This window comes from Emys orbicularis, chromosome 5 (genome assembly GCF_028017835.1).
Source record: "Emys orbicularis isolate rEmyOrb1 chromosome 5, rEmyOrb1.hap1, whole genome shotgun sequence".
In the NCBI taxonomy this organism is placed as follows: Eukaryota; Metazoa; Chordata; order Testudines; family Emydidae; genus Emys; species Emys orbicularis.
The window spans coordinates 88281781-88425959 of record NC_088687.1 but is presented as its reverse complement, the minus strand read 5'-3'; the positions used below and the strand labels follow the sequence as shown (position 1 = coordinate 88425959).

General features: G+C 42.5%; 3 protein-coding genes across 4 annotated transcripts in view; 1 reads left to right on the top strand and 2 right to left on the bottom strand.

Moving 5' to 3' along the window:
* The window catches only part of CNOT7 (CCR4-NOT transcription complex subunit 7), a 33564-nt gene extending 2420 nt beyond the window's left edge, over positions 1–31144 (bottom strand). The window contains exons 1-6 of the mRNA XM_065404649.1: positions 31076–31144; positions 29124–29325; positions 28429–28622; positions 25225–25386; positions 10984–11128; positions 4847–4957 (exon numbers count right to left, since the gene is read on the bottom strand). Coding sequence (XP_065260721.1) covers positions 4847–4957; positions 10984–11128; positions 25225–25386; positions 28429–28622; positions 29124–29240 — 729 coding nt within the window. The 5' untranslated portion in view covers positions 29241–29325; positions 31076–31144. The remainder of the gene's footprint in view (positions 1–4846; positions 4958–10983; positions 11129–25224; positions 25387–28428; positions 28623–29123; positions 29326–31075) is intronic.
* Positions 31145–31380: 236 nt separating this feature from the next.
* Positions 31381–46075, top strand: VPS37A (VPS37A subunit of ESCRT-I). 2 transcript variants are annotated; one of them, XM_065404794.1, is made up of 13 exons: positions 31473–31677; positions 34068–34117; positions 35221–35295; positions 36505–36619; positions 38664–38764; positions 39858–40065; positions 40275–40345; positions 41684–41811; positions 41895–41953; positions 42035–42103; positions 43529–43672; positions 44871–44951; positions 45277–46075. In XM_065404794.1, the coding sequence occupies exons 4-12, from the start codon at positions 36575–36577 to the stop codon at positions 44949–44951; spliced, it is 906 nt and encodes a 301-aa protein (XP_065260866.1). In that variant the 5' UTR covers positions 31473–31677; positions 34068–34117; positions 35221–35295; positions 36505–36574; the 3' UTR covers positions 45277–46075. The 2 variants fall into 2 exon arrangements, with proteins under 2 accessions (XP_065260865.1, XP_065260866.1); XM_065404793.1 differs by lacking the exon at positions 34068–34117 and having other exon boundaries at positions 31381–31677; positions 45277–46073.
* A 10100-nt stretch (positions 46076–56175) lies between these two features.
* MTMR7 (myotubularin related protein 7) lies at positions 56176–116158 on the bottom strand. The gene is made up of 13 exons (XM_065404955.1): positions 116042–116158; positions 113818–113980; positions 104456–104613; positions 100080–100208; positions 99263–99397; positions 89237–89369; positions 75171–75280; positions 70245–70370; positions 69552–69601; positions 63213–63413; positions 60892–61032; positions 57138–57264; positions 56176–56535 (listed from the first exon to the last, which is right to left on the bottom strand). The coding sequence occupies exons 3-13, from the start codon at positions 104507–104509 to the stop codon at positions 56176–56178; spliced, it is 1566 nt and encodes a 521-aa protein (XP_065261027.1). The 5' UTR covers positions 104510–104613; positions 113818–113980; positions 116042–116158.
* Between the last annotated feature and the right edge of the window lie 28021 nt (positions 116159–144179).

Below are 144179 nucleotides of genomic sequence, written 5' to 3'. Positions count from 1 at the left end.
TTATCCACCATTATCTAGTTTAAATCCCGGTCTACATTCAAGGCCATTAATTTGCTATTGCTTGAACTAGAGTTTGGCTGCAGAATCCATGAAGTTTTGGGAATGCGGGAAGATGCAAATACATGTATACATTTAAACAAATCCTCTCCCTGTAGTGAGAAACTGGCCAAGCTAAAATGAAAACTGAATAAATAATGCATGGATGCAGCACTTTACAAAATTACAGGAGAGCCAAAAGATGAAGCAGTAGAGAAAGGGCATAGAGTAAATATGAAGAGAAGAGAGCACACACAACAATTTAAGGGAGACAGGATGAGTGCAGGCAGGAGAGTCAAGACGTTTATTTAAAGTCATCCATCCTCTCTTTCCCCAAAAACTTGGATTTGCCTAGAGCAGCATTTCCTGCATGCAGGATAGTGAATTCCAGGAATTGCCTACGGGCACTTTTACTTTTTGGGGTTTGTTTTTTTATTTAAAGTCTTTAAAAAGCCCACCACTAGCTTTTCTAAAAAAAGCTTCTTGATGCTACAGCACTGGGGAGTTAAGTATCTTTTAGACTGGGGGAGAAAGGAGAGAGATCAATGACCTCTTTTGTGGTACTTAAAAGACAGACCAGAAAGTTGTGCTCCCCCTGCTGGTTCTACATCAACAATCAATATACAACCTTTTCCAGAGCTAAAATAATACTGGTGAAAGATTACATGTGTTTTAGGACAAAAACATAAGTTAGTAAAGAAAAAAGTCTTCTTGATAGGATTCATTCAAAATACAAACATAAAACTCACCATTTCCCAAATAAAATAGTGCAAGAGTTAATAGAGGAGAAAAATTTTCAAAGCTTCTATGAAGATCTGAACAAAATAATTAAAAATCTTTGCTTGTTTTATAAAAACAGTGAGATCACGCCTCATTTTAATTAGAAAACTAAGTTTCTTATTTCTCCTAGCTAAGCTCTAGTAGTTAGTGAAAATGTAACAAGTTACAATGGTAGTAACTGAAGAATGCATTTTATTATTAGGGGAGTTTTCATGGGTTTGGACCTTTTCTCTCTTAAGTCACATTTAAATACAGTATCACACCCTGTGAACTGAGCAAGATATGGATGTTATTCACTTTTCCCCTCCTTCCCTCTTTGTTATTTTAGATCCCATGTAAAGCTTGAGCTCAAAGGAATAGGAGTATTGTGGGGAAACTTGCACAGCACCAGTGTGCCTTATACTTGGATCTTACCAGAAAAAGATCAGTCCAGCCCTGCAGCTCTAGCCTGTGCCCTGCCAATCGCACTAATCTGAGCCTAACCACATGGAGACTGTGTGATGTGCAGTAAGGATTAGAATGAAACTGTTGCATTCATTTCCCACTTGCTACCTCGGCAATATTTGCCAGAGGCATGCAGCTGCCTCCTCCTTCATATGGCAGCGTGGACTGCAGAAGCTACACATCCCAGCATGCAACGCTCCAACTTAATCCAAGTGAAGGTCACTTGGATTAAAATGTAAAAGATGAGGGTTGCCACTGTCTGAACACTTTTTGCATATTAAAGGAGAACCACAAGTTCGTAGCATGAGGCCAGAATACAGATACACTGGTAAAAGAGAAGTTTCTTGTGCCAATGTTTTAACACATGCCCTTGTGTGAAAAATCAATGCATTATATTAGCAGCAACCAATTTCTCCCCCGCCCCCAGCCACAGAGCAGTCCTAGAGATGTGCAAGAGACTTACAGGGTTCATCTTCAGTAAACTGGTACACTGAGTTAATGGATTGCCAGTAACTCGAGGTATGTCACACATTAGTAAAAAGCTAATGTGGACACTCCTCACATCTTAACAAGACTAGAAATATTTGTGCCTTTACCCTAAGTTGATGACTAGCTGCCATTTGAAGGAGCGCAGCCAAGAAGCTTAGCACATGACTACTGCTGTAGCCATCAAACATGCAGCTGTATTGGTGACATCGAGAGGGGCCTGGAGAGACAGCTTGGCAATTGTCTGGCCTTCTCTTATGAGGACTTGAAGTTGTTCCCTCTGATCCTATGGCAGGTGTTCAATAAAAGATAAAACTTTGAATAGTTTGTAATCATATTTTGTCATCACGGCTTGGTAATTGGCTACTCTGAACTGCAAAGAGGCCAAGGAGTAGCTCTTGCAGCCCAGAAGGTCCAATCAGTTCAGCTCATTGTCAGACGGCATTAAGAGGGACTTATGTTGCCTGTGTCATTCATTAACGACCTTGACAATCAGACAGTCAGGTGTAGGGTGGGAGAAAAAAATATATACTTCAAGCCTGTGGGTGGGATATAGTATTTTTTTGTCAGCCAGTTTACACGCAGGCAGTGTAGTAGCTGGAGTTTGCTGCAACCATACGGGCTGGGCCAGCAGAGCATCACTGAAGGGCAAGGCAATTTTTCCCTGAGGAGATGTATGAAGGATGTCCAACAGAGAGCATTAGGGTTCCTGTATCTTCTCCAATTTATAAGGTCTCTGCTATTTGTTTCCCAAGGTCTTGAAAGCCCTTGAATTCATCAGCGTGGGAGGTATGACCACCCCATTTAGTGAGGAGGAGGATTTGTGGGAAGGTGGTGTTTCTTCTTCCTCAGCTGGCTCTTGCTCCTTTGTAACATCCTCCTGTGGAGCAGGAGCCAAGGGAGGAGGCTGTTGTTCCTGGTATACCCTTTTACAAGATGGGACCCTGAAGAACTGTTCACCATAAGGGGCCAATAGGTTCCAGTAAGCCCACTGTGGTGGGGCATAAAGGAAGGGGGCAGAGCCCCAAGGTTAGCCTTGCCAGATGCATCGACTGCTAGGAGTTTCCTCCTCAGGGTGTACCTCAAAGGACGAAGCTGGAATGGGAAGGCAGAGGAAAACTGTATAGGCACCTCAGAATCCAATAAGGTGTCATCCCTCAGAGAAGCAAGTGGTGCCGATACCGGTGGTTGAGTCAGTACAGTGGCCAGATAGGGTCCTGTAACCACATTGGTACCAGAGGTTGATACTTGCTTAGCTGTTGAGATGCTACTGAAGGATGTGTCAGTATTGGCTTGGTATCCTCAATGAGTTTTTGTGGGGCTGGTGATCATGTCAGTACTGAAGAATGAGTCACTGTTGAAGATGGTAGGATCAGAGGGTAAGTAGGCTCCGGAGGTGAGTTGGTACTAGACGAGAGCGTGTCTTTGTATCTCACAGCAATGGTGGTTCAGGCTCTTCCAGGAGCTGAAGCTCCTCATGGAACAGGAGCCTGGATAGTACCAAGGGCTCTGGATAGGAGTCAGTATGTCTGGAAGTACTGGAGACATTACGGAAGTGTGATAAGTGAACCCTTATCTACTGGCTACAGAAGATGACACCAATGACAATTTCAGTTTGGCTCTGGAGTCCTTGTGTTTCAAAGACACTGAGCCCAGTGCCCAAGCCAGTGTTGCTCTAGGTTGTTTACCTGACAGCTTCTCAGTATGTGGCATGGTCTTCTTAATCAGATCTGAGGTCTCAGTACCGGAGAGGATGAGCGCCTCAGCAGTACCCATACCACAAGGTCTCCTAAGACTGAGGGGGTGACTCTCCGCTTATCTTATCCCATTCTGGAAAATGGGATCTTTTCTTTTTTGAGTGTCTACATAGTTCTCTAAGGGCCCCCAGGATTTTTGCTTATTACTGCAGCACAGATGGTCCCTTGGGCTCTCTGAGCAACCAGATCCAAGGAGAATGGTGCGACTTGGATCCTGTGGGTCTCAGTGAGCTCTCCATCAACAGGAGTTTTAGTCTGTACTCCCTCAATTTCTTAGATCTGATTTTAAATCCAGAGCAGCCCTTTCATTTGGCAGGGACATAAATCTCTCCCAGGCAGTGGAGGCAGCCTGAATGTCTGTCACTGAGGGGGAAAATATCTACGCCAAGTCTGGCAGGGTTTGAAGCCCAGGGTCTCGGGCATAACCCATACTTGAGACTATGGGTCAAGCCCATGGAAAAACAAGGCCCAGATTGGGCAAACAAAGAAGGGGGGGGGGGGGAGGGGAGAGGAAGAGCACAAACTTCTAAATGAAAGACAATACCAGAAAGAAGAGAGAAAGATTAAGTGAGAGAGTTAGTAAGCTGTGTCGCTAGCTAACAGACACGACGCTCTGTCTCAAGGCACAGGCAGTTGAGAAGGACCTGGAGGGTGACAGGTCTGGTCCTCCCATATACCCTCATACCAGACACAAGGATATCTCACGTGCAGGCATGGATGTGCAAAAAATGCTGATGAAAATCTCTGATCAGGAGTGCACAGGTGACTGCACATCCTGATGTGAAGCACCCATAGGGACACTATGCAAAGAAGAATGTATGACGTTGTGTCAGCTGTAGGAGGTAGTGGTGAACAGAAGTGCCGGCAGAGTGGCCTGAGCCATCTGCTTCAATCACTCAGAAGACCCAGGCAGTGGACGATAGGGTCAGGTAGCTGGGGCTCCCTGCCATGGAAGATGAAGGCCCACAGACCACAGGAAGGAACAGCACCAGCAAGGAGAGGAAAGCAGAGAGAGAACACACCGTGTAGAGACATCCCCTCACTAAGCGTGCACACAAAGCAAAACAAGGAAAGGAAAGGATTTGGTTTGTAGATTGTACTTTGCGTGGGAATGCCTGTCTTAGACTCTGCCCTTTGTCACAGAAGTGATACCCTCTCATGCATTTCTCTTACTTCTTCTGAAAAATTGTTGTACTGCCACTGGTTTTGGTGGGTCAATGGGTCAATTTTGGTGGGTCAATGGTTCTAGCACATCTCATAAGTGGGAATAGCACAATATTGACTACTAAGGCAGATTACTTTCATCCAAATAAACTACAACAGAAAGCAATATGGACACCTACTTCTCTCATTTTGAAAAAGGCCATTCCCGTGAGTAAAGAATCAGATCCTGCCTGATGCTGTGGTCCTATCCTTTCCAGCTCCAACTGCTCTGCGACTTCTTGCAATCCACCCTGAAAAAGGAAGGAGCATTACACAGTCAAAGCGGGGATAATAATTACAAAGTCAGATCATTCAACAGTAGCACTAGAATTCTGCATAACAAAGTCTATTCAACCACCATTTGTATATATTTAGTTTAGCACTATAGCAGTCACAATAGAAATACGCAACCAGCACACACTTGGAAAAGCCAAGCTTTTCATTCAGGCTTTAAGTATTATTTAAGCAATCAAGCACTTTCAATGACTGTCTTAGACCTAATAGGCCTAGGCACACCAGCCAATTAAAGTTGAAGGAATTACTACTGAACAAGGCAATTCCTTCAAGTATTACATTGATCAAGCTGAAAGGATTGATGCTGCTGCTGAATGACAGTTTCAGAAATCAAGACGTTTCTTTAACTCCCTACTTTTCTATTAGGGTTAGAATTTAAACGCGAAGAATGGTACTTCAAACATAAAGCAATTTAAGATCCAAATCACTACAAACATGTGCACTCCAACTTCTCTTGAAAGTAATTAGCTTTCATTTAAAAACACAGTTTTTTCTTTCATTTACCTGCCAACACCTAAGCTCAGGGTTCTGCGCTTCCCCCACAAAACTTCAAAGCATCTAAAGTAGTAGAGGGAATCCAGGATAATGCTCTACCTTAGGAATTAGTGGAGAACCCTGAACCCAGGTGAAGTTGTAAAATTCAAGAGGGGAAAAAAGAACAAAGTGAAAAAGCTAACATTCAACCCATCATTAGCAACGTTTTAATTGGTTTTATTAACTGCCATAAAAGAGTAAATGAAACATCTGTGTTAAAAGTAATGTAAACTGCAGTGTGACCACATTCAAGAAGCTATTAGCTACCATAAGCACACAATTAGCTTTCTTTTAACAGGCACTGTGCTAACTGACAGTGTATTTTTTTAAAGAAAACATTTTAAGCCACATCTGTGCTTAAAGCTCCTTGAGAGAGAGGTAGGGGTGAGGGGGTGTGAGTGTGTGGGTGTGTGCAAAAAACAGCCCAGGTACAAAAAGGACAGCTTTTGAACACTGAGTGTAGCAAATAAACACAGGGCTCAAAATTGGGAACTGCTCTACAGAGAAAGTCTAATTGTAGGGCATGGATCATTGGTGGTCTACTCTACACAGCTTATATTACAACGGTAAAGTATCCTTCAGTCTTCAAGAAATTTTTCTTCCTGTTAATTGCAGCCCAGTGGGGAACTTGTGAATTCCAGAAGCTTTTTGACCAACTAAGCACACCCCTCACCTCCCTCACAGCGCCTTCATGTCCTTTTATTGGGTGTATTTTTGGTGTAAATTCAACTGATTCAAATTTGCAGATCTCAAAATAGACAAGGTAGTGCATACACACAGAACCAAAGTAAAGCACTAGGAGAAATCAGAGTCTTTAGGGGTTGCGGGTAATGGTGGAATGTTTGGAACTAATAAATGTAAGTCCTACATCCAGGGAGAGGAAACAAATATCACAAATTTACAATAGGGGAGGGGAACTAACCAAGCAGCTGTATCCATTTAATCCAAGCAAGTTTATTTTCATCTTCACTCCTTTACCCTGCCCTAGCACTACTTTTTCATATAACTTCATAACACTACAGTTGCGCAGCAGGTGAGAGATTGGGAGGAGAGCTGCCAATGACATGAGTCCTATCTTGAGAAATGGTGCACAGAATGAAAATGCCTGAAAGACTTTTTCATGGACAAATTTAAAAAACAAAAACAAAAAAACACACAACTGAACAAATCAGACTATCCCTACTCCAATTTGTCCATAGGATAAGCAGGATCTCCTACAACTATCCCCAAAACAGGTATTGATGAATTCAGATCATTTTAGTGTCAAGAAAGCGATAATGGTGCTACAAGCAGAAGCAGCCTCTCTGTAGATCAATTCAGCTTTAGACAGGTTAGTCTAAACTTCGCTAAACTGATCCCCGTGGGACAATATAGTTACGGTACATGCAAAATTATGTTGTGGATGTACCAGTCCGTAAAGGGTTGTACAACTGGGAGAAAATCAGTTACCTTACAATAATTTTTGAAACACTACACTGCATAGCGAAACTGTGTGCCAGGCAGACTGCTTTGGATCACTACTCTGCCAGCAATAGGTTGAAACTAGGTAGAGCATCAAAATGCTTTTAGCCTGCACTACATTTTTTACATCTGAAAAAAGGGAAACCAAAACACAGAAGTAGTCAATGACAGGAATGAAGCTAGCACAAAGCAAGTTCTTTTTAATATTAAAAAGGGAACCTACAGTATTTGAATTCCATTGACCACGTACCATTTTGGGAGATGGAGGTGGAGAAGAGAGGGAGAAGAGGCTGAGGTGAAATATTGCAAGTTAAAGATTAAACTTTAACCAAGTCAAATTTGGCCCAAAATGCAGATTGTTCAAAAGAGCTATGAATCTTACGGCCAACCAGGATGTTTCCATGAGTGGGTTGTTTTTTTGTTGTTGTTTTTTTTAATTCAAATGGAAACTTTATTAATAAAGCCATTCCCAAGTGGCATCTGCAAGCCAAACACTACAGAATTGTGCTAGGGCACAAGAACCTGACATTGAAACTAACTAGTTTATTTCAAATCATCCAACATGTGAAAAATGAGCAGACAGTGTAAGGTAATGAAAACTACATTTTAAAAATTATTTCCATTTTAATTATACAAGGAGTTAATGTGACAGATAAGAAAATGTGTGGGGTAATTTAAATATTTTATAGTGTGACAATGTCAGTTTGACTTTTGCCATTTTTGTTGGTTTGTGCTACAATCTGAATTTTGCATACATTTCAACTCACACTATGACCTAACTTCCCCTTTTAAATAAGCACCACGGGGACAAGGGTAGGAAGGAAGAAGGGGCACACCTGAACTGCTGAATAGACATTTGCAGCATTCCCCATAGCATTAATGTGGATTGCTATTAGAAACATGCCTAATTAAAAACTGGGCCCTCTTAAAACCCACTCATCCCTTTTAAGCCACATGCCCTCCTGACTAGACAGTAGCTGAAGATCACTTCTCTCATCACTGGGTACTGCTAGGTGTGAGACAGCATACCTATCAATTCTAACTTAGCTTGGATGTCCTGTGTCTTAAATCTACCACTTGCAAAGAAAAAGGAAAAATGTGGAAATATTACATTCCAGCCCCCGCAGTCTGTGTAACACTGATCTAGAAAAAAATTCAGGACAGGGTGAAAGCATCCCCTTCAGTGTGGATATTGGCCAAAATTTTCCAAAAAGGGTGCCTAAAAGTTTGTCACACAAAATAGTTTACAACTGTTGGAAATACAAGGGAAACACTGGATCTCTCTGGAGACTAATTATGGGATACAGAGCCTCTCTTCTCTAAGTCACTTTAAAAAAAAACAAAAAACACCTCCAGATTAAGGCAGTGCTGATCAAAAGGTTTTTAATATAACCTTGAGAACCAAAAATGCTTTATAAACTATAGGTCAAATCATGCCCTCCCTCCCCTTAGCTATAAATAGCCACAAGAAGGAAAAGAAAAAATATTTCTAAATATTTCAGATGCATCATTCCTTTGAGACAGACAGGTTAGCAGGTTGGTTCTGTAACCACATCACCAGGGATGATGGCCCAAGATCAATGGGGAACCCAAGCCCAACTCCACACATCTCAGGATATTGGTATAGAGTGTTAACTACTCTGTGCAGCTTCCCAAGCCCCACCCCACCACTAAATTCAGTCAGGATCTACCTATCTAGCTAAGGAAATTTATTGGTCCTCCATTACTGCAGAATCTGAACCTCTCACAATCACTAATGTATTTATCCTCAACATCTCATTAGGCAGGGAGGTAATACTATTCCCAGATGGAAAATTTCACAGATGGGAAACTGCAGCTCAGAGGGACTAAGTATCTTGCCTCTGGTCACACAGGCAGTTTATGGAAGAGTAGAGAACTGAATTTGGGTCTCTCAAGTCCCCAGCTATTGTTCCACCACTGGACCATTCTTCCTCTTTGGGAAGAAACTGTATTGCTATTGGTCACCAGGCTACAGCTGCACCATGGTCCCCACCAAACAGACGATGGAGAGGAGTAGTGCTGTATATGAGCAACAGCAACTAATTACACTCTTTCTATAGTATTTCTGCTGGAGTCAGGAGGTAATTCTACAATATTCTGCAACCACCACCCACACAATTCTATAGAGAGGGTTTCAGTCCCCAGGGCTGACCATCAGCACCAAAATGTGTCTAAGGAAAATCAAGTGTCTCTAATAAAATGAAGTGACCAACAAGAGTAGTTTGCACCAATCAATAAAGGACATCAGTACAGCAATTCAATTCACTGCAATTTATTAGAGATTTAAACAAAAAAAGCAAAGAAATTCATTTAGGCAACAGTGCATGCAAGTAATTAATGATTTGACTTCCGAAGACACACCAGCTGTTCTCAGTTTGGGACAGGTCTACACAATTGGCAGCATTTCACTGCTGTGGATAGCAATGGGACTGTTTCAGCAATGGTGTTTGGAGGAACAGGGTAGTTCCCATCTCTCCCCTTCCTTTCATAATTGGTCTGCAGTTTAGTTGCCATTACCACAAAGCTCTAATGACAGAAGCTGTTAAATTTGTTAATTCCCCCGACAAGTCTGTAAGAGTGGATTACACATTTAGTACTTGGGGCAAAACAACTGCATATAAGCAGCAAAGGTTTTGTTTCAGTCCATGAGGGTGCACAATTTTGTTGACTTCTGCAGTTTTTCCAACTACTTAATTACTTATCTTGGTCCCAATGGAAACCCAGTGTCAATTAGATGTTCCCCAATATACATTCTTTACTCAGTTGGTGAGGGTTGCTGCTGGGATGCAAAACTCCTGACCAGATACTGGGCTAGTATGCTTTTCCTGATAGTCGGAAAAGACCATTCCACCCACTTCTCACCACTTCCAGTGCAGACTGATTAGCATAGGAGATGGTGGAAATTATGTTCTTTACTTCATAGTCAGCAGTAAGATCCTCATTAAAAAGTACATATCCTTTACATGCATAGCCTCAGAAAATTCAAGCTCATCAGCATCGTCTAAATCACTTGCTCAGCATTCTGAGACAAAGAGTGGCATACCATCCCTGTACTCAGGAGGTGGTTGCATTACAGTCAGTCCATGTCCAGTTTCCACGTGCTCTCATTTAGAAAACCCAGAGTGTTCTGTGTCGCCTTCCATCAAAACAATGAGCCACCTATTGCCTCGGATGAGTTGTGCCCCTTTCATTTCAAAACCAGTCCAGATACGTGGCCGTCTTTGGCAAGTGTGGCTGTAAATCCCAGCAGCATATCTTTTTGATGTCCTTCCCTTCATACATTTGTTTCCAGTTCACATTCATTCTCCAGGCCAATCAAATCTTCTCCAAATTTTATGCCTAATAGAACAAGCCAATTAATAGCCCAACTGGCTTGAGTTGAGAGGTTAGTTTCTAACCCTATTTTTCTAGAAGTCATGAGTTGGCTCTGAGCATATCTGTCATTGCTCACCTTTGCCTACAGGGTGACCTGCAGGTCTAGCCATTCCATCCCTTCACACCAAAGTCACTTTTCACTACACCTTATCACAACTGCAGCCCCTCAGTGGATTGAACAGTGAGGAATGATGCAAGAGTGTGTCATTAATACCCTGCTCACAGAGGCCAAGCCCATCAATTCTAACAGCCTGAGAAGTTAACAGCAAGATGTAACTTCCTCCGAATATGGGTCTATCATTTGGCAGCACAGATTTATGAAGCTGCCAATAAATGGGATTGTTTTTTAATTTTTAAATGGCTAAGAGCCACAAGAACAAAATTGTGTGCTCCTCCTGCCTCTTACATTTCATCAGTAACTTTTTATATATCGAATACACAAAATTGATTAGACTAATGGTTAACAAATAATACCATCAAGGTAGAGCTCACTGCCGGACAGGGCAGTGAACAGATGCCATATATGTTCTTTCAGTAAGAAAAAATGCCATCTTAGAAAATTCTGTTCTGAACCAGATATCAAATCATTTACCTTGAGATTTTTGCAGCTCTTCATGAGATACTTCACATCATAAATGACGGGGAAAAACAACCGGAGTATCTCAAAGAAGTCCAGCTCCTCTTCAGGTAAATTAGAGTTAGTCAGGATTTTGATTAGATAGCCAAAGTCATAACCACTGCAAATTAATCACATATACAAAACAAAGTCAGGCAGATAATCAAAAAAATCCTTCTCAGCTCCAATGTCAAGTCTCCAATTAGTTAAATTTAAATTAAAAACAAAAAGGATAGGGAGGTGTTTTATACATAAATTTAACCAAAAAAATTTTGAGGCTCATGTGACTCTTCAAATATTAACAGCAGAGAAACACAGGTGTTCTCACTGCAGTTTGCAGAGGACAAATTTCCACCATCATAAAAACTATCAAAACTGGAATCCGTGTTGGCAGTTTCTGCAAGGAGGCCAAATGATTGAATGAACATGAAGACTTTCCTGCAGAAACACTGTCAGGGCAGCATTATGAAGAAGACACTACTTTGCCACCACTGGACCTATTCTCGGAATGTATAATGGACAGATATCAAGCTGGCTCTTCTTATATGCATTGAAAGTTCCTGATGATGAGACAGTAGAGGATGAAAGTAAATGATTTCTACTGCTGCCAGAACCTAAAGTGTGCAAGTACTATGTAGAATCATGGATTATTTGCACCCAGAAGAACTTCACCCTCTCTAGGTAAGGCTGCACATAGTTCCCCTTTCTCTGGGTTCTGCAACAATATGAGTTTAGTTTCTGCCTCTACATCTTGTTATTGGAAACCCTTGATACAGCTGTTAGATAGTTCATTTACCCATTAGCTGCAAGTTCAACATATTGAGAGAATACTGTTAATACACCTATTTTATAGATAGTTGTCAGGGGAATTTTCTAAACTAATTTATATAAATAAAAATAATACATATATTGATTGGGTTCAAGGGCTACTGCATGCGGGGAGAGAGACTGTAAGCTCTTCAAGGCAGGGAGTACCTCTTGTATGTTCGGGGCCTTTCTGTGCTGTACTATCTTGATTGGGGCTTTTGGCAACTAACCCAAAAAAACCCAACACAAAAAGCAAACAAGATGCAAATTTACTGAGGCAGGACTGTTTGTTCGGCTGATACTACTGAACGAGGCTCTAATCCTGCATTGTGTTCCTGGACACTGGATGCCCATACCTGCATGGAGCCCGGATTTCGGATGCCGGACTGGGGTTTTAATTTGCATTATTCATTTCTATCTTGAATGCTGTTTTCCCCTGGTTCAAGTGGAGTTATGCTCTTTTATAGGATTTTGTATCACCCTATTTGTATATTATTGATTATCTTTATGATCTGGCTGTTAGACCAGAAAATCCTTAACAGCAACACCAAGGAAGAACAGGTCATTTCTTAAACTCCACTAATGGAGGACAAGCGAAGGTACAGCTGACTATGGTTCTCCCAAGGGGGTTTCTACCATAGATTTCTAGTTGTTTGAAGGAGTCAGACACAGCATCTGAAGTTCCCACTCCCGCAGTTGTCCTTTTGAGGCTGCAATCCAAAATTTACAGCAGAAGATTGACTCCTTTGCTCCCTGGCTTGTAAAGGCAGGAGTTTTAACTGAGACCAATAGCATAAAAATACAAAATAGTCAGCTTGATTGCTTAACAGCTGGACTTGAGATCATAAAAGCAGCTTCTTTTGCTCATACTAACAAAATAAAGTATTTAAAAAGAAAATCTTAAAAACCTGGGAAATGACATCAAGAACTGAAGCCTGAGAATGCTCAGGGATTAAGGAAAATTGGGCCCCTGTGGAGATTGTAGGTAGCAATCAGGAATTCACTGAAATAATGCTACAGTTAAGTCTGATCCCCTGTAACAATTGAGGCTGCACCAGAACTCTGCTTCCACTACAGATGGACAGTTATTATACAGTTTAGTATCTGAGCTTTTGTTTTTCCACAGGCACCCACCCACTCCCTTCTTTCCTTCCCCACACACCCACCCATTACAAGAAGAGTAAGCAAAGAAGTACTGATTTTGTGCTGAGTGGGACCAGGAGTATCAGGCTTGCAACAATGGACCAGAAGGGACCATTATGAATTGATCACCTAGTCTGACCTCTTGTATAACGCAGGCCATAGAACTTCCCCAAAATAAATGATGGAAGTTTGTGGTAGCAGACAAACGGTTTCTTTTAGGTATTCCTGTGGTTTTATTGATGCAGTTTGTTCCAGGGCCCTCACAGGGGAGAAGAGGGGGGTGGCAAATCACAACAGGAGTGTTAACAGTGGAATACTCAATAGTGTGGATTACCCCCTCCCAGTACATGGACATTTAAATCAGACATCTGCTTCTTGACAAGAAACACAGGCTAGTTTTGGTCAGCTCACCACCTGTGAATCTCTCTGACATTCAATAAATCTGAAGTATTTATACACATTCCCAAACGTGGCCATGACAACCATCATAGGCTGCATTTCACAAGCCACAGTACAAGTTTCAAGCCATCATATACAATGCCTTTACACTACAATTGTGGTGGTTACTAAGCTCCACCACTTATAGAACATAACAATTACCATTCCAGATCAAGCCTATGGTTAGCTTAGCTTGGCAATCCATATCAGACAGCAGCCTATGCTGGACACAGTAGAGGAAGGCACAAAAAAGCCCCTAATGAGCAATCATGTAATTACTTGCCCATTAGGGAAGTTTCTTTCAAATACCCGGCAATTAGTGGTTTACCTCCTGAAACGAGGGCTTTCATTCCTTCTATATTTTTAATCCTAGCTAACAAAATTATTCAAAGTTACTATGTCTACATCTAGCCACAATCCCTGAAGTTATATGGCAACGTATGCACACAACCATATATTTTCAAGGAGCACAGCTAGCTGTAGGCAATTGACTGAGAACCAAAAGTTTCTGAAAAGATCAGAAAAGCCCATACTTTTCTTTCCTTTGCCATTATCTGGGGGGGAAAGTTTAAATAACCAATTAACTGTGCATTAAGTCCTTTTCTCAAGCTACCAATAGACAGTTTGAGAAATATCAAAAGCTAGAGAGGCTGGAAAGGCTTTATCCCATTTTAAGAATGGAAAGTTCTATTTCTGGACTAGAAAGTAGCTGCCTACTTGACAGTTTAATTGATCTTAGCAAAATTCAGTGGCCACTAGGAATTGCAAGGTTTGGAACATCAGAGAATTCTTGGGGAGCTCACTTGTTTACACAAGACTTGCTGGAGAGAATTTAACAGAACTTTTTTTCCTTACCCTGTACAACAGGCATGCACTGAAGTTAAGATTTAAGGGTAGCTGCACATCAACCTATATAACTGTTGAGGGAGTCACCATGCAAATGCCCTGGCAACTTAACTATCCTAAAAAATAGCATTCAAGCTGTTCTATGGTTTGACTAGAACTGCTGTGTTGTAATTGTCATGCTGAGCACTTATAGCTCCTACTGACTACAACAGGGGTTTGGGTTTCAGGATTTTATTTAGGCCCCTTTATTTATCAGAAGAAACACTCCACTACCCATCTTTGACGTTGCTGTTCCTCTTCTGGTTTAGCAAGGTTACTGGCTCTCTGTGGGGAAGCTGCAGTATGTACAAACTGATAGCCATGGGAAAGCATCTCATATTGGTGGCTGTATGAGCCTCTGGCTGCACAATAGCTTTGTTAGTGCTATGTCAGGATGCCACTGAAGCGGATAGTAATCCAGAGATAGCTTCCTGAATAGTTTTCCCTCAAGCTTATTAAAAATGAGCTTTGAAATATAGTTGTGTAAAAGTTCCAAAAAGTACTGACTATACAGGGATAACAGTAAAATTAATTATGCATGAAATGATGTCAAATGCACGCACACAGAAATTTTTGCTATGTTAGGGGTTACTTGGAACTACATTAAGTACAAAATATGTACACAAATAATTTTTGAAGTTAGCAGTGTCCCTTAAAAATGACTAATTTGTTTTGGAGGACCAGATACATTTAACACACATCACCACCGCAACACCCGAGAATGCCTGTGGTCAACAGAAAACACTGGTTGTCCACTGTGACAGAGAAGCAGGTCCCAGCTTTGCTCTGTTGAACTCTCAGAGGTATCTTTGAAAAATCAATTTGCAAAATAGTGAATACCAAGGAAACAAGATGCAAAGGTAAGATTAAGATATTGACTCTCAGCATCATCTTGAGAGGTACTAAGCATCCACAACTCCTAATGAAGTCAATGAGAATTGTAGGTGCTCAACATCTCAAAAGACACTAAGAAATGGTCCCAGTAAACTTGGAGTGAACACACACACCATGTCTTTGGATCTACCCTTAAAGAGAATACTTCCCTCCACTGAAAGATAGGAACCGGGGGGAGAGAGGGACAGAGGGAGAGGGAGAAATCAAGTGAATACCTATTTACAAGTTCTGGTATCCAGAAACTACATATTTTGGAATAAAAGACTGATGGGTGACCCGGTAAGCACGTGTGTAGCAACTTTTATTGTTTTAACGTATCTTCTCTGTAATGCCTTCACCTTAAGAATAAATGTGCTTGCTTAGTAAGCTTGCTTGTGTGGTAACTCATAACTGCTGGCAATTATGTTGTTCATAGCCTTCAAAGAGTAAGCAAAGAGCAGGCTCTGGCATAGTTAGACAGTTTGGCTTGCTGGAAATAACATAGTGTAGGTAGGGAAATGTGCAGCCTGAAAAAGATCAGGGAGGGAGACAAACATGGGACTCGGGCCAAGGGATGCAATGTCTGGGAGCCAGAGCCTTTAAAGAGTGCCATTGTTGGACCACAAAGGGGAAATACAAGTGCAGTTGTGACAGTGGGCAGCACTCAGCACCTCACAAGATCAAGACTTGAGTATACTTGCTTACACTTAGGTGACTAAAAATTTCCTGACTCTAAGGCCTTGTTTACACTAGACAAGGTTTTCCAAAAATAACTATATTGGCAACCCTCCCAATGGGGAGACAGCTTATACCAGCAAAACAGCTCTTCTGCCTGTATAACTTATACCAGTTCCCTAAATGAAATAAGCTTTACCAGAAAAAAGTTTTGCCAGTATATCTGTGACTCCACTATGGTTTCTGCCAGTATAATGACGTTAGTTAGCCGATGTGATTTTCCCCATACTTCTAACCAACATAGCTACGCTACTTCAGTTTTGCTGTAGACCAGAACAAAGATGGTGGTGATATCTACTTTAGGGTCAGTGTTCCCTACAAACATTGAGTCGGGGGTTCTCTGAAACACAGCTGTCCTCAATCCTGTTGCAACATCCATCCACGGATTTATGCCAGTTACAGGACAGGTAGCCACACTATTAGTTGCAAATCATGTTGTAAACAGATCAGGAGACTGGTCTCCTGGTTAGTTGTAGCTGTAATTTAACACATATCCAAAGATTAAGTTTCCAATGAAGAATTAATGGATTCTTTAAAAGTATTGTTCAAAATTCTTTATAGTCTCCTGAAATAACTCCTTCTCAGTATTTAAGAGCTTTCCTCACTATTCCTGTAGATCTCTCATCTATATTAAATCTTCTATATTAATGCCAAAAGACTGATAAGTATAAGCACAGCAGTTTTGTTGATATCTGTAAGTGTTCAAAATAAAGAAACAAATATTAAAGTTGTATGTGACCTACATGCTCTTCATTCCCTCTCTCTGGGGACAAAATACACTTATTATTCTTTTAACTTCAAACTCAGTATTATCAACAGATTTAGTGTCATAATGGCTTTGTCTCCCTTGTATACACATTTGTACTAGTATTCTTTTGGCTCCATTCTTTGTTAGTTTTTTTTATTCTCTCAATTATTTGAAAATCATGAACTAATAAATACTGAAAAGAGGTTTCTTTTGTTCTCAGTTAAGAACAAAGCATCAGTATTTAAGGATGAATAAAGATTCTCCCTATCTTTTTAAAACCTGTACTAACCATTAATTGTGTGTTACCACTGTGTATGGTAAACAAAATAGGACTGTAAAAGAGCTGTTTATTCTCAGCTAAGGTATTTCTGTCACATTTTTAGGAAGCCTTTGTTCCATTGCTTAGGAGCCAACATTTAAGACGACAAGTTGAGGGCATTTAAACAGCAGCAAGTCTTCAAATTCACTGTTGGCTACAAGAGCAAAATTTAGCTTTGGTGCTTAATTGACTACACAAGTCCATTACACAAATGCAAGATTTAAACTCCTACTAACAAGGAGACTTTGTTTAAATATTTTTAGAGGCTTAGTGTTTATATTTCCTGTTCCGTTCTGTGCTGGAAAATGCATTCATATAATTGAATAAAGAAGAGACATTCGAAATTTGCTTATTGTTGCTGCTATAAATAGGACTTCTTCAAGCTGTTCATTCTAAATCTTAATGATCTGCAGGTGCACAGAGTGATATCCAGAGTGGATATTCCATGTGGGTGGGCTGAAACTGAGGCTACTAAGTCTCAGGTCATGTCTACACTACAATCTTAAGTCAACCTATGTTAGGTCGATTTACAGCCACTGCAGTAATTACTGCAATGGCTGATGTCCACACTACCCTCCTTCTGTCAGTGGTGCATACCCTCACACAGAGCGCTTCCACCAATTAAAGAGGGGCAGTGTGGGTGGCTGAGAGCCAGGGCTCTCAGTTCCATGCAGCTCCCCACCAGGAGCCCAGCTTCCTCCCAGGCTTCTCGCTTCCCCGTTCCCAGCCTGAAGCTGGGGGGCAGCCACCCAGGGCTTATTGCCTCCAGCAGGGAGATCTGCACCAGCATCCACATCCAGTCAGCTGCTGTGCTCCCAGCGAAGAGCTGGGACCTTAGGGAGCAGCCAGGCTCCCACTGAGGAGCGGAGAGCCTGGGCAGCAGCCCAAGAAGGGAGCTTGGGTGGCAGCCTGGCTTGAAGCGGAGACCACGCAGCAGCCCAGCTGGGGAGCCAGCTTTCTTGTCAATTTCACAGCTCAGTGGAGCCATAAAATTAACAAGACAGTAACAGCCCAGGTAAGGAATGCAGCGTCTACACAGACACTGCGTCACCCTAACTACACTGACATAAGCCCTATGCCTCTCGCAGACGTGGAGTTATGATGTTGGTGTAGGTGGGCACTTACATCGGCAGGAGCAAGGCTGTAGTGTAGACACTGACCTAGTTAGGTGAACATAAGCTGCCTTATGTCAACCTAACTCTGTAGCACAGTCTTAGCTGAGGAGGCAATTTAAAGAAAAATGGTTCTGTGGCTAGCAAATTATTAGAAGCTGTTCATATAATTTTTTTTCAAACTGCATGATTATCTATAAACACTGATATCTAAAACATTTATTATCCACTCAATTTTAAAAATATTTTCCCAAATTGAAGAAAACATTTATTTTCATTACTACTTGTGCACATGTTGCATAAAATGACGAGAAAGCGCCATCTCCTGGATCAGGAGGAGTCTTAAGACCTTTCTACCCAGGTCTGAACTTCAGTTTGCCCATCTATAAAATGGGGCTAGCACTACTTCTCTAAAAGATACCTTGACACCTATGAAACAAGAGCTGCATGTATTTAGGTATCATGAATATTTTACCTGATCATTATGACAAATTTCTAATCTGCAACGCCAATCTGAACATGCACAAGAAATTCTGAGTTGACTCAAGAATATCCTTTACTTTCTAATTTGTCATCCACACTTTCAATCTGTTCAAACATGCTCATTGCTATATTCAAGTTTTACACAGACTACTGTCAAACAGCGGACAAATGAAATACAAGCCAAATATAGTTATCAAGCCACAGTCTACTGAATGGACACCCCCACAATTCTATAATCATACTGTATCTATCACACTGGATGCACGTTTCAGAACTTTCGCCACTTGCAACTTTCAACTACTTGGAACTCAACTATTTTATTTGGGATTTTTTGTTAGATGGACATTTTGCTTAGCGCAGGGATCTAAGGCTTCACACATTAACCAGCATTTCAGTCTATCATATCAGGCACCTGGCTTAAAATGCTCCTTAATACTGCTCTATATCTCAAGTACATCCCCTATGGGACCTTGGCATTCCAACAGAATACCAGCATTTAAAAGAATGCTGCTTTCCAACTTGCATGCTACATTCTGGGTTGCACTTGCATACTCCTGGGGGAATTCTGCGCCACTGCATGCCCACAGAATTCCCCCCCGCCACAGAAAATACATTCTGCCCCAGAAGTGATGCAGTTCTGCCTTTTGCCCACCAGAGGCCATTGTGGCACCAAACAGCCTGCTGCATTAATGCTATTGGCTGTTCTAGCGCCATGGTGGCCTCTGGTGGGCAAAAGGCAGAACTGCAGCACTTCTGGGGCAGAATGTATTTTCTTTCGGGGGGGGGGGGGGGGGAGGAGTCTGTGCACGCGCAGTGGAACAGAATTCCCCCAGGAGTAGAAATTCATCACATCACCCTGCCCACAGAGCCAGGTTAGGACAGAGTAGGGCATACGGTGCTGCTGGGGGGGGGGGGGGGGGGAGGGAGGGTCACAGACTGGGGCTCAGAATGGCTAGTGGGGGGGGGACAAACTGGGGCAAGGGCTCAGGAGCTAGTGGGGTGACAGCGTTGAGCCAGAGGCTGAATGGGAGTGGGGGTGCACGGTCACATGGGGAGGAGGCAGGGACCCATCAGGATGCGGGGGGGGGGGGGGAGGGGGGAGAGTGGGGACAGGGGCAGATGTGCCTGACTGAATGGGAGAGGTTTGGGATCCGCCAGGGTCTGCATAGGGTAGGCTCTCCAACTCATTAACAATCCTGACCCTCCCCCCAAAAAATCTGTTCCATACTTCTCCCACCCACACCCAGCAAGCCTCCAGGCTCCTTCCCTCTCCCTCGGTTCCTCCATTACCCGACACTCCCAAGTCTTTGCACTGCTTCTGACGGGTGCAAGAAATACAGTTCTGTATTGTAAATTAAATAAATTACTCAAAGTTCTGTATTAATATGCATAGTAAGGAATCTATTTGTTTAAAAAAAAAAAAAATGTACCAGAATCTTTTTTTTTTAATCTCTATTGTTACAGACACACTTGCTGAAAGATATTTTGAAATAAATTCCCAAAATAATTGAAACTGGCATGATTATAGTGGGTTATTTTGACAAATAAAATATTTAGAATATTGCAGAATTTTAAAATATCATGAGCAGAATTTTTAATTTTTTGGTGCAGAATCCCCCCAGGAGTAATTTACACTGAGCAGTGAACCAGTTCCTACCACAGATACACAATCTATCAGGCATCTTAATCTGAGAAAGTCTTCTTATCCCCCCCTCTCGCCACTGGAAAAAAAAGAATTCTCTCTATCCACTCCCCCTACCACCTATATATCAGGGTGGATAAAAATCAATGTATGTTTGTTTGTTTTAATTTTTCAAATTAAAAAAAAAAAAAAAAAACTTGTTTTTTTTAATTTAAATTGGATTTTTTTGCTAAAATGCTTTTTGAGGAAAAAAACCTATCTTAATTAAAACTCAATGATATCTCATCATGGAGTAGGGATTATACATTCTAATTCTATAGTATGAGACAATATATTCATGTAATGTTTAAGAAAAGTTTTGTAAATGAGTTCCAATAGTTCGTGGATTAGGGACCCAATCTTATGGGGTTCCAGGGGCTTCTGTATAGATTATTTAGGTTGCTCTTTCTATCTACCCAATGGGACTCAGTCTAGAAGATACCATCAGAGATGCTTAGTTTTGCAGTTCTCAAACTGTGGATTTGTGTCTCCAGAGATAACAGCAAAAATGTTTTAAAATAAATAAATAAATAGAGGTGAGAAATAACAGACCTCAACCCTATTGTCCCTCTGCAAATTTGTGTACACAGAGTCAATCCCTTACCTCTCTCTAAAAGTGCAAAGTTTCAAAAAGTTCAATGAATAGAAGATTGTTGGGGGCGGAATAGATCTGGAAAAGGAGAAGAAGTCTGGAGATAAATGTGAGAAGGGGAGGGACAGGCAGTAGAAACAAAGGTGAAACTGTTTGAGCAGCATATTCCAGAAGTCTTGAGGTCTTGCTGAGTGTAGCCTTCATTGATTTGAGATCTACCATACCATTCTCTCACTAGAGGAGAAAACCTTTAATGGCAGCAGGCCGTAAAAGAGACCCAGTTTGGGAATAATTTTAATGAAGTTCCTCTACCTGTGGGTAAGACAGGCATGCGTGCAAAATGCAAACAGTGCAACAAAGAAATGCAAGACCTGGTTGCCGGAATGAAACAACATTATGAGAAGTACTCCTTCTCAGGAGGAAGCTGTGTTGAAGATGATGAAAGGAACATGTCTGAACATGCAGGATCTTCAGGTTGGTAAACATCTATATTTCATACTTCTTTCTTAAGGACTGCCTGTCTGCCATCTAGACTATTCTTGAATTCTCATGTTTGAGCAAAAAATATAGTTGTTAGTCTATGGTACTATCATTTTAGATGCAGTTGTAATAAAAAATAAATAGGCAGATCTTCCTTTTACAATTTCACCTTTAAAGTAGTACTGAGTGTCAGTGAATGCAACGAGTAATACTAAGTGAGCAGTATGGTGGTAGTAATTAAATAACTGCATTGACTTATTTTGTTTAGGAGAATCCATCCTCAACATACAGGATTCTGAAGACTATCCACCTTCAAGATCACCATCATTTTCTATAGTTTCAGAGTTATCTGCCAATGATAGTGTTTCAGTCACATCACGTATATCACATAGTCACAGTATATCACCTGTAGCAAAAAAAAAAAAAAAACCACATCATCCAGAAACAACTATAGATAAGTTTGTGATAAGAACCAGCAGATTACAAAAAGGTAACTGATGAAAAAATTGCCCAGTTTGTTTATGCAACAAACTCTACTTTCCGCATGATTGAGAACCCACACTTCATTAACATGGTTCAGTCATTAAGACCAGGATACTAGTCCACCCAACAGAGCAGATGTCACAGGCAAATTGCTGAATAAAGTGTATGAAAAAGAAATTGAGCAGTGTGCAAAACATCTAGAGGGTGAAATTGTTAACCTGAGTCTTCATGGGTGGAGCAATGTCCACAATGATCCTGTTGTATGTGCTTGTGTGACAACCGAAGAAGGGAATGTCTTCCTTACAGAAACAATTGATACATCAGGAAATGCACACACAGAAGAATACTTACACAAGTAGCAGTAAAAGCTATAACAAACTGAAAAAAAATTCAAATGTCTAGTACGCAGCTTGGTCACAGACAATGCTGAAAATGTATCCAAGATGAAAAGAAATTTTAGAAGAGAGTCCCAAGCTAATAACATATAGTTGCAGTGCTCATTTGATGCATTTCCTAGGCAAAGACTTCAGTGTTCCAGAAATAAAAGCTAATGTTGTTGAAATTGCAAAATACTTCCGTAACAACCACTTTGCAGCAGCTGCTCTGAAAAAAGTGGGAGGAACCAAGCTAACTCTCCCATAAAATGTGCGATGGAACTCAGTACTGGACTGTTTTGAGCACTATAGCAAGAACTGGCCTAATCTGATGAGAAGTTTGTGAACAAAATCGTGAAAAAATAGATGGCACTGTCACAGCCAAAGTTCTCAACATTGGGCTTCAGAGAAATGTTCAACACATGCTGAGTACCCTGAAGCCTATTTCTATAGCCTTGAATGAAATGCAGGGCAATAGCTGTTTTATTCCTGACGCTGTTGAAATTTGGAAGGAACTGAGATCTTAAAAAGAAAAATATGCAATGACAGAGTTAAATTACAGGCATTAAAAGACGAATTGGACAAGCACTATCTCCAGCTCATTTTCTTGCAAATATTCTCAATACTGGTACCAGGATCAAACCTTAACTGCTGAAGAAGAGGAGTTGGCTATGACATGGACGTCCAGCAATCATCCCTCCATAATGACAACTATAATAAACTTCAGAGCTAAGGGTGAACCATTCAAGAAATATATGTTTGCTGATGATGTTTTAAAGAAAAAGTCACACCAGTGAACTGGTGGAAGTCACTTAAGCACTTGGATTCAGAGACTATTGAAGTGATAATCTCACTTTTAACAGCAGTAGCTTCTTCTGCCATTGTAGAAAGAATATTTTCTTCCTTTGAACTAATTCATTCCAAAATGAGAAATCGTTTGGGACCTGAAAAAAGCAGGAAAGTTTGTCTCTCTTTTCCAGATCATGAACAAACAGGAAAATGAAGGTGAAGACGACTGAGTTAACTGCAGAAGTCAATATTTTAAGTTTCTCATGTTGACCTGGCTGACATAGTCGATTTAATTTTGGGTTTTTTTTGTTTGTTTGGTTTTTTTAAGATTTCCTTAAAATTGTTTTTAACTAAAATAGTTAAAACGCAAACAAACCTGATTTTAAAAAACTTGAATGTTTAACTAAATTCCAAAATTCATATGCTTGTTTTGTTAAAATATTATGTTTGCTGTTGAAGAAAAAAATCCAGAATACATAACATTGTTGATTTAGTTAAATAAAACAATTTAAATGTCTGTCTGGTGATGTTCTCCTCCTAATACAGCATGGCAAGAAATATTAATGATTATCCCAGGGGTAGGCAACCTTTCAGAAGTGGTGTGCCGAGTCTTCATTTATTCACTCTAATTTAAGGTTTCGCGTGAATACATTTTAACATTTTTAGAAGGTCTCTTTCTATAAGTCTATAATATACACCTAAACTATTGCTGTATGTAAAGTAAATAAAGGTTTTAAAATGTTTAAGAAGCTTCATTTAAAATTAAAATTAAAATGCAGAGCCCCCCAGATCGGTGGCCAGGACCCATGCAGTGAGAGTGTCACTGAAAATCAGCTCACATGCCGCCTTCGGCACACGTGCCATAGGTTGCCTACCCCTGGATTAACCTGTTGAATTGGAGATAGTTCCCCTCCCAGTGACTTAATAAATATCTGCTTCAATTACCTTTGGTAAATGAAATAACCAATCATTCACTTTCTGATACAGCTGTAAAACTAATCTGAAAAGTTTTCAAAATAAATTACTCTAAAAATGTATAGTGTGTACCGTCTAAAAATGAAACCTACATCTATCTCTGAGTTGTGAAAAATATGTATTAAGGTTATAACCAACAAGAATGCACTTTTATGTAGAAATCCATGATTAAAATCGAATCTTCCTGACTAGTGATTTAAATCAAATCCACCCTGCTATATATTCACTTCCATCTCATCACAGAAGAATGGAATTTGAAACCTGATTACGGTCACTTCCTAACTAAAGGAACCAACCCAAACAAAACTCAGTTGCAGATCTCTTCATTTTTTATTTTATGTATATGTATACACACACACATACACACAGCTTCCATCTCGTTGAGAAATAATTACTCTTCAATAAGCTAAGCAAACCAAGTAGTATGTACTTTCTTCCGCAAGACAGCCCAAAGCATGTGTGCAGAAAGAAGTGTTTCATGTAAACTTTCATAAAGCTAAGTGTGGTAAAATGAGAAGAGCACTCTTAAAACATCACTTTTCCTGGGCACACAATCCTCAGTCTTTTCACTTTTTTAACTAAGGTAAAAACCTCCCAAAAAAGGCTGATTGCTGAAACTGAGTTAATGACTGTCATCCTAAATAACATATGTCCAAAATAATAATTCAGAAGGATTTAGTTCTTTTAGAGAGGTCACATGCTCTCAGCCAAGAACATAAAGGCTACTACTTTAAAAAGAAAGTGTTTAAGTAGTTGAGAGTGACCCACATAAGAACAAGATACATTTTTCAAAGTCATCTGAAAGTTTTGTATTTTGTGCATTTAATAAGACATGTTCATGTTTTCCCTACCAGCATTATTAAAAGTCTTCAGGGCTGTCCTGAGGCGTCCTTCCCCCTCAAATAATGTTAAGCAACTATTTTCAGTTTTCCAATTACTTGACTAGCGTATGCAAGGAGAGGTATGTATCTGCTTTCTCCCTTGACCTGGGAAACTGTCAAAGCAAAACAAATAGAAAGATACAGTGCTTCCTTTCTATAAAACTGCTCCTGAAAACCAATGGTTTTGCATCCTGTTACAAGACACACGTCATTAGTTTCTAAATGAACTACTATGAATTTGGGAGCCCAGACCCTAAGAGTAACATTAACAAAGCTTTTTAAATTACCTCACTATACCCTAAACTAATTCAGCATTAGATGTACAGCTTAAAAAGCACAGGCCAATCATTTTTAAGTCTGGCATCAGAATAGCATTGAGAACTGGCCAACTCAAATATTATTTTATGTGCAGTATTTACCTATGAAAGGAAAGCCATTTGACTCCTTCACACAGCACTACTCCCGATGTCATAAGTAGTTCTGCAAAATACTGAGTCTCAATTCCTTCTTCCTCATGCTTTTTAAACTGGATACCAGATGTTGTTAGTAGTTCTATGGAGTCCTGGGCATACATGTCCTCCCTATGATGAGAGACATAAGTAATACAACATTCAGATCCACACAAAGACACAGCCTCAATATCAAGTTTATAAGTAAAATCCAGCACAGAATGCTGTGTATACTTGGAACATTTTGCCCATTGTTTCAATAGGCAGTGTTAAAACAGATTTAACAATGTAGACACCATGATATAACTGTTCACAGTTAAATATGTACATATCTGAAAACCGTGCACTAAAATTGGTGATTATAAAACAAACAACTCTTTTACACAGTATTGACTAAGCAGTTTTAACATTATCCTCAATCCCATTGTAAGATAAAATTCAGGAACATTTAAAGGAAACAACAAAGAAACTGAACCAAGCTCTCTAGGGATCAACATAGGACTATTTTCTTATATTAATCATAGATATTTGGGAGAAGACTAGTTGTTCAGACAAGATTACAAACTCTTCCTTCACATAACCAAACGACTTTCCCTAATGTCTAGGGCCCTACCAAATTCACGGTCAGGAAAAATGCATCATGGACTGTAAAATCTGATCTTTTGTGCGCTTTTACCTTATACTATACAGATTTCACAGGGGAGACCAGCGTTTCTTAAATTGGGGGTCCTGACCAAAAAGGGAGTTGCGGGGGAGGAGGGGGTTGTCACAAGGTTATTTTAGGGTGGGGGTCAGTATTGCCACCCTTACTTCTGCACTGCCTTCAGATCTGGGTGGCTGGAGAGCAGCAGCTGTTAGCCGGGCACCCAGCTCTGAAGGCAGTGCCCCTCCAGCAGCAGCGCAGGAGTAAAGGTGGCCAAACCATACCATGCCACTCTTACTTCAGCGCTGCTGCCTTCAGAGCTGGGCGGCTGGAGAGTGGTGGTTGCTGACTGAGGACCCAGCTCTGCAGGGAGCAGCACAGAAGTAAGGGTGGGAATAGCATGCCATCCTTACTTCTGCGCTGCTGCTGCTGGCAGTGGCTCTGCCTTCAGAGCTGGGCTCCCGACCAGCATCCACTGCTCTCCAGCTGCCCAGCTCTAAAGGCAGCACCACTGTCTGCACAGCACAGAAGTAAGGGTAGCAGTACTGCAACCCCCCCCCCCCAATAACCTTCTGACCTCCCCCACCCCCACAACTCCTTTATGGGTCAGGACCCCTACAATTACAACACCGTGAAATTTCAGATTTAAATAGTTGAAATCATGAAATTTACGATTTTTAAAATCCTATGACCATGAAATGACCAAAATGGACTGTGAATGTGGTTGGGCCCTACTAATGTCATAAGAATGGATTTCAACCAAGATATATTATTCACTCCAATACCTTAATCATCAAGGAAATTACAAGTTGAGATAATTTCCTAAATATTTAGGAAATTATTTTCCCTTGCAAAGTTTCAGTGACCCTATTACTAGACACTCAAAACAAGCAAGAAAGACAAGCTGAGCATATTGATTTTGAGAAACTGAAAGGGCTAGGGAGGGAAGATTACTGAGGGAAAATTCCTTCCCCCCTTCTCCCAGGTCTGAAGTTATAAATCTTGACCTTTTTCTCTCCTCCTATTGATCAGTGTAATAATGAGATTAAAAAAACCTAAACGACTTCTAGTTTGCTGCACATATACACAATAATGACGCATAGTAAGAAAAGGGAATACTATTGCCAATACTATATATTTCAGAGGGTACCCCTAAAAACTTTCTACATTTAGGTAGGTCCTATACAACACCCATCATTGTGGTAAATGAGACCCATACAGATCTTTATATATTTAATATTCCACTGCTGCACAAGTCCACCAAAACGAAGGCTACCAGCACAGGAGACTGGGAGAGAGGCAAATCCTTAACTCTAGCTAAAACCAACCAACAACATTCTTTTAGTTATTAACTTCTGGGGCCTAATGAAGCCAACTGGGTTCCCTATTCAGGTAATCAACCACATTTTGGTCTCTAAATAAACATGAGTATAGCTTTGTTCTTTCACTAGCTTGTCCTTCAAAGAGTTGCTCATGTAACAGTCAACATTCTAGCAACTGCTGTTGTCAAGTTCGGAATCTCCCCCACTTTTCTCTTAATTTCTCATTCCTCTTCTGTTATTTCTCTAATTATTATTTCACTCTGTAAATTGCTTTGATACATTATGAATAAATGACATTATATAAGAATGGGCCGCTCCAAGTCAGACCTTATGAACATTAGCTGTCAATTGCCTATGCCATACTTGTTGTGTAGATAGAAGACTTTGGTGTCCTACATTTTCAGTTCAGTTAGGATTTTTTGTGGGTTTTTTTTTAAAATCCATTACTTACACAAGTGCGTGTCAAAAAAAAAAAATCTAATTTTAATGAGCAGGAAGTTAATATAATATTCAGGATTTAATTTTATTAATAAAACCCAGAAATTTCCTTCTGAACTGTAAAAAGCTTACTTGTTTTCTTTTGACTAACCAAGTTTGGGCTGAAAGTTTGATATCTTGTTCTGCACAACTACTGTTGGCAACAAAAATGAAGTTTTGTGCCCTAACACCTTTTTTTTTTTTTTTTTTTTTTTAAATCTTTGTCTGGTTTCTCTCAACTTTATGGTTTTGCGATTACATCATGCTACATACTAAGAAAGATTCCTTTTACAGTATATTTCACATTATTAGCACCATCAGAAATTAGACAATCTAGAAGCAAAGAATTTAGGCAGAACTACTTTAGTTAAAGGCTAAAAATGCATATGAAAGAATTATAGGATAAATCTTCAAGGTGCTGAGTGCCCTCAACTCCCAGCTCACAAGGCTGACCCTTAAGTTACACAGATGATAAAGCAGAACATATAAAGGAAAATACAGGAATGTGGGACTAATAAACCAAGAAAGCAGAAGTCCATTTGCCTGAATGGCCTTTTCTTGTATCTAAAGTGTCTTATACTCCAAGTAGAAAGGACCATACTTACTAAAAATGTATTAACATCAGTCCTTTGAGATTTTAAATAAATACTGTGCAAGTAATAATTATAACATGCTTGGGTGTAAAAAGAACAACTAAAAACCCAACAATAATAAGATTTTATCACCACTTACGTTAAATTAAATTTAAAATTAAATTGCCAAGTTGAAGTTCCTGGAGGGTATTCTCCTTGCTCATTCATAAATGTCAGTCCTAGCTGAATTATCTTTAGCAAGTCTACATTACAGCGCAGCAGTTGGTACTGATAGTCCGCATTGCTTCTGAATTCTCCAATAGGCCTTGCAACTACACCTGGAAACTCTGTGTCCTGTAAAAAATAAGTTTACAGCTTCAACAAAAGAGAAAACTTATCTGCAGCAAACCCACTCCAAATATAAATATTTCAAGAGCATGTTTCCAAACACTTAACTTTATAACTCTCACCGAAAATATGGTATATGTCAGTATTCTTAAAAAAAAAAAAAAAAAAAAAAGAGATGAACATTACTATCACCACGATAGACTACCTGCAGCGATAATTCAGACTTTCCATTGTCTTCAATGGATTCTGGATCAAGCCCTTTAAAAAGACTAATTTCTTGTTACTGAGAAAACTTGTATACAGTATTGTTGTAACCATGTTGGTCCCAGAATATTAGAGAGACGAGGTAGATGAGGTAATATCTTTTATTGGACCAACTTCTATTGGTGAGAGAGACACGCTTTTGAGCTTACTCAGCTGTGTGTGTCTAAAAGATATTACCTCACCCACTGAGAAAACATGACTAGACCACATAGTACACTAAATAGGGTTCTGTCACACACATACCATGGCAACATAATTATACTTCCGTATAACTTGACGAATTTTCTTCATTTCTTCATCCAGGTTACAAGCCCAAACTTCACAAATTCTTTGACTATGATCTACTGTAGCTGCTGGCATAGTGGGGGGGGGATTTAGATACCAGGCATCAAAGAGTTATACTTGATTGAGGGTCAGTTTCATAAAATAGATTTTAGATGTTTACCTAAAAGACAAGAACAAATACAAATTTTGATTCCCAATGATTTGAAAAAGAATGCTTCCTTAACCTTCAGAGCAAGATCCAACAGTTTTCCTGAAACTCAAATGAAAGTAAAACTTAGTCACTGAAAGCTTATGAACATGGTACTATTCAATAGTTACATTAGTGATTTGGATAAAGGAGTGGAGAGTAGGCTTATAAAATTTGCAGATGATACCATATTGGGAGGGGTTGCAAGCACTTTGGAGGACAGGATTAAAATTCAAAACAACCTTGACAAATTAGAGAATTGGTCTGAACTCAAGATGAAATTCAGTAAAGAGAAGTACAAGTACTTCACTTATGAAGGAAAAATCAAATGCACAAAAACAAAATAGGGAATAACTGGCTAGGCAGAAGTACTGCTGAAGAGAATCTGGGAGAGTAGTGGATCACAAACTGAATATGAGTCAACAATGTGATGCACTTGCAAGAAAAGCTAGCATCATTCTGGGGTATATTAACAGGTGCATTGTACGTAAGAAATGGGAGCGAATGTCCCACTCTACTTGGTGCTGGTGAGGGCTCAGCTGGAGTCCTGTGTACAATTCTGAGACCCACACTTTAGGAAAGGTGTGGACATGCAGAAGAGAGTCAGAGGATAGCAACAAAAAGAGTTAGAAAACCTGACCCATGAGGAAAGGTTAAAAAAACCTGGACCCATTTAATCTTGAGAAAAGAAGACTGAGGGGGTACCTGATAACAGTTTTTAAATATGTTAAGAGCGGTTATAAACAGGACAACGTCTACTGATGATAGAACAAAAAGTAATGGGCTTAATCTGCAGCAAGGAAGATGTAGGTTAGATATTAGGAAATACTTTCTAATTATAATGGCAGTTGAACTGTGGACCAGGCTTCCAAGGGGAGTTGCAGAAGCCTCATCATTGGAGATTTTTAAGAACAGTTTGGACAAATGCCTGTCAGGGATGGTCTAGCTTACTTGGTGCTGCCTCAGCGCTGGGGGCTGGACTAGATCTCGAGAGAGACCTTTCAGCCCTACAGCTCTAGAACTCTAAAAGATGACATCCTACTTAAAAACAGACAACTTTTTAGTTTTGTTAATTTATTTGGTGTGGCCAATTTGCACAAAGCCAGGCAGGCTGCTGGCATCTCAGATAAGAATACTCTGCGCTGCAATGAAATGCCTCCAGCAAGGACCCCCTCAATGCTCTCTCTTTCCTCAGAGAACTTGTGCTGGAGTGCCTTTCGCACCACTTGCCAACTAACAGCGTGAAATGCAGTGACAGAGGGAAGCGTCAGACAGCCGCCAGCACCGCATAGTTTCACGAAACCCTGGTGGAGTTAAAATATATATATATATATTCGCACCGTTCTAAAGAGACACAGACTCCAACTCCGGAAGGGTCCGCGCTGGGAGCGTAACAGGCACCGCAGCGCCCCACAACCCCACTGTCCGCGACCCGCCCTCCCTCAGCGCAGCTACCTTCAGCCCACACGGAGCCCGGGCGCACGGCGGGGGTCAGGGGCTGCAGCGCCCAATGCCGCGGGATCCAGGCCGCGAGCAGAGGCCGCCCCACCCCCGCAAATAGGAACTGAAAACGGAGAGTAGCGCGCCCCACGCGGAGCTGGGGAAGCCCCCGGGCCGCGCCCCTCACCCCGACTCCGCAGCTTAGAGACCCCCGGAAAGGCGGCCTCCCGCCCGAGTCCACACAGCCCACCACGCCCGGAAGCCAGGCCCCTCCCGCTCTCACCTACGCCGGGCTCACACGGGCGGGGCAGAGCCGGGCCGGGGGTGGGGTGGGTCTGGCTGGGACCCGGCGGCGGCGGAGGCGGCCCCAGAATAGCGAGTCGCACCGAGAAGCGCAGAACCTGCCGCCCCCACCGCACAAAGCCATTACATCATCTCAGCGCGCCGCGCCCTGACCTTTCCATTCTGACCCCTGACCCCGGGAGGGCGCTCTGGGCTCCAATCGCGCTCCGCCTTCCGGGGCACGGCCGGCGCCACCGCCGCGTCCCAATAGATGCGTCCGCCGAGCGGTGATGACGCGGGCGTGTGTTGATGTCTGAGAGGACGGTGGCTCGCGCTCCTTACTTCCTGTTTCCAAGCAGAGCCCGGGGCTGAGGGCACCGAAACCGGCCCCGCCAGCGGCCGGGCAGAGCTGCGTTCTCCCCTTCGGGGAGGCGGGAGGCGGGCGCTGGGTGGCCCGGGCGCCGCGGGGAAGATGAACTGGCTGTTCCCCCTGTCCAAGGGCGGCGGCTCCTCCTCGTCCCCCGCGGCCCCGCTCCCCGCCCTCACCAGCCTCCAGCAGCAGAAGCAGCGGCAGATCGAGTCCCTGCGCAGCGCCCATTCCGCGTGAGTGACCGGCGGGGTGGGCGGGAGTCACTAACGGTGGGGGGCGAATCACTCCGGAGCCTCCCCCGTTATTTCCCTCCCGGGCTGCCCTGCCTCTCTCCCCCCCCCTTCCCCCTCCGGCGGTACCTGCTTCCCTCCCCCCCTCCGGCGGTACCTGTCTTCCCCCCCGGAGCTGATTCTACTACGGGCTGCGTCTGCTTCTGTCTCCGCGAAGCCCCAGAGCAGCCCCCGCCCCAGTGTTACTCGGCGCCGCCCCGCGGGCTGGCGAGTCCGGCGGTGCAGAGAGCCGTTCTGTGACTGTTAGCCCTGCGAAGTCCACCTGGGCCACGAGAGGCAAGCGTGGGGTTCCTTCTCCTGCATCATCGCCAGGGATAGTGCTAGATTCTGTGGCAGACGTGCAGCCTCATCTCCTTCCTGCCTTTGCACATCTGTAAAGGATGGACCCTCCCTCCAATTAATCCTTAAGCGGTTCCGTCAACGATGCAGGGGACCAGCTGTGCCCTCCTTTATTTTGGCTGTTCATGACTAAAAAGTAACTAATTGAATGTTTCAGAGTAGCAGCCGTGTTAGTCTGTATCCGCAAAAAGAACAGGAGTTAGTCTCTAAGGTGCCACAAGTACTCCTGTTCTTTTAATTGAATGTTGTTGTTAATTTAGATGAGGTGGTGGTATCTGTTGCCTCTTCTCATATTGATGCAAAAACATAACAAAAGTGACTAGTTGTGACACTTATGAAAGCCGTAATGTGGAGGTAGTTGTACTAGCACATCTGTTTATAAAAGTATAATTTATTCTCTTAAACCTAAGCTGCATTAGTGTGGACATTTTTGTACAGATATGAATGCCTCCACACTGGTGGGTTTTGCCAGTGTAACTATCCTGGCAAAACCCTCCTACTGTAGACAAAGTCTTGCAGTGCAAAACTTAACGCTCAGTTTGTTCTCTTATCAAAGAGAAGATTGTGAGGCATCATGGTCCTGATGTATTAGTACCTCCACAGGTACCTGGAACTAAAGGGCTCTTCTGTTTAGTGGTGAAAGGTATAACAAGAATCAGTGTCTCAAAGTAAAAGTAGAACATATTCACAGTGAAAGTGAGCAACTCTTGAAATAAATTCCCAAGGGAAAGTGGTGGATGGGTTCAGATCAAGACTATATGCCTTTCTAGAAGATAAAATTTTGTCAAACACAAGTTATTTGGCCTCAACACAGGGGTAACCATGAAATTCCATGGCCTGTATTACAGAGGAGGTCAACCCCGATGGTCTAAGGGATCCTTTTAAGCTTAAAATCTATTAATTTTACACAGTTGTGGGATTTAGAATGCAATTGACAGCCCAAACCTCCAGATACAATTCTCTATAACAGTGGTTCTCAACCTGTTTATTACTGTGGGCTGCATATGCAGCCCATAAAGTGTTACCTGGGCTTCAGGTTGAGAACCATGGTACCCCCCACCTAGTCCCCCCCTCCCAAACCCCCATACCCAGCGCTCTCCTCCCAGGACCCCTCCACAGAGTGGGGCCAGGAGCAGAACACAGGGCAGGGATCTCAGACCCTGCTGCTGCGCAGGGCCAGGGCGCAGCCAGGACCCCAGACTCCGACCCTGCCGCTGTGCGGAGTCAGGGGTGGGGAGGAGCAGCCAGGACCCCTGAGCCTGATCCTGCCACTGCGTGGAGTCACGGGGGAGGCAGCTGGGACCCCACAGCCCAACCCTGCCTCTCTGCAATGCCGGGCGGGGAGCCCACAGCCCGATCCTTGGTGCGGGGCCGGGCAGCAGCTCGCAGCCTGGACCCCGACCTTGGTGCTGTGCTTGGAGCCCGCAGCCTTTCTCCCAGCCCCTCAGTGCCCCCGATATAGCTGGAGGGGCCATAGGGAGGAAGGAAAGTAGTATCCGGCTGAAGGCAGCAAATGGGGAGTGGAGAGGGAACAAAGAACAGTGCAAAGCCTGACACAGAAGGAGCAAAATTACAGAGATTTGAAGTGGTGAGAAGCTTAATTTCCATGTGATAGTAGATAGAGACCCATTATGGGGAGTTGCATAATTAAATTGACGGGCAGTGAAGATGAGTTTTTGGCTGCACTTTATATGGACTAAAGGCATGCCGTGCGTATGTTTCGGAGGCCAACAATGAGAATGTTGCAATTGTCAACTGTCAAACACAGTTTCAGAACATCTTTTACAATTACTTGTTTCATGATGAGATTCCACTTGATTAAATAGTGGCCCTTCAGTGAGTATCACTGCTCTATCCCCTAAAGAAGATCTTGGAGCGTGTGATTGTTTATCCCCCAAATTGCAGACTTTTCTATTAATATCTGTGCAGTTTCTACAGGAATGACTGTTTTGTCTTTAAACATTTCTTCATTATTTATAATCTGAACACTGAAGCACACAGTTCCTGTGCCTGAGAACCTGAAAGTGAAACTAACTAGAAACAGGTCAGAGTGACTAATCATCTTTTGTTATTGCACTACCACCACTATAATGTAAATTGAATAACCTTCTTTTATTAGCAAACAAGATACTTTTAGCAACACGAGTAAGGCATTTTGTTTTAAATATGACTTCCAGTTTGAAAGTGTCTTTTATATATATGTGTATTTCACTTTCCCCTGTTAATCTGTCAAAAATGACATGCTATGGGTTTATCGTACTAGATTAAATTTTAATAACTCTTAAAATAGACTGTAACACAGCTGTGCAAGAATGACTCTTTCTATAGCTAGCTCACGTAGCTCTTGTATAACGCTTCAACTACAGATAAAATGTGCTATGTAAAATTCATCTATTATGCCAAAGCCATAGCACATCACTTTTGAAAGGCTAATAGGAAAAGTTTCAGTGAATTGATGAAGTGGGTATTTAATTTATCATAAACTAGGACAAGAAGTTCACACTCTTCTTAGGATATGTCTACACTGCGAAGTTGTCGACAAAACTTTTGTCTTTCATGGGTACTTTAAAAAGCCCCCCCGCAAAAGACAAAAGTTTTGCCGACGCAGCGCTCTCCTGCCGACAAAGCTAATACCACTCACAGGACTGGAAATATTTTGTTGGCAAAAGTGCCGACAAAGAGCGTTTGCACACACTGACTTTTAGCGACAAGGTTGTGTCGACACAGCCTTGTCATTAAAAGCTACATGGTGTAGACAAGCCATTAGTCTTGTTGTTTCAGTCTGCCTGGCTACACACTGAAACAAAGGCAACCAGGAATCTGTTCCTAGTATGAAGATTATCTTTGCAATTAGAAGGATTAATTACGTTTTGGGGAAATGGAGATGACATTAAATTTACAAAGCCTGGATTTTTCTAGTGCCTTTATGTACACTGCCGGCAGTCATGCGTCTTAAAAATTCACAACCGTCCTTCTCTTTTAAAATTTATCTAGGTCAGCATTCTGTGAAGATGTTAAGTAATTGCAACAATTTGTTTTCATTCATTTTTAACAAGTACAGTAGAAAAACAAATCAAAGTAATGTCTGTAAGCTTGTGAATGTTGTACTTATTATTAATTGGACTCTAACAATTTTTTCCTTTATAGCATTGCCGAAATACAGAAAGATGTGGAATATCGGTTGCCATTCACCGTAAACAACCTGACAATTAATATTAACGTGTGAGTAGCGCAAGATCTCCTTAAACACAACTTTAGGAACTTAAAATCTTGCCTTGTAAATAGTAACAATAATAAAACTTAAGGCCCCATTCCTGCAAACGCTTATAGATGTGCTTATCTTTACTGTACTAGTAAATGCTCAAAGTTAAGCACATGTCATATTTTCAGGCTCAGTTCCAAAGCAAGCCTACATTTTTTCAGCAAGAAGCTAAGTCACATAAAATGGCAAGCAGTTTCTAAAGTTTGAATTGAATTACTAATAGAAACTTTTCTTTAATTCTCTTTATTCTCTGTACTACAACATCAGTCATACAAGATCATTATTTCATTCATATTTTCTACTGTAAATTGAGTTTTTTACAGTGTTTCCTCTGAATTTGCATGCTATGGTCTCTGGCACCCTAGGCTGTTCTAGTTGCACATTTTTACTGCTTTAGTCTAGCGCATTTGCTCTGGTGCCTGGTCACAGAGCCTAATTCTCCTGTGGTTCCCAGGGCATCGCCCTTTTCTCTCCAAGGGCTTGTCTACATGGGACATTAGTGGCAAGCCAGGGTGTGCATCTGTGGCACACTAACTTGCCACATGGTAATGTCCTGTGTAGACCCTGTTCCAGTGCACTAAAAGTTCCATAGTGTACTTTCACATGCTGCTGTTTGAAACAGGAGTATGTATAAGTGCATTTCCAAACTTTTAGTGCATTGGAGGGTTCACAGTGCAAGCTGTAGATTCACACCCTGGCTTGCTGCAGTGTGTCTCCTGTTGTAAGCAAGCCCGAAGTTTGTATATCGCAAAACACCATGGAGGTATTTAAGCCTATTTAGCAGCACTTGAGAGTACAATCTGCTCTCTCCTTTTCTGAGTCCAATTGCCCTCCTCAGTACCATTTAACATTCTGATTAACATTCTCTTCCTTTTATTGAAGAGACATCATGCAGTTTTTTTTCTGCTATTTAAACTGATCTGATCCCAGAAAAGAAATATTCAAAGAGGTCACCATTCATATTACTGACTCTTTTTTCCCCACAAATGTAATAACGTATATCTGAAGTAAAAATCCCTCTTATGCACCTCTCTCTGTCTCCATAGCTTTTCCTGTTAGGAAGTAGAAGTATCTGATATTTTTTCTTAATGCAACACATTTCTAATAAGACAAGCTTATCACAGACAGTTAAAAATGCCAATAATAATAAAGTATTTTTGTGTTTGCAGCTTGCTTCCTCCTCAGTTTCCTCAAGAAAAACCGGTGATCAGTGTTTTCCCGCCAATAAGACATCACTTAATGGACAAACAAGGAGTGTATGTGGCATGTCCATTAATAAGCAATGTATGTATAATTTCCCTAACGGTTATATAACAGATTTCATATATGTAGCACTCTGACTTCTCTAGTACATCTGACAACAAATTTCTAGGAATACAAAACTTAATCTATATGTGCTTTGTGTAAAAACAAAGAAACACACAGTATTCCTTACTAATCATTCAGAACAACTTCTGTTGCACTACTGTAAGCTTCAGTGACTTGGACGGTTACTGTAGGGTTTCTTAAATATGGATAGCACCATGTGTTGTGACTTAAGTCTGATTTGCAAAGATGTCTTCCTGCTTTGTTGTGAAATTGTTGTAATCTAAAATTAGATTACTTTGCAATTTACTGATGCATGCAACACTAAGCAGGTCTTAAAGATGTTAGCTATCCCAAATAACACATCTTTCATTTGTTTTCTCTGCCAGACCAGGTATATATCGGAGTTGTTTTACTACAGTTCATTTAGTGGAAAATTCTTTCTAGGAAATTCCCAGTCATTTTTGGATACTTTGAAATAACAGAGCCAATTTTGTAGTTTTGACTCTTTGAATGGCTTTTTATTTCAGATTGTGTTAACCTATTGAGCTTTCAGATGATCATTAGGTCTGTTTAGTCATCTTTCTATCAAACGATTTCATATATAGATAACCCATATCTGATAATGGAACATATACATAGATTTCCAGCACCCACTCACAGCTCAGGAGACTTCAACTCTTAAAGAAATGACTTATTAAAAACCCTAAGGGCTTGTTTACACACATTTTGAGTTACCACATTAGCTATCTGTTTCTGTACTGTTACACAACCTTCTAATGTGGATGCAATTATACATGAGTTATAACTCATGTTTAGGCATATTCATATGATATTGCTGTAACGATGCAGCCTCTGGCGGGGGACAACTGAGAGTATCAATTCAGGACAAATTGCTTAGAACAGGGCAGTTACAGCCCAAGGCGGGGTTTCCTTTACTATTAAGGCACACCAAACCAGCCAAACAGAGAGGACTTCGGTCTCACTCCACTGGCTAACCATAAGTCATACAAGCAATTCCCTTAGACACTCCAGTTTCCCATTATCACCACCAGTGCCACTCGTTATGAGGACGAATGGTTATGAAAACCAATACCTCAGTAAAAGAAAAAAGGTTCTCCCGCTCCCAGAGGACCAAGCCCCAGATCCAGATCAATATATAAGTCAGATCTTACCCACAAATCACGCTGTTGCCAATTCTTTAGAATCTAAAATCTAAAGGTTTATTCATAAAAGAAAGGAATATAGATGAGTTAAAATTGGTTAAATTGAATCAATTACATACAGTAATGGCAAAGTTCTTGGTTCAGGCTTGTAGCAGTGATGGAATAAACTGCAGGTTCAAATCAAGTCTCTGGAGTACATCCACAGCTGGGATGGGTCATTCAGTTCTTTGTTCAGAGCTTCAGTGTAGCAAAGTTCCTCCAGAGGTAAGAAGCAGCATTGAAGACAAGATGGAGGATTTGCAGCTGCTTTTTATAGTCTCTTGCCACGTGGCCTGTGCTTCCTTTGTTCCAAAAACAAACTACCCAGCGCATGGCATGGAAAAACCTTAGAGTTCTGTCCATAGGCATGTCCCTGCATGCCTTGCTGAGTTACAAGGTGTATCTGCCTTCTCTCAATGGGTCAGTTGTATAGCTGATTGTCCTTAATGGGCCATCAAGCAGGCTAGGCAGTGCTGATGCCAAATTGTCTGGGTGTCACCCAGAAGCATAGCACAAGTTTGAAATACAGACAGTATAGAGCCAATACTTATAACTTTAAATACAAAAATGATACATGCCTACAGATAGCAGAATCATAACCAGCAAATCATAACCTTGTCATAGACACCTTACTTAACCTCCTTTGTACAAGATTTGGTGCCACTATATGACCTTGGTTGCAAAAATTATCTATACTGTCACAGTTTATGTCAGCAACATCACAATTGCATTCAAAAGAAATCATGCACTTCTTTTTTGTTGAGCTTCTTTGGTACTTTAGGAGTGCTAAATATAATATAGATTTTGTTCTCTACCAGTTCACAATGCACTCTGACCTTGGAAAAATTATTCAGAGCTTACTGGATGAGTTTTGGAAGAATCCTCCAGTTTTGGCTCCTAGCTCAACATCATTTCCATAGTAAGTATACATAAAGGTAAAATTGAGAGATCAGACCATTTTCAAGTGTATGCAAAACCTGGACAAGTAATTTCCAGATTCACCTTTAGATTTTCTTAGGAAATGTATGAATGTAACTGTATGTCAAGGAACAAGCTGGAAATAATTAGTATGTAAATTAGTTGGAGGAGAGGCAAAAAGTTCAAAAAATGGTTTTGTTTCAGACTGGAAATGTATAATTCAGCCAATTGATAGGCATGGATCTGTCCACTTAGGGTCAATTTTAAAATGATAAATCTAGTTGGCTTTCCTGTATTAGCATGTTAATTTGACTTTAGTGCTTTTATGTTTCTGAAGATTAATGAATGTGTATCAATAGCAAAACAAGCACTTCAGGCAATGATTCCTGTAAGCAGTTGTTTGTTCCTGGATGCCCTGCTGATGACCTCAGGATCTGAAACTCCCAAACTTTAATTCATTTGAGAATCTGTCAAATAGATAATTAGATTAAAATATGCACAGCAGGCCCTAGACACTATAGCCTTGTCCATACTTCTTGATCACTGACAAGCAATGTCATATGCAATTTTGAATTTAAAAAAGTTAATCACTTCAGAAACTGCTTAAAAGCTTTATCTGTTGCTGATGCGCTTAAGTTTTGTAGGGTGAACAAACCCTAATAGACATTTCAACTCAGGTTTTTTTAAGGGCTTCTTAGTGGAAACCAGGTTTAAATTGATGTTTTCGCAAACTTCTGAGAAGCATAAAACTTGAGTTCACATTTGCAATTGGCTCTACATCAAATCTGAGAGCATATAACTTTGTTTTTCAACTCTTTACCGGGATAGAGAGAGAATTGAACTTACTTCATTATGAAAAACTTTCTAAGTATTATTGTATAAATAGCAACATACGGTAAAGTATCTCTCGCAGAATTATCATTTTTATTATTCTCACTTTTATTATTACTTTTGAGATAATAAATACTTGTGTACTACTTCAAAAGCTCAACAACCGAGTACCTTGCATGTGTGCTAGTAATTTCAGATGTATTATTAAAATATCATAAATGAACAGTAAACAATTAGTTGCTGATGGTAAATTTTTTTTTTAGTCTTTACAGTAAACCAGCTGGAATGCCTCCTTATACTCCTCAGGGTTTTCCGTTTCTTCCTCCATACCCCTCACAAGAAACAAATAGATCTATAGCTTCTGTGCCAGTTGCTGAATCAGGTTACACTACAGACAAACCCGCTGCTCCATCCTATGGCTTGATCACAGACCTGCCATTACCTGTTCCAACAACAGAAGCACTATTACAGGTTTGTATGTGTAGTGAGATTTATCATTTAAGCAGTTAACACCTACATCCCTCAGAGCTAGTCCAGACATTGAATATAAATCCTTCTCAGGGCAGATGTGTGCTGAGGCAACCATTCTCGCTATGGCAAGGGCTTTTTAGATGGGATTAGAAGCAAAAGAAAGAAATTACTATTCAAAGTTTAAATAATGCTTTTAAACTTCTGTTCAGGTGGGCCAGAATGGCTTCACTTACAAGATGCCTGATGTTCCTGATGCATTTCCAGAGCTCTCAGAATTAAGGTAAGATCTTGGAGAGAGAAGTAGTTACTTTGTGGTAATGCATATGACAATTACTGCTTGAACTGGAAAAGATTTTTTTATCTTGTTGCTAGATAACCACCAAAAAGTTTCATTAGGAGAAAACAGTACTCATATTTACCATGACTTCCTCAATTTCTGTAGGTTGCTACATATCTTTTATTAACTCAGTTTTTTTTCTTGCTCAGGATTTTTTAATGGAAAATATATTGGGAACTATAGGTAAATGCTGTCTTACATTACTCTGACAAACTATAAAAGAGTCTCTTGCTGTGTCCTTCAAACTGTTTTCCTGTGCATCACCAGGCACCCAATAAGTGTAACATCTGGAGAAAGAATGAGTCACAAAAAAAGGCAGGAAGGCATATCCTGTATTAAGGCAGCCTACAGCAGTCCCCCATAGAAAAGACTTCCACTTTTGTGAATATTTATAACTTACGTTGTAAATACTTGCTGTTACAATAAACATTTATCCATACTGCATAGATACTCACAGACACTTCCACTTGACTGACTGACTGTTATTTTAAGCTGTGGCAAGGCATTAACAGTTAGCCTTCACTGGAGAATTTCCTTCAGGCTTTTAAAACAGCCTCCCAAGCCAGATATATCTGTCTGAAAGAAATGGACTCCTCAATTAAATTAGTCTCAGGCAATGGATTTGCTCACCTTCTGATGTCCTACTCTTAACCCCTGTTGTAATAGTTGACTAAACCAAAAACTCTTTCTTGTAGAATGCAAATCAATTGACCTTTCCTATGCATTTCCAGTTTTGGCAGGATGAACAACAGATTCTGAGGGTCTCTGGAAACAGAGAATTCCTTCTTAAGGGTGTGTCAAAAGTTATGCAGGCTGTCAACAAGCAGTTTATATATGAGGCTTGTAAGCACTAGTAGCATATGTTTATATATAGCAAAGAGGGTTCGTTTTGTTTTTTCTTATTTTTAAGAAACATTACCAGCAAGTCTGAGCCTTCCAAGATGACTAAAGAGAAATGTGGACTCAATGAATCCGCTCCTAAACTTTTCCATAGGACTCCAGAATTTGCCAACAATATTATGTTTCTAGTCTAATTTCTCAAATTGTGTTGCATCAGAACTAGATAACACATTCAGGAGCACAGTAAGGAAGTAAAGATTAAAACTAAAGGCACTAATACACCACCTTTCTAAGCCTGTCCACTGCAGATGGTAGAGTCCAGTGCAAGAAAATATAAAACAACATGGCTTCTTTGCTGGAGGAAAAGAAATCCCAAATAAGTTGCTAGGTTTCATTTTTGATTGGCCTTTTGCTGTATATCCTTTTCTCTTTTTAATCCAGTATACCACAGCTGACAGATATGAATGAGCAAGAGGATATTTTGCTGGAACAGTTTGTGAATCTGCCCCAGCTGAAGCAAATCATAATGGATAAAGATGACTTAGTGAAAAGCATTGAAGAGTTAGCAAGTAAGACTTCAACATATTTATAACTATGGGTGTGTTTTCAGAACCGTAGTCTCTTAAAATTAAACAGCTTATTTATTTTACAGAAAAAAATTTACTGTTGGAACCCAGTCTAGAGGCGAAAAGGCAAACAGTGCTGGATAAAGTAAGTGAATAAAAATAAATTTTCTGGAAAAGAAATAGCTGAAATGTTCGTTGTTTTTAAGAAATATTTTTCCCCCCCTAGTATGAACAGCTTACTCAGATGAAAGCCACCTTTGAGAAGAAGATGCAAAGGCAGCATGAGCTTAGTGAGGTATAACTTTTTTATTTTCATGTTGTCTTTTGAATAACATTCTACAAATTATGGACAAAAGTATAATAAAAATTTTAAAGAATATTCTTCTGGCCAGATTCTGCTTTTATGTTAGTGTGCATGGCTCCCATGATTTGAGTAAAGTGGAGCTATGTAATATTTCTGTGACAGTCAGTTCTTAGGTGTAAAGTTAGCTTAAAAACAAAACAGAAGGTGGTAGTACAACCAAGATTCTATTTCACATTCAGTGGTACAGTAGCAAAAAAATCTGTCAGATGCTGAGTGATGGTGCCATTAGAATTGTTCCTGACAAATTTGGTCAATGGCAGGTATTGGGGAGAGAGATTGACCAAAAAAAAAATTCATTAACTAAGCCAGTTAGCAAGATGATTTAATCAAACTCTTCGTTGTGATGGGAGGAGTTGTAACAGACTAGGTGATAAAATCAAGAACACAGTTAAAACCTAGCTAAGAGTTCTAGACCAGGCACTATAAACTTACCTCAGGGGAAAGAACACCAGGGCCGAAGTCCAGCTTAGATCTCCACATAATATGTATAAAAGTACCAACTATAAGTAAGTCATTCTCACTTAATATCAGTATCACAGTTTAACAAGACTTGACTATTTTCAAGTGCAGCTAAAGTGTGTTATAAAAATAGAGATGTGGCCAGCGTAATTGGCTTTGAGCCTAGCTGGATAAAGAAAATACCAGTATGTTCAGCTTAAATTTCCCTTTGTCTTGATGCATTCAGTTGTTTTGTTTCACATAGATACCAATTTACAGATGCAAGCATGTTGCTGGGACTAGGAGAATAAACTAGTTTTTTGAACAGGATTCCTCCTAGAAAAAGTAAACTAAATTATTCAGTCAGTTGTATTCCAAAGGTATCTGAAAGCCATGATTATAAAGATTTTGTACTTTCACCTGGCTCCACTTACTCGGGTTCATGACCAGTCCTTAAGTTTCTGGCGTGAACTTCAAGTGTGAAGCCTATTGATTACTTTTTATATTTTGCTTTAGAGCATCTTTTAATAATGACTTCTAGAAACAGTGATCTCAAAGGCCTTGGGGACCCTGCAGTCAGATCTGTGAGGGTGGGCTTTAACAACCACACACAGCATCACTGAAATCAGTTGAGCTCTGCACAGGTGTAAGGGTAAGTCAGCCCAAATCAGTTACTCTGCCAAATGTCGTCTTCATTCTGTATTCCCGTCTAGATTTTTTTTATCAATTTAAACATTCACTGATTCCTGTAGGTGGCAAATTTCTAAGTTGCTTAGCAGTCTTAATTTTAAGATACTACAGTAATGTTCTCTCCCACACCCGTTAAGCTGTTTTCATGCATTCCTTAATCTACCTTGTATAAAATAAACATGGTTTTCAATGATCATTTAACATTAGCAGGAAACTTTTTTTCCTCAGAGTTGCAGTTCCAGTGCTTTGCAGGCCAGACTAAAAGTAGCTGCTCATGAAGCCGAAGAGGAGTCTGACACTATTGCAGAAGATTTCTTGGAAGGAAAAATGGAAATAGATGACTTTCTTAGTAGCTTCATGGAAAAGAGAACTGTATGTAATATACTCTCAAGCTGAAATTAATTGTACAAGTGGGGTATATGAAACCAGTATTTATCACTTTTAAGAGTGGAGCAATTCTGTGATTCAGAATGCTGGATTCTGTGACCTGCTGCACACTTCTTAAAAGTCTTAACTAATTATTCTGATTCTTCCAAGATGGCAACATATCTTATATAGCTTGTCAGTAACCTTAGAAATGGTTTGTAGTTTTGTAAATTCACTCTCACGTACTTGAACTCTAGCTTATTCTTGTATGTGCCTTCTATATACTCCTTTTTATTATGCCCAGTTCCCCTAATCTTAGAAGGTGCTTTGTGACAGAGCCTTGCATCTCCTGTGGTTTTGCCACACTCCGATAGCAGTGACCCTTTAACTTACTTTGCTCTGTGTATATATATATATATTTGGTGCTAAACTGTAAAGGGGGAGGGCGCACTGATTTTTTTTTTTTTGTCAATGAGACATAATGTCATTGTTACAAGGTGGACAGAAATGCGTATGCGTGATGAAATGTAACCTTCCATCCCATTTTTTGAGCAAGAGCAATGAGATGTATCTTTGAGTGAGCCAGGTAATACTTAGTCCTGACTCAGTGCAGGGGTCTGGACTAGATGATCTATTTAGGTCCCTTCTAGTACTACATTTCTGTGATTTCTCCCACGTATAGTATTGTCCTCCCATTCTTGCACAGAAATAAGGAAGAAAACCAGTTGGGCAGTTTTAAGAGGGGGACGGAAGAGACAGGATATCTAGAATAATCTGCTATGTTAAGAGTCTCAACCTCATAACTTTTAAAGTTCGTTAACCCTTTAAGGATGAAATAATAGAGAATAATTAAAATTGATAGTCTTAAAATATGGTTCATGATCACTGCACCTGCTCTTGGTCTCTGTTCTTGTTTCCTGCAGATAAATCATAGTAAAGTCATCTAATGATACTGTAAATATTTTCCTAATTACTTTTCTACATAAGCAACTGCTTCAGAAGTGTTCTTGCAAATATGAGTGAATTTTGGTGGAATTGCTGGTAGGGAAGTGGTCCACAGGTCAGTCTGTCTTTTAAGATTCCATGAAATAGGCAACTTTTGAACTAAAAAAGAAAGAAATAGGGATTGGGTGTGTAGAATACAAAAATGAAACATAGCAGGTTATTCTTTTCAGAGCTAACTGGTCCACTTTTTGTGTTTTAGATTTGCCACTGTAGACGAGCCAAAGAGGAGAAACTTCAACAGGCAATAACAATGCACAGCCAATTTCATGCTCCACTATAGGTAAACTGCTACATGAAGGCAAACTCCCACACACTTTGCATTACCTTCATAGCACTTACTCTATATTTACTAACTGCAAACTGTCATGTTAACATTATTAGTATTTCCCATAACGTTTCTTGATGTAGATGAATTTCAAGTCAAAATTCCTTGTTTGTCTGTTTCTATACAAAGGAAGGAAATAGTTGGTATTTTCAAAAAGTGTGGGTTGGGGAGAACATCTACTTCCTGACATACGTATCTGTAACTGGAGGGAGGGAAGGAGCTGCAAAATAGCTTTTTAGGAGGTTAAACTGTCTAATTATAGAAATTTTTGTCTTCATAGACTTTCCTGCAAACTAGACCTGCCAAGAGAAGAGTGAACAAACCCAACAAAGCACATTTTCTAACACCTATTTGCAAATAAGCATTTCATCATAAATGGTTGTATTTATAGAACAGATTGTATACAGTGCTGGGACTGTTTTGTACAAATTAGAATGACTCTTTATATTCTCATTGGATTCAAGAAATCCTTCTATTGCAATCTTTGCACTAATATTTCTTGTATTTATTGTTGATAGTCCTTACCATATTTAAGTTCCTGCTGCTATCCTGCCATTCTTTAGAGATTAAATATCTAAACATGTAACTTTGGCTAGCTTTGTACATTTTATAAAACATAATTCATACCTTTTTGTATTTTGAATTTGAAACATTTGCTTGGGTTACTTTATGAAGACTCTTGAGGATGGTGAACTTTGTGGGGAGGAGATTGGTAACGCTTTTTATAATTGTCAGTGAAATATCAGACTTCCCTTCCTTGATGCCAAAAATCAACACCAGTTTATTTTTATTTCAAATAATAGCAAATTAAATGTTGCCTGCATCTTGTTGAATAAGTAGAATCAGTTTAAGGAACGGATGCTTTGGAAAAATATTATACCAGCAGTCTGTAAATATACTATCTATTATACTAAGAGTACAAATGGACTCTTCATTCTGAAGTGACAAGGCACCCACCACTGTAACTAGCTACAGAGCTTTCAGCCAGACATCATCTTTCATTTTAAGCAAAACCAAAGGAATTTGTTGTTGCACAACATAAAAAAAAATCAGGCCACCTTTTTACATAGTTTTGGTGGTGTTTAGTGTCTTTCATCTGTGGAACTCAACGCACTTTACAAGCTTTAATTTAATTCTCAATTCCCTTGTGAGGTGGTAGTTACCTGGATTTAATATACAAGGAAACTGACTTTTCAGTGGCTGTGCAGTGAGTCATGGTAAGGGCCATGAATAGAACGCTTATCTGGTGATTTCTAGATCTTTGACCTTTGATCACTAGACCTGTTTGTCAGGTGCGCTTCCTTTTAGGGGAGGGGATATATATTTAATATGCATGAACTGCAAATTACAAACAAAGGCCCCATAATGTTCTACAGGTGAAAAATGCAACCCTAAGTACTTTTTTTTTTTTTTTTAATGTTCTAGTCTGTCTTGCCACTGAATTGAGTCATGAAGTGAAAATACAGATTCTAGAGAAATAGATACATTTGCTACATCCTGAATTTTGGGATAGATTTAGTTACTGCAATTCTCTGTTTTATTTCTATCATAGTTGTAACTTTCTTCAGGAATCTTGATATTGTTCTCTCTCTTCCCCACACCTCTTCTGAAAAGGTGAAGAGAAGCAGGGTGGAAATGCATTAGACTTTCTGAAAAGAGAACTTTTTTCATGATCTTGTGTCTGCAGCTACACTACTTAATCCTGTCAAATCTGACAAGCTAAACAGGGTTAGACCAGGTCAGTATTTAAAGGTTTCCTACCAGTAGGTGTCACTCTAACCTCTAAGTCAGTACTGAATTGAATGCTTCCAGCATTGTGTTAATATAGCCACTGTGTTCCTGGAAATGCTGGGGTTTTTTGGGCTTGAGGTAAAACTTAAATCTGACTCTTTGTAGTCAGTAAAGATCCATTAGCACTTCTTACAAGTGTAGGAATATTAACCCATATATGCTGCCCAAATTTCAAATGGGGTAATATTCTTTTTACCTAAATTACATTGATGGGTGCTTTTTAAATTCATATAGTTACCTGGCAGTTTTATTTAGGAAAACTTATTCTCTGTGCTCTGTACTGTGGTGTGCTGTTTTAAACAGCTGCTAATATGGTGGTGGGCAAAGTGATCCCTGAGCATAGTTTCAGTTTGTAAACCAGATAGAGATCTTACAGGATGAGAGGTACTAGGCAAGTAAGAGACTATATGATGATTATATTCCTTGTACCAATTAAAGCATTACCCTTAAAGATGACTTGTACATTTTAATCCTCAAAAAACATTTGAACATTAAAATGTACAGCTGGGAGAAGTTTTGCCTCAAATACTTTTTGCTGAAAAATGCAGATTTGGATCAGCTAAAACAATTGGTGAATTTGGATTGGTCAGTTGGGAAGGGGCACCCATCAGAGATGTTGAAACAGTTCACTTCAGCATTTTTGAAAGTTAAATGATTCAACTTTTGTTTAAGAAAAATATTTTTGAATTTCCCTCAATTTTATTTTTAAAAACCCTCAATCTAAACTTAAATGTTTTAGATTGACACTCTACTTTTTTTTATATTAGTTCGCCGATAATTTCAAAACATTTTTGTTTCAGGCTGACCTGAAACTTTTTATTTTATTTTATTTTTTGCACCTGCACCAAATATTACGTTCTTTTGTAGCCCTCAGAGTATGTTCTACACACTGATTAATGAAAGTATGTGGGTGTGGCTTTCAAAACAATAAGTAGCTCACAATTTCCCTCTTCCCTTCCCTTATAGTGCATGTACATTAAGTAGATTTACCGCAACTCCACTCTGAAATAGCTGGAGTTGAGAGTGCTGGAACATGGAGGCTGCTGTTGGGCCTATGGAAAGTCTGTTTTCTATAATATTGCATGTTCTAGGCCTAATGAAACTTTAGGAAATGCGTAATACAGTATTAGAGAAGACAGACAGACTAATGCCTGTTGACAGCCTGCACTGCATAGCCTCACACTTCGTGCCAAAGTGTATACAGATGTGTTACACCAAGTGAAAAATGGTGATATTCAGTAAATATTCAGTTCAGTAATTTGCAAAATAGGAACAGAGGACCTAATTTGTCATCAGTATTCCTCTACTTCAGTTGGTTACTTCTGTACTGCAGTAACTGATTTAATTTCTCTGTTTGCTGCTGTTTAATGGTAATTACCTTATATTAACTTCTATCTCAGTAGTAACATTTTTTGTATTTAATGTAAATTTCTATCCTTCTCCTTTGGATCAACTGACAGCTGACATGCAGAGCTGAATTCTCTGTGTAGGGGTCATAATACTTCATATATTGAAAAGATTTCTTCCACCTGCAGTATAAAGCAGCGAAGTCAAATACGTTCCTTTGGGAATGTCTCGTATACAACAATAGCTGGCTGACAAGATCTCCCACTGGGATTACACACTCTTGAAAGGGGCCATTTTAACATCTGCCATATACTTCCCAATCTGTTTCACATTCTTTTATTCTAAAGTGAGGTTGATAACTATCAAATTTCAACTCTATCCACCAGCACTATGAGCAACAGACTTTATTAAATATAAGCAGATTGTAAGTTACTAGCTGGGTCAGTTGCATAACCATTTTATAAACAGGTTTGGAATTAATCACATGGTTTTTTGCTCTTCAGATGCTCCTATAGCTGTACCACTTTGGACCTTGGCCAAATACAGGTTAGAAACAGTCAGGGCAAGCCACGGTTTCTTACCAGTCTTCATTACTGCTTCCTTTTAAAGACCTAGGAATATGTCCCTTGAGGCTCAAAAGTAAGTCTGACTATAAACCTTGGGGGAGAAAGTTTAAGGTAGTTGTGTATATGTACCTGACTGACTAGTGTACATTGTAATATGTGAAACTCTATAAATAAAGCTTTTTAAAATAATCAATCTGATAGTCCTTTACCTACCATGTGGATACCATGTACTCTGACTGCAGGACCTCTTAGTGAAATTGGAACCATTTATCATGTTTCTTAATTGCTATTAGTTGTAATATAGTCAGTGCTGGACAGGCTGTTTTGTATCCCTGTGGCTGGTGCTCAGATAATGGCACTGGGAAGCTTCTCCCACACAACCAGTGAATGTGGAAGCCAGCCTGATACTGGGATAAATACTCACTCAGGGCCAACATGCCCAGCCCTCTGTACTGAATTACTCTGTCCCTCTTAAGTCTCTGGACACCATCAACTCCCCGTGCTTCCTTCAGAAACTAGTTTCAGCTGAGGATTGGCTAGTACTATGGTGTTAATCAATGGTCAAAATTATTGGCTTTCACAGCTGTCTTTATCGTCCTTGTAAATGACACATCTGACCTGCCTTTAAAGATCAAGACAATTTATAGCTTTTGTCCTTTGTTAAAGAAGTTAAGATGCATCATATAGCCCTCTGTATGTGTCTGTGGAAACTACAGTGCATTCAGCAGCTAATGAAAGTTGAGTAAATGAAGGCGACAAATACTGCCAGCTACTAGAAAGAAAAAACGTATCTGGGCTCCATCCTCATAAGTGCTGAATAAACAAATGCCTCATTGGATTTTCCTCCAGTGTACATCCTTTGTATCTTAAACAAAAAAACCTGAAGCTCTGCTTGGAGAAGATCTCCAAGTGGAGATTAAGGATAATCTAGGCATGGCACAATGTCTAAACGAATATTTTGCATCGGTCTTTAATGAGGCTAATGAAGGGTTTAGGAATAGAGGCAGCGAAACGGAGGGGAATAAAGGAGGGGGGGTTGACATTACAGTATCCGAGGTAGAAGCCAAACTCGAACAGCTTAACGGGACTAAATCAGGCGGACCGGATGATCTTCATCCGAGAATACTAAAGGAACTGGCGTGAGAAATTGCAAGCCCGTTAGCGATAATTTTTAATGAATCTGTAAACTTGGGGGTGGTACCGTTGGACTGGAGAATAGCTAATGTGGTTCCTATTTTCAAGAAGGGGGGAAAAAGTGACCCGGGTAACTACAGGTCTGTTAGTTTAACATCTGTAATATGCAAGGTCTTGGAAAAAATTTTGAAGGAGAAAGTGGTTAAGGACCTTGAGGTCAATGGCAATTGGGACAAATTACAACATGGTTTTACGAAAGGCAGATCGTGCCAAACCAACCTGATCTCCTTCTTTGAGAAAGTAACAGATTTTTTAGATAAAGGAAATGCGGTGGATCTAATATACCTCGATTTCACTAAAGCGTTTGATACGGTACCGCATGAGGAATTATTGGTTAAATTGGAAAAGATGGGGATCGATATGAAAATCCAGAGGTGGATAAAGAACTGGTTAAAGGGGAGACTGCAGCGGGTCGTACTGAAAGGTGAACTGTCAGGTTGGAGGGAGGTTACCAGTGGAGTTCCTCAAGGTTCGGTTTTGGGTCCGATTTTATTTAATCTATTTATTACTGACCTCGGAACCAAATGCAGAAGTGGGCTGATAAAGTTTGCGGATGACACAAAGTTGGGAGGTATTGCCAATTCGGAGAAGGATCGGGATATCCTGCAGGGAGACTTGGATGACCTTGTAAACTGGAGTAATAGTAATAGGATGAAATTTAATAGTGAGAAGTGTAAGGTGATGCATTTAGGGATGACTAACAAGAATTTTAGTTATAAGCTGGGGACGCATCGGTTGGAAGTGACGGAGGAGGAGAAGGACCTCGGAGTCCTGGTTGATCGCAGGATGACTATGAGTCGGCAATGTGACGTGGCCGTGAAAAAAGCTAATACGGTCTTGGGATGCATTAGGCGAGGTATTTCTAGTAGGGATAAGGAGGTGTTGCTTCCGTTATACAAGGCACTGGTGAGACCTCATTTGGAGTACTGTTTGCAGTTCTTGTCTCCCATGTTTAAAAAGGATGAACTCAAACTGGAACGGGTACAGAGAAGGATGATCAGGATAGGAATGGAAAACCTGTCGTATGAAAGGAGACTCGAGGAGCTCGGTTTGTTTACCCTAACCAAAAGGAGGCTGAGGGGGGATATGATTGCTCTCTTTAAATATATCAGAGGGATAAATACCAGGGAGGGAGAGGAATTATTTCAGCTTAGTACTAATGTGGACACGAGAACAAATGGATATAAACTGGCCGTCGGGAAGTTTAGGCTTGAAATTAGACGACGGTTTCTAACCGTCAGAGGGGTGAAGTTCTGGAATAGCCTTCCGAGGGAAACAGTGGGGGCGAAAGACCTCTCTGGCTTTAAGATTAAGCTTGATAAGTTTATGGAGGGGATGGTTTGATGGGATAACGTGATTTTAGTCAATAAGTCAATAACATGCCATCGCTGGTAATTAGTATCAATGGTCAATGTGGGTCTGGCTGGAGAATCTTGCCCGCATGCTCGGGCTTCTGCTGATCGCCATATTTGGGGTCGGGAAGGAATTTTCCTCCAGGGTAGATTGGCAGAGGCCCTGGAGGTTTTTCGCCTTCCTCCGCAGCATGGGTTAGGGGTCGCTTGCTGGAGGATTCTCAGCGACTTGAAGTCTTTAAATCATGATTTGGGGACTTCAACAGCTGACTCAAGGGAGAGAGTTATTCCAGGAGTGGGTGGGTCAGATTTTGTGGCCTGCATCATGCGGGAGGTCAGACTAGATGATCATAATGGTCCCTTCTGACCTTAAAGTCTATGAGTCTATATTAGAGTTGATCTGACATCTTTTCTTCTGCTGGCAACTTAGCAACATTTAGTTTAAAATTGAATTGCTTATCTTTTGTTGTATATACCCCATCTCTGGTTATGTCTTCATGGCAACCTACGTCATCAGCACCCAGGCTAGCCACGTGTGAGTGGCCACACCCAAGTTACTGGGTCCACATTAGTACTACACTCACCCATGGAATGTGCCAGAACTCCTGGGGATATAGCGCATAGTTCTTAGTGCTGTTGTAAGCCAAGTCACTATGATTCTTTCCCAGTGAATTGTGGGAAGGCAGTGCAGGGCTATAAGCACTTGAGTGGTGTGGCCTGCATATTCCCTGCAAAACTGGCAGGTTACTAACCAACGTGTAAATAGCACAAAGGCTTTAGCCTATATCCCAGGACTAGCCAGCTTGCTCTGATGTAAATCAACATCATGCTTGGCTGAGAGGGTTTTGTGGAGAGCAGCAAGGTTAAAGGCAACAGCCAAATTAGAGCCCAAGTTAACTCTTGAGTGAAGACCAAGCCTCTAATCACTGCAGGCACCATTCTTCCTCATCATGTAGCCTTGTAATTGGGGGTTATTTTTTCAACTCCTTGTGCTTTGTCCCCCACAGACTCCAACTCCTGCCTTCTCATTATCAAACTGACATGAGTGTGTGTCTCTCGACAGCACTGAACCTAGTTCAGGCCCTCCTCATCGCCCATCTGGACTAGTGCACCCTCATCTCCAGCCTCATGAACCAGCATTGCTTTCTACCTTCTCGCCCCATCCACTGAAAATATGGCTTCTAGCATTCTTTTTGCTTGCTGGTGGCTCTGACCACATAATTCCTCTCCTTCATTATTTTAAAAACCTTCATTGCCTGCCTCTGGTTTTGAGCCAGCTAGTTCAAATTTCTTCATCTCACCTTCAAAGCCTTTCCCAACTGTCTCTTGTTTTTTACCATGTTGTGTACTCCACAACTAATGCCCAATCATTCCTCTCTTTGTCCGCTTCTCCCATGCCATCTCCATGCGGCCTCTGAGTGTAGAAATTAATTACTTATGAATTAATCTGTGAAATTGCCAACCCGCCCCTTCAAATTTCCACTCCAAATCCTGTCTTGGAAAAAAAAGTCAGACAACCAATGATACCAGCGTTTAGGGATTTTTTTTATTATTATTAAATTAAAGATGGGTGAAATCCTGGCCCCAGTAAAATCAATGCCCTCATTCCCATTGAGATCAACAGGATTTCACTGTTAGAACCATCTGCCACCATAAACAGTTAACCTATATTACATGGTTATTTTAATTTCTTTCTTCTTCCCATCACACTCATTGTGTTGTGTCTCAAATTACAGAGTAGTCATGCAAAAGTTCTAGGGTGACTAAAATAGGATTTCATAATAGTGGTCATGTCTGTTTTCTGCAAAAATGGAGATAATGACTAGCTGATGTAGGAGAATATGGGGGGGAAAATCTCTCATTCCAATTGATATGCCTCTTGAATTTCCTAAGCATTATGTTACAAAGCTATGTGAGCAAGCCTCTCTTTAATGCACTAATGTGAATCAACAACATGCAACAGTTGCAGTTTATTTTTTTTAAGTATTTTTCATCAGGCTAGTATAATGCTACAACACACACATTTACAATGAAAATGACTAAACCAAAGTTCCAAGCACTGTAAGGCATACAAGTGGGAACTGCTCTATAAAGATGGGTGTCTAAAACAGTCATATTTTACATATAAAGATCATTACAATAATTTCACAAGCAACATGAAGCTAGTGCTTCCATTTTGCATATATAACATTCTTAAGTTTTGCATCTATTTCTAGATATGTCTAACAGCACAGACAAAGTAACACCATAATCTACACTGTTACATTTTAATGTGCAACAATATTGTGAGTATCTCTGAAAACTACTATTCTTTTGTATTTTAAAGCAGAATGTATTTGCATAACTTGTTCTCGTTACCATCTTGATTGTGTGTGTATATTTCTTCAAGAAAACCCATTCAAAATTTCCTTTAACATCAAACTTTACAGCCCATGTTCAAAATATAAATATGAAATACACTTTTTCAAAGTACAATTAAAATCAGGACTTTCATTTATTAAAAATGCATAAATATTTTAAAATATATAGGGCCAGAGTCTCAGCACAGTATAAATTGTCATAGTTCCATTTACTTCAATAGAGCTACAAGGATTTATGCAAGTTGAGGATCTGGTCATTGAATTTAATGCTAAAATAAGGCTTGCTAAGAGCAACTAACTCTTTTGTCCAATTAGGGCAGCTCTCCTATGAGGCTGGAGGCTAGCTGTTCTTTTTACACACAAAGTTTCTTATCAGAATGAAAACTTCCCTGCAAAAGTGGACTAAATTACTAGAAATTTATTAAAAATCAACAAATTTAGGAATAGGTATGGCATCTGACTATGCAAACTCTGCCTGTAAAAACTGTTCTTGAAACATTAACAAGAAATATAACTAAAGCAAACTTGCAACTTTACCATTTTATGTTCAACTACTTAAAAAAGATAAGGAGAGAGGACCAATAAATTAGATTTTTAAATGGTTCAATTGTAAATGCTGGCACACAAAATAAAAGACAAAGTAAAGTAATTTAGTATAAACAAGAGAATCCAAAATGTTAGTATTTTACTGGCTTCTACTTCAAACAGAGTTTTAATTAATTTTTTTAAATTGCATATTTCCAGACCTTTGTTACTAATACGATCTTAACTTATTAAAATGGATAGATGTTAAAAAAAATCATTTTAGACAACATATTTTGTTGCTTTTTTTCACTTCACTCAGTGAAAATAAATTACTTATTTCTAGTCAGTTTCACATATAGGTTGTTTGGTTGGCAAATACAGCAAGAGAAATTTACATTCAGATGAAAATGTCTTAATTGAATTTATTTTAAAATAAGACATTTCTATCAGTGTTAGGATTTGAGAAAATATTTTTTGCAATATCTAATTTCTGGGCCTAGTCTACTGAAAGCATCCTTTTAACTTCAGTTTTGGGGTAATATTTTAAAAAGTAACTTAGGCCCTTAGGTGCTTAGGGTAAAATTTCCAAAAGTCTCACTGAAAGTCAATGGGACATAGGCACTTTTGAAAATTTTAGCTGTGGTCTTTAAAAATTGGCTCTTTTTGGAATGATTATAGAAATAATACTATGTAAAGGCTAGAAAAACAACAAAACTATTTATTACTTAGATTGTAAGTCCCTTGGGCAGAGACTGTTTTTGTTCTATGTTTATATAATGCCTAGCACAGTTGGGTCCTGCTCCATGACTTGGGCTCCTAGGTGCTATGGTAATACAAATAATAAATAAAGTAAACTCTGATGCCTATCATTCAGTGCAAAGTCATGGTTTACCAAAATGTTTGTGCGTTTATTTTTATATTCTTCCTGTTTTACTCAAAGACCCACCCACACAGATCCAACTGGAGGGTCGGGGTCCCATTTACACACCCAAGTAATCCTGTTCATTTGCTTCTGTCATTTCTACTTTTACTTTGCTGAAAGAACATAAGAATGGCCGTACTGGCTCAGATCAAAGGTCCATCCAGCCCAGTATCCTGTCCACTGACAGTGGCCAACGCCAGGTGCCCCAAAGGGAGTGAACCTAACAGGCAATGATCAAGTGATCTCCCTCCTGCCATCCATCACCATCCTCTAACAAACAGAGGCTAGGGACACCATTCCTTAGCCATCCTGGCTAATAGCCATTAATGGACTTAACCTCCATGAATTTATTTTAAACCCTGTTATAGTCCTAACCTTCACAACCTCCTCAGGCAAGGAGTTCCACAGGTTGACTGTGCACTGTGTGAAGCAGAACTTCCTTTTATTTGTTTTAAACCTGCTGCCCATTAATTTCATTTGGTGGCCCCTAGTTCTTATATTATGGAACAAGTAAATAACTTTTCCTTATTCACTTTCTCCACATCACTCATGATTTTATATACCTCTAGCATATCGGCCCTTAGTCTCCTCTTTTCCAAGCTGAAAAGTCCTAGCCTCTTTAATCTCTCCTCATATGGAACCCGTTCCAAACCCCTAATCATTTTAGTTGCCCTTCTCTGAACCTTTTCTAATGCCAGTATATCTTTTTTGAAAGGATTTTAATAGAAATTTTTTCACAAAATTGTTAAATTTGAAAATTTTAAGAAACAAACCCAATATTTCCACAATGTACACAACTACCTTCAAGGCAAAAATACTCAACAAAAACAGTTATGTACAGTAGGCATAATTACGGAAATATAAAAATAACATTTGGAAAGCAAAAATAAATGAATAATTCTTTATGGCTCTGATAAGGTTAAAAGAATCAACCCCAAGGGGCTTAAATAAATGTTCATAATAGCAGAGATTACCTTTCATTAACATTGTGTCCTATTACAGCTAATAAGTGGTTGTTCTGCCTGGACCTTTACATACACAATTGCACAGCTCCTTTTCTTTGGAATTTTTTTAAATGTTCAAGGACAGTGCCTGTTCTTCATCTGATGAACAGATGTCATTTCAGACAGTGAGAAACACAGCTTCATCTGAATCTTTGCCACTGTCTTCACTAGGCAGGCAACAACCACCGCTTGGGGACCTGCAGCTCAAATCTTCCACACCTGACTCCTGATCACTGTTGGCTGAGAGGTCAGGATCAGAGCTTTTCAGGTTGTCCTGGGTCAGAATCAGGGCTGAGTCTTCTTCGTCTCCTTGTGAAGGGCTCCGGGATGGGAATGATTTCACATTATTAATGTAATCCTGGGGTGTGTTAGCTATGCTGTTGTTAGAGGTAGAAAGCCCTAAGTGTGTGTTGTGGTCTTGTTGCTTAGAGTTTTCTTTTCTATTGTTTAACTGCACTTTTTTGAGATCTGCCAATCTCTGAAAGAGAAACAATATAGTTTATATATTACACACACGCACGAGTTTCGGACCCAATTCTGCTCTTGCGTACCTTGGTGATGGGCACAATGTAAATACTTAAGGTCAAAATCTGACTTACACCCTTTGCAACTATTTATTTGACAATCAGAATTCTTCCCTCAACTGCAGTGGGGTTACACAGACCTTTAATCATGTCAGCCTTTATGCCATATGGGACCAAAAAAATTAACTTCTGTGGGAGTGTGTGTGTTTTGTGCAGGTACTAGGGCAAAATTTCACCCTACCCCCCAAAAGAACCCATTCCTGGCTTCTACAGATGTCAAAGGCAAAAAATTCCCATTGAGTTCAGTCCCAGAAACTCCCTCTGTGTTTGAAAAGCACACAGCAGATGGTAGGTGCCACCACTTTTTAAGTAATAGTATACATTTATGGATTATTCTTGCCATCTTGGTATTATATATGCCTGACCTCCATTGCACATGTCCTGTAGAAAGGTGAACAAAAACTACCTATTTAGCTGAAATTCATCAAAGACTTCCCCAATAACTAGCCTTATTTAGAGAATATGAAGTCTGGGAAATCAGATCAAGTGTCTTTACCTGTTCTAAGACTTCCAGCTCTTCCTCTAACTGCTGAGTTTCTTCTTTCACTGCCATCAGGTAATCGGTAACTGACTGCCGGGGATGCATCCCCTTTTCAAAGCGGGTATACATACCACTCCAGAACCTGGAATTGATAGCAGGGACTCTCAGAAGTGTTAAATGCAGGCGGTATGCAGGAGTACACGGTCTTAAACATACGTAAGCACTTCACTGCATGATGTTAATTGAAAAACAGATTTACTACCACAAGATCATGTTTTACTACTTTTGATCATGTATGACTGACAATGAAAAAGAAGCATAAGAATGTAAATCTATAGACTAATACTGGCATAAATCAATTATATACAACTTTAAGAAACATCAGGCTACATTTGATTTAGACCACAGCTTTGATCTAATCTGTCTGGAGTTCTGAGTGATAGTAATTCTTTTTAAAAAAAAACTTTTAAACTTATTAAATGTATTTACTGTCAACAAAAATGCATGTTCTGTCAAAATAAATACACACCTTTGCTAAGAAGAACAATAACTTAAGTTGTATTTTTTATTTGTTCTATACCCTCTATTTAAAAATACTATAGCGCAGTAGTAGCTGCATCAAAATTAAGGTTGAAGCCAGCTTTCCATTATAAGTCCAATTTTAGCCCCTCTCCAGTTTTCCTCAAGAACAACTGGTCCTCCTGAAGTTTTGTATGCCACAGCTCATCTGAGCGTAGTTTTTTTCTGGAAAGTTGGGTAAAAATCAGAAGCGTCATCTAAAAGTTATGGTGTGAAATGTTACTTAAAAATTCACATTTAACAAAAATGTTTAACAACAAGAGCCAAAAAATATCTCAAGGATGAGTTTGTGTTTTGTTGGCCTGGCTGAAAAGTACTTTTTGGGTACTTGGTGTAGCTAAGCATGACTCCACTGAAATCAACGGAGTTGTACCCATTTACATTTGCTCTACATTTGACCCTAATGTTAAAAGACAAAATAACACATATTGGCACAGAGATGTCTCAATATGTGTTCACAAGGCAGTCTATGAAATACCCGACAGATTCATGGGGCCTGTTTCCACCTGCTGCATCACATGGGTAAAACAGTATTTTATTATGATGATTTCTTCTCAGGTTGTCACTGTACAATCATAGGTTTGATCCGGAGAGGTGCTGAGTGCCATAACTCTCAATGAAACTAATGAAATCTGCTGGTTCTGCTCAGATACTCTACAACTTTCAGGATTAGGTCCCAGATTGATTCAGGAAAGCATTTAGGGCTAGATCCACAAAAGCACTTGGATGCCTAACAGCCACTTTAGGTGCCTAAATCCAATATTTAGGCATCACTGAGATCCTCAAAACCCCCACACAGCTGCTGCCTAACCCTACAGGCATCTAAATTTCCACTGTTATAGTCCCCTAGGTATCTCAGTTTCTGACAGTGAACGTATGCATAGTTATCTCAGTCTGGGCACCAGGCGCCTAGCTCATTCCTAAACCCCACTGGGGGTCCTACCCAGTAAGTGTTCTCTAACCCCTAAACCCACACAAAATGCACAGAGGAAGACATGGCAGGGATGGTGCCTGCACCCACTCCCCCACCCCTTTTATAACTTTTAGCCCAGTGGTTAGCACATTCACCTAGGATGTGGGACACCTGGGTTCAACCCCCTCCCCCCTCGATGTGGAGGCCTGATCTGAACTTGAGTCTCTTCCCTTCCCTGTATTAATTATTTATACACAGTGGAACAGCTCCAATAGGAGAGATTGCAAGAGACCCGACCAGATAACCCCATAGCTTAGCGATTAGGGCACTCTTGTGGGAAGGGGGGAAACCCAGCTTCAAATCCCTTCTCCACATCATGCAGAGGGTAGAATTGAACTGAGGTCTCCCACATCCAGGGTGAGTACCCTAGCTACTGGACTAAACGTTATAAGGGGGACTCCTCGTTTAGCATTTTCCAAAAACTGGCTTAGGTGTCATCTCCAGGTGTGTGTTTATGGCTGTGAATCCCAAAAGGAAGTAGGCATTTTCCTCCAACCCAGATTTATCTAACTCCCTTTGAGAGGCAGGGCTTAGAACATGCAGAATATGGATGGATTTAAGTACATGCTAAAGTGCATTCCTGAAAGGAGACCTTAACAACTGATTCTATGAAATCTTTGTGGGTTAGTGATACCAAGCTATTGTAGACTGCACTACAATTAATTTAAAGTAAGAGACCTGTAAAATAATAACCCAGGCTAAAAAAAGAAGCCCTTAGGAAAGTGGAAGCAGCCTGGGGTTTTACAAGCCGGTTTCTGTGTATTTGCTCCTTAGGCATGCACCCATCTGCGTGCTCTTGTGTGAATTGTTGACATAGTTCTCAGTTAAATAACTGTTCCTGTTAGCCTGCAACTGAAAAGTCAGATCAGAGGAGGGTGTATGCCATAAGTATGTTTGGATAATTGTGTAATATCACTCCTCCCCTATTTTCTAATTCTCTGGTAACATGTGGCCAGCACCTGACTATCTACGTAAGTAGCTCAGCAGACAGATTAAGTAACAGACTTGAATTAAGAATCCATCTGTCTAGCCAAAGGGCTGGCAGAGCTGTTCTAGGTAGGGTGACCAGAGGGCAAGTGTGAAAAATTGGGACAGGGGTGGAGGGTAGTAGGTGCCTATATAAGAAAAGGCCCCCAAAATCGGGACTGTCCCTATAAAATTAGGACATCTGGTCACCCTAGTTCTAGGAGATTTTTACCTAGTATTAAGTGGTTTATTTTTTCTTTGCCAAACCATCTATGTTAATTTAGTAATGTCCCCCCCAACCCTATATTCATTAACACAAAAAGCCCAATCCTGCAAACCCTTACTCAAAGTAGTCTGATTAAAATCAATGGGATTACTTACATGAGTAAGTGTCTGCAGTATCAGGCCCATATTTTGGAAATCTCTTTTGCAAATATCGTTGTACCTAAAGGGACACTGTCAGATTACAATTAGAGTTTTTAGTTAAACTGTTTTTTTAAACCTGGGTTACAAATGTGACCTAGAGTGTTAAAAATGAAAGAATATTAACATTAATTCATTTTTAATCATTTAGGTTGTTTGTTTACATTTTAACATATCCTTTAGCTTGGAATATGAAAATAACTATTCAATTGTACTTATAATAATTTTTAATCACTTTCACTTTTCTTGTATTAGCAGCAAAATAGATTGTTATTTGAAAAAACAATAGTAACATTTTGGATGATATTAGCCTCTACAGAAACTTGTAAATACCTAAAAAATATGTGGGGCCTAAGTTACCCTCCCAGTGTTACCTAGAATTTAGCAGCAACATTGGACAGAGTATTTTATTTGCTTATTTACTAAGTACTTGTTTTAACAAATGTGAGTGAGATCCTATGATCTTTCTGAAACCACTTGTTTCACCTGTGATGCTGATTGACCCAGGGAATCAAAGATTCATCACAAAATCTGATATGGCAGAAATCTAGTACTCACAGTGGAACAAATGCCTATGCATGTAATAAGTACACACAACTATCAATGCAGTCTTAGTCACAAGCTTCTTTTGTAGCTAATCCAATGCTGTGACATAGTGTAGAGGCCCTGTCTGAGTATTGGCAGGCAGGGAGTTTACCACTGTATCTATCAATGTACTAGAATAAAATATACAGTATAAGATTAAGTTCTGAGATGAGAAGTTTTGTTCTAATACACCCCACTAGTAACCTGCACTGTGCAATGGCAACAATAAGTGAAGTCACCTACTTGTACAAGAAATTGCAGGGAGCTGTCTGTGGGCGCAGTGTCCCCTGGGTCTGACTGTGGTCTTCTCTATACAGAGGATTAATGTAATCTGCACGATTCTTCCACAAGTGATCCCAAAGCGAATATGTTCGTTCTTGAATTCTGAGAAAGGATTTAAAAGAAAAATACATAAACTGCTTTCCAGAGGTGCAGGTATAGCTAGAGACTAGGGAAGACACTTCAGTGCTCTTTGCTGCTCACTACAATCAGCTTCAGAGCCTCTTAAGAAAATTACACAAATTATAGCTGTAGAATGTAGAGGCCCATTTTCCTTTATTGGACTTTAAAGGTGAAATCCAATGCACCTCTGAAAAGCCAGAGTAACTGGACTTGGAATGTATGGGGGTTGAGTAAATAAAAACGTAGCCTCCGTTTCAGGGCCCATGCCCAGGGCTTCTGAGTTGAAACAGTAGCCACTGATCCTTTGTATCAGTTCTGTGTTGTGTTGAGGCCACTGAATCTGTATATTCATGAATCCCCGGGCCTCTTCCACACCTCCTCACTCTCCACCCCTCTTCATGGCCTTGCTGACCTACATGGGCCTGGTGCACAGACACTTCCTGCAGCATGTAATGGGTCAGGCACTCCACTGCAGCTACTTATTCAGTGATTAACCCTCCTCCCACAGCCCATAAGTGCACAGAGGACTTCCACTGGTTCTCCACACCATGGGTGAATTTCAGCCACATGCAAGTGTGCTGACATTTCAAGTTGGCACCAGATTGCTGAGCAGCCACAGTAGCACTGTAACAGATAATGGCGACTCTGCCTTTACAGGAGGAATGGCCAGTTACCAGTGGGGCACCATTCCCTTACAGACTACAGGAGTTATGCCAAGTTCTACTTTTTTCTGTGGGTGGCTCACCGCAGATTCTGGGGATCAGCAGTTTGTGCAGATACAATTTGAAACAGTTGTGCGCTGTGTGACATATGGTGCTAAAAAGAGGCACTGTAGATGTTGTGGCTCAGCCTGGAGCTTGGGCTCTGAAGCCCAGGAAGGAGGGTGAGCCCTTTGGAGGAATCACAGGTCTTGAACCTGGGTCTCCAGGCCACAGCCACCACATGGCAGCTTGCTGATACCAGCGGGGAGCGTGGGCTGGTGGACCCTAGCTCACCATAGGCACTGCCCACAAAGCTCCCAATTGGAGGAGATGTCCAGCCTCTTTGCGTGGCTCAGACTCACTATTTAAGCCAGAAGGAGACACAGGAAGTTGTCTGAGCAACTACAGGAATCCTTGGCTGGATGCTACATTGGATTCTGCCTTCTTTCCTGATTCCTGCCTTCCTGTCCAGCTCCTAGTTCTTGCACTCCTGTCTTGCTCCAAGTCCCTGCTTCTATGCCCTGGATCTGACCCTGGGCTTGATTCCTGACTCTGTCTCTGACCTATAGTTCCTGACCACTACTGCTCTGACCACTAGGTATGACTGCCTACATTCTGATCTATAACACCCCTTACTGGGAGTAAGAGGCATAGAAGCAAACAGTCAAATGTAGGGACAGATTTTGTGGACTATGAACAATTTTTAAAAGCCTCAATCCTTCAATTTGAACTGACTCCTGAGGCTTACAGGAAAAGATTTCTGGGGCTGCAAAAGCACAATGAGATGACTTATATGGAAGTGTCAACCCAGAAGGGAGAGTACATCTGCAACCAGGGGAGCCACCAGATGATTTGTGTGCACTGGGTGGGTTAGAACAGTTCTATGGTGACCATCCACATGACCTTAAAATGGGACTAGTGGACAAGAAACCAGGAAATTTGTACTGCTGGACAGTTCGTGGGATGAGTATGTGATGAACACAAGAACTCCAGTACAATCAGAGAGTACAAAACTAACAGCGCAAGAGGTCAGTTCACTGTCTCCCCTGACCAGGGTAACCAGGGTGTCACCAGCAGGAACCCCAGTTTCTTACCCAAAAGGAGTGGGTGGGACAGAGAGGAATCTGGCTCTGAGGAAACTTGAAGATTCAACCCTAGGAGGGGAAATGGATTTCTCATACATACATAGCTCTGGGAGGTGAACAATCACCCTGAGGAGTATGCCAAGGCTCAAGTGAGGCCCTAAATCCTTTCCCCACCTATAGATTATATATACAGCATTGCACATTACAGAAGCTCAACTTTTTTTTGTTAAATTATCTTGCCAGATAAAGGCAGGCAAGAATTGTACATTGCTACACTTTGAGGCATGCAAATTTATATAGACATTTTAATCTTTAATACACACAAAATCTGCAAAACCCACATATACCTATGTAGTTAAAGAACAGAAAATCATACTTCAGCTCTCGCCGCTCCTTCTGGCTGTTACACAGAAAGTTACCAAACTGGCAGGAATAGATATGATGTTGTATGTGGATCAAGAATCTTTCATTGAACTCAAAGGCACAGGGAAACTGTTCCATTAGCTGCCAAACGCACTCGATGAACTGATCAATAACTGGGGATATCTCTTTTGGATCTCCATCTAAATAGCCATACCTAAAATAATGCAAGATATTACCATTATAACCTGAAATCTAATAGGAATCCTTTATGAAAACTAGAGCACTACATGGTTGAAAAAAAATGCTTTGTGGGAGAGAGTTGAGTCATGGGTTTCATGGTGAATTTTTAGTCACATCACAAAATCAGGCAGGTGTGGAAACCTCTGTTCACAGAACCAAAGGAGTGCTGTGCTTGCCAGTCAGGAACAGAGCACACAGGAGAAGCTCTGTGGGGAAACTTCCAGAGTCCCCTGCTGTTTTATACCTGGTACTAGTGTGCGCTGCAAGTCTCTCACGTCCATGAACACCCTTAGTCTACGTACTATTAATTAGCACATCTCCAGGACAACCTTTGCTGAGAGACTTTTATGGTGCCTTCCCACCCACCCACCCCCCCAAAAAAACCCTCCAATCGTAGTTTAAGGCTGCCCTCTGTTGGTGGAATTCCTTGGGGAGAGCATCCTAGGGCACAGCTACATTCTGTTGTGTTAGCAGGTGTGCTTTGAACCGCTTCTCTATATAGAATTAGGTTTATTGGTGCCGTTCACACTGGATTACCTCAATTAAGAGGGGACTGAAAATATGTAATGCATACAGTTGAGACAATATGCTGTATGTCTGACCTTGACCTGTAAAAGAGGAAGTATCTTTAGTTGTTTGTTCTGTATCTAGTATATACAGGCCAATGGAGTAGGAAATCATAAAAATAATTTCTTCTAAATTAGAACCTGCCATTACTTAAATGCCTCAAAGAGGTATAGCAGTATCATTAAGGAGATTACAGTTATCAATGGTGATTGTATGCCCACAATATCTTGTAGAAATTATTATTAAAGATATTGTAGAATGTCATTTTAACCACTGAAACTCTTGCTGGAATCTTATAAGAACTTTATTCCAGTAAAAACTGCCTCAAATTATTGAATGTTATTTAATAACTGTCACTGTAGCATCTTCCTATAGAGAAATCAAGTAATATGACAATGAACCTTCAGCATAACTTTTGTGCTTTGAATGTTTTTCTAAGGACTTGACTTAACCCACAAAAGCAGGGAACTCTAGACATATGTCCACATTATGGACAAAAAGCCTGCAAATTGTTAAATTAGCAAAAAAAGACAGTTGAGATTTGGAGGCATAATACAACTTGTCAAATCAGTACATTGTTTTATATTTCCTTTACTTGACGTATCTTTTGTTTTAATTTGATGGAATATTTGCCTATAGACTAGGAAAGAAGGACCCATTGCAGGAAGGATGGACTCCAGATAAAGCAAAATGGAACCAGACTGCTGACATGTACATTTAAAAACATTATAGAGGAATTTTTAAACAAGGGCTGGGGGAAAGTCGACAGGTATGTAGGAGCACATGGTTTGGACAGAGACATCCCTACGAGAAGATTTATTAATGGGGATTCTCTCTTTTCTAGTAAGGAGGAGAAGATAGAAGTTGATAAAACACAGGTAGGAACTGAAGAGAAACAGTCAAATGAAAAAGAGTCCCATTCAATTGTATCTCATAATGGCAAACAACTAAAAAGTAACAAATTTTATAAGTGCTTGTATACACATGCTAGAAGTCTAAATACTAAGATGGGTAAACTTAAGTGCCTGGTATTAAATGAGGATATTGATATAACACAAAAACTTTGTGGAATGATGATAATCAATAGGACACAGTGATACCAGGGTACAAAATATATAGGAATGACAGAGTAGGTTGGGAAGTGGCACTAGATGTAAAAGAAAGCATAGAGTCAAATATATTAAAAAACTTAAATGAATCAAACTGTACCATAGAATCTCTCTGGATAGAAATTTCATGCTTGAATAATAAGAGTATAGCAGTAGGAATATACTACCAACCACCGGACCAGGATCGTGGTGGTGACTGTGAAATGCTCTGGGAAATTAGAGAGACTATAAAAATAGAAAACTCAATAATAATGGGGGATTTCAACTGTCCTCATACTGACTGAATATGTGTCACCTCAGGATGGGATGCAGAGATAAAGTTTCTAGACACCATAAATGACTGCTTCTTGGAGCAGCTAGTCCTGGAACGCACAAGAGGAGAGGTAGTTCTTTGATTTAATCTTAAGTGGAGCACAGGATCTGATCCAAGAGGTGAATATAGCTGAACCACTTGGTAATAATGATCATAATATAACTAAATTTAACATCCTTGTGAGGGATGGAGAGATGGGAGGAAACACCAAAGAAGCAGCATTTAATTTCAGAAAGGGGAACTACACAAAAATGAGGAAGCTAGTTAAACAGAAATTCAAAGGTATAGCAGGGGTAGGCAACCTTTCAGAAGTGGTGTGCCAAGTTCACTGTAATTTAAGGTTTCGAGTGCTGGTAATACATTTTAACGTTTTTAGAAGGTCTCTCTCTATAAATGTATATTATATAAATAAACTATTGTTGTATATAAAGTAAATAAGGTTTTAAAAATATTTAAGAAGCTTCATTTAAAATAAAATTAAAATGCAGATCTTATCAGTTTAGTGTGATCCTTGCCCTTGCTTTTCCTTGCTGAATTTTCCAATGTGGGCTACAGCAGGGGGTGACTGAAGAGCGCTGGGTCGAGGCCAGGAGCAGATGGGCTGGCTGCTGGTACCCCAGGCTGGCAGTGGGCTGAGCAGGGCCGCCGGCCGGAACCCCAGACCAGCAGCGGGATGAGCCGCTCAGCCCACCGCTGGCTCCGCTCAGTCCGCTGCTGGTCTTGGGTTCCAGCAGGGGTGAAAGTAACTTAAATTTCTTACAGGTACTGTCATATTGCAACCCCCCTCGGGGGGAGGAGCTCAGGTGCTGGGGAGGTGTGGAGGAGCACTCAGGGCAGGGGGTGGGGATGTGGATGATGTAGGAGTCAGGGTTGGGAGCATGGGGGGTGCAGGAGTCAGGGTTGGGTGGCATGAGGGGCTCAGGGCAGGGGGCTGGGGTGTGTGTGTAGGGGGGAAGTCCTGGAGGGGCAGGGGGCTTGGGGCTGGCCTGGGACAGTCCCGGTTGCAGCTAGGTTACCTGGATGGTGGATGGGTCCCTGCCCCACGCTGTTCCTGTTCCTGCCAAGGGAGCTGTGGGCCAGCTGTGTGGGGCCACTGCATCTGCAGGCAAATGGGGGGCGGCGGCAGAAGACCCCCTGGCCTGCCACTCCCTTCCCCTTCCCCCTGAGGGGCCGCAGCTGTGCACGCCGCAGGGACGGCATGTGCCTGCACTGCCCTGGTATCCAGCCACAGTGGCGAGAGAGGGGCAGCAGGACAGGCTGGGAAGCAGACACCTCCACCGCGCCTCCCGCTGGCCCCTTTCACTCGCCTGACTGCCTGCTGTTTAGTCCAGTGCACGGGGCCGCCAGCGCCAGCCTGCAGGAGAGTTCCGGCAGCCAGCAGGACCCCAGCTGGGAGCGCCCCAGCATCGGCCAGCCCCGCTCAGCCCCGTGCACGCTCCGCCTTACTTTCACTTCTAGGTTCCGGCTGCCGGCCCCTTGCCAGCCGGGGTCCTGGCCGCCGGGACCCCAGCTGGCAAGGGGCCGGCAGCCAGAACCTAGAAGTGAAAGTAAGGCGGAGCGTGCATGGGGCTGAGCGGGCCATTAAAAATCGGCTCGCGTGCCACCTTTGGCACGCATGTCATAGGTTGCCGACCCCTGAGGTATAGTCTCAAAAGTGAAATGCCTGCAAGCTGCATGGAAACTTTTTAAAAACACCATAATAGAGGCTCAAATTAAATGGATACCCCAAATTAAAAAAACAGTAAAAGGACCAAAAAAGTGCCACCATGGCTATACAACAAAGTAAAAGAAGCTGTTAGGGGCCAAAAGGCATCCTTTAAAAATTGGAAATTAAATCCTACTGAGGAAAACAGAAAGGAGCATAAACTCTAGCAAGTCAAGTAAAAATAATTAGGCGGGCCAAAAAAGAATTTGAAGAGAAACTGGCAAAAGACTCAAAACCTAACAGCAAAAAAAAAAAAATTAAGTACACAAGGAGCAGGAAGCCTAACAAACAATCTGTGGGGGCACTGAATGATCCAAGTGCTACAGGAGCACTCCAGGAAGATAAAGCCATTGCAGAGAAGTTAAATGAATTCTTTGCATCTGTCTTTACTGCAGATGATATGCGGGAGATTCCCACACCTGAGCCATTCATTTTAGGTGACAAGTCTGAGGAATTGTCCCAGATTGAGGTGTCAATAGAGGAGGTTTTGGAACAAATTAATAAACTAAACAGTAATAAGTCACCAGGACCAGATGGTATTTACCCAAGAGTTCTGTAGGAACTCAAATATGAAATTGCAAAACTACTAAGTGTGGTATGTAACCTGTCACTTAAATGAGCTTCTGTGCCAGATGACTGGAGGACAGCTAATGTGATGCCAATTTTAAAAAAAGGCTTCATAGGTAATTCTGGTAATTACAGGCTAGTAAACCCAACTTCAGTACCAGGTAAACTGGTTGAAACTATAGTAAAGAATAAAATTATCACACACATAGATGACCACGATTTGTTGGGGAAGAGTCAACAGAGCAGGAATAAGTGGTCAGTTTTCACAATGGAAAGCGGTAAATAGTGGTGTCTGCCAGGGATCTGTACTGGGACCAGTGCTGTTCAACATCTTAATAAATGATCTGGCAAAAGTGGTAAACAGTGAGGTAACAAAATTTGTAGGTGATCCAAAATTACTCAAGATAGCAGTCTGCTTTGGGGTTAACTAAGAGTTACAAAAGGATCCCACTAAACTGAGTGACTGGGCAACAAAATGGCAGATGAAATTCAATATTGATAAATGTTAAAGTAATACACATTGGAAAACATAATCCCAACTATACATACAAAATGATGGGATCTAAATTTGCTGTTACCACTCTAGAAAGAGATCTTGGAGTCATTGTGGATAGTTCTCTGAAAACATCTGCTCAATGTGCAGCAGCAGTTACAAAAGCTAACAAAATGTTAGGAACCATTAGTAAAGGGATGGATGGATGGATGGATGGATAAGAATTGGAGGAGGACAACAAAAATGATTAAGGGTATGGAACAGCTTCCCTATGAGGAGAGATTAATAAAACTGGGACTTTTCAGCTTGGAAAAGAGACAACTGAGGGGAAATTTGATATTATGAATGGTGTGGAGAAAGTGAATAAGGAAGTGTTATTTGCACCTTCACATAACACAAGAACCAGGGGTCACTCAATGAAATTAATAGGCTGCTGGTTTAAAGCAAACAAAAGAAAGTATTTCACACAATGCACAGTCAACCTGTGGAACTCATTGCCAGGGGAATATTGTGAAGGCCAAAACTATAACGGGATTCAAAAAATAATTAGATACGTTCATGAAGGATAGGTCCACCAATGGCTATTAGCCAAGATGGTCATTGATACAACCCCATGCTCTGGGTATCTCTAGTATGTGACTGCCAGCAGCTGGGAGTGGACAACAGGAGATGGATCACTTGATGATTACCTGTTCTGTTCATTCCCTCTGAAGCACCTGGCATTGGCCACCATCAGAAGACAGGATACTGGGCTAGATGGACCATTGGTCTGACCCAGTGTGGCCGTTCTTATGATATTTGGAGGCATAAAACAATTTGTAAAATCAATACATTTTATATTCCCTTTACTTGAAATATGTTTTGTTTTAATTTGACAGAATATTTGCCTATAGACTGAGTAGGTCTCAGATCATAGATCCTTGATGTCAACTGCACTTAAGCACATGCCTAAAGTTAAGTGCTGTCCTGAGTAGGGATGCTTTCCTGATCTGGGCCTTAATTCTGCATGAGTGAAATCCTGTCTCCTACTGAAGTCAATGGCAGAACTCCTATTGACTACAATAGAAATCTCTCTCCAAAATGAATGCTTCAATGGTAAAAGTAAGCACAAGACAAGCATCCAATATACTCAATAGTAAACAATGGGGAAAGAATGGTAAAAAAATAACATTTCAATTTTATTTTCCAATGGTCTATAATAAATAATGAAAAAAAGTTATGAGGAATAACTTGAGGGCATCATGTTAGTTTACTTTCTCATTGCCATTTGAAAATCAAATTAAAATGGCATCAGCAGAGAGCTGACCTTACCTTATGAAAAAAGTGTATATTGAAAACAAACCTGAGAGTACCCTTACCTGTGATTAAATTTGTGCCCAAAGGAAACCCAATCTTTTTCAATTAATACCTAAAATGAGAAAAGTGCACTTAAGTGTCATGTAATGGAATCAAAATTAATTTTTAGAGCAAGCAAAAAATGATGGAAATGAGCACTGCTGTATTTCAACAAAGCTTGATTCCGAATGACCGCCTATCCTTTTTTATTAAACTCTACAAGCCTTGCAAACCTATCTTTGCAGGAATGACCATAAGGTTGGTAAACATTCGTGCATACTCTGCCAGAGCCAATTTGTACATTGGTCCCCTTGTTGAAAAGGAACAGATTTCAAACATGTTTTCCCCAAACCGAACCCCCTGATTTGCACCCAATTTTGATAGGCAAAACTTCAGTACCCATCTTTGAAAATTTTATCCTAAATATAAACTTATGCCCCCAAAACAACGTCTTGGGCAACAAGACAGTTTTTTTGTCATGGTTCAAAAAACAAAGATGGACTGCACTTGATGGAACCAAATGTTTGATGTTAATTTGGATAATTTGGCGTTGATAATTTGAACCACTTTGGTTTTTTTAAAACTTTCTACTTAAGAAAAAAAGACATTTTTAAGGAAAAGGTTATTTTCTCTACACACACAAAGAACATTAGTGTTAATACTGTGCACATGATGTCATAGAACATTTACGCCCTCTGTAAAATAGGCTTGCTTACCATAAATCCCTTTAGAGTTCGGTAAAATGGATCTAATAGAAGGCTTGCTACAGAGCAAACCTGAGCTGTTCTGTCCCAGCCATCTGAGCAATGAACAAGAACACTCACGCCTTCCTCTGCCACAGCCTAAAAATACAGAAAGATTCACCGAAGTAGTAAATAAGGTTATGGCAATGAGTAACAGTAGAGATGCACGCTAGTCAAAATGGTTTAGGGTGCTAGCCTAGCATGTGGCAGGCCTGGGTTCAGGTCTTTGCTCTGCTACAGACTTCCTGTGTAAGCCAAGGCCCAGGTCATCAAAAGCTTTTTAGGTGCCTAACTCCTATTGATTTCAAATGAGCCTCTCTGTGCCTCAATTTCCCTATCTATAAAATGGGGATAGCAACTCTTCCCTACCTGAGAGGTATATTGTGAGGGTAATTGCATTAAAGAACGTGAGGTACTCAGATACCATGGTAACAGTGGATATGTAAGTACCTAAGGTATCTAGACTGATAGCAGTAGTATCTCCATCTGAAAAATAGCTTCCTCAGTTCAAGGACCTTACTGAACACAAGAGTATCAGACCACAAAGCACATAGAGGGACTTCAGAGGAAGCCTGCGTTTATGACACATGTCCATATTCGATATGCAAGATTTGAAGTCTGTAATCTTAATTTACATTATCAGGAAGAGAGCTGTTTCATGCATAGTATAAGTGATGTATACAAGGAAGGGGTTATGGTTAGTAAACCTGGGAGATCCTTTTGGGGAAGTTAGAACTCATTGTGGATTAAAAGGATTTATTTTAAATACGGCTGTTGCCCTTTTTTGTTTCTTTATGATTTCTAAAGAAAGCTGTACTTAAATCTCAACGGAGAAAAATAAAATGAGTTAAGAAAGATAGTATCTAGACAAATAAACTCTTGAAAACTTTAAATCGAAGTGGAACAATGACTAATAATGAATCACCAATGTTTATTTTAGGAATCATGTGGGCAAAATGCCAATATTTAACATTCGGCAAGGGTAAAAATCTGGATACTAGAGACTAGCCAGAAATAGAGCAAAAATTCCAAGTAGCTTTTTACCCAGGAACCAAAATTATACAAGTAGATCTGCATTCCAAAACAAAGAGAAACAGGAAGATGGTGGGCACATATGCAACAAACATCAATTTGATTTGCAGACATTACTTAAACTCGCCACTAGGGGAAAGATGGCAAATGCTGAGGTGAATGAGTGAAATCCTGACAGCAGTGGAGTCAATGGCAAAACGCCAATTGACTTCAGTGGGGCCAAGACTTCACCTACTGAATTCTACTATAGATAGACAAACAGGTATATCTAGCCTGTTCTGGGGATAAAACAGAGAGTTACAGCTGCATATGGGAAAGCAAAAACATGAGTGGTCACATCATTTTAAAAAAATACTCACGTAAACACTTATATACTAATTACCACTATAAGAGCAAAAATGAGAGAGCTGGAGTGTCTGACATTAGGAAGACCTCAGAAACATGAGGCATATGCGATTATCAAAGGGATAGCATAATTCCTATTCACTAAAAAACAATAGGCAGGGGAATAGCATTAAACATAAGATACTACTGTGACGGTGTACCCCATAAGGCTTTATGGGGAGGGGGTGCTTATAAATGTATGTATGACATAACTGGAATATGTTTTGTGCTGCCTGTGCCAGGTAACATATCTCCGTAAAGGTTATGGTCTACTATATCTATTCATCCTATTTGTACATATATATATCATTTTCTACTTGAGGTTAAGAATATGGGCTGTATGCTTGCTTGGTTTCTAAGTAAGCTTTGGGAGGCATTTGGTCAGCTTCTTTAGGAAGGAATTCGCCAGGTTAAGTACCTGATCAGGAAACACTTGGGGAACAATGCATCTTGGAATGCTCCAATCCACATAAGAAGTCTTCCTGGAGACATGCAAGATACCATGTGGACAATGGCGTCGGCCTGTAAAGACTGAGTCATGCAGGGGCATGTGACTTGCCCAGGTGTCTCCAAAACTCCATCTTGGAGCTGGACTTTGCATAGGAGGGAGGAGGGGGGTCTCCTCCCACAAGAGAGAGCCTATTTATACCTGGGGGAGACCCCTCCATTTTGTCTTCAGCTGGCTAAAGAAGGAGCCTCTCCCCCCCCCCCCCCCCCCCAGGATACTTGAAAGAAACTGGAACAAAAGACAGAGACTACAGGGGTTGTGAGAGATTGCTGGACCCAGGCTAAAGGGAGATTAGCCTGTAAAAGGGAGCATTCTGGAACTGGTGAGGAACTTATCTGTATTTAGTTTGATTAGGCATAGATTTGCGCATTTTATTTTATTTTGCTTGTGACTTACTTTGTTCTGTCTGTTACTACTTTGAACCACTTAAATCCTACTGTCTGTATTTAATAAAATCACTTTTTATTTAATAATTTACTCAGAGTATGTATTAATACCTGGGGGAGCAAACAGCTGTGCATATCTCTCTATCAGTGTTATAGAGGGCGAACAATTTATGAGTTTGCCTTGCATAAGCTTTATGCAGGGTAAAACGGATTTATCTGGATTTAGACCCCATTGGGAGTTGGGCATCTGAGTGCTAAAGACAAGCACACTACTGTACGCTGTTTTTGGGTAAACTTGCAGCTTTGGGACAAGTGATTCAGACCCTGAGTCTTTGTTAGAGCAGACTGGAGTGTCTGGCTCAGCAAAACAGGGTGCTGGAGTCCTGAGCTGGCAGGGAAAACAGAAGCAGGGGTAGTCTTTGCACATTGGGTGGCAGCTCCCAAGGGGGTTTCTGTGATCCAACCCGTCACAACTACGGACTAACAAAATAAATTTTTTGAGTAGAATACCATGAAGTAGAACTGCTCTAGCCAGAAACACCAGGTCTTTACAATAAAATACACTAGTTGGGGGAGTAATAACAGCCTCAAAAGTAGAACAGTGACAGAAAATGCAAAATACTGGGATAAACAATTTCTCAATACTATAAACAACTGCTTCTTGGGACAAATATGTAAGTATGCAGAGAAGAGGCTTCTCGTGAATTAGACATTGGTAACAGAGAGACAAGGTGGGTGAGGTAATATTTTTTATTGGACCACCTTCTATTGGCAAGAGAGATAAGCTTTCAAACCTACACAGAGATTTTCTTCAGGACTGGGAAACTTAGAGTGTGACAGATAAATACAAAATGGAACAGATTGTTTAGTTAACACTGTTTAGTTAAAACAATGAGGAATCCTTGTGGCACCTTAGAGACTAACAAATTTATTTGGGCATAAGCTTTTGTGGGTTATAACCCACTTCATCAGATGCATGGAGTGAAAAATACAGTAGGCAGGTATAAATACACAGCACATGAAAAGATGGTGGCTGGGTCACTAGAAAAAGTAATTTTCTCTCTGTTGATACTCACACTTTCTTGTCAACTGTTGGAAATGGGCCATATCCAGCCTGACTGAATTGGCCTCATTAGCACTGACCCCCTACTTGGTAAGGCAACTCCCATCTTTTCATGTGCGGTATATTTATACCTGCCTATTGTATTTTTCACTCCATGCATCCAATGAAGTGGGTTCTAGCCCATGAAAACTTATGCCCAAATACATTTGTTAGTCTCTAAGGTGCCACAAGGACTCCTCGTTGTTTTTGCTGATACAGACTAATATGGCTACCCCTTTGAAAACTGTTTAGTTAAGTAAGTTAATTCTGGGAGCTTAAATTCATAACTTTGCTAGACACTAAAAATCATGGACTGAATAGAGAAACTGGATTTATGGCTTATTACAACAGTCTATAAACCACTAATACTACTACCCTCCCCCCCAGCTGCTTTCCCCACTCCCACAAGCTTTCTGCCCTATGACTGGAGGAGTGTTAACAGGCCACTTATCTTGAATGGTCCCTTGAAATATGTGTTAACTGCTTAGGCGGGTCGGGCTGGTTTGTTTACCTGCCGCGTCTGCAGGTTCAGCTGATCTCAACTCCCACTGGCCACAGTTTGCCATTCCAGGCCAATGGGGGCTGTGGGAAGCGGTGTGGGCCAAGGGATGTGCTGGCCGCTGCTTCCCGCAGCCCCAATTGGCCTGGAGGGGTGAGCTGCGGCCAGAGGGAGCTGTGATCGGCCGAACCTGCTGATGCGGCACGTAAAGAAACTGGCCCGGCCCGCCAGGGGGCTTACTCTGGTGGGCCATGTGCCAAAGGTTGCCGATCCCTGGCTTAGAGCATCTTCACCAGAAGCGCTATGCAGCTGCGCCAATGGAAGTTTGTACTGTAGACCTGCCCTCTGAGTAAGTTTCCCAAACCTGAAGAAGAGCTCTGTGTAAGCTTGAAAGCTTGTCTCTCTCTCACCAACAGAAGTTGGTTCAATAAAAGATATTACCTTCCCTGCCTTGTCTCTCTAATATCCTGGGGCCGACATGGTCACAACACTGCATACTGTAACCTTGGTAACATACAGGAGTTGGTTCAGGCGACAAATGAAGTTGAGCCATTAAATACGTGGGACCAGAGTATAATTAAGATTGACATGTGTGCACAGGGACAATCATACCTAGATGTAGTGCTGCAACACTTAACCTGCAACAAGGGGAACTTAAGGAGAAACAGGTTTAGTAACTGTCTGCAGGGAAAAGTTAGGAAATTAAGATATACAACATTGGTTAGTGGAGGCAGCACTGCAATTCAGGTAATTAGCACACAAGAATAGAGGGGAATAAAACACTAATTTACAAACAAAGTGTCCAAATGACAACTTTTGCCACACTAAAAATTGTCTCTTCTCCCATCACAGAAACATTACACATTTAGGGCCAGATTATTTTCTAGTGTAACTTCATCTAAGTCAATGGAGTTTCACCAGCAGTGACTCTGGCCCTCAGTTTTCTGCATCAGGTCAATCAGTTTTGATTTAGTTTTACATAATTTACCTTTGCAATGAAGATGCCCGCATCCATGATGGCTTTGATGTGTTTTAGCCAGCCAGAATTCTCCAGGCCCCAGAGGAAGTCACTCATAGAAGGGGACTTCAGCTCACAAACTGCAAAGTAAGTCACGTTTTTAATGCACAACATAACATTTTAACTCGTAGGTTCCGACTTACTATTCAACCTAAGTATTGATACGTTTGCAGATTCTCTGCATAAAACAGACATATTCTGAAATGGAAAGATTACTTTTAAGTATATCTAAGGTTCTATACAGCATGTATGAAAGCATAAATTAAAGGGACAGCGTTGGGTGAAATTTGGCCCAATGTGTAAAAAAAAGTTGTTAAAAAAAAAAGTAGGTTTTACAAAACTTATAAGAGAAATGCTTCTTTTAAAAGATTCCCAAGCAGTACTTTGGAATTTATATAAATATTTCTTCTGTGGTGCAGGTTTTCCATAAGCATAACCATTTTAACAGTAGCAATGAAATCCGTGACAGTGGGGAAGGGTGATCCTGTGATTAATTATCAGAAGTTGGAGTCAAGAGGATTGTGGTTTTCCCCCCAGCTTTGCCACAGATTTCATGTCTGACCTTGGCCAAGTCCTGCAGGATAAAATTTTCAAAAGTGGCCATTAATTTGGCCATAAAGAAATTAAGCCAGCCATTGAAGCTGTTGGCCTTAATCTCACGGTGCCTCAATTTCCCCATCTGTAAGAAGGATTAACTCAATAATACTGTGAAAACAATTTCAGCTCCTCAGATAGAAGGTCCTAAAGAAGTTAAATAATATTGAAAATAAATGTATCAGGAAATCTAAATCCCACATTCTTATGCTCTAATCAGCTGTTATGCAGGTAAATGGCCATATTATTCATATATGTGCTGGGCTAAGCATCCAAGATTGACATTCAGAAGCCCTGTATACAGCAAAAATATTTGATGTTTGTCTGGATACCCTGCAAATGGACAGGGTGAATAAAATCCATTCTCTTGGCACCTCTTGTGATACAGCAGGGGCCCCTTTTCATCCACTATTGCCAGAGACATTGCCCATTGCACCAATCCATTGAGAACAATTTTGCTCTCACAAAGAATCGATACTGTTTGTTAGAAGCCCACATATTATTCCAAAAGTTATTTTCTTGGTATACGTTAGTGGAAGTGCAGACAAGTGTTCTCCTGAAACGGGCTGAGGTGTTCTGGACAAGCCAAGTGGAAAAGGTCTGAGAGGGAATCCCAACAGCCACGATCTCAGCAAGAGTCTAACTTGAAATTACAACACCATTTAGCTGGACTATCCTGGATGAAGATTTCTCTTATAGTTTTTTTTTAATTTGTATTACTGTAGCACTTAAGAACCCTAGCTGTGGACCAGGACCCCATGGTGCCCAGAACTGGACAAACACACAATAAAAAGATGGCCCCTGTCTCAAAGAGCTTACAATCTCTATTAATTATTTCCCTTTAATTTTGAAATAACACACACAATTCATAGAACATTCAAAGCAGATAGCAAATATTGGGGGGAGGGAGAGTTGCTCAGCTCATCTTTCCAATGTTGGTGGCTTTAACAGGATGTCCAAATCCCAAATGTGAATGCTAAATCAATATGTAGATATACACAATGAGAACTTATGTACCTAACATGGGATTCAGATGTCCTGTTAAACGATCTGTGAGTGAAAATTGGACATGATATATTACATGAAAATTCATCCGTTGAAATCTTATATGCTACACATAAATTATTATAACTAACATATTTTCATCTCTATAAAATGTCTGAATTTTTTTTAGTCTGTATGATATAGTTTCATCCCACTGTTAAGTGTCTGTCTTCATTCTCCCTCTTTCTCTCTCTCTCTTTTTAACTATTCCAAAATTAGTAACATTGGCCAAAAAAAAATCAAAAAATAAAAAAGCACCTCGCTCTGATCTGAAATCTGGCATGTGATCTCAATCCAGTAAAAAACATTCTTTAAAAGGACAACAAAATTCTGTGTCAGCCATTATAAAGTTTCATGTGCCATACCCATCACAGACATAAGACCATGCAACTCTGGTGACTTGGGTACAGCTGCACCAGTTTTTCTCATCGGTAAATTTGATCCTAAGAAAGAAATTTCCATTTTCTTCAGTGTAGCCAGGATTTCACTCTATAAGCGAAATTCATAATTAGTCCCCCCGAGGTCTCAATTTCTGACTTTTTTAACCCTTTTTCATTCTAAGGCACAGTAGCCTAACGTGTATTATATAAAGCATTTCAATCTTTGAACACAGAGGTTCTCACAGAAGTTTATTTTACAAGTCATTTTTGAAACGCTTAAAAAAAAAAAAAACCTGAGTAATAGTATTGAAAGCAAACAGTCTTTCAAATGATTAATGCTCCTGTCCAGATGGAAGCATAAGCAATTAGTAGTTGAATTTTAATTGAAGCTGCTGGCTCTGTTTGCAAAAGCCCAGGGTAAAGCTGAAATACTACTTTGCTCATACCTGCTACCAAATCAGAATCAATATTTACTTACCATTTTACTGAGCAAAGGCCATTTTGTCCCAAATTAGAGACATATGCCACATATTTTAAGTGATACTGGCTACTGATCTGTGATGCTGGCTACTGATCTGTAGTTTAATACTAAATTCAACTAATGCTGAATTCAGTTACTAGGCAAAACATACATGAAGCCACAAAAATATCTGTGTATCAGAAGAAAAGAAATCAAAACGTTTGAACTATAAAAGGCTCTGCAGCTATTTCACATGGAGGAGGGTATGGGGCAGAGATGACTTTACGCACAGGAAAATCAAGGAGCCACTTGGCGCAGTACATTGTATGGAAGCTCAGCAATTCATAGGCTGCCCTTATTTTTCTCCCCAGTAACTGGACTGGAGTGGGAGAAGAAACAGCATACTGTCAGATGTATAGTGTCCACCAGCAATAGCACCAGATGGGGAGGCAACTGCTGGATTAATTTTCCCCTTTCTGGCACCTTGAGGCCCCACAAATCCTAAAGCTGGCCTTTGCTCAGTTGGGGAAAGGGTTAAAGCAGTGGTCACCAACCGGTCGATCCTAGAGGATCTCCCAGTTGATCGCGATCTCCGGCGGCGCAGCTGGCTGTTACTAAGGCAGGCTCCCTGCCTGCCCCGGCCCCACACCGCTCCTGGAAGCAGCCAGCACGGCCCCGGGGGTAGGGGTTTCCCTCCACGCGCTGCTCCTGCCTGCAAGAATCGCCCCTGCAACTCCCATTGGCCAGGAACAGGGAGCTGTGGCCAATGGGAGCTGTGAGGGCGGTGCTTGCAGAGAGGGGAAGCGCACGGAGCCCCTTCCCCCCACTTCATCCCAGGGGCCACAGGGGCGCGTTGGCCCCTTCTGGGAGCAACGTGGGGCGGGGGTAGGCAGGGAGCCTGCATTAGCAGCAGCCACGCTGCACCACCAATCGGGAGCCGCCAGAGCTAAGTGCCTGGCGGGAGGCCGCACCTCAAGCCCCAGCCCAGAGCCACCATACCCCCTTCTGTACCCTGAACCCCCTCCGGCACCCCAAGCCCCAGCCCTGATCCCCCTCCCAGAGCCAGCACCCCTTACCCCCTCCTGCACCCAAACTCTCTGCCCCAGACTCAGCCCAGAGCGCCTCCCACACTGCGAACCCCTCAGCCCTAGCCCAGAGCCCGCACCCCCTCCCAAACCCCAACCCCTGACCCCAGCCCAGTGAAAGTGAGTGAGGTGCGGGAGAGCGAGCAGCAGAGACAGGGGGGATGGAGTTAGTGGGGTGGGGCTTTGGGAAAGGGGCAGGGCCTCAGGGAAGGGGCAGGGCCTTGGGGAAGGGGCAGGGTAGATTCTGGGTTGCCCTTAAATTCAAAAAGTGATCTTGGGCGTAAAAAGGTTGGAGACTACTGGGTTAAAGTCTGTGGGCCAAACCCTGCAGTGCTTACCCAAGCAAAACTCCCAGTGAAGTCCAAAGACCATAGGTTTTGTTCCTATCTAAGCAACTGATGCTCCTAATATTAATAGAAGAGAAGTCCCTACTCACTATTTTTGTTGTTCAAATACAGTCAAAGAGCATGTTGTGCATCATCTAAATGTAAAAATCATAACAGATCAAATTCTGGTTGCCACCTGGAAACAGGAGCTAAACTCACACAATGAGGAATACAAATATGCTACCAAATCAATATTAATGGGCCCCTCAATCTTGGCTATAGGGTGACCAGATAGCAAGTGTGAAAAATCGGGACAGGTGTTGGGGGTAATAGGAGCCTATATAAGAAAAAGCCCTGAATATCGGGACTGTCCCTATAAAATCAGGATATCTGGTTACCCTACTTGGCTGAAACCAGCCCTACACCCAGCTCCCTTGGACATTCTTTTCTGCTTAGCACAGGAATGACTTGGCACAAGGTTGCGCATAAGGTCTATTACCTGGTCACAGTGACCACAAACATGTACACACACGAGGGTGTGGACCACACTGCCTGACCCTTTGGCCATGCCCTGTTATGTCCGTCCAGACATATGAGGAGCAATCTCCCTGCAGCTTTTCAGAGGAGGCAGGATACGGTCAGCCAACTTCTGCCCAGCACTCCAAATGTCGGCTGTGGATCTTCTGAGGTGCGCATGTGGAGCACTGGCCAGAATTTGGCCCTTTGTTAATATAATTCAGTACATTAAACATTACTTTTGTATTCATTTGGACAACAATTCAGTGAAAGTTTATTGTCCTTAAACTTAGGGCTAAATCCTGTTGCGGGAGGGGGGAGGGTAAAGCAAAATGGAGCAAAACTGAGGAAGGGTAATTAGGGTGTGGGGTGGTGCAACAGATGTGCTCCTCCACAGAATGAAGAAGAATAGTGGTTGTAATCATTGTTCCAGAATTTCAGGTATTTCTCTCTACTGCATATATATCACCCCTATGTTCCAGCACAGAGAGCCACTGCAGTACTCAGCCCCTTTGTAAGTGGGCTCCCCCATGCAATGGATGTGCAGTTCATCCACTGTTTGAGTTCTCCCATGGGTGAACAGAGGGGTAGGATTTTCCCTTAGTCATTAAGTGTGTAACCTAGTATTACAGTTAAATTCTCTCACACTAATTAGCAAAGAATGAGCTGGTTGGAAAATGGAATTCCATCCCATGGGAAATTCTAACATTTTGAAATCTGTTTTCATTCTGAATCAGGACAAAAAGACAAAATTTCAAAACTTCTCCTGGAATGGAAATTCTGAAAATTTTTTATTCACAATCATCAAGTTGTTTTGGATGAGTAAATCTTAATATAAATTATATATAATATTAAATACATTCATCAATATACAATAAAGTCAAAATGAAATTACATCAATTGATAAAGCCAAAAAGAAATATTTTTACTTTATCAAAACAAAATTGAAATGAACTGTTTTGACATTTTCCCATAGAAAATTTCTTCTTCACTATTGACATGTACCTGTGAAATGTTTCAGTCTCAAAGAAACTGGATTTTCCGATGGAAAACTGTTCTGTCAAAAAGAATTCAGGCAGCTCTATCGAGAATATATCTGAGATCCATCACAGAAAAGCCACCTGCAACCTTCACTATCCTAGACTCAAGAACCAATTCTCCTCTTGCTCCATCTTAACTCCACTGATGTCAACGGAATTACAGTACAGTAACTCCTCACTTAACGTTGTAGTGATGTTCCTGAAAAATGCTACTTTAAGCAAAACAATGTTAAGCAAATCCAATTTCCCCATAAGAATTAATGTAAATGGGGGGTTTGGGTTCCAGGGGAAATTTTTTCACCAGACAAAAGACATTATATACATTATAAGTTTTAAATAATTTTAAAACAAACAATTTAATACTTTACTCAGCAATGATGATTGTGAAGCTTGGTTGAAACAGGCGTGTAGAGGGGTTGGGTCATGGGGGCTTGCCCCATTCCACCCACCCGGCACTTCTGCCAGGGAGCGGGGTTAGGGGCTTGCCCACTCCCTGGCTGGAACGCCGGGTGGGCGGAGCGGGGCGAGCCAAACCACCTTGTAACCGAACATTGCACGACTTTAAACGTGTATGTTCTCTAATAGATCAGCAAACTAATAACAAAACAATGTTAACTGGGACAACTTTAAGTGAGGAGTTACTGTACCCCTAATTTATTCCAGTGGGAGATCAGAAACAGGTGCTCTGTGTCTCCATATATTCTTCTCCACACTGACCACTTAAAACCAGCAGCAGCGCATGGTAAACTGAAATCACTTTCGATCAGCATCCATAGGTTACTCTTTTAAAAGATTTCTATGTTCCCTGAAATGTTCCACAATGTCTCACACTCAACAGACATTGTGTGTGTTAATATCTAAATATTTGCTTGAAAGTAAGAAAAACAAACATTTACATTGTAGAATGGACTGGGTTAAGCTAAATACACATTGATAAAAAGGTTTAAAACTAGTATTAAATGTATATTAATATTATCTGTCTCCTATGCATCCGAAGAAGTGGGCTGTAGCCCACGAAAGCTTATGCTCAAATAAATGTTAGTCTCTAAGGTGCCACAAGTACTCCTGTTCTTTTTTTGAATCAGAATTACTTTTTGTGAACAGTTTAGGCAAGACCTTTTGAAAAAGGCCAACAAGAGAAGCAGATGATGGCATGCTACTGTAACTGGGAGAAGAGAAAGGCTCCAGAGTACATGTTTGTATATTATAAAACATCTTCAACTGTTTTAAATTTGATTTTCTGACTCTTAAAACAGACTTAACCTGTCCTCCTGAGCTGAAAGCCATAAAGCTCAGTAAAAGATTCAATATGATGGTGATGTGCTTAAATATTTTGGTACCTGTAATCATGTCCTGGGCCTCTCAAACTTCTAATTTTTATCAATCCTTCCAGGTTTATAGATGGGAGATTGTAAGAAAAAAAAGACTGCTTCAACACGCTGTCTTCTTTAAAATAGATGCTGAGATGTTTAGTTCCCACACTGTGTGGGATGTTAAGACCATAGATACATAATAAATAAATGATGTTGCTTGATAGGAGTTTTGGGCATGGTCCCATCTGATGAACTTTTGCATCATTTTAGAGCCAAAGCACATTAGTATCCCACGCAGCTTGGTGTTTTTTTACTACATTATCTTTGATGGACTCGTGCTGAACAAATACAAGGACAGGTTTATTCACTTGGCATTACTTCTAGCCAAACAATACATTACCATTAACTAGAAATCCTCTGTGCCCTCATCCTAAGATTCTTAGATCAAGGAACTTAATAATAATACCCCATAGCGAGGCTGATGTATTGTATGAAAATTAATTGCCTTGTAGATATTGAATTAAGCAGCTACCCCACTTAGGGCCAAGTTTACATGGGTGCATAATTGGGAAGACATGTGCAAGGAGACTCTCCACCGAATCAGACAGCATGTTTACAGGCCAGGAAAGGCTACAGTCCCTCCAAACTCCCCTGAGATGTACTGTGTCCAAACTGGGTGGTGGTTGGGGGGGTGTCGTGGCCCCCCCACCACTCTGTATCAGGCTACAAACTGAGACTGGTATGCAGCAGGGGTCTATGCTGCACCATACAAAGGAGAGCAATTGTGACTGCACTCCACATTACAAGTGGACAGCCCAGGGAGTTTCTTCCCTTTGCATCTGGCCAGGAGGTTGTGACTTTCTTTCAGATGCAGATCTCACTACCATGATTCATGCTTTTGTCACCTCAAGATGATATTAAGGCAATGCACTCTACTTTAGAGGTTTTAGCTAACTCATTAGCTGAAGATTCAGGTGTGGTCTGTAATTCACCCAACACATACGCTACTGCAATAGTTAATTCTAGAGTTTAGGTGATAGGGAATAGCCAGCATGGATTTGTAAAGAACAAATCGTGTCAAACCAATCTGATAGCTTTCTTTGATAGGATAACGAGACTTGTGGATAAGGGAGAAGCTGTGGATGTGGTATACCTAGACTTTAGTAAGGCATTTGATACGGTCTCGCATGATATTCTTATCGATAAACTAGGCAAATACAATTTAGATGGGGCTACTATAAGGTGGGTGCATAACTGGCTGGATAACTGCACTCAGAGAGTTGTTATTAATGGTTCCCAATCCTGCTGGAAAGGCATAACAAGTGGGGTTCCACAGGGGTCTGTTTTGGGACCGGCTCTGTTCAATATCTTCATTATCGACTTAAATATTGGCATAGAAAGTACGCTTATTAAGTTTGCAGATGATACCAAACTGGGAGGGATTGCAACTGCTTTGGAGGACAGGGTCATAATTCAAAATGATCTGGACAAATTGGAGAAATGGTCTGAGGTAAACAGGATGAAGTTTAACAAAGACAAATGCAAAGTGCTCCACTTAGGAAGGAAAAATCAGTTTCACACATACAGAATGGGAAGAGACTGTCTAGGAAGGAGTACAGCAGAAAGGGATCTAGGGGTTATAGTGGACCACAAGCTAAATATGAGTCAACAGTGTGATGCTGTTGCAAAAAAAGCAAACATGATTCTGGGATGCATTAACAGGTGTGTTGTGAGCAAGACACGAGAAGTCATTCTTCAGCTCTACTCTGCGCTGGTTAGGCCTCAACTGGAGTATTGTGTCCAGTTCTGGGCACCGCATTTCAAGAAAGATGTGGAGAAATTGGAGAGGGTCCAGAGAAGAGCAACAAGAATGATTAAAGGTCTTGAGAACATGACCTATGAAGGAAGGCTGAAAGAATTGGGTTTGTTTAGTTTGGAAAAGAGAAGACTGAGAGGGGACATGATAGCAGTTTTCAGGTATCTAAAAGGGTGTCATAAGGAGGAGAGAGAAAACTTGTTCAACTTAGTCTCTAAGGATAGAACAAGAAGCAATGGGCTTAAACTGCAGCAAGGGAGGTTTAGGTTGGACATTAGGAAAAAGTTCCTAACTGTCAGGGTGGTTAAACATTAGAATAAATTGCCTAGGGAGGTTGTGGAACCTCCATCTCTGGAGATATTTAAGAGTAGGTTAGATAAATGTCTATCAGGGATGGTCTAGACAGTATTTGGTCCTGCCATGAGGGCAGGGGACTAGACTCGATGACCTCTCAAGGTCCCTTCTAGTCCTAGAATCTATGAATCTATGTATATCTTAGGCCCTGTCTACACTGGCAAGTTTCTGCGCAGTAAAGCAGCTTTCTGCGCTGTAATTCTCGAGGTGTACACACTGCCAAGCCACTTAGTGTGCAGAAACTGCGCAGTTGCAGTGCTGTAAAAAAACCACCCCGAGAGGCGTACAGCTTTCTGCGCCAGGGCTACAGCACTGCGGTGCCAGTGTAGACACCCTGGTCAATTACCGCGCTGCGATTGACCTCTGGGAGGTGTCCCACGATGCCTGTTCTCGCCTCTCTGGTCATCGGTTTGAACTCTACTGCCCTCCCCTCAGGTGACCAACCATCATCCCCATCCCGTAAATTCCTTTGGAATTTTGAAAGTCCCCTTCCTGTTTGCTTGGTGACGCATGCAGTGGTCTCAGTGCATCTTTCCAGGTGACCATGCCCGCTCCACGCACTAGGCGATCCCCCGCTTGGAGCAATGCTGAGCTGCTGGACCTCATCAGCATTTGGGGAGAGGAGGCTGTCCAGTCCCAACTGCGCTCCAGCCATAGGAGTTATGATACCTATGGACAGATTTCACGATGCATGACTGAAAGGGGACATGACCGGGACACATTGCAGTGCAGGGTCAAAGTGAAGGAGCTGCGGAATGCCTACCACAAGGCATGGGAGGCAAATCACCGCTCCAGTACTGCGCCCATGAGCTGCCGGTTCTACAAAGAGCTGGACGCGATATTCGGCAGCGAACCCACCTCCACTGCGAAGACCACCCTGGATACTTCAGTGGTTCGCGTGCCAGTCGAAAGTGGACCGAGCCAGGAGGAGGAAATCTTGGATGAGGATGTGGAGGGGGAGGGGGACCCAGAGGCAGAGGATGACTCGGAAGCCAGAGATGCATGCAGCCAGAGCTTTTCTCTACCCTGGAGGAGGCTAGCCAGTCACAGCTGTCGGATCTTGGCAAAGCGCAAACAGGAGAGGAGACCCCTGGTAAGTGGATTTGATTTTGGGAACTGCTGAAGTGAGTTGTTGGGGGCAGGAGGGTTGCAGAAAGCAGGCTTGTCTCCCACTGCATGCCTAGTCTGAGCGGCGGAACAGGCTGTTGATTGACTCCCTCACTTCACGGGAATCACTCTCAGAGATCTCCAGGAAACTCACGGAGAGATACTGGGCAATCCGCTCCCGCAGGTTCCTCGGCAGAGCTGCTTTGTTTCTTGCCCTATTAACAGTAACTTTCCCGCACCACTGTGCCGTCACGCGGGGTGGAGGGGGTGTACCATTGCTGCACACAGGCGAGCTGCATAGGGGCCAGGGCGGAAGCTGCAGGCTTGGAGAAGACCCTCCCTTGATTCCCTGCTCACCCTCAGCAGCGAGATATCTTCCATAATGATCACATCCTGTGAAAGTGTGGGGACAGGAATGATTATCAGGCCCCCACTACAGTGCTGGCTCTCCCCAAGAGCCACATGCCCAGTGTACAGCAGGGTCCGGGAAGAGAGATTTAACCTGCCCCTGTGACTACTCACCATTTGGGGGTCTTGTGGCTCATGTGTACTTGCCTGGGGTCAGCCAGTTAGTGACAGGTGTGAGAGTATTGGCTGTGTTTTAAATCACTGAATCAGTGTTCTCTGTGTTGCAAACAATACTGCTTCTGTAAAATGTTGCATTTAAAAACTTCACAGAGATGATCTTGGGAGACCAGCCTCCCTCTTTGTTATCAGCAGCTGAACGGCTGCTCAGAATTAGAAAGCGGCCAAGAAGAACAAAGGAGGACTTTCTGCATGATGTTATAATGCACTCCGCCGCTGAGAAACAGGAATTGAAGGAGTGGCAGGACAGCAGGAAGAGGGACCAAAAGGAGAACGCGGCACGCCAGAATGAAGCCACAGAGCGGCTCTTAAATGTTATGGAGCGCCAAGCAGACACCCTCAAGGCGATACTAGCTCTTCAAACCGAGCAGCTCCGCACCCACCCTCCCCTCCAGCCACTGTCACAAATCTCTTTCCCATGCTCCCCCCAGACATCGCCACCACACTGTTATCAACCTCCTGGCTCCAGTCTGTACCACTCCTCCCCCCTCACAGTCCAGCCCTGCGGACTCCCACTACCCACTGCACTCAACACCCGCCCCTCTGCAGTTTGGCCCTGCTGAAGTACAATACCCGCTGCACTGTACTCCAAAGGAGAAGGTTGGATATGACCCCTGGACATACACAAATCTTTAGCCGTCCTGGGACCCCTCCTCCTCCTGGGACCTTCCCTTGCCCCATCACCCTCACTGCTGATGGTTTGTTGTTTTTTTTGTTTAACTCTCTCCGGTTATTGTTTTTTAATAAAAGAATTGTGTTGGTTTGAAAGCAATCTTTATTCTTTAATTGAAAGCAAAAAGAGCCCCGCAAAGCAACATACAATTATGTTAAACCCACATATTGTATTGTCTGCACCAATCACCTCCTAGCATTGCAAGCACTGCACTCCCGAGCATAGCAACAAATATTGGTGGCTTTTGGTTTCAAATTGCTACCTCAAGACACACCTGATCCTTATGGCCCCACGCTGCGCCCCTCTAATAGCCCTGGTCTCTGGCTGTTCAAACTCAGCCTCCAAGCACTGAGCCTCTGCAGTCCAGCCCTGAGTGAAGCTTTCACCCTTCCCTTCACAAATATTATGGAGCATACAGCACGCGGCTATAAGCATAGGAATATTGTCATTGGCCAGGTCCAGCTTCCCATAGAGGTATCGCAAGCGGGCTTTTAAACGGCCAAAAGCACACTCACTGGTGATTCTGCACTTGCTCAGCTTGTTGTTGAACCGCTCCTTGCTGCTGTCAAGTTGCCCTGTGAATGGCTTCATAAGCCACAGCATTAAGGGGTAGGCGGGGTCTCCCAGGATCACAATGGGCATTTCAACTTCCCCTATGGTGATCTTCTGGTCCGGGAAGAAAGTCCCTGCTTGCAGCTTCCTGAACAGGCCAGTGTTCCGAAAGATGCGTGCGTCATGCACCTTTCCAGACCAGCCTGCATTAATATCTGTGAAAAGCCTACAGTGATCCACGAAAACCATTAAGAAATACCCCTGCGATTAATGTACTCAGTGGGTAGGTGGTCTGGTGCCAGAATTGGAATATACATGCCATCTATCGCTCCTCCAGAGTTAGAGAAGCCCTTTTGAGCCAAGCCATCCACAATGTCATGCATGTTGCTCAGAGTCAGTCTTTCGGAGCAGGATGCGATTAATGGCCCTGCAGACTTCCATCAACACAAGTCCAACCGTTGATTTTCCCACACTGAACTGGTTAGTGACCAATCGGTAGCAGTCTGGAGTAGCCAGCTTCCACGGTGCAATCGCCACACGCTTCTCCAATGGCAGGGCAGCTCTTGTTCTCGTGTCCTTGCGCCGCAGGGCTGGAGCAAGCTCATCACACAGTCCCATGAATGTGGCTTTCCTCATCTAAAAGTTCTGCAGCCACTGCTCGTCATCCCAGACGTGCATGACGATGTGATCCCACCACACAGTGCTTGTTTCCCGAGCCCAAAAGCAGCGTTCCACTGTGGTCAGCACCTCCATGAATGCCACAAGCAATCTTGTGTCGTAGCTACTACGCGTGGCGAAATCAATGTCACACTCCTCTTGCCTTTGTAGTTTAAGGAATAACTCCACTGCCACTCATGACATGTTGGTCAGAGCAAGCAGCATACTGGTCAACAGTTTGGGATCCATTCCTGCAGCCCGAAGAGGCAGGGCGCGCAAAACACAAACCGTTGAAAGATAGTGCCAAATGCGGACGGAAGCACAGGGATTGCTGCGATATGAAGCAATGCATTACGGGGCACTGGGAAAGGACCCAGGATGCCCCGCGACCCCCTCCACCTTTCCACAACTCTTAGTGGCAGAAGAGAAAGACGTGCTCTGTGGGATAGCTGCCTAGAGTGCACCACTCCGAATACCGCTGCAAGTGCCGCAAGTGTGAAGACGCTATTGCGCAGGCAGCTGACAGTGTGAACACACAACAGCGGCTTCCCTTCAGCGCTCTCTGAGCGGCGCTGTAACTCCCAGTGCTGTAACTTTGCCAGTGTAGACATGCCCGTACACATTTGGCTTATCTTTTCCAAAACACAACCCAAAATCAGACATAGTCAAAAAATTCAAATACAGAGAACTAGATTTGGGGAACAGACTATTATGTATTAGTTAAGCACCAACTCTGGGGAAGGAATGGGGTCTTTATATATTTGTATAACACCTAGCACAATGGGGCATTTTTATGATTGGGGCCTCTGGGCACTAATGTAATACAAATATTAAATAATAATAACAATAATGGGCTGGGTAATCCTTACTGACATTGGTGATGATTTACATGAGAATTACTGTAGTTTCCATGGGATTACTTGTGTGTGTGTGTGTGTGTGTGTGTGTGTGTGTGTGTGTGAGGGTTGCACCCGTGTGACTAAGGGTTGTACAATCAGGCCTCATATGACTTGCACTGTACAGAACATAAGAAGGGTTTATGTTAGAGTTTACGATATAAAAGGTATGAACTCCCCATTTGCCAATGAAATTTTTAAAAAAATCAAAGCCCTGTGCTTTACGAGCTCAAACTCGAACATAAATTGTCCACTAATCTCTAAGCCACGGTGATTTTTTTTTATTTAAAGAAATGCCTAAAAATTGTCTCTACCTGAGTTTCAATTCAAACTGTTATTTTTTTAAAAACAGCCAAGTTATAAACCACATAAGAAAAATAATATTGGTGAAATATCACTGAAAGTAAGACACTGTTGTAATCAAGAGAATATTTTTCTTTGGATGATGATATGTGGCACAAGTGTTTTAGCAAACAGGAAGATATACACTGTACAATATCAATAGGCCTGATTCTCCTCTCTCACCTGTTTTACAAGTGAAATACAACTGTCTTCAAAGAAAATTACTCTGGATTTACACCTGCGTGACAGAAGAATTAGGCCACCTCTCTGTATATCGATATCAAGAAAAGTTTTACCTTCTAGCATTTTTTGCAGACTGCTCCTCATAACATGGATGTTCTCAATACCAATGAACTGAAACTTGATGTTGGAGTAATTGTCTTCATTCTCATATCCTTTCCCTGCTGCTCTGTTTGCCATTGCATTGAGCTGCAAAAAAAAAAAAAAAAAAAAGACTGGGTGAGAGCAGGAAACAGGTCATGCTCAAAAGACAACTCTCAGTCTATTGTAGTGAAGAAAAGAAAAGGGGATTAATTAAGCTATTATTTAAAAATTCAAAGCTTGTAACTGAATACCCTAATTTTACTTGTGTACTCTAGTAGCTACACCTTTTTAGAAGGGTGCTTCAACCTTTAAAGCAGTGGTGGGCAACCTGCAGCCCGCAGGCCACACGTGGCCCGTCAGGGTAATCTGCTGGCGGGCCACAAAACAGTTTGTTTACATTGACCGTTTGCAGGCACGGCTGCCCGCAGCTCCCAGTGGCGGTGGTTTGCCGTTCCCAGTCAATGGGAGCTGCAGGAAATGGCGCGGGCCGCAGAGACGTGCTGGCCGCCACTTCCCACAGCTCCCATTGTTCGGGGACAGCGAACCACGGCCACTGGGAGCTGCGGGCAGCCGTGCCTGCGGACGGTCAATATAAACAAACTGTCTCACGGCCCGTCGGCAGATTACCTTGATGGGCCACATGCGGCCCACAGGCCGCAGGTTGCCCACCACTGCCTTAAAGGCTTTTATGCAATCACTCCTAATTGGACAGACACTGTCTAGTACCAACATTGTCACCTTGAACGAAGCTACTAGAATTTCAGCATTTTAAACACCAATCAAATCAGACATTGGCAGAGGAGAGTACAGCACTGCAATTTAACCCTGTGGGGATGAGTATGCAACATCCTGAGGGTTCTACACTCACAAGGCAATACACTCCTCTTACCCTCTGTCATCAAGGGTTCAACCTCTCTCCCTGCTTCTTGACCCTCTTTTCCCTAACACAAATGAGCCCCTTCCAAACCTCTGAACCCCGAATGCCAGAAGAGTCCCACATTCTAGTGGGCCAACAGCCTCATGGAGTCATTTTGGTGTCCATGCCAGTTCTTCCCTTCTCTCGCCTGACCTCTAGACATGCACCACAGGTGCCATGCTGGTTCTTAGCCTAAACGAGTAGCTGAGGGAGGCTGGACAGGGTTCCTAGTCGGGTGGCGACAGGTTGGATCTGAAGTGGCTCTTCCCAATAGTCCCAACCCAGCCCTCCCACTGTAGCCAGAAACATTCCCTCCTCCTGGCTCATCCTTATGGCATGAAACACCTAGGATTTAGCTAGGCCCTAAGGACTAAAAGAATGGTCTATACAAGTTGTAGTTCAGAGAGGCTGATCCTTGTTTCTGTATAAGCTCCATTTGTATATAGACTATTGGGATCTTGCTGAAACCCTATCATTCATTTGTGTTCGAGTGAGTGACTAAAATTTTCAAACAAGCCTAGGAATGTTAAAGTTGCATAGTTAAGCACTTAAGAGTCAGGAGAAGGCAAAGTTAAGTTAAATACATACACTTAACTTTGCCATTTGGCAGAAGAGGGAGAGAGGAAGACATACAGGCACCTTTTTTCCTGTCTTTCATAGCTACCATAGCACTATCATCCAAGTATACCTCACAGACCCCCATCTAAAGCATCCCCATTCACATTGGAAACCAGGCCCAGCCTAGTCTTGTGCTATGCTGCCATTGTCCCAGGCACACTTCCACTTTGTCTTGAATACTCTTCTGCCCAGCCCTACTCTCTTCCCCAAATCTTTTCTTCCCCCTTCCTTTCCCTCCCTGAAGATTTCCTCCTCTGCACCCTATAATTGGATTGGCTAGCAGCACAGATTGGTTTCAGACTACATGGACCATTCAGGACAATTCATATGCTAAGGAAATTGATATTTTTTACTCTCAAAGATATCTTAAGGAAAAGGCAAAAGGCATCCAATATAAGAAATTCTCTCAAATCCCATGAAAACAACCACCATCAAGAACCATCCCATTGACCAGAGCCGGCTCCAGGCACCAGCCCAGCAAGCAGGTGCTTGGAGCGGCCAAGGGGAAGGGGTGGCACATCGGTCTGTTCGGCGGCAATTCGGCGGTGGGTCCCTCTCAGAGGGAAGCACCTGCCGCCGAATTCCCACCGAAGAAGAAAGCGGCGCAGTGGAGCTGCTGCTGGAGTGCCGCTGATAGCAATTGCGATCGCGGCTTTCCCACCCCCCCGCCGCTTGGGGCGGCAAAAACCCTGGAGCCGGTCCTGCCGTTGACACTTTATATTCTTAAGATTTATAAGTATTTTCATATGATACAAAGATGATGTATTGCTGTGCAATACAGAGTGATTTAAATCAACAATAAATGTTAAGATCTTATCACAGTATCAGCATGCAGAAACTAGAATGGTTTCCATGCACAATACAACTGTTTAAATAGATTGAGATCATGGACCCATTTAGTTACATCAGATTATATTGTGTTATTATTGTTCTCATCTCTGTCCCTAATGCTGTGGGATTCAGGTTCACAGCTGGAGCTGAGCGCATATACCACACAGATGCTTCTCTAGGGCATTACTGCAAGGTCATGGGTTTTATTTTTTCTTACACAGCTGACTAAATTTTATTTTTTTATCAATTACTGAATATTGCCTTTAACTGTAGAATATAACCAGAAGTATCCTATTGACCACTCCACTGCTTCATGTTTGTAAGTATACTAATACTTCCCTGATCATTAATCTTCCATGGCTAGAGTTAGTTTGCCCAACGTACCAGAGAGTTAACAAAACACACTTTCTTGAAGCTTGGGGAGGTTGCAGTGTTTCAACCAAGATTGGTTGTAATCCCATCTTCAGGAATGTAATCACACTGCCCGATTATGTCCTAGGTGCAGGATAAAGGGGTGTTTTCCTTGCCTTCTCCTTATATTCTCCAAAGTTGGTTGTTTGTATCTCTGAGTCAGAATGACCCCACATAGCTCATTCTCCAGTGTGCTCCCTCCCATCAACTTTGTATGTAAATGGAGCTTCCATTGTGTTGGCGTACAGTGCTTAATTTACACACTGACTGAGAGGGACAGGTGAATAAACATCCTTTGTCTGGCAGAAACCTGTTTGTCAACTCTGCCTCAATATAGACTTTAGGAACATATTTTAGTATACATACATATCTCCATACACAGTATCTGTACATACATTTTACAATGATATTAACAACTAGTGTGATCCTGGCTTTCATTTAAGACCTCACATGATATTCTTTAGTGAACCAGAATGTACACACCAATATCAGGATATTCTGGTTACCCCCTTGCCAGCTGGCATTGAGGAATTTATGGGTCACATTCCTACAGACACCTAGTTGCCTTTCCTCTTCCATCTCTCTCCCTACTCTAAGGACTACCACAAGATGCAACCTACTTCCTACAGTCTCTCTCCCCAACTTATTTTTTGTTTGTTTTTTGGCCCAGCAGTCTCATCATATGAGGCTATGACCACTACTCTCTTCGTTATTTTTAAGCCAAAGTCTGTTTTTGTTTTTTAAAATATCCTTTCACTCATTCTAGCATCCTTAAGAAAACGCAGCAAAGCTTTTTTTTTGTGGCGGGCGGGGGGAATAACTATTACATTTCTCTAGCATTCTCACTAGTCCCTTTAGGGAAAAAATCTTTGATTCCAAGTCAAGTCAATTTTTCATACAGAGACTTTCTTTCCATAAAATATGGCCCATTATACTGCCATAGAACATGATCCACAGTTTCTTTGGTTGTGCACACTGTCTTTTTTAATAAGTTAAACCTATCATTTAAGGCACAATGACCTGCTAACACTCTAAAAATGACTACTTCACTTTTTCTATCATGGCGGTGGAGTACAGTAGTATCTTCAATTTAAGCCTACATCACAAAAACTTTGTGCCCGTCCCCCTCACTCCCCCCTGTTCCCCCTTAGTCCATAGTTCTTGCCATTTCTTTGCAGGCTCCTTCGTGTGTGCTTAAGGGTATCTTAATATGCACCTCCTTATTTTGTAGAGCACGTTTTGCTGTTTTGTCAGCCATCTCATGTCAGGAATTCCAATACAACCAGAATCCATGCTGTTATTACAGATACCTGCTCGCATTTCTTCCATAGTTAGGAACGTTATTTCACTTATGTCATTTCTGCTTTCTGAAGACCTTGTTCTGATTATCATTATATCCTGAGAAGGAATCAGTTAAAATTACAGCTGCAGCTGGATGCACATCTCTTATCCAGATTAGTGCCAACACAGGTTTACTGCCACCATTAGTTCAGCTATCAGAACAGTCACATAATTCAATAGCCTTTTAGATTTCTGGATTCTGACTAGGAACACAGAAGGCTGTTCCCACTCTACCCATTTTATCAGCTTTTGATCTGTCTGCATAGACTTGGCAAAGCTGGCCCAGTTTTTCATAAATGAATTCAAAAATTTAATTGGTCATAATTAAGGCTACGTTTAGTCACGGGTATTTTTAGTAAAGGTCATGGACAGGTCACAGGCAGTAAACAAAAATTCACGGCCCGTGACCTGTCTATTACTTTTACTATATACCCCTAACTAAAACTTTGGGGGGGGGCTGCTGGTGCTTGGGTGTGGGGGGCAGGCAGCGACGCGCAGCCCAGGACCCCCACTGGTGCTGGGGGTTGGGGAGCGGGCAGTGCCGTGCGGCCCGGGACCCTCACTGGTGCTGGGGAGGGCGGGGTGTCTCCGTACCCGGCTCCGCATGTCCCTGTAGCTCCTAGGTGGTGGAGGGGTCAGGGGGCTCTGTGCGCTGCTCCCTCCACAAGCACCTGCTGTGCAGCTCCCATTGGCTGGGAACTGCAACCAATGGGAGCTGCGGGGGCGGAGCCTGCAAACGCAGGCAGTGTGCGGAGCCCTCTGGCCCCTCTGCCACCTAGGAGCTGCAGAGCCATGCCAGTGGAAGCCAGGGAGCTGCCCACCCCGAGGTAAGTGCCCCCCAGCACCCCCAAACCCCTTGCCCCAAGCCCTCTCCCACACACCCAAACTGCTGCTGCTGACCTCAGGGAGCACCCCCTGAGCCAACACCAGCCGCTGCAGAAGTCACAGAAAGTCACGGAATCGCAGCCTTAGTCATAATGTGTGGTTTTTCCTTCTCTGTTTTTTCCATACAGTTCCATATTCACATATGGGTGAATTATTGTCCAGCTGTAATTTGATTTTCCATTATTAAAATTTTTTAGTTCTCTCAATTTTTCTTTCTATATAATTCCTTTACCCATTTTTTGGCCTGATAGTATGAGGAAGTCGAGACAATCCGTATAATTTTGTCTACTAAGTTCCTAGCAATCTTCATAAATCTTTTAAGTTTTTCTGTTTTCAAGATTTCCTTTTATCTTTGTCCAAAAGATTAGATCTACTAGCTTCATTCTTAATTTTATAGGTGCTCTCCAGTGGCTATTTGCAGCACACACACTGGTGTTACATTGCGCCATGTGTCAATCACAGATCTTGGGCATGAAGCACTTCCAAGGTTTTAAGAATTGTTTTTGAGGCTAAACCGAAAGCTTGGCATCTGTAGTATGAAACTGGTCTTATCAATGCTCTGAACATCATGAATACCTTCTTTTCTGTACCCCATTTGCTTTGAGCTACACCTGTAAGTTCATCCTACTTTTACATGGTGTTATCTATGTGACCTTTCCAAGTTAATTTATTATCAAAACACTACTCTTAGGTACATAAACTTTTGAACTACACCTCTACCTCGATATAACGCTGTCCTCGGGAGTCAAAAAATCTTACTGCGTTATAGGTGAAACCGCGTTATATCAAACTTGGTTTGATCCACTGGCGTGCGCAGCCCCGCCCCCCCGGAGCACTGCTTTACCGCGTTATATCCGAATTCGTGTTATATCGGGTCGCGTTATATCAGGGTAGAGGTGTATCTGAATTTTTTCCATCGTAAGTCTTATTCTTCCCTAATTTTCTTTCCCGTTAAAAGCATTTCCTTCATTTTTACAAGTGAGAATTCAAATCCCCAATCATTTCACCACTTGGAAATTCTCTGGAGTACCGGATTTGTCTTTTCCATAGCTACTTTAAGTCTTTTATATTTAATCCATATAGCATAGTTGTCTGCAAAAAGGGAAAAACCTACTCCCATTTGCACACTTTCCAGGAAGTCATACATCATAACAGAAAATAAAGTGGACTGATAATACTGCCTTGTGGAGTTCCATCTGTAAGCCTGTACATTTTTGATAAAGCTATTCCAACTTTAATTTGTATAGTTCTTTAAAAAATCCCTTATCCACTGAAATACTCTCTTTTACTCAAGTGTGTTTAGTTTATATAGGAGGCCTTCACTCCATAGCTTGTCAAATGCTTTTTCAATGTCCAGGAAGACCATTATCATAAAATTCTTGGTCCTTATGCTTTTTTGTTTCTCTGTAGCAGGATCAGGATCAAATTGGATCAGGATACCAGGAAGTAAGGGTCACGCACCAGCTTACAGACAGCAGGCAAATAGCAAAGTCAGGGACAAAGCAGTGACAGAAGCCAGAGTCTAGGGTCCACAACAAAGCAGGGTCTATAGCAGAAGCAAGCAGGCAGTTTGCATCATTGTTCAGGCCACTCTCTAGACTAGCTTCCTTGTTTATATACCAGCATGAGCCAATCAATGGGCTTCAGGGGCCGCCACTCAGGCCCTGCTGGGTGGTACTTCCTGCAGTGCCCAGCTTCACAGGATCCTCCAGCAAAAGTCTCCCCTAAGCTTTCAATGGTAATGTAGCAGCATCATTAGCCCACACCCCCAATAGTCCCAGATTATAATCCCACAGGGTCTTACACCTTGTTTCCTAATTAGTAGCACCAATACTTGTTTCCATTCTATTAGCAGCAGTCCTTTTTCCCAAATATCATTATAACAAAACCACAATAGAATCTTAAGGCTCCCTTCTGACAAGTGTTCAATCTTTACCTGGAGCTGTATTTTTCCTGTTTCTAATGGCTGCAATAAGCTCCTACACACTAAACTTTTTGTTTAACACATCATCACTATAGACCCTCCAGCCTTATAATAGATCACTGTTATCCTCAATAAACCTCCTTTCCCCCCCCCCCCCAAAAAACTCGTTGTTTTGATTCATATCACTATTGGCCTTTTGGGATTCTTTTGCTAAAGTGTCTGCCTTTCCTAAGTTGAAGACCTCAGTTTCATTGCTTACAGTAAGACCAGATAGATATTTACTTTTACTTTGAAATCCATTCACTTTGAATTTGTTTATATATTTCTGAAAGCTTTGAATCTTTGTTCAATGTCCCACAGAAATTTCTCCAGCTTTCCTTTTTCGGCTTTTTGATAATCATTTGTGACACCGCCTTACATCTTTTATAATTCATTAACTTTTTACTATTCATTGAGTTTTTTGCTTGCTTGTATGCCCTATTTCCTTCCTTGCTAATTTGCAGTTCTCATTCCACCAGAGTACCAGATTTCTAACCTGGGAGAAGCTCTATACACACGATTCATTTTCTACATTCATTAGTACCTTCTAAAATTTACAATAGTATGATATTTCAGTACTCAAGAAATGTTACCAGGGGCAGGCATACAGGAATGGTTCTCTAGTCAGATGGCCAATAGGGTGGTGGCCCTGCCTCTCAAAGGAAGTAAGATGCCTAGGTCCTAGTCAGAGGGAGGCACCTATCTCCACTTGGGATTCACAGCTGTGAGCCCTCTCCCAAAGCTGGGTGCCTAAGCCAGCCCTTTCTTGTGAAAAACTATGGGGAGATAGTGGTGATGCCACTTCCTTATATCTAGTATCCCAGTGGTTAGAGCACTCATCCAAAACCTGGATTCCAATCTCTGCTCCAGAACAGGGAGGGATTTGAACCTAGATCACCCACATCTTGGATGAGTGCGCTAACCACTGGGTATTCTAGCGAGTGAGCTAAGGTGTGGGTTCCAATTCCTCCTCTGCCTTTTATGCAGGTTAGATGTACTTTGAGCATGTCTACTGACTTGGGCCCCACAGGTGACACAAGCAGGGGAATCCCTAGTTTATGAATCCCGCCAGGGTTTATGAGTTAGGCTCAGAGCAGCTTGGTGTTGTCAGGATTTAGGGACTTTGACCATGCCCATTGGCAGAAATTGGCACCTATAAGACTTCAGCAGTGGAAACTTAGGCACCTGCTGGGTTAGACAGCAGCTGAGCAAAGGTTTTGTGAATGCCAGTGGTGCAGAGGCACAACTAGAATTTTCCTAAGAAGCGGGTTTTTCTCCCAGGTTACCTACCATCATATCCTAACCAAGTCACAATCTCTCCTTCTGGAGCAGGCCCGGGAGCAAAAGAGGAGGTGGCAGCGTGAGAAGATGGAGCCCTCACTCCACTCCAGGCCTTCTCTCCTCCCCTCACATGAAAGAGACTGGGATCGCCCTGTCCCCCTAATCATTGTGCCCCAGAATGGCACCTAAATGTGTGACTTAACAGCCTAAAGGGGCAGTTGGGTGTCCTGTGAATCTAACCCCAGATCTCTAATACAGAAACCTCTTTTAACTTGCAATGTATATATTTAAAAAAAGAAGCAGGCAGAATATTTTCTACCAAGTGCACTAAATGCCCATCTGCTCATCTTTTAGTGTCAGTGAACAATGTAAAATAGTTGCATCTGGACAGTGTTCTTTTAGGACAGTCCTCAGCTTGCCTTGCTATGAGGATATAAATAATCTGTTGAATTTAAATCTCTCTCTCCTTTTGAATTAGACATGAGTGTTCTCCCTAACACAAACAAAGTAGTCTCTCAGCAATAACAAACAACCTTGCAAAAAATCATCCCAACCCCATTTCTCCCAACAGCTTCCAATCCCCATCTCCCTACCACAGTTCCCAATGGTTTCTTTGGTCAACCAGTCCCAGCCTCCCACTTCCCCTGGCTCCCAGTGCCAGCCTCCCCTCCCAGCCTTCCTACCTAGCCAGTCCTAGCCTCCCTACCTCACCTAGGTCCCAGTCTCCTTGCCCAGCCAGTACCAGTCTCTGCCTCCCAGGCTCCTTGTGCCAATATATACCCCCCCGCCATCCTCTGCAATGCCCTCGACTCAGCTTTTGTCCACTCTGAATTTGAATCAGTTCTTTTCCTTCTCCACACTGTCTGGGGGTCACCATTGCAAGCCCAGGAGAGGTAGGCTCCCTGCTCTCAGTACCAGTGCCTGGCCCCACCTTGGCCTGGAGCATCTGTGAGCAGCCATTACTGAGAAAGTCTTTCTGAGCCCCTTAGCTCTGGGCTGGCGCATGAGTAGTCACTCAGTTGGAATGGCATATGCTCAGTCCAGTCACAGGAAGGAGTTGTGAGGGGATGGAGGAGGCTCAGTCGCTCTGTGTGGATGGTACATGCAGAGTCTGGTCAGCACTAGGAGCTGTGAGGGGATAGGTCAGGGGTCGGCAACCTTTCAGAAGTGGTGTGCCAAGTCTTCATTTATTCACTCTAATTTAATGTTTCGTGTGCCAGTAATACATTTTAACATTTTCAGAAGGTCTCTTTCTCTAAGTCTATAATATATAACTAAACTATTGTTGTATGTAAAGTAAATAAGGTTTTAAAATGTTTAAGAAGCTTCAATTAAAATTAAATTAAAATGTAGAGCCCCCCGGACCGGTGGCCAGGACCCGGGCAGTGTGAGTGCCACTTAAAATCAGCTCGCGTGCCGCCTTCGGCATGCGTGCCATAGGTTGCCTACCCCTGGGATAGAGGATGCTCACTGCAGATAGAATCTTGGGGATTTGAGCTGTTAAGCTCTAGCAAGTCTCTACAGAGAATGTGTGAACTGTGATTTTTCAAAGGTTTATAACCTGGAGTTCAGACTCAAAAGGTAAGTCCAGAGTAACTTTACAGAGCGGCATTACTGTGGATTTACCTGGAAGCAACTGAGACTAGAATCTAGCCCCTAGTGGCCACCATACTTTGGACTTTTGTATTTTCTCTGACTTTGCAACACATACCTGGTATTGTTAAATCTGTGCCAGAATTGTAACATACTTACTTTAGGCCGAGTGTCAACAACATATATGAAATTGCTTCCTGGATTTGCCTTTCTGATGGCCTGTAGCATCTGTTCATCCTCAAGGCACCGAGCACTGAAACCAGACAAGGGCTGGCTGCTCCTGCAGATTGAGGCCTGCATTAAAACAAATAACATCCCCCCATGTGTTTAATGTGCATTAATAATTTACTACACAAAGTTATTTACAAAACAGATCACTAGGAAATGAACAAAATAGCGCCATTACATGTTCAATTAACAGGAAGAGTAGAGCAATATTATTAATTAAATGTAGCTGAATATTAATAATTTAATGTTGTTGTGTCTGTCAGCACCCCTGTATACATACCCTACATATTACTGCAATGATTTTTGTACAGAATATGCCTTGTGAAATACCATTTGAAAACTAATAACATTCTGGTCAATAGTATCATTGTAAAATATATGAAACAATGCTGTATGTGAAATTATGGATGCTCACTGATATTATGCTTTAAAGTCTGTGACTAAAAGGTGTTTAAACCAGGCATGTCAGGAGGAGTTGATAAACGGGTTTGTCCAGACAATGGAAAGAGTCCAACACCTCAAACCAGGCGTGGCCAAATTCAATGGGCTATTCATTTGTATTGGAGGTTGCATCAGGAAGAGATAAATTGCAGAATAGCAACCACCAGCAGGGTCAGGGAACTACATGCTTATTGGGTAACTGTTGGTGTCCAGGCTGTGAGCTACAGCAGCAGAGCATTTAAGGCACCAGGGTTACAGGCCAGGTGGTCTCACACCCTCTCACCCCAAAACACAGGTCCACACTTACATTATTATCCTTACAGTAGTAGGAAAGGGCTGGGAAACGTCTTCTGCTCCGGAATTTAGAGCTCCCCACAATGATGTGTGCAGTTGCAGATTTTGGTACGTACACTTCAGTAGGGTATGAATCACAGACCTGCCAAAGGAAACTGTTTGTTTGCTTACTTTGTCTATTCAAATAGAACTTAGCATGAATGTTAACTTTAATCATCACCATTACAAAAACAAAATCACAATTACACACCACCCTCATTCTGAGGATCCTAAAGTGTTTCAAACATTAATTATGCCCCTGTGACAGGGTAGTCTGTCCCCTTAATGGAAGAGGGGCCTCAGAGTTAACCCTTCCCCACCACATGGCATGGTCCTTTAATATTTTGGAAGGCCTGATATATACAAGGACCAAGCAGATACTGGTAGAAAGAAGGTGGTTTGGAAATAAGGAGTGTTTGGAAGGAAATCCCATTACTGTTTCTTTAAGGGCCTAGGACCACGAGCCTTGCAGAATGGACGGCGCAAGGCTCTCCTCTCTCTCAGCCAACTGGGATGAGCTTTAGGAAGGGGACTAGTATATCTGCTGTCTCCTCCTTCGTAGCAAGGGAGACACCACTAAGAAGAGGTTGTCTGCTGAATCCTCTGAGTATTGACTGGGGAAAGGAGGCTAGTTGAAAGAGAAGCTAGCTGAGGCCCTACAGCTTGTTTAAATCAAAACCCTGACTCTAAGAAGAGGGGGAGGGGCTCCTGTTTTAAGGAGGAGAAACCAGAAAGATTGTTTGAAGTACAACCCCATCTCTAGAAGGAGGTTGGGCTTCAGTCTTAAGGAGAGAGAAGTTGGCTGTCTGCAGTTCAACCTAGCTGCTGCCAAAGAAACTGGGTAGGGCCTTAAGGAAGCTTGTCAGCAGCAGGCTGGGAAAAAGACACAAAGAGACAAAACTCCACGGTGGAAGTAATGGAGGCTGTAGGCCAGAGAGAGAGGTGGACAAATATGGGGGGAAAGAGGAGCAGTTCAGGGAAGTGGCAAAAGATTGGCAGGAGTGGCCCTTAGCTGCCTAACACAGGGTTCCTGGGCTGGAACCAAGAGGAGGAGGTGGGCCTCGGTTCTCCTTCCCCAGCAATAGGGAAGGTACAAGTCTTGGGACTGAAAGAGGCAAAGACAGCTGAATAATAGCTGGGGCTGGGGGCCGTGGGCCTGGCATAAAGATTCTGGGTTTTCTGTGTGGACTTTTCTGTTACCCCAGAAGGAGACTGAACTGAAAGATGACCAGGCAGGAGGGCCCGGCCATGGAAGCTGCAGACTACTGCAGAACCAGAACAGTCGAAAAGGCAGTACAAGAACAAAAGAAGGCCTGCAATGCCATGTTCTGGCATGAGGCGGTGCGATGATGGTGTGTTCACCATGTGACAGACTGTCACAGGACCTCTAGGAGATAGGAAATTATTATTATCATTATCCCAATTTTACAGATGGTAAAACTGAAACAGAAAAAGGTGGAGTGCTATATATTCATGTATCCAATAACTTTGTGTGCCTATTTCAGTACACAGGATGAACAGGGGTTCTGGGAATGTATCAGGATTGTGTACTGTCAATCTGCAATTGACAACTTTGGGTCTAAATCTCTCTGTGCTTCAGTTCTCCAGCTGTAAAATGGGGATAAAAATACCAACTACTCTCACAGGGGTGCTAAGATTAATTAATAGTTGTGAAGCATTCTGATAGTATGATGAGCACCACAGAAACACCCAAGAGGATATTAATAACTGTATATTCAGTGCTGGGTTTGGATATTGTGTGGTTAAGATCTGGGGGCACAAGCTGACTGAGGAGAAAAAGAAATATTTAATAACTACTCATTCCCTGACAATAGCTCAGTGGTTTGAGCATTGGCCTATGGAAAAAATATGATCATGTAATTAGACACATAAGGGAGGCTGACCTGAGGTTACGCATGCTACCTTAATTCTGGCATTTCCTAACGTGTGAGGCTTGACTTTGCAACCTTAATGTTCTTTTAAGGTATTTCTTTTGGATGCTATTTTAATAGAGTTCCCTTTTCAGTGTTGGAAGAGAGCACTGAATTCTTGTAATTCTTTGCCATTGTCACATGAGAAATTGGTTTTGCACCAATGAAGACTGGCTCCAATGGAGTTATTTTTGATTAAGTGAGATCAGATTTAGGCCTGTTTCAGGGACATGAAAAAATGTGACTGATTTTTATGTATGTACATATGAAAAACATTTATTTATAATGTATATTACTTTATATTAAATAATAAAAATAACTACTTTGTCTCTTCCTTCTGTGTAGTCTTTCCTCCTTTTTCTCCCTTATCCTGCCTTTATTACCCTTTTCTTCCCTTCTACGATCCATCTAGATAAAACGTTTTCAGTGCTTTTGGTGTCTAATTTCCCTTGTTTTTCCTATAACATTTCATGATTCATCCTTCCTTCTGTGGCTCATTCTGATCCCTTACATTTAAGGCTGTGTCACATTAACCCCTACATTTGCCCTAAACCAGAAGTTTTCAACCTCTTCCTTACCAGGTCCCACCTGTTTCTCTCTCCTTCTCCCTTATCATTTAGGAAATGAAGGGTGGACACAACCCCTGATACCTGTTTGCAACACCATCCCCATCCCCAGGGGTGGTTGTAATCCCCAGGTTGAGAGCCCCTGCCCTAAATTAAGTCTTCTATCATACTATTTCCACAATTCTATAATAAATGCAAACTTTTTATATTAGAAACAAAAGAAAACAATTAACTTCTGGCAGAACATACAGTCCCCTCTGAGGAGGTCTCAAAACCCCAAGTGATCTTGTATAGCATGTGTGCGCTCCAGTGGCAAGGCACAATGGGAGTGAGCTGATATGTACGGACAGGCTGACTTCAGAACTGGTTTAGGCTGTTATCTCTTTCCATTAATGTTACTTCATCACATTTTTAAAGTCTGACTCAAACAAATGTAGGCCAGGATAGGAACATCAGCTAGCTAGGTAGAAAGGAGTGGAATTAAGATTTGTGACTTCTCAGACCATTGTGATAATATTCCATCACAAACAATCCTCAGCAGCACTGCACGTAATTTCATGAACAAGGTAAGAAAGTGTTAAATTCATTCTTTCAAACTAATGGCTTGTGTAACTATTAGGTAGAAAAAAATTTTTTTTTAAATACTCACTGCCCCCAATTCAGCAAAGCATTCATATGCTTAACTATGCATGTACTTAAAGTTATTTTGACAAGTCACTTTATCTCCTTGTACAGTAACTCCTCACTTAACGTTGTAGTTATGTTCCTGAAAAATGCAACTTTAAGCGAAACGATGTTAAGCAAATCCAATTTCCCCATAAGAATTAATGTAAATGAGGGGGTTAGGTTCCAGGGAATTTTTTTTCACCAGACAAAAGACTATATTGTATATATACATACACACAGTATAAGTTTTAAACAAACAATTTAATACTGGTACACAATGATGATGACTGTGAAGCTTGGTTGAGGTGGAGGAGTCAGAGGGTGGGATATTTCCCAGGGAATGCCTTACTGCTAAATGATGAACTAGCAATTGGCTGAGCCCTCAAGGGTTAACTCTCACACTCTACAAGGCAGCAGGAACGGAGGGAGGGGAGAGCGCATCGGAGACAGAGACACACGCTGTGTGTGTGAGAGAGAGAGATGCGCATTTCCCCTTTAAGTACACTGCCTTGTTAATTAGATCAGCTTGCTGAGACCGCAGCTGCTGCTGCCAGCAAGCTCCCTCTGTCCTGAGCCCTGTTGTGTGTCCCCCCTGCTCTATGGAAGATGGGGTAAGTGGGGTGCAGGAGCAGGGGGGTGGGGGACACCCTGACATTAGCCCCCCTCTTCCTCCCTTCCCCTCCCCCTGCCCCGCATAGCAAGCAGGAGTCTCGGGGAGCAGCTCCAAGGCAGAGGACAGGAGCAGCACATGGCAGTGGGGGGAGGGACAGCTACAATTGCTAGCCTGCTGGGCAGCTGCTGCACAGGGAACTTAAGGGAGCGGGGAGCTGATAGGGGGGCTGCCGGTCCACCCTGGTTCCAAGCCCCCACCTGCAAGCAGTGGACAAAGCAGGCGGCTGCCAAACGACGTTAAAAGGGAGCATTGCACAATTTTAAACGAGCATGTTCCCTAATTGATCAGCAACGTAACAACGAAACGTTAACCAGGACGACTTTAAGTGAGGAGTTACTGTACTTCCATTCCACATGGGTAAAACAGAGATAATGAGTCCTTTCTCCCACTCTGTCTAACCTCTTTGGGACAGGGACTGTCTCTTAGGATGCTATGTACAGCACTTAACACCACGAGGCCCCTGCCTTGGTTGGGGCCTCTAAGATCTACTGTAATACAAATTATAATTACACACTTGGTAGTCTCTGTTTACATCACTGATCTGCCAATAGTTATTTGGAACACCCATCCGATTATATTCTTCATTGAGGCTCACAAGCTTCCATCCTTGTTCTCGCTCTTCTTTATCTAACTTTGGGTTGAATGAGAAGCAGTAGAGCTCTTCATATTTCACTGAAAGAGAAAAAAGAGGCAATAAGACAGGACAATAAATCTGAGCTGAGATCAAAGTCTCCAAAAGCAAAGCTGGTATGTTATTCTCTGTATGGGATGTTATTCTCTGTTATTCCCATTCAGAATCGTATGTTTTGTTATGCAAAAGCCCACATACCAGCATCTAATCACATAGAAGCTTACTTTGAAAGTAGTAGGCTATTCTGCTGTTTGTGGCCTTTTTTCCCCCCTACTTGTACAGGCCTGTATTATTGATCCTACTTAAAATATAGGAGGAGGAGCGAGGGCATGGCAGACTCAGGGGAGGAGGTGGGAAGGGGTGGAGTGGGGGCAGAGCCTGTGGCAGAGCCTGGGGTTGAGCAGTGAGCACCCCCAGCACATTGGAAAATTGGCTCCTGTAGCTCCAGCCCCGGAGTCGGAGCCTATACAAGGAGCCACATATTAACTTCTGAAGAGCTGCACGTGGCTCCGGAGCCACAGGTTGGCCACCCCTGCTCTAACACATCACAAGTGCATGTTTCATCCTCTCACTGTATGGTCCTTATAGCTTTTGGATCAAAGATTTTAGTATATAAACAAAATAAAGTACACTGAATTCTGGTAAACTGAGTCACATCTGTTGTCAAAACGTCACCATTTGATAAATCTGTTTCAGACTGTAACTGTCTTGAAATCAAACAGGTTTAAATACAACCCTTGGTTACTTCTATTTTATGTCCTTGATAAGCAGAATAGAGAACAGGAACTTTCCTGTTCTCAAAAATAGAGAACAGGAACTTTTTATGTATGGCTTTAATAAAAATGGTTTTCATTTTAACTTCCATCCTCTTCTGCAGAAAGCATCTACTGTACTTCCATTATAGGTGATATTTTTTTAGATTTAACAGAGAAATAAGGACTAGTTTTAAGTTCCCATTAAATATATAGCATATGGAATCTCGGGGAAAAAACAAAGCTAAACACATCTCTGTCGTCTAATGACATGATGGTTTCCATTAATTAAAAAGCTTGTGTGGTTTGTAATGTTATCACAGTTCCTTGGGGAACTCAGTTCCCTCTTTAGAACAATTATTAACAAATATGAGGACAGAAAGGAAGAAAAGTTCCCTTGTTAAATCTTTATGACCCAGGCACTGAGCTCAAGATCAGCAAAGTCATTATTTAAAGAAAGGGAGAAGAAAGATCACTGAAACGCAGTGTGATAGATCAAACTTCATTCTGTGTTTTTTGTTATGGCAAAGCCTCATTTGCTTATGTCTCATTTGCTTATGTACAACTGTGTATAATTGTTAAGTTTAACCTGAAAAAAGTAACTTCAAATAAAAAATTTGGCTGAAATCCTGACATTTATTTTGCACCCAGTTGCCAAAGTATGCATTAAATTAGCTGAATAAAACTACACTTCAGATATTTCCTTTCCATTGTAGCTGCTCACAAAACTAAGTGGAAACTTTCACAACTATATCAAATTATAATATACATGTCTTGGTTGTATGTAAATCTAGCCTGCCTATCATCTCAGGTTTTAATATCATATGATGGTACATAAAGGTTTTACAAATGCATCGATTGTGCCTTAAAGCTTTGTTAACATATACCCTCTATAATATTTAGGGCCTGATACAAACACAGTATTATAGTCATTGAGCCAAATTCTGCTGTTGTACAACTTCAAATGTTACTGTAACACAAAGTAGCCTAAGCTAAAGGGCCAAATTCTGCTTTCAGTTGTACCTGTGCATGCTCCATTGGAAGTTGACAGGTACAACTGAAAGTAGAATTGGACCCTTTAGTTTGGTTAGGCCCAGGGCTGGCTCCAGGCACCAGCTTAGCAAGCAGGTGCTTGGGGCGGCCAAGGGGAAGGGGCGGCACGTCCGGCTCTTTGGCGGCAATTTGGCGGCGGGTCCCTCGGTCCCTCTCAGAGGGAAGGACCTGCCGCCGAATTGCCGCCAAAGAAGAAAGCGGCGTGGCTGAGCTGCCGCCGATCGCGGCTTTTTTTTTTTTTTCCCCCCGCCGCTTGGGGCGGCAAGAACCCTGGAGCCAGCCCTGGTTAGGCCACCTTATGTCACAAACTGTTACAATGCATTACACAATATCACAACAGAAGATGGGATCTTACAGTTTCAGGTATGGTATAATTCAGGAAAAAAGGCAAGTGGGGGAGGGAAAATAGAACCTGACTCAGCCAAAGTTCCTCCTCGGGAGGACAAGCAGTCCACAACTGTACAGCAATTATATTACCCTTCAAGAGGGTGCAGCACTCTGGCAGACAGAAACAGGGGATAGAAAAGTTGCAACCACCAGTATTGGTAGGCCAAATCCCGCTCACTTTACAATCAATCCTATTAACTTCAGGTGAGTAAGATTCCCATCCCCCCCACAGTGTCAATGGCAGATGCTTTACTGCTAGAGGCAAAACATGATGCTGCTCTGCAGCAATGCCACCCACCTGGTTCAACTGGTGGAAAATGTGACTGGATCCGCAGAGCACGGGATAGCCTCAGAAGGAAAGGGAAGGGGCAGTCCTTGCAAGGGTAGGCCTCTAATCCCCATAGGCACTGCCACCCATTGGCCAGCCAGAGGGAGATAGGAGCCAATTGACTCCCTGTCCTCTCCCCATTAATTTAAATCCTTGCCCAGGATTTTTCATGCCTCTTGTTCCATTTTAGTTGATCCCAACCTCCCCTTCTGTAGTTATAATGTAAGGACTGTGTTTTTAGGATACTGTGGGTCTGACCAATTCCCTGTTTTAAAGGTCAGGAAATATTTTTCCCCATTAGGAAAAAATTGGCAGAAGCCTGGTAGGTTTTTTTTGGCTTCATGACAGCATCATGGAAGGACAGTTAGGTTCAATAGGAATAGGATTTAGAAGTCTCATCTCAGTAATTTGTAAGAATATTTTATTCAACACAACTTACAGACAGTGCCCAGTGCAAATAAAAGGTCAAAAGGGCCTTTGCCCAGAAATAAAAGACCTGGGATTTGACTGTAGACCTTAGGTCTGTGGGAGAAGGCGAAAGAGACCTTAAGCCTTTTCAGACAGAGGTCCCTCTTTGGTACTTTCTCCTTCACGGGAGAGAGGTTTCAGCAGAATGAGCTAAATCCAAGGTGAAGGCTGAGGAATGTCTGCCCTGAGTTATGGATATATGATAGAAGGCCTATAAATCCCACACTAGACTCACTTAAATGAGGGAGATGGGGTAGATAAACTTAATACTGGGGAGGGACACTAATAGAGTTGTGGCCTGCCACTTAAATCCATTCTTTTGTTTGTCCTCATTCGCATATGTGTCCTGCTCAGCTTGCTTCTGCTATGCTACCAATGGATCTGCCCAACAGGCATCTTCTCAAAAGCATTCCTGGCCACATTTGTTCTTCACTGGGGCATTCCTTAGTACTGCAATGCCAGGGTCAAAAGCCACCTCTCCACGGGCATTAATATACACCTTCTGTCCCTTCGAGGGAAGGAGCATTACAGGATCTCATTTTTCCAGTCTTGTATGAAAACATGATGAGATCCTGAAGACAGTGGAGTTAACCCAGATTTACATCACCGTAACCAAGAGCTTAAATTGATTAATTGTTTCCATAACACACTCCAATTACTTTCACCCTACATCACCTAGCATACTCAAATACATGCACCCCAGTGTACATATTCCCTTCACTGGTATTCCAGTTATAGTAAGCACTTTACCAACTTAAACTGCTGCTGTGGCTTGCTATGCTATTTTTTCTAACACATCAGAGAAAACCAGCTCTAACAAGCTGTCTTGTAGCAAGATGAAAATTAACGTTGATGTTGTCAGTTTTGTGCAAACTATAGCAATGTCTCCTTTACACAGAGTTCAAAATAACATTAAAAGACAGAGTTGGACCTTATGCTTCAGACTGGGTTGTTTGCATCAAAACAGCCTGCATTCAGCATCCTTTCCAATTAATTCTTAAGTTAACAGCACAAACACAGGAGGAGATGCTGGACTCTGCTACAATACTTGGATTCTCACTTTTAAGGGTAAAGGGTCAAAATTACCTTCGGTTGCACAGTTGAATTCATTATTTTGAAACTGACAGTAGGTCCTAGATTTGAACATGTTCAAAATCCAGATACAGGTGGATCAAAACACAGATTCATTGGTAGACTAAATCACCTAGCTGCCAACCTGCATATTCTTTATACAACACCTGCTCTGCAGCTTTTCTTTGATACCTGGCAATCTGTGTTCAGTGTAGAAAGAAAAAAACATAACAAAATCTGACATATCTGCAAGATATAGTGTCGCCTTTTAGCAACAGCTGTTCGCTGAGCAGGTTATACATTCAAAGCACATTCAATAAGACCCCCAAGTTTAACTCTTTATTAAACATCCTTAAAGCAGGTGTTATTCACAAAGTAATGTCACACCACTGATGCTGTACAGCCAAATCTTTCTCAAACTTCCTTAGGAGATACTTAGCTTAACACAAACTCTTCACTTTTTAGCAATTTTTTGTGTACAGCCAGCACTTACCATTATTTTAATTATATCCCATTGTGCTCATTGCCCTATTTCCCCATAACACAATCTACATGGTATATTTGGATGAAATATATCTCCTAAAACTGCAAAGCACACACAGCTATTATTTTCTATCCCCCTCAAGGCAGATTCTCTTTTTTTCTGTGTTTGTACAGCGCTGGACACAATTGGAGCTTATGGGTGCTATCATGATGTAAATATTTATTCCTAATATGTCTAGTTCAGTTAAGTTCATTCTGTTAAACTAATTGTTTAAGTATAAAACTTATCTTGAAAGAATAAGACAACAGGATCATTGCACCCTCGTATTTACCCTAGATGTAATAGAAGTAAAATTGCAAGTACAGACAAGGCTATTGAATTTCATTTTTCCTTCCTTTAACATTTTCCCAGAAATTTAAATACAGAAAAAAAGAGGCTGTTTCGTATATTGCAGCTATGATATGAGAACAGTAATATTACACACAAAAGGTCAGTTTTTTTTCTGCACTCCTCAGCTACATTGTGGTTGGATCCTGAGCAGGTGTGAAGCAGGGAAAGGTTCATTTCCCCCTTGCTGTCATTTGCAAATCTGCACACAGCAAGAAACAATTTAGACTAGTACCACTGGCAGAATGAACTGGGGGGAAAAGGCAGAAAATCTCTTCCAGGCTTTGCCATTTAAGCTAGATAAAGGCATCTGAGGCACAGAATGGGATAATATTCACAGGAAACTGTACACTTGTTCACAGCATGATCATGGGTGTTCAAGCTTTTTGTGGTTGGCTTCAGTGAGGTTCAGCCACATTTCAAAACCGTGTGGAAAGGTTATAACTCTGTTAAGTTATTTGGGGCTTTCCATAAGCGGTAGCCTGCCATCAGCCCCATGCTCCCCAGCCAGCAGGGTGGATAAGAATCAATGATTTAAAAAAAAAAATCAAAAATCTGATTTTGGGGATAAAATGCATTTTGAGGGAAAAAACCGTATCTAAAGATAGTTTTAATTAAGATATCTTTGAGCTATAATGTCTCATCATGGAATAGGAATTATAAATTCTAATTCTATAATATGAGACTATATATTAATGTAATGTTTAAGAAAAGTTTTGTAAATGAGTTCCAATAGTTCATGGATTAGGGACCCAAGCTTATGTGGTTCCAGGGGCTTCTTTATAGATTTAGGTTAATCTTTCTATTTACTCAATGAGGCTCAGTCTAGAAGATACCATCAGAGATGCTTAGTTTTGCAGTTTGCAAACTGTGGATTTGTGTATCCAGAGATACATGCTTGTTTATTTAAAAACATTTTTGCTGTTAAATAAATATATAGAGAGGTGAGAAATAACAGACCTCAACCCTATTGTCCCTCTGCAAATTTGTGTACACAGAGTCAATCCCTTACCTCTCTCTAAAAGTGCGAGGTTTCAAAAAGTTCAATGAACAGAAGATTGTGGGGGTGGAATAGATCTGGACAAGGAGAGAAAGTCTGGAGATAAATGTGAGAAGGGAGGGACAGGCAGTAGAAACAGAAGTGAAACTGTTTGAGCAGCATATTCCAGAAGTCTTGAGGTCTTTCTGAGTATAGCCTTCATTGATTTGAGATCTACCATACCATTCTCTCACTAGAAGAGAAAACCTATAATGGCAGCAGGCTGTAAAAGAGACCCAGTTTGGGAATATTTTAATGAAGTGCCTCTACCTGTGGGTAAGATAGGCATGCGTGCAAAATGCAAACAGCACAACAAAGAAATGCAAGGCCTGGTCGCCCGAATGAAACAACGTCATGAGAAGTGTTCCTTCTCAGGAGGAAGCTGCGTTGAAGATGATGAAAGGAACATGTCTGAACATGCAGGATCTTCAGGTTGATAAACTTCTTTATTTCATACTTCTTTCTTAAGGACTGCCTGTCTTCCTTCTGGACTATACTTGAATTCTCATGTTTGAGCAAAAAATATAGTTGTTACTCTATGGTACTATCATTTTAGATGCAGTTGTGATAAAAAAATAAATAGCTGAAATAGGCAGATCTTCCTTTTACAATTTCACCTTTAAAGTAGTACTGTCAGTGAATGCAATGAGTAATACTAAATGAGCAGTATGGTGGTAATAATTAAATAACTGCATTGACTTATTTTGTTTAGGCGAATCCCTCCTCAACAGACAGGATTCTGAAGATCCCACCTTCAAGATCACCATCATTTTCTAGTTTCAGAGTTATCTGCCAATGATAATGTTTTAGTCACATCATGTATGTCACATAGCCACAGTATATCACCTGTAGCAAAAAGAAAAAAATCTCCATCACCCAGAAACAACCATATATAAGTTTGTGATGAGAACCAGCAGATTACAAAAAGAGGTAATTGATGAAAAGATTGCCCGGTTTGTTTATGCAACAAACTCTCCTTTTCGTATGATTGAGAACCCACACTTCATTAACATAGTTCAGTCATTAAGACCAGGATACAGTCCACCCAACAGAGCAGATGTCGCAGGCAAATTGCTGGATAAAGTGTGTGAAAAAGAAATTGAGCAGTGTGCAAAAGGTGTAGAGGGTAAAATTGTTAACCTGAGTCTTGATGGGTGGAGCAATGTCCACAATGATTCTGTTGTATGTGCTTGTGTGACAACATAAGAAAATGTCTTCCTTACAGAAACAAATGATACATCAGGAAATGCACACACAGCAGAATACTTACAGTAAAAGCTATAACAAACTGAAAAAAATTCTAATGTCTAGTACGCAGCTTGGTCACAGACAATGCTGAAAATGTATCCAAGATGAGAAGAAATTACTTAGAAGAGAGTCCCAAGCTATTAACATACGGTTGCAGTGCTCATTTGATGCACCTCCTAGCCAAAGACTTCAGTGTTCCAGAAATAAAGGCTAATGTTGTTGAAATTGCAAATGTTTCCGTAAGAACCACTTCGCAGCAGCTGCTCTGAAAAAAAAGTGGGAGGAACCAAGCTAATTCTCCCACAAGACGTGCGATGGAACTCAAAGTAGTGGACTGTTTTGAGCACTATAGCAAGAACTGGCCTAATCTGATGACAGTTTGTGAACAAAATCGTGAAAAAATAGATGGCGCTGTCACAGCTAAAGTTCTCAGTATTGGGCTTCAGAGAAATGTTTACCACATGCTGAGTACCCAGAAGCCTATTTCTGTAGCCTTGAACAAAATGCAGGGAAATAGCTGTTTTACTCCTGACGCTGTTGAAATTTGGAAGGAATTGAGTGAGATCTTAAAAAGCAAAATATGCAATAACAGAGTTAAATTACAAGCATTAAAAAAAATGGGACAAGCACTATCTCCAGCTCATTTTCTTGCAAATATTCTCAATACTTGGTACCAGGGTCAAACCTTAACTGCTGAAGAGGAAGAGTTGGCTATGACATGGACGGCCAGCAATCATCCCTCCATAATGACAACTATAATAAACTTCAGAGATAAGGGTGAACCATTCAAGAAATATATGTTTGCTGATGTTTTAAAGAAAGTCACACCAGTGAACTGGTGGAAATCACTTAAGCACTTGGATTCAGAGACTGTTGAAGTGATAATCTCACTTTTAACAGTAGTAGCTTCTTCTGCTGGTGTAGAAAGAATATTTTCTTCCTTTGGACTAGTTCATTCCAAATTGAGAAATCGTCTGGGACCTGAAAAAGCAGGAAAGTGTTTTTCTTTTCCAGATTATGAACAAACAGGAAAAAGAAGGTAAAGACAACTGAGTTAGCTGCAGAAGCCAATATTTTAAGTTTCTCATGTTGACCTGGCTGATAGTTGATTTAATTTGTTTGGTTTTTTTAATATTTCATTTAACTATTTTAGTTAACAATTTTAACAAAAACAAACCTGATTTTAAAAAACTTGAATGTTTAACTAAATTCAAAAATTCATATGCTTGTTTTGTTAAAATATTATGTTTGCTGTTGAAGAAAAAAATCCAGAATACATAACGTTGTTGTTTTAGTTAAATAAAACAATTTAAATGTCTGTCTGGTGAAGTTCTCCTCCTAATACAGCATGGCAAGAAAATCCTCCAAATATTAATGATTAACCTGTTGAATTGGAGATAGTTCACCTCCCAATGACTTCATAAATATCTGCTTCAATTACCTTTGGTAAATGAAATAACCAAACAATCATTCATTTTCTGATATAGCTGTAAAACTAATCTGAAAAGTTTTCAAACTAAATCACTTTAAAAATGATAGTGTGAACCTTCTAAAAATGAAACCTACATCTATCTCTGAGTTGTGAAGAATATGTATTGTTATAACAACAAGAATGCACTTTTATGTAGAAATCTATGATTAAATGAAGTCTTCCTGACTAGTGATTTAAATCATGATTTAAATCAAATCCACCCTGCCAGCCAGTGCATGCTAGTGACCTCTACCTAGACACGTCCCTAGGCTTTGTTTGTTCTACTGACTGCATTAGCTGTCCCACTATGTGTGCTCACTAGCACTTACTGCCACATGATGGCTGGCTCTTGTATGAGTGTTGCTGGTGGAGTGAGGGGAGACTCTCCAGGCAGATTACAAACAAAACTGCCCTTGCCCTGATGTTTGAAAAAGATGCTGACATCATCTCACCAGCAGGCAATAGTCCATTAACAACCTCAGCTCCTGTCAAAGGGCATTCAATCAGGCTAATTGCTTACAAGCATTAACATCTAGTGCTGCGCTCCCCTTGCATACCTGGCCGTGCCAGACGTATTAAAGATATGTAAACATCATGGCAATCTCTTTCCTGAGGAATGATAAGCTGGATGATCTGGAAGTTCTTGCAGCGAATCAGCAAAGGGCAGCCAGTAACAGTTGTGGCCTGTTTCTCGATGGAGGAAATTTGGCTGTGAAGAATCTGAAAAGACAAAAACTGGTTATGCCAAGCAAAATGACATCTGTGGTAAGGAGAAACACTACACTGATTTCCCATGGCCTAAACAGTAGCAGTGACATTTCAGAGAGTCCTCACAACCCTCCTCATAGCTCTTTCCTCTTTTCTCCACTTCCAGGCACAAATGATAAGAGACTGACATGGCTCCTATCATAACCCAGAAGAAAGAGTTCTCTAATGCTTCAGGTATTCAAAGGGTGTTACAAACACTAACTAATTCATGATATCTAATTGCTTTCTTAAAATGTAAGTTAGTGGTTATAAAAGAGACACCTCTTTTGATCCAGCTTTAATGAGAAGTTAACAGCACCAGTGATACAAATTAAAAAAAAGAATCTAGGCCAAAACTTTGCCCCTCTCCATTGGCAAAAGCTCAAATATTAGATCTTATTTAATGATACTGAACAGTGAAGGTGAGGATTCGAGGGAAGAAGGACAGAATTTATGGTTAATGTCAAATGGGCAATAGAGTTAGTAACTAAACTATAGCTAGACACTCAGATAGTATAGTGAGGGAGGCATATCAGTACCTAGATAGATATAGATACATTAGATAGATTTGATAAAATAGACAGACAAATTGGGTGAGAGATAAAACAGGTAGATAGATACTAAATTACCTCTGTGGGGGGGAGGGGGAGAGAGTGAGAGAGAGAGAAATAACTGATACTGCTCAGACAGATATTGATAGCAGCATCTTTACCTTCATGCAAGAATACAAATTCAGAGTATCTCAGGATTTCTGCTCTATTCTTCCCCAAAGGATACCAGTAATTCTAGTTTGAAACAGTGTTCCCATTGTAATTACTGTAGAACAGAGGTTCTCAAACTGTGGTCTGCGGACCACCAGTGGTCCGTGTGCTCCATTCAGGTGTTCTGCGGACCGTTCCCTCTAAGGTGCACACCTAGGCGACCGCACATGAGAGAATGAAGGGCCACCCACCTAATTAGTGGAGCTGTGTGGGCATGGCTCCATTAATTAGGTGCCTGGACCCTGGAGAAGATGCATATGTAAGGTGAGGTGGTAGCCTTGTGGGGAATGGGGGTAGGTGGGAGGGGCAGTGGGGTGAGAAGAGGGGGTGGGGGGAATTTGGGATGTGCAGGGCTGCAGCAACCAGAGAAAGAGGTGACTTTCCCCAGCTCCAGGACTGCAGCTTCCGGGGAGAGAGATGGCCCTCCTTCCCAGCCTCAACTCTGTGGCTGCTGTGGTGGAGAGGAAGAGGGAGATACCCCCCCCCCCCCTTCTTCCCAGCCCCAGCTGCTGCAGCGGGGGAGAGAGGGCACATCCATCGCATTAGAAAGGTAAGACTACTGATATTAAAATATGAGTTGTGTGCTTTTATTTGTAGAACAAAAAACGTTAATTATTAAGGGGTTTTTTTATATAGCATTTTTATCCAAAGTGCTTTCAGTAGTTAGCTAACAGTACAAAACATTTGGAAAGATCATTAAGTGGTCGCTGAGACCCTCAGCAATTTTCAAGTAGTATGTGTAAAAAAAGTTTGAAAACCACTGCTGTAGAACACTTAATATTTTTATGAAGGTCCTTACATTTCTATTCCTGTGTTTCTAATCCCAATTCTCTTAAATTTATCTAGGTAATTAAGTTTTCAATCTAAAATTCAGATTCTGAATGACTAAAGGAATATATATTGTCTCAGTTATCAACTTTAAGCTACAGAGAGCCCTGTGGCACCTTTAAGACTAACAGATGTATTGGAGCATAAGCTTTCGTGGGTGAATGCCCACTTCGTCGGATGCATTCACCCACGAAAGCTTATGCTCCAATACATCTGTTAGTCTTAAAGGTGCCACAGGGCTCTCTGTGCTTTTTACAGATCCAGACTAACACAGCTACCCCTCTGATACTTAACTTTAAGCTAATTATTTTACAAATATTAATAGGTACAATGCCATAGGTTTACATAATATTTTACTATGTAAACTATTTTTATTTTAAAATAAGATAAGATCACCACTACAAGAAGCTTATGTAAAAAAATTAGGTCTAATACATAATCATACCCAAGTTTCTTTACGAGTTTCAGACACATTTCCCACAAAAATAACATGAGTAGCTGTTAAATACAGAGTCCCCAGTGCAGCTTTCCTGGAAGATATACGATCAATTAAGCGGACATTTTCCACCTAAACAAAGAGATGACATATAAAGAAAGAAAGTTAAATTAAGACATGAAAGTCTGATTTTACTGTAGAGCAATCCCATTACCTATATTTGTACCCATGACAACAAAGTGAATCAAAAATAGTTTTATATGCTAAGACATATACCACATTTTACCATGTAAACAAAGAAGAACACTAACTGAATTATAGAGGTTGTTCCATTTATAGAATTCATTTTAATTGTTTATAAGACTGAAAATATTTTGAAGAAAATAAATGACTGCATGAGTGAAATATACAAATATTACATTATACCTTGTACTCAGGTCCTGCCTACCGATTTCATTCAAGGAAATGATCTTTTTATACCATTGTATTTATTTTCTTTAAAAATAAAGCAAAAAGTACATCTGGACTCATATTCTGTCATCAATGCATGCAGCTCCCATTGACCTCAGTGGAAGCCATATGTGCATTCCACTTCCTGTTTTCAGTAATACACATGCAACCCTGTTCAATTGACAGGATGAGTGACTTTAATCTGGAATTTGGGGCAGCTGAAATTAGGGATGTGAATTTGACCCTAAGGATCTTGTTTTGCTTTGCTATGGTGTGGCAGCAGAGAATACAGTTTGTTCCCCACCAAAATCCCACCAGGTAACCATAGCACTACTGTTCTTAGACTAGTACAGAATGACTACAAGGGGAATAATATTGAAAACAAGCAAACTCAACATTAGCATAGCCAAACTACATGTAAATTATGAGGGAAGCTAGCCTCAGCATGGAAAAACTAGTTTAAACACAGAAAAGCACAGTTTAAACCAGTTTGTAACCAGAAAATGTTAAGATAAATACACTCCACAATTCAAAAGTATGACAAGATGTTCCCCAACACCTCCAAAACCAAGTTAATTTGATGCTGTACAAAATGACTGTTTATACATGGGGGCGGGGGGGTGGGTGACAGGAATTTTGGTATTAATAAAATAATAAACCCCACGATTATGAATGAGCTGCTAAAGAACATATTATGTGTGCATGACATTATCAGTGACCTTCAGCAGACAGCGCTCTTAGGCACTGTGAGAATTTTAAGGAACGTCAAAGGAGACTGAGTCCATTTGACCACCTAAAATGTAGAAATTCTGTGGGTTTAACAAAACTGACTACTAAAACCTATAGAATCGGTTCATGATCAGGATTCTCACCAGATTTGCCTATTACTTTGGGGTACACTCATTTATTAGGGTTACTCTTCTGGGGGGGTGTCTGTAATTCTCTCAATGTACTGCTCATGTCACTTGTGTTCTCATGGAGCTCTACTTCTGCTGCAAGTTCCCTCCCAATGGGGCTATCCTGCAGGACCTAGGTTCCCCAGGGCTGGGTTCTTCCAGCCCCAGAATCAGAGGAACACACATATTAACAGAGTGTGTCTGAGAGGACCGGGTTAATCAGCAGTCCCAAGCTGACCCCTTATATGCCACTGGACTCAGCAGACTGGGTCAAGCAGCACCTCCAAGCTGTCACCCTCATGTGTCCCTGGTTCAGCACATCCCTATCCCCACTTTAATATTACAATTGTTCTGGTAGTAACCCACTTGATGAGCAAACCCCATGGGATTTTTGGGCGCTGCAGGGATCTTTTAGCTTAGGCACAGGCACCAACTTTCCTTGACACCGGTGGGTGCTCGTGTCCCGAAAAGCTGTTTCGTGGCGCAAGCATTGGGAGGGAGGAGAAGCAGGACGCGGGGGCGTGCTCAGGGGAGGAGGCGGAGGTGGGGGGGGTGAGTCGGGGAGCTGCCGGTGGGTGCTCCAGCCTCGGAGCACCCACGGAGTCAGCGCCTATGAGCTTAGGTACGAGGAGCGTTGCTGCAGAGCGAATGAGGAAACCAAAAAACACCCACGAGGGGGAAGGAGAGAGAGAAGCAACCAGCTTAACCATGGAAGTTATTTATTGCTAGGTAATAACCATAGGGGGCCTATAGTGGGGTGGTTACCCTGCTCCTGCCTGAGGGGCTTAAAACAGCCAGGGAGCAGGGCTGGGGCAAAGGAAAAGCTACAAGGCTGATTGGGGAAGCAGCCGCAGCTGGGCCACGCCCCAATCAGGCCTCAGCTGGCCTGTAGAAAGAGGCTGGGAGCCAGGAGCTCAGCAGTCTCTCTCTGCGTTCAGAGGGAGAAGGGCTTGGCTGCAGGGAGCTAAGACAGAGTACCAGAGTGGAGCAGGGCTGGGGAAAGGCTGAGGAGCTAGGGAGCTCCAGCCTGGAAAGCCCCAGGCTGTGGCCTAGTATTAGGCCAAGGGGTACTGGGGGTTGCAGAGGGCAACCCAGGTGTAGGCCAAGGCAGCAGGTCCAAACCCAACCTTGCCTGTGATGAGTGGCCTATACTGCAGTCAGCCCCAGGGAGCGGGGGTTAGTTGGTGACTGGCAGTGGCCTTATTCTGAGGCGAGGTAGGGATAGTGGGTGGGGGTTCCCCAGGGAGGGGAGACCCTAGTACTGAGGGGTGTACTGCCAGGGGGCAGCACCCCAGATACAAGGGCACCGGGGTCCGGGAGGGACATGGGGGCCAGAGGACAGGCGGACCACTGGCCTGCAGAGGGCGCTCTGACAGCCAGATCGAGCTAATTCCCAGAGTCACCAGCAGGAGGTGCCGCAGGGGTGAGTCTGCTCCTCTACAGGGCCAAACAAACAAGAAATTATAATATTAGTCAGGAGAAGATAAAGTCCCAATGGAACTGATGCAGATTTTGGATCCAGGCATCAGAACACTTGAGCATGGGTAGGGGGGTTTTGTAGAGAAACAACAATGGTTCAAGGAAGAACACTAGATTTGTTTCTGTGTAAACTGATGGCTCAAGGGAGTATTCCAAAGTTGTTTTGTTCAAGCTAGACAATGGGAACTGATCATTCCTGGCTATGGGTGGTGTTCCTCCCCTGTGGCGATCGGGGGAGGTCCTGGACAATTGGAAAAAGGCAAATATAAGTGCCCATCTTTAAAAAAGGGAAGGAGAACCCGGGGAACTACAGACTGGTCAGCCTCACCTCAGTCCCTGCAAAAATCATGGAGCAGGTCCTCAAGGAATCCATTTTGAAGCACGTGGAGGAGAGGAAGGTGATCAGGAACAGTCAACATGGATTCACCAAGCATAAGTCATCCCTGACCAACCTGATTGCCTTCTATGATGAGATAACTGGCTCTGTGGATATGGGGAAAGCAGTGGACGTGATATATCTTGACTTTAGCAAAGCCTCTGATATGGTCTCCCACAGTATTCTTGCCAGCAAGTTAAAGTAGTATGGATTGGATGAATGGACTATAAGGTGGATAGAAAGCTGGCAAGATTGTTGGGCTCAACAGATAGTGATCAATGGGTCTGTCTAGTTGGCAGCCGGTATCAAGAGAAATGCCCCAGGGATTGGTCCTGGGGCCAGTTTTGTTCAACATCTTTATTAATGATCTGGATGATGGGATGGATTGCACCCTCAGCAAGGTCACAGATGACACTAAACTGGGAAGAGAGGTAGATATGTTGGAGGGTAGGGATAGGGTCCAGAGTGACCTAGACAAATTGGAGGATTGGGCCAAAAGAAATCTGATGAAGTTCAACAAGGACAAGTGCAGAGTCCTGCACTTAGGATGGAAGAATCCCATGCACTGCTACAGGCTGGGGACCGACTGGCTAAGCAGCAGTTCTGCAGAACAGGACCTGGGGATTACAGTGGATGAGAAACTGGATATAACTCAGCAGTGTGCCCTTGTTGCCAAGAAGGCTTACATCATATTGGGCTGCATTAGTATGAGCATTGCCAGCAGACCAAGGGAAGTGATTATTCCCCTCTATTTGGCACTGGTGAGGCCACATCTGGAGTATTGCATCCAGTTTTGGGGCCCCCCTACAGAAAGGATGTGGACAAATTGGAGAGAGTCCAGCAGAGGGCAACAAAAATGATCAGGGGGCTGGGGCACATGACTTACAAGGAGAGGCTGAGGGAACTGGGCTTGTTTAGTTTGCAGAAGAGTGAGGAGGGATTTGATAGAGCCTTCAACTACCGAAAGGAGGGTTCCATAAAGGATGGAACTAGGCTGTTCTCAGTGGTGGTAGATGACAGAACAAGGAGCAATGGTCTCAAGTTGCAACGGGGGAGGTCTAGGTTGGATATTAGGAAAAACTATTTCACTAGGAGGAAGCACTGGAATGGGTTACCTAGGGAGGTGGTGGAATCCAGGGGTTAAAGTAAGTTGATATGAGCCAGTACGGCATACCGCTAAAAAGAGGCCGCCACTACCAGCCCATACCCAGCTGACTTTAAAGCGCTGCTGCGGCAGCACTTTAAGGACCCTGCTTAAAGCGCTGCCACAGCAATGCTTTAATGTTGCTGCCACTGTCGGTGGCCCTGCCCCTTCCACCTGAGGCCCCACCCCTTCTGGGGGCCGAAGCTGGCCCCCGTACCGGTAAGTCTTCGGCTTTACTTTCACCCTGGTGGAATCTCCATCCTTAGAGGTTTTTAAGGCCTGGCTTGACAAAGCCCTGGCTGGGATGATTTAGTTGGTGTTGGCCTGCTCTGAGCAGGGGGTTGGACTAGATGACCTCCTGAGGTCTCTTCCAACCCTAATCTTCCATGATTCCTTGAAGGGAGCTCACAATGCAATTAGAGAGCTTCGCTATTTTGGATATCAATAAAGGATTTATTACTAGAATTGGTCTGATAACTACTGAGCTGGGAGTGTGCAGGAGTGGGTTCATTAACATCTGGAGCAGATTCTCCATCATGCAGTGCTTTTCTGGTCCCAGAGTTTGTGCGATTCTTGCCTTGGAATCTCTGTTCTCCATTCTGTATGCTAATGGAGATACCTCCTTGTCCCATCTTCGATGCAAATGAGGCTAGGGGAGTTTCCTTAATCCTGTCACCCTTATCCCAGGGGTTTAGGTGCGTCTCCCACGGCCTTTTCATTGCTTTTGTAATCTTTCTTCTGACTGGTTTTGGTTCAAGCAGACGCAGGGGGCGGGGGAGAGGTCTTTCATGAGTCAGACAGACTGGGTACTGTGCCCTGGTTCCCCAAGAACACAGAGCAGCTAGGTAACAGAATTTATTGATGACTCATGAAAATAATTTTAGATAGTAGCTTTCCCCTTTGTATAATTAAAGATTTTTTTATGTTGTGAAAGGTTTTTATTTAAAACAAAACAAACAAAGGAACCATCTCCATAGTGTAATACTGAGGGATAATAATAATAAATAGACCTTACATGCTTAAGGAGCTTGTTGCTTGAGCTCTGTTCTGGAGCTATTACTTTGTATTAATCATCCTACAAAGCATACCTTTCCTAGTATAGTCATGCACAACTCTGTACAGTCTCAGTAACAGAAATACTTCTTTCCTTCAGCAGTGTCTAATCCTGTTTACATGCTTGCTTTGATTCTTCACTCACTTTCCACTCCTTGCATGCCAGCACTGACATGGGCAAGATTTAGGGCCAAAACCACACCAGTCATCCCACTGAAATCAATGGGACTATTTGTGTGTCTTAGGATATGTCTACATGGCAAAAAAACAAACAAATGCAGCCCAGGAAGGAAGGTGGGTTTTAGAGCCTGAGCCCAGACATCTACATGGCTATTTTTGGCATTGTGGCATGAGCCTGAATCTTTAAACCCAGGCTGTGAGACTCACTGTGGTGGGTATTTTCCATGTAGACATACCCTTAGATTAGCTGGATTTGACCTTATTTGTTTTCTTGCATACCCCCATGTAAACACTATGGACCTACAGATGCAAACTTCAGGTGAATTGCTAGGAATTAAGTCAAAACAGAATAATTTCATCACCTGAGAATCACATGCACGTAATATGCAGATTGAATGCATTGTTCCACTTTATAAAATACGAAAGAGAAATCAGTGATTTTACACAGAAGCCCTCAAAACCACCCTTTGCCCGTTTGGTAGAAAAATTCTTAAATCATAAAACCAAGTATGCTCCCACAAGGCCAGTTACAATCTGTTTTAAACAAAAATAAAACTGCTAGAAAGCCTGGATGAAGTCTTTTCCCAGGATCATCTACTTCAAAGGTCACATACTGGGGAAAGGAGGAATGGAAGAAACACGGCACAACCCCAGTAAACATTTAGTATCAAGTAAAAGAGGAGATCCCATGAAAAAAAACTAAATGTCATACAAAACAGTGATTGAGATATAAAGTATTTTTAAGCTGCCATTCTAAAAAGAGCCATGTGATGGGGTGAGTGTACCCCATCCAGTGCAGAGTGAATGCACCCCATGAATAAGTTCAATGGACCACCCTTGGCCTCTGAAGCTCTATTCCCTAGCCCTAGGCTGGCGGCTGTGTAGATTTTATCTGAAAGATCCACCTGCACTTCTCCTGTCTACATCATCATTTCTCAAACTTTATGCAAGAGAAGTGGATTTCACCCTGTAAGACCTAGCAGCCAGAGTCAACAGAGTCACCCTGGCTCTCAGGGTTGTAAGGCCTCACGGCCAGTCAATAGGGTTGCCCCTTCTCTCAGAGCTGAGTGGCCCAGCAGCCAGTTGGGGAAGTGGGCCACCACCACCTAGGGATGGGGGACAGCCAGGGTACGGGGACCTGGGCCCTCACTGCTCCACCAGGTCCCAGCCCAGAGCCCTATCAGTAGCAAGGATCTCTGCCACTGAGTTAGCAGGGATCCAGACTGAAACATGCTGATTGCCACCTCCCCCAGGGCTACTTCCTATCTTGTCCCTAGGGTTACCATACGTCCGGGTTTCCCCGGACATGTCCGGCTTTTGGGTCTTTAAATAGCCGTCCGGGGGGAATTTGTAAAAAGCTAAAAATGTCTGGGCTTTCCCCCCGGACAGCTATTTAAAGACCCAAAAACGGCTGACAGGGCAGCCGCGCTGGCGGAAAGCGGTACCGGGCGCAACATGGAGCGGCCACGAGAGGTGGGTGCGGGCGGCCCGGCTCCCCCTGCCTGGGGCTCCCCTCGCCGGGCGCGGGCTCCTCTGCAGCACTGCCTGCCGTGGGGCTGGGGCTCTCCCGGGGCTCTGCCCTGCACGTGCCCAGCACCCCCGGGGCTGCTCCTGCCTCCCCGGGCTGGCCCCAGATCCCCTCCCCCGGGGGTTTGGGGTCCTGCTGCGGCTTGCGCCCCTCTGCCTCCTCCGCGGGGCAGGCAGCCCCAGGGGGTTGAGGCTGTGCCACTCCTTCCCCAGCTTCCCCCTCCAGCAGCCCCCGCACCGCCCTGCCAGGCCTGTTCATCCCTCGGCGCCACCGAGTCCTGCCCTGCCTCAAGCAACCCGCCCCTACCGTGGGGCAGCCCAGCCCTGGGGAACTGGGGGAGCCGTAGCAAAGCCCCGCCCGGAGCTGGTGCAGGAGACGAGCAGGGCTCTCAGCCCAGGCTCCGGCATCAGCCTGCAGCGGGGAGCGGAGCCACCCCCCGCCGGCTCGGCTCAGCCCGGCCCCGCTCTTAAAGGGACATGGACCCGGGCTCGGCCCGGGGAACGTGGGGGTGTCACCTCACCCACCGCCTGGGGGGTCCGGCGAGGGGGGTGCTTGGCACCATAGCTCCCCTCGCAACCCCCATAGGCAGCTTCTCTGCAGGCAAAGCTTGGACTATAGAAAGCATATGGGAGGAGAGCCTGCGATCCAGGGCTTCAGGAGCTGCAGCTGAGGCAGTGAGGAACAGCCCGGAGCCACCGGGGTCAGAGCCTCTTGGCCAGCTGCCGGAGGGAGCCGCTCAGCCGGGGGTCCGGACTGGGCCGCGCCTCCTCGCGCCCCCCCCCCCCGCCGCCGCCGCTGCCCCCACCCCAGCTTACCTGCTGCCTGCCTGTTTCAGGCTTCCCGCAAACATTTGATTCGCGGGAAGCAGGGGAGGGGGAGGAGCAGGGGGGCAGAGCGTTCAGGGGTGGGGGCGGAGTTGGGGCAGGGACTTTGGGGAAGGGGCGGAGTTGGGGCGGGGAAGGGGCGGAGTTGGGGCGGGGCCAGGGCCCCTTGGAGTGTCCTCTTTTTCCAGGACTGCAATATGGTAACCCTACTTGTCCCTTGTAGTTGAGCAACGGGCATCTCTGGGGTTTCCAGTCCAGATGGCTACCAGCGACCCCGGGTTCTCGTAGACCTCTGCCGCTGTCTGGGTCTCCGCCTAGGCTTCCACATCCTTGGCTCCTGCTGTCAGAGTCTCTGGTACTTCCCAGGCTGGAGCCTACAGTGAGCATCCTTCTTCCTCAGCTGTCAGCCCTGACTGAGTTGATCTGCTCCCTTTTATACTATAGCTACACTTGGAGCATGCCCAGTAGGATCCAGGGGTGTGTGGCTTCCTCAGCCCACAATGCTGAGTTAACCCTTACCTGTCCAGTGAGGAGTGAGTGCACCCCATTACAATTTGTCAGTTTGACCGTGTGCTTGATTGCTTGCTTGCTTGTTTGAAAAGTGTGAATTGGGAGTGCTTTGTTCCAGGTGGGCCTTGAGTGGGCCTGACTGGTATATAAGGGCAGTCAGCAGCGAACCAGCTGAGCGGCGAACAGAGGGAGTTTGCCTGGGGAGAGCGCACTGAGGCTTTCATCTGTGGGTTTCTCTGACTAGATACTGCATCAGCTGAGGAAGCTCTTAAGAGGAAGGTGATATGGAAGGTGAGCGATCAGCTGTTGTAACCTGCACAGGTTGTGCCATGTTTGTCTTTCTTCCACAGGACAGAAGCGACTTTGTCTGTACAAAGTGCAAGCTGGTCTCCATATTGGAAGAGAAGGTTCGAGGTCTGGAGAAACGAGTATCGACTCTGCGTTGCATAAGGGAAAATGAAGATTTCCTGGACAGACGTCAGGAGATGCTTCTACGGCCACAATGTTCTGAAGATTCAGAGCAGGCGCAGCAGGGACAGAAGGATGGTGAAGAAGTTTGGCAGCATGTGACCTCCAGAAGGAGAAAGAGGAGCGTCCATGTACCAGCAATGGAGATACAGGTGAGCAATCGTTTCCATGTTCTCTCTACAGGTACTAATGCGGAGAGTGGACTAGATGACACATCTGAAGGAAGGGAGCAAAAGGAGACTCCACCGATTGGAAGGCAAAAGATGCACTGTCCTAGGGATGAGGGTTCCACAACCACCACTCCCAAGAGGAGGAGGAGGTGGTCGGGGGACTCCCTCCTCAGGGGGACTGAGTCATCTATCTGCCGCCCCGACCGGGAAAACCGAGAGGTCTGCTGCTTGCCAGGAGCTAGGATACACGATGTGACGGAGAGACTGCCGAGACTCATCAAGCCCTCGGATTGCTACCCCTTCCTGCCTCTCCACGTGGGAACCAATGATACTGCCAAGAATGACTTTGAGCGGATCACTGCAGACTACGTGGCTCTGGGAAGAAGAATAAAGGAGTTTGAGGCGCAAGTGGTGTTCTCGTCCATCCTCCCTGTGCAAGGAAAAGGCCTAGGTAGAGCCCGTCGAATCGTGGAAGTCAACGAATGGCTACGCAGGTGGTGTCGGAGAGAAGGCTTTGGATTCTTCGACCATGGGATGGTGTTCCAAGAAGGAGGAGTGCTAAGCAGAGATGGGCTCCACCTAACGAAGAGAGGGAAGAGCACCTTCACAAGCAGGCTGGCTAACCTAGTGAGGAGGGCTTTAAACTAGGTTCACCGGGGGAAGGAGACCAAAGCCCTGAGGTAAGTGGGGAAATGGGATCCTGGGAGGAAGCAAGAGCAGGAGAGCGCAAGAGGGGAGGACTCCTGTCTCATACTGAGAAAGAGGAATGATCAATGAGTTATCTTAAGTGCCTATACACAAATGCAAGAAGCCTGGGAAACAAGCAGGGAGAACTGGAAGTCCTGGCACAGTGAGCAACAAGGGTGATGTCGTGGTCGGAGTCTGCAATAGACCACCAGACCAGGGGGATGAGGTGGACGAGGCGTTCTTCCAGCAACTAACAGAAGTTGCTAGATCGCAGGCCCTGGTTCTCATGGGAGACTTTAATGACCCTGATATCTGCTGGGAGAGCAATACAGCGGTGCACATAAAATCCAGGAAGTTTTTGGAAAGTGTAGGGGACAATTTCCTGGTGCAAGTGCTGGAGGAACCAACTAGGGGCAGAGCTTTTCTTGACCTGCTGCTCACAAAGGGAAGAATTAGTAGGGGAAGCAAAAGTGGATGGGAACCTGGGAGGCAGTGACCATGAGATGGTAGAGTTCAGGATCCTGACACAAGGAAGAAAGGAGAGCAGCAGAATACGGACCCTGGACTTCAGAAAAGCAGACTTTGACTCCCTCAGGGAACAGATGGGCAGGATCCCCTGGGAGAATAACATGAAGGGCAAAGGGGTCCAGGAGAGCTGGCTGTATTTTAAAGAATCCTTATTGTGGTTGCAGGAACAAACCATCCCGACGTGTAGAAAGAATAGTAAATATAGCAGGCGACCAACTTGGCTTAACAGTGAAATCCTTGCTGACCTTAAACGCAAAAAAGAAGCTTACAAGAAGTGGAAGATTGAACAAATGACCAGGGAGGAGTATAAAAATATCGCTCAGGCATGCAAGAGTGAAATCAGGAAGGCCAAATCGCACTTGGAGTTGCAGCTAGCAAGAGATGTTAAGAGTAACAAGAAGGGTTTCTTCAGGTATGTTAGCAACAAGAAGAAAGTCAAGGAAAGTGTGGGCCCCTTACTGAATGAGGGAGGCAACCTAGTGACAGGATGTGGAAAAAGCTAATGTACTCAATGCTTTTTTTGCCTCTGTCTTCACAAACAAGGTCAGCTCTCAGACTGCTGGACTGGGCAGCACAGTATGGGAAGGAGGTGACCAGCCCTCCATGGAGAAAGAAGTGGTTCGGGACTATTTAGAAAAACTGGATGAGCACAAATCCATGGGGCCGGATGCGCTGCATCCGAGGGTGCTAAAGGAGTTGGCGGATGTGATTACGGAGTCATTGGCCATCATCTTTGAAAACTCATGGCGATCGGGGGAGGTCCCGGATGACTGGAAAAAGGCTAATGTAGTGCCCATCTTTAAAAAAGGGAAGAAGGAGGATCCGGGGAACTACAGGCCAGTCAGCCTCACCTCAGTCCCTGGAAAAATCATGGAGCAGGTCCTCAAGGAATCAATTATGAAACACTTAGAGGAGAGGAAAGTGATCAGGAACAGTCAGCATGGATTCAACAAGGGGACGTCATGCCTGACTAACCTAATTGCCTTCTATGAGGAGATAACTGGCTCTGTGGATGAGGGGAAAGCAGTGGATGTGTTATTCCTTGACTTTAGCAAAGCTTTTGATACGGTCTCCCATAGTATTCTTGCCACCAAGTTAAAGAAGTATGGGCTGGATGAATGGACTGTAAGGTGGATAGAAAGCTGGCTAGATCGTCGGGCTCAACGGGTAGTGATCAATGGCTCCATGTCTAGTTGGCAGCCGGATTCAAGTGGAGTGCCCCAAGGGTCGGTCCTGGGGCCGGTTTTGTTTAATATCTTTATTAATGATCTGGAGGATGGTGTGGACTGCACTCTCAGCAAGTTTGCAGATGACACTAAACTGGGAGGCGTGGTAGATACGCTGGAGGGTAGGGATAGGATACAGAGGGACCTAGACAAATTGGAGGATTGGGCCAAAAGAAACCTGATGAGGTTCAACAAGGACAAGTGCAGAGTCCTGCACTTAGGACGGAAGAATCCTATGCACTGCTACAGACTAGGGACCGAATGGCTAGGTAGCAGTTCCGCAGAAAAGGACCTAGGGGTCACAGTGGACGAGAAGCTGGATATGAGTCAACAGTGTGCTCTTGTTGCCAAGAAGGCTAATGGCATTTTGGGCTGTATAAGTAGGGTCATTGCCAGCAGATCGAGGGACGTGATCGTTCCCCTTTATGCGACATTGGTGAGGCCTCATCTGGAGTACTGTGTCCAGTTTTGGGCCCCACACTACAAGAAGGATGTGGAAATATTGGAAAGAGTCCAGCGGAGGGCAACAAAAATGATTAGGGGTCTGGAGCACATGACTTATGAGGAGAGGCTGAGGGAACTGGGATTGTTTAGTCTCTAGAAGAGAAGAATGAGGGGGGATTTGATAGCTGCTTTCAACTATCTGAGGGGGGGTTCCAAAGAGGATGGAGCTCGGCTGTTCTCAGTGGTGGCAGATGACAGAACAAGGAGCAATGGCCTCAAGTTGCAGTGGGGGAGGTCTAGGTTGGATATTAGGAAACACTATTTCACTAGGAGGGTGGTGAAGCACTGGAATGCTTTACCTAGGGAGGTGGTGGAATCTCCTTCCTTGGAGGTTTTTAAGGCCCGGCTTGACAAAGCCCTGGCTGGGATGATTTAGTTGGGAATTGGTCCTGCTTTGAGCAGGGGGTTGGACTAGATGACCTCCTGAGGTCCCTTCCAACCCTGATATTCTATGATTCTATGATTCTATAAGCCAACAAATAAACCAAACAGAAACAAATTAGGCTTGTCCAAACAAAAGCAGGTACCTAAGGTACAGTCTGGCAAATGGGAAGTGTACTCTAAGACATGACAATGCTAAAGACCTATATATGTATATTAAATATATACCCACACAAAAAATAAGATATAAACTAAGGGGAAGAGTTGCAAATAGGCCACTGTGGTAAGATATGCCTCATTAAAATGAGCATACTGTCCAAAATATTATAAACTCCCAGTATCCTACATGGGAACACACCCAAATCAGGCTTTTCAGAGTGAATGGGTGTGGATCGGAACAAACTAGAATTATTTCTTGTCAAGCTACTCAAACAAAAAAAAGAGGGAATATTTGAGAGAGGTGGGGGACTAGTGTCTTTAATCAGTGTTTACTCAGTACTTACTATCAGTGATTTAAATAAAAGTTAACTGAGTGAAGAAAGTTACAGTTAGGGAGTACCTCAGGATCTGGCTCAATAAAAATTGCCATGATTCACTGATTAGTCTTGGTGAGTTCTTAGATGACCTATGTCAAGCTCTGGTTACACTGACAGAAAGCTAAACCACTTCTGAAAACAGATTTACTAATAAACTAGCCCTCTGGGAACTATTTTTGTTCATCTAGCACTATTTCCAGAGGCAATTTGAACTGTGCTAAATCAGGGTCATGCTGAACTCTAAACTCTATCACAGGACTCAAACACAGTGCTGGAACAACACTATTGTAATTCTGTTATGCAGATGCAAACGACACTACCCAGTTTTAAACCCACACAGTTTGAAACTGGTAGCACGGATAGAGCTTTATGGTTACCACCTCTTAAAGGAAATATTGCACATTTGCATTGTTTGGACTTGTTCCTATAATCCCCTTTCCAATCCATATGCTTATTTGGAATTCAGAACTGCATATAAGCACATTCTCTGACATGGCTCCCTTTATTATTCTCTATTAATTGTAGGATTGTGATGAGCGTAGGGCTGGAATAGCGGTTGTGGGGTGGCCAGGCATTTGTGCTGAAGCTCTATTCCCTAGCCCCAGGCTGGTGGCCGTGTGGATTTTATCCAAAAGATTCTCCTGCCTACATCACCATTTTTCAAACTTTATGCAAGAGAAGTGGATTTCACCCTTAGACAGAAAGATGCAGCAGCAAGTTTTGATTTCATTAAGTTGCTCAAAGGACTCAGAACACACGGTCTCTTCCTTTCCACACTTCTCATCCTGAGGAGAAAGCCAAGCCAAATAGTATCTTGTAAATGGTCTAGAGGAGAAGAGAGTACGGTAGTGTACCCAGTAGGGGAGCATACAGTATCTCAGTGTTACATAAGATGGAAAATTGAGGTTTCCTATATAAAAATCTGCAACATGTTGGAAATTAATAATTTAGGGCAAAATAAAAAAATTAATATCAAATTCACTACTGAAGGGAAACTAATAATTACTTGATTTATTTTCCTATTTAATTTACCTAAAACCATTCAATTTTTTCCTGTGAAGATGCCACATAATCTATATTCTGCTCCACTGGAATGCCACAGAATCTGGGAGTTTTGGTCAAGCTGTCTACGGAACTTGCAGGGGCCTTGCCCAACATAAGCCACACATGAGGGAGCTAGATCTGAAATGGCCAGTAATGGACAAAAGATAGCTAAGCCAACCTGTGAAATATAGTGAAGAGCTAGGTGTGCTCACAAGGAAAAGAGGAGAGAGAGGGAAAGAGCACGTAATCTGTCTCCAGGGTCGTGCCAGCCTCTGCACCTAAATACAACTTCAGTCACTTATCAAACTGTGTTCCCCATAAATTTATTTTTGCTTGAGGACCCTGGATTTTGTAGGCTTAAAGGAGAATGTGGAACTTGAACAAAAGACACTCAAGGGATTTATTTTGACTATTACAACCCCCTACATGGGTATAAATAAAGTTTACCAGAAATACTATTTGCAATACAACACAGATGAGAGAAAAGAAGGCAAAAATAGAAGTTAATGGGAAAGCAAATTAAGAACAGATGTTGGCACTTTTTACTCAGAGAATAAACATGACAAATGACCTCTGGACAAGGTTGCTGGGAGGTCATTCAAGAAAAAGATGTCATATTAGGAAAAGCGTGGGCCAAATCCTTATTCAGGAACTACTCCCATTAACTTCAATGGGACTTTTATCTAAGTAAGTAAGGACTCCAAAGACGTGATCCTACAAGATTTTTTTTTTTAAAGTTAGCATGCCAGGATGCCCCTAAAAATATCCCTAAAAATATTAGTGTACCCTAATATGTTTTCACATTTGATACAGATATTTTTGGATAAGTACTGACAGCAGGATTTGTATTTAAATGCTTCTTTAGTCTGGTGCCTAACTAAATATTACAGATGGCAGAATGAAAGCACTTCCAACCATGAGACAACTTGTTTTAATATGAATAGGGCAGGGGTTTGTTACCGTGTCACCATAATATCGGGCCACTGGGATTAGTTCTATTTTTCATGTCCTTTATAACATCATACAGAAAAGCATTTTCAGCTAAAATAACGTGACCTAGATTTTTATTTCAAGTATAGCGCTGTGCAAGCTGCGCCGAAGCGTTGAGAAGCATTGTGCCTCAGAGAGATGCCTCTCAGTCACCATTGCTTCCCTGCTTTCCCCTTGCCCCTGGGCGCAGTAAATGTTTGCATATGGCAGTGACAATTGTCTACCTGTTTCAGTGCCATAGGCTAATAGTCTCACCTCAGAAATGTCAAATACAATGAAAGTTAAAATTACAGCAGGCAAAGCCACCCCAATGGACCCCACTCTCTCACAAACCAAGTTGCGCAAGTTTTTCCAGTTTGTTAACTAAACCTTAACTACAAGGGCCTACAATCACCGAATCCACAGCAGCTGCTGCGGTCCGTCACCATGAGAGCAACAGGTATCAAAATTGAGTATCACAGCTAACTGCCAAACTGAAAAAAAATATTCCTACAACAGACCACCACCAAAGACCCCTTTAAAGCTCTCTTCATTTTTTTAACACCATTAAAGAAAGTAAGACAAGCCTCAAAGCCATGACTGAGTTAATAAAATCTGAAGATGTTACATGTCAGGTATTGAGAGTTCTGGTAGCTAATGGCAACCAGAAAATGTCCTGGCTAAGGCCAAAACTTGAGGACCTGACTTAGTTTTTACTAAGGTAAAATTCCATTGTCTTCAGTGGAGTTTGCCTAAATATGGTCTAAATAAAAATTGAGTTAAGGCCCACAGCATTTGTCCTTAATTGTAAAAATATAGAGCTTATTATTGTGCCTCATCAGGAGTTAGTAAAAGAAAATGAGAATATGGGAGGATCTCAGTCACCAGGCCTAGTGGAAGGTCTGAAGCCATGGCTGAGAGACTGAATTCTGAAAGCTCCTCTACAAAGGACATGACTATCTGTCTCAGTTCTTCTATGCCCCCCTCCCCATCACCATAGCATCAGAGCAACTCGCATGAGTAAAAATGACAACAGCGATATCTCAATCCCCCTTCCCAATGAGGATTTTATCATAAGAAAGCCTTGATGAAGATGTGGTTTTTGCAAGGGCTGACTCAGGAAGGGGAGCAGCAGAAAGCCATAAAAAAAAGCAAAGATTAATGATGATCCAGACTATTTTGAACACATGCTGCTTAAGTGTCAATGGAGGAAGAAATATGGAAACCTGGAGCCACTGGGGCTGAACAGCCAGTTGGGGGCCACACACTGCTTCCCTTACTCACCCAAATGGTCTCACTGGCTTCAATAGGATTACATGTGAGAGTATGACAAGCAGGAATTGTCTTTTAGGATCCAGCCCTGCTTCATGTGAAATCAATGGCAAAACTCCCATTGACTTCAATATTGCCAATGAAAGTTACAGGAAAGAGTTTGTACAGCCAAGAGGCTGAGACTAGCAGTAAAAACGGAGCACAGCTGGCACAATTTGAGTCCAAGAGGAATATCTGAGTTTTGACTCCAACCATCTATATACTTATGTAGGCATGCATAACCATCTCTTACTGTCAATCACCAAGGGCAGCCACACTTCTTTGCTGTCACACACCTGGAACGACAGTGTACATAAGGGAGAAGTTAGCTGTCTCTAGGGCTCAAACCCACAGGCAGCATAAGCAGCAAACAGTTTAGGGGCTCAGGCCCTTAGGCAGGGCAGGGGTGGAGCACCCAGCAAACAGTCTAGGGCAGTGCTTCCCAAAGCCAGTCCACCGCTTGTTCAGGGAAAGTCCCTGGCGGTCCGGGCTGGTTTGTTTACCTGCCGCGTCCGCAGGTTCAGCCGATCGCAGCTCCCACTGGCCACAGTTTGCCGCTCCAGGCCAATGGGGGCTGCGGGAAGCAGCGCGAGCCGAGGGATGTGCTGGCCATGGCTTCCCGCTGCCCTCACTGGCCTGGAGCGGCGAACCGCGACCAGTGGGAGCCGCGATCGGCCAAACCTGCGGATGCGGCAGGTAAACAAACCGGACTGGACCGCCAGGGGCTTTCCCTGAACAAGCGGCGGACCGGCTTTGAGAAGCACTGGTCTAGGGCACTCACCCAAGGGTGCCCATGGAGCCCAGGCCTCCTGACCTAAGGAGAGGGAGTACTGTCACTCCAGGGGTGGGAACACAGGCCCATCCACTCCACCACATCCCAGCCCAGGGTCCTAACAGTGGCAGAGTGGTCTGCCGCTGGGTCAGCAGGGAATCCACCTGCAACATGCTGACCATGTCTCCAGCAGCACCACAGCCAGAAAGTAGTCTGGTTCCCCTGGGCTGCTTCCCACACTCCCCCTCGGATGTACCTTCATCCAAGGGTCATCCTCCATCTCTCCAGGGTACACTGCAAATAGATCCTAATAGATCCTTTTCTTCTCTAATTTTTACTACTATGATCTGAAGGACAGATGGGATGTCATGTTCATCTTACCACATATAACTGAGAAGGGATCACATGGTGGATAGCACAGCACTCACTTCCTGTGCCATTTTACAGTTTCACACCCAGAGGTCCCCAAACTATGAGGAACATAGGGAGGAACATTCAGGGGGCACGGCGTGGCCCAGGCCAGCCCCAATAGGAGGTGGGGAGGGAGCATCACCCAGCCCCACTCCCAGCTCTGCTCCGGCCCTGCCCCCAGCCCCAGTTCCTGGCCCCACGCTCGGCCCCACTCGCAGCCTTGGCCCCTGGCCACGGCCCAGCCGCGGCTCCACACCCGACCCCAGCCCCACCCCCATCCTCGGCCCCTGGCCGCAATTCCGTTCCCAGACCCAGCCCTACTCCCGGCCCCAGACCCACCTGCAGCTGCAGCCCCAGTCTCAGCTCCCTTACCCCTGTCCGTGTCCCCCACCCAACCCTGGGAGCCGTGGCCACACTCCTGGCCCCAGTTCTGGGGGGGGGGGCATGGACAAGGGTAAGGGGGGGGAGTGACCCTGAAAAGTTTGGGGATCACTGACATAACCCAATGATACAATGTGAATATTTTAACAAGGGGTTCCCACAAAATTTCTCACCCTTAGCCTGCGATAAACCTCATGTACTAGGAATGTGTGTGCCCATAGGAAAGCGGGGATGGGGGAGGGAGGAAGAGAAGGACTAGAGAATCTATTAATTTGGTGTCTCATTTAGACAAAAATCCTTTCATGTAGCTATGACCACGAAAAGAAGCAACCCCTCTTGCCAGTCAAACTTATTGCACTTACTCAAAATGTTTATATTTTGTTCCTGAAAAATATACAGAGAATTCTGACAGCATAGCACAGTGATCACCAGGAGTGGGGAGTGAAGACCTTGTATGAAACCAAGAAGTATCCTTTCCCAGGGGAAAATTAATTTTTAAATACCTACCATTTGGAGTAAGCTACTCCATTACACATGCAAAAATATGTGTGCGTCAACAGTATATTGTAGAACCTCAGAGATAAGAGATTTCGGTCAGGAATAGGTCAGCAGTGTCCAGAGAGAGGTTAACTCTAGCACAGTGGTTTTCAACCTGTGGTCCACAGACACCTGGGGGTCCACCGACTATGTCTCAGATTTCCAAAGGGGTCTGCACCTCCATTTGAAATTTGGTAGGTGTCTGCAAATGAAAAAAGGTTGAAAACCACTGCTCTAGTGGACTCAGGGAAATCATCCTAATCCTCCCTTCAGTTTGTTAGCAGAATTTTAACAAGAGACTCCCCATAAATACCCTCCAGAACGTCAGTCACAAACAAACATGCAGTGTTCCAGTCTAGTTTATAAAGAGATCGTACTGCAGTCAAGCTGCTTAATGAGATCAGTTTCATATTTTAAATGGAATTTAAACTTTGGATGCAGAGGCATCAACACAGTCTGTAAATTGAAAGATGATGGCTACACCATACACTTTATACTGCTTAATTCAGCTATCTCATGCCTCCCTGAGTAAGATTAACATTATTGAAAATATACAAGATTGGCATAGAAAATCTGGGGATAGTCTGCCAATTTCATGACAATAAGAAAAATACTTACATTATGGTGGATTTATTAAATCATTCATTGCAAGAATTGTAGCAATGTAATATGAATAGAGACAAGATCTAGGAAACATGATAGTTAGAAATATAAAAATATAAAAAGGCCTAAACTTTCTTTTCAATTAATACAATGAGTCAGTGACATGGATCTCACAAGGGAGCAAGTTCCTCCAAGCTAGGACATTGTGAGAAAAACATGATATTTAGACAGAGTGACCAAAAATAAAAAAAGTATTACACTAGAATCAAACCAGAGATGGTGAGCAGGGATGTTCGTGAAAATCAAATCTCACATTTAGAAAAGCATCCAAAACTGCAGAGCCCTGCTGTTAGACACAAACTTTCAATTGTTGTATAAAAATAAAAGTCACCAATGAAAATAGGATAAAAAAATGTCTGAAGGATATAACACATTAAAGTCAATGGAAGTCTTCTACTGACTTAACTGGGGGTTGGATCAGGCTCATGAACTCCCATGCTTCAGGACATAAATTAAAAAGAAATGTCATATAGGCAGGTGATTCCAGAGACTGTAGGTATTGGATTAGATCAGAGGTGGGCAAACTATGGCCCACGGGCCACATCCGGTCCGTGTGACCCTCCTGCCTGGCCCCTGAGCTCCTGGCCCGGGAGGCTCGCCCCCGGCCCCTCCCCCACTGTTCCCCCTCTCCTGCAGCCTCAGCTCACTGTGCCGCCGGCGCAATGCTCTGGACGGCAGGGCTATGAGCTCCTGGGGCAGCACAGCTGCAGAGCCCAGCCTGACCTGGTGCTCTGTGCAGCACGGTGCGTGGCTGGCGGTGCTGGAGCCCACTGGTGCTCCGAGCAGCGCAGGGGGCAGTGGACGGGGGGGTTGGACAGAGGGCAGGGGAGTTCGGGGTGGTGGTCAGGGGACAGGGAGAAGGGGTGGTTGGATGGGGCAGGGGTCCCGGGGGGGCAGTCAGGAAGGAGAGGAGGGGTTGGATGGGGCAGCGCAGGGCAGTCAGGGGTGGGAGTTCCGGGGGGGGGGGTCAGAGGACAGGGAGCAGGGGGGGTGAATGGGGTAGGGGTCCCAGGGGGGCTTTCAGGGAAGAGGGGGATTTCGATGGGCCAGGAGTCCGGGGTGGCCATCAGGGGGCCAGAAGCGGGGGGGCAAGTGGGGGCGGGCCACGCCCCCCTCCCCTAACCAGCCCGCTATACAATTTCCAAAACCCGATGCAGCCCTCAGGCCAAAAAGTTTGCCCGTCCCTGGACTAGATGCACTGCTGGTCTGATCTGGTATGACAATTCCTGTATAATGCACTTGAATAATTGATTCACTTGACACAAGTATGAACAACAAATGATCAGATTAGCCACATGATTCTAGACAGACAGCAGTTTGGACATAGCCAGTAAATGCTGATCAGCAATGAAGTTATGGAACTTCCACAAGTTCCTGAGGAGGTTGTGAAGGCTAGGACTATAACAGGGTTTAAAAGAGAACTAGATAAATTCATGGAGGTTAAGTCCATTAATGGCTATTAGCTAGGATGGGTAAGGAATGGTGTCCCTAGCCTCTGTTTGTCAGAGGGTGGTGATGGACGGCAGGAGAGAGATCACTTGATCATTACCTGTTAGGTTCACTCCCTCTGGGGCACCTGCCATTGGCCACTGTCAGTAGACAGGATACTGAGCTGGATGGACCTTTGGTCTGACCCAGTACGGCCATTCTTATGTTCTTATGTATAGAGTAATCAACTGCATTCACCAGATTTTTAGTTTTAATGACTGATAAACCAGCGTAGATTTTTCAAATGTTAAATAAATTATATCAGCAGGTGTTAACAACTTAATCAAGTCTGCATGTGAAACAACAGGCCAGAATCAAAGATGTTACTCAAATTCTGTATTACAGACACAGAAGTACTGTAATATGGAATGAGAAAAGGCTCAAAAGTGGAAAGATGAGTGGGCATGCCAAAAACAATTTTCTGTTTCTTTTATAATGGGAGATTAGTATACATCCATTTAGAGATGTGACTCAGACTAAAGGAGATGGGAAGACAGAGATCTAAAACAATAATGAAAACCAGAGAAGTAGATTAGTGTAATGAGAAGGTAAAGACATAAGGGGAAGAGGTGCTTATAAAGCATAGAGCCCAAATATCCACCAAAAAAGAAATCACGAGGGAAAAATAGTACTGCAAACTACCTGGGGGGAAAAAAGGTCAGAGAGGTAAAAATTAAACCAAAACTGGACACCAAAGTTCCAATCCTTCCCAAGTGAAATCAAGCAAGTTTTGCCATTGACTCCAATAGGGACAGGATTTGGTGCCAAATGAACAACATCATTTAGATACCAGTATTTCATGTACTAATATGTCAAATACTGTCAGCAGAGCCAAAAATATCAAGAGAAATGACAACCCACTTGATTTAGACTTGTCAAGGTCTTTACAAACTACATAGCAGTTTCTGTTGAGTGACCCACCCTGAGCTCAGATGGAAAAAAGAGAGAGGTATGTTAGGAACTGATCCTGGGCAACAATTTTCAGATAAAATTTTGAAATTCCAACAATTCTGAGACAAAAGAAAACAAGACATATGGCCTGGTTCTGATCTGATTTACTCCAATTTTACACCAGTATAACTTCATCGGGCCTGTAATTTCACCCTTGTACTACAGTCGAGTTTGGCATAGGGAAGGGAGGAGGGCATTTGGGGCTTTATGACACCTCTGTGCCTCCCCCATGTGGGAGCTGCTGGAGGTTGGTTTGGCCCTTGGGGCAAGTTGGAGCAGCCCTGAGGCCTGCCCTAACTTGTGCCCAATTCCAGCAACTATGTATTGCTAGGGGTTAAGGGACATTCTGGCCATGTCTTCTCCAACTCCCTGAACATCTCTTATGCCTGGGGCTTCTGTGGGGGAGGATGGTGTAGCGCCTGAGAAGCTGTTTCTACAACTACCAAAGAACTCCCTCAATACTGGCGGAATTTCTCCAGCAGGCACTTACAGCCATATTATGACTCCGCTACACTGGCATAAAGGAACTGTGAGGCACAGATGAATGAGTCCCATGGACTTTAATGGAGTTAATCCTGATTTACACTGGCATAAGTGAGCTTGGAATCAGGCCCATAGGCCAGAAATTGTGAATTACAGAAGGCTATGAATGAATGACACATTTTATAAACAGGAACAATTAATGCATATTGAAATTCTGACAGAACACAGGATGTATGCAATAAATTAACTATACTGTTAAGAGGATCAGCCATAACTTGTGGAACTTGAGGATGGAGAGTAGACAGAGGGGAGTGATTTAAACTAACACTATAACAGAGGACACTAGAACAAAAATACTACTAAATAAACGTGGGGAAAAGGAATCAAATATCAAAGATGGTGAACAACGAAGAGGAAAAACAGTTTTCATAAGATTGTTTTCATAAGCTTTCCACAATTTTATGATGAAATATTATGAGGATAGCTGTTCTTGTAAGAGTTAGGCTACATCCAAACTAGTACTAGTAAACAAGCCCCTTCAGCACTCTAATTCAACCCAGAACCAAAATTTTAGGATTAGGTACAGATCTGGGGGTTCAAATCCAACCCTTTGTCCCCAAATATTCCCAATGGTTCAGATGTGAAGTTCAAGTTTTTGTCCATCTCTAGAAAATATATGTCTGGAGTGTCTGATCACAATGATTTCCAGTGCATTACATTTTAAATGTCATTAGCAGCCAGATTCTGATTTATTGTCAAGGTCAAAGGGCACAAAACCAAAGTAAATGGAATCTTTTAAAAAAATCTAATTGTGGCCTAAAAATACGAGTTTTATCTGTAAGAAAAACTCAATAATGCACTATCACAAAATCATGACGTCAAGGCCGTGTTCAGTTAAGTGAGTGAGTATAAAATCCATTATTTCAAATCTAAGTCAAATACAGTGATCATATTCAAAATAGAAGAAAAAGGCTAATCAAAATTTAAACTAAAATCTTCTGAACTCAGTAAAAGACCAAACAATGGTTACCAAATCTGAAAGCACCAGTACTTGCTGAGTTCTTTTACATGCCTACAGAACAGAATGGTAAATAATGACCACAACAGTGGCTGGAAAGCAGACAAAAAACTTGGCACTCAAAGGAGGTCATAGTACTGTATGGTCACCCTGCTCCTGTCAGAAAGGAATTAAAAGCAGCCAAGGGAGGCTGGTTGGGTAGTCAGCCACAGGTGTGGTTGCACCCAATTAGGGGACAGCTGGCCATGATAAAAGGGCAGGTTGAGAGAGTAGGAGAAACTCTTGCTCCAGCTGGGGAGCAGAGAGAACCAGGCTGCCTGGGAGAGCAAGCAGGGTACCTGAGACAGAGCAGGGCTGGGGAAGGGCAGGCAGAGCTGAGGAGCTCTGGCCTGGTGAGTCCCTGGGCTGAGGTCTTGCTAAAGGCCAGGGGAGGTACTAGGGCTGCAAGGAGGCAGCTGGGGCTCAAAAGGCAGCAGGTCCAATCCCCTTGCCAGTGATGAGTGGCCATTGCAGACTGCAGTTTTCCCCTGAGAGAAGGGGCTAGATGATGACTGGCAGTGAAACCCAGAGTGTGGGGGCACTATTGTGGAGCAGCTCCCCCAGGTAAGGAGCACTGGGGTCTGGCAGGGAAATGGGGCCAGAGATGGTGGAGACAATGGGGCAAGTAACAGGGCAAGACACCGGCCCATAGCGGGTGCTCCAGGGCTGTGTGAGCTAATTCCTGGACTGAGCAGCAGGAGATGCCACGGTGGTGAGTCTGCACCATGTTACAAATACCTGATGCAGTCTTAAGTAAATGACCCAAAGCCTCAATCAGGAGCAAGGGCCAAACAAGCCCCATCATCACTATGCCTCTACATAGCAGAGTGAGAAAAAGAATAGCTAATTTTAGTCGAGGTTGTCCTTGAAGTGGAGGAGTCTTCCAATCCAATTCTTTTGAGACATAAAGGTCATGGAAAACACAGATTTGTTGCCAAGCATTCAAAAGTGAAGTCATGGGGTAGTATTCAGTAGCAGTGAAACTGGTCATATGTTATAATTTAGTCACATAATCATTAAATAGCTCCAAAAAAGAAAAACTTGCTGACATTCCATGTTCTACATGCACGAATGATTTATCCAAAAAAAGGCACATGCTTTTTTGCAAGTAAAAGAGCAGAAGTCAGAAGTTGTTTCCACTTTCACCTACTTGAATCTTGTAATCAGTTTAGGTAATATGTTCTGCACATTTGAACTGGAATGTTGGCAAGTCAACAGGGATGATTCAAGTATCAGCTTCTGCTCCCATTAGGGAACATAGTCTTGTGATCATAAGAGGAAAATGGAAGTCTGTACTCCTGGATTCTGTTCCTGGCTCTACCATTGACCCAGATGTGACATTGGGCAAATCACCTACATTCTTTGTGCCCTATATGTAATTATGTAATGATATTTGTATCCTCACAGAGGAAGTGTTAAAAAGCTTTAACAACCACATTGAGTTCCTCAGAAGAAAAGTAGGCTAAGCACTATCTAAATGCACAGTATTATTATTTTTACTGGATGAAAACAATTAAAAAATAATTTAAAACTAAAGGAGACAATACTCTGATACAAATTTTCAGTCTGACTACTTAAAATTATCTTTGGAGTGTAATATGGCAGGCAAGAATATTGTCATATAAGCATATACTATGGGATCTAGATCTTAAATCCGGGGTTCTCAACCTTTTTCTTTCTGATGCCCCCCAACATGCTATAACAATGCCACAGCCCACCTGTGCCACAGCTTTTTTTTTTTTTTTTGCATATACAGTAGCTTAAAAGCTGTATTAGATTGATAGTTGTACAGTTAAACACACACATATATAAGAGAACGATAAAATAGGTACAAAAATCAAAAAAATATTAAATTTGTTTTACTTACTCAGTGTGAAACTTACTGGGTGGCCCACTAAGGTGAGTCGGGGGTGAAAGTAATGATCCCTCCCTGAGCTTTGCTGCCCAGGGCTGAAGCCAGAGCCCTAATCCCGCCGCACAGGGATCAAGCCAAAGCTTGAGCCCCACCGCCCAGGGCTGAAGCCCGATTTATTTTGGTGGACCCCCTGAAACCTCCTTGCTGTGGATCCCCGGTTGAGAACCACTGTCTTAAATAATTACTGAGATATAGACTATCGAAATAGATCTTTTTATAACTGCATAAAAATTGAAGCACTAGAGCAACCTTAACCATCTAAGTGCTATGTTAACAAGAGATACTGAGCCAAATGCATCCCTGGAATAACTCCACTGAAGACAACAGAATTACACCAGGGATCAATCTGGTATATTCATTATGATAACATTGCAGTTCAGAAGGCCTGCTGCCAATACACAGTAAAAGATGAACGTTACAAGATGTGGCTAAGCAAAATGTAATATTTCACTAGCAACAGTGAATAAAATTTTCATTTGAAGCCAACGTATCTTTTGGGCTCTTTTTCTCTTAATGTGTCTATGGTCAGAAACATTTCTATATAGATTAACAAAGTGTATTTTTAGTCTGTGCACGAACATAACTTATTAATTTTTGAAGATTGTTGTGGGTTGTTAGTTTCACTTAGTGAACATTTCAGTTTTTGGCAGCTTCTCTAAAGTTCCTTTCTGTCGGATCAATATTAATGGCAGAAAGTGATTTACTGTTAATTTTTGCTTCTAAAAAGACAGTCCATTTTTTCATTGTATGCACAGCACTGCTTAACAGTGGGTGATTGTTAGCTGCTGCTAAATTTGGTTACATTAGACCCCTCTTGCATAGGAAGGCATTTACAGTATGAAGAGGTCCTTACCATAGTATAATACATATGCAGCCTTACATGATTACTTACTGGGAAATTCAATGGATTAAGTGTAATTAATTCCTACTGTATGTGTTACTAGAAATATGTGAACTAAGGCAGTGTGGTCTAGTGGCTAGCACATTGGCACAGGCATCAAGAGATCTCTTTTCTATTCCCGCCTTTTCCATTGAGCTGCTCTGCGACCTTGGGCAAATCACTTTACCTCTTTGTGTGTCAGTTTCTCTTCCCACACTTGTTGGTCTTATTTACTTAGGCTGTAAGCTTGTTGGGGCAGGGACTATCCCTCACTATATGTTTCTATAGTGCCAAGCCCAATAGAGTCCTGATCTTGGTTGAGGCATGTAGGTGCTATTGTAATACATGTTCTCAATAATAATAATAATGTCTCTTTCTTATCACTAATTGCAGGAAAAGCTGTACATTCATGTATACCATTTCCGAATACCACTGGTACATAATTCTTAGATTCATAGAATCATAGAATATCAGGGTTGGAAGGGACCTCAGGAGGTCATCTAGTTCAACCCCCTTCTCAAAGCAGGGCCAATCCCCAACTACATCATCCCAGCCAGGGCTTTCTCAAGCCTGACCTTAAAAACCTCTAAGGAAGGAGATTCCACCACCTCCCTAGGTAACCCATTCCAGTGCTTCACCACCCTCCTAGTGAAAAAGTTTTTCCTAATATCCAACCTAAACCTCCCCCACTGCAATTTGAGACCATTACTCCTTGTTCTGTCATCAGGTATCACTGAGAACAGTCTAGATCCATCCTCTTTGGAACCCCCTTTCAGGTAGTTGAAAGCAGCTATCAAATCCCCCCTCATTCTTCTCTTCTGGAGACTAAACAATCCCAGTTCCCTCAGCCTCTCCTCATAAATCATGTGCTCCAGCCCCCTAATCATTTTTGTTGCCCTCCGCTGGACTCTTTCCAATTTTTCCACATCCTTCTTGTAGTGTGGGGCCCAAAACTGGACACAGTACTCCAGATGAGGCATCACCAATGTCGAATAGAGGGGAATGATCACGTCCCTCGATCTGCTGGCAATGCCCCTACTTATATAGCCCAAAATGCCATTAGCCTTCTTGGCAACAAGAGCACACTGTCGACTCATATCCAGCTTCTTGTCCACTGTAACCCCTAGGTCCTTTTCTGCAGAACTGCTTCCTAGCCATTCGGTCCCTAGTCTGTAACAGTGAATGGGATTCTTCCGTCCTAAGTGCAGGACTCTGCACTTGTCCTTATTGAATCTCATCAGGTTTCTTTTGGCCCAATCCTCTAATTTGTCTAGGTCCCTCTGTATCCTATCCCTACCCTCCAGCGTATCTACCACTCCTCCCAGTTTAGTGTCATCGGCAAACTTGCTGAGAGTGCAGTCCACGCTATTCTCCAGATCATTAATGAAGATATTGAACAAAACCAGCCCCAGGACCGACCCTTGGGGCACTCCGCTAGAAACCGGCTGCCAACTAGACATGGAGCCGTTGATCACTACCCGTTGAGCCCGACAATCTAGCCAGCTTTCTATCCACCTTATAGTCCATTCATCCAGCCCATACTTCTTTAACTTGCTGGCAAGAATACTGTGGGAGACCGTATCAAAAGCTTTGCTAAAGTCAGGGAATAGTTGTATTTAAATAACTCAGTCAGCCCCTATGATTAAAAAATGCTTAACGGAACAAGTCACAAATTGCAGTATATTGGGAACTGCTAAACTGGCTGAAGTCAACTGTGACAAAAATGGGCTTCTCTACTTGACTACTGTCCAAAAGGTACTGTGCTTGGAGCACACCTTCAAAATTATGGTAAAATTTGGAAATGGAAGGACCCTGATCAATGCAGCCATAGTTTAATGCCTCAACTTCTAAAAGGATGATTCTTAAGGAGATTTCAGATTAAAAAGGTGGATCTGTCTAACTGTCATTAGTGCTTCTTGAAAAGTCGGAAATTTTCACGAACTTTTGGTGGAAAATTTGTCCCCCTTTTTTGCTAGATAATTTCAAAATCCGATTTTTTTTCAAACGGTTCTATAAATTATACTTCAGAGACTTATTATATTTCATACACTATTCCTAAAATATGTATATATTTTACACAATATATTTCAGAAGGAAGACGTGATAGTTATTAAGTAGTAGACTGTAGAACAGTAGATTGGCTAGTCCCACTTTTTGTGAAATAATTATAGATTATTACAAATAATAAATAAAAATGAACAGTTGCATGCCAGGATATAGAAACCTATATGTATAACACTTTTGGTTTATCTTGGAGTTTTATACTGACACCCATCAAAGTAGCATCTAAGCACCTTCTTCATAAAAACAATAGCAATAATGAAGTCCCTAGTGGATTTCAAGGA

Excerpts from the sequence above, each read along its gene's own strand:
- VPS37A (XM_065404793.1), top strand. The coding sequence starts at position 31,547 with ATGAACTGGCTGTTCCCCCTGTCCAAGGGCGGCGGCTCCTCCTCGTCC. Across the intron at positions 40,346-41,683 it reads CCAGAGCTCTCAGAATTAAG|TATACCACAGCTGACAGATA; the intron begins GTAAGATCTTGG and ends TTTTTAATCCAG. Across the intron at positions 41,812-41,894 it reads AAGCATTGAAGAGTTAGCAA|AAAAAAATTTACTGTTGGAA; the intron begins GTAAGACTTCAA and ends TTTATTTTACAG.
- MTMR7 (XM_065404955.1), bottom strand. The coding sequence starts at position 104,509 with ATGGGTGTTCCAAATAACTATTGGCAGATCAGTGATGTAAACAGAGAC. Across the intron at positions 61,033-63,212 it reads AAGGAGCGGCGAGAGCTGAA|AATTCAAGAACGAACATATT; the intron begins GTATGATTTTCT and ends ATCCTTTCTCAG. Across the intron at positions 57,265-60,891 it reads CCCTGCAATTTCTTGTACAA|GTTCTGGAGTGGTATGTATA; the intron begins GTAGGTGACTTC and ends TATCAATTCCAG.